At 46.2% G+C, this 144,179-nt stretch overlaps 2 protein-coding genes across 3 annotated transcripts; one reads left to right on the top strand and one right to left on the bottom strand.

The window, feature by feature from the left end:
* Nucleotides 1-18,614: 18,614 nt before the first annotated feature.
* On the bottom strand, nt 18,615-66,767 carry plek (pleckstrin). Of its 2 annotated transcripts, XR_013499691.1 has the most exons (10): nt 66,624-66,767; nt 42,173-42,328; nt 40,690-40,871; nt 36,170-36,261; nt 31,611-31,795; nt 27,405-27,509; nt 25,200-25,283; nt 23,375-23,450; nt 19,459-19,919; nt 18,615-19,074 (listed from the first exon to the last, which is right to left on the bottom strand). XR_013499691.1 is itself a non-coding variant. In XM_078230390.1 (9 exons), the coding sequence occupies exons 1-9, from the start codon at nt 66,669-66,671 to the stop codon at nt 19,780-19,782; spliced, it is 1,068 nt and encodes a 355-aa protein (XP_078086516.1). In that variant the 5' UTR covers nt 66,672-66,767; the 3' UTR covers nt 18,628-19,779. The 2 variants fall into 2 exon arrangements, 1 of the variants encoding a protein (XP_078086516.1); XM_078230390.1 differs by having other exon boundaries at nt 18,628-19,919.
* An 8,388-nt stretch (nt 66,768-75,155) lies between these two features.
* LOC144504858 (CB1 cannabinoid receptor-interacting protein 1-like) lies at nt 75,156-105,418 on the top strand. The gene is made up of 3 exons (XM_078230615.1): nt 75,156-75,575; nt 77,282-77,426; nt 104,341-105,418. The coding sequence occupies exons 1-3, from the start codon at nt 75,397-75,399 to the stop codon at nt 104,503-104,505; spliced, it is 489 nt and encodes a 162-aa protein (XP_078086741.1). The 5' UTR covers nt 75,156-75,396; the 3' UTR covers nt 104,506-105,418.
* Nucleotides 105,419-144,179: the final 38,761 nt, after the last annotated feature.

Genomic DNA, 144,179 nt, shown 5'->3' on the forward strand with positions numbered 1-144,179 from the left:
TCAAATAAAGAAGTAAGTGCGAGAATGAAGCATCACAGCAACGATTGATGTTACAGCTCATGAATATTAGTGGAATCATCGGAAGTGGTGCCTACACAGCACAGTTTCACAGCTCAGTATAACCACAGCAAGTCATAGTCAGATTTCCAAAATTCAGTTACTTGCAAGCTGATCAGAAGTGAAATATCAGTTACTGCCCACACAATCTCTTTTTTGTGGAACTAACAAACATTGACATGTGGAAAATACCACAGATTTGATATGTGGTGATTTTTTTGATAACATTGAGTGTTTGGTTTTCCAGTACTTTGTACAATGTGCCAAATGGCGCACAATGGATGTTGACTAAAAACAGATGCTGTGGAAATGAAACATAGTTGGTTAGTTAGCCCAGAGCAACTGTTATATTTTCCATTTATCTTCCACTTGTGAGTTCATTTTTTTAACTGTGTGAAGGTGAACTCCTTCCATTCTTGGTGAGACACATCAAGTTTAAATTCAACTTGGATTCAGAACCTTCTGGGAGGAATTTCAAGTCTGATAGACAACAATCCGCAATTTGTATGCACATTTTTGGAATTGTAGAGTTATACAGAACAGAAGGTGCCTATTGTGTATGTGCTGGTTCTTTGATGATTATCCAACTAGTCCCAGTACATTCCCTTTCCCCAGAGCCTTGCAATCATTTTCCCTTCTATATTTAGCCAATTCTCCTTTGAATGCTGAGGTTGAAACCACTTCTATCATGCTTTCAGGCAGAATGTTCCAGGATGACACATTTTTTGACAGACTGAGATAGAAATCATAGATCATAGAAATCATAGAAACCCTACAGTGCAGAAGGAGGCCATTCGGCCCATCGAGTCTGCACCGACCACAATCCCACCCAGGCCCTACCCCCACATATTTTTACCCACTAATCCCTCTAACCTACGCATCTCAGGACTCTAAGGGGCAATTTTTAACCTGGCCAATTAACCTAACCCGCACATCTTTGGACTGTGGGAGGAAACCGGAGCACCCGGAGGAAACCCACACAGACACGAGGAGAATGTGCAAACTCCACACAGACAGTGACCCGAGCCAGGAATCGAACCCAGGACCCTGGAGCTGTGAAGCAGCAATGCTCACCACTGTGCTACCGTGCCGCCCGATAGCAGCCAATAAACTGATAAAGCTGAGATTTACACTCATTTTGTGACCTCAGCATGTCGCAAGGTGATTTATATCCAATGAAATGCTTTTGAAGTGTAATCACTGGTTAATATAGAAAATGAGGCCATCAAAGTGTGCACAGCAAGTCCTCACAGACCCTAATGTGGTAATGACCAGACAATCTGTTATTGTAACAGATATTGGCTGAGGAATAACATTTAAATTGGTGGAAGGGAGTTAGGAAGACCTGCTTTGCTATTCTTGGAATAGTGTCATGGGATTTGAAGCCACAATCTTCTGACCTGATCAGCAAGCTGCCACAGATCCAAGACTAACACCGGATACTCATGCTTCTAGCTCATCACACAGCTCTGTTGTTAAGTGAGTTACCCAGTGGGGACAACAGCAATGAATTCAAAGGTTAGCCCTGTTCTTCCAAGAGCTGTCTGTCAATATTTCTTCATGCGACGTCTTTCACATAATCAGGGTATCACAGCTGCTTCCTGCATGATGTCCATGGACATTCTGAATGATGCTTTTATATCACCCTGAACACGTCTGACCACAGAACTGGCATTTTGTACATCATTGTTTCAAAGCGAGTACAGTAGCACAGTAGATATATTACTGGGCAATAATCCAGAGGCCTGGACAAATATTCCAGACACATAAGTTCAAATCCCACAGTTAATTAAATAATTCTGGAATTAAAAGATAATGGGTGAGATTCTCCAGCCTCCCAGCCACCTGTTTTCTGCCGGAGGAAGGTGGCACGTTGTTTGCTAGTGGTGGAATTCTCTGGTCCCACCTCTGTCGATGGGAATTCTCATTGACGTCACCCCACACTGGCAGGAAAACCTTGGAGCGGGTGTGTGCTACCGGAAGGACCAGAGAATCCTGCCGGCGTGGATGGCCGGAGAATTCCGGCCAATATTGTTGATGTTAATAATATAAAAGAGATCAAAACTGTGTACATCAAAGTTAAAGAAATTTTGTTGAACCAAAAGATGGCTGCCACAGGCTGCATGATGCACAGGATTGGCCATTTATCTTGGCAGTTTACAACAGGAGTTACAAGAACTAGAAGAGTTCCCCTCTCATCCTTGTGGAATCTCATACACCATTGTGTGGACCTTATAATCAAGAAAACAGAGGACTCCCAGAGATCAAACTCATTATTCCTATAGAATTGTTAACAGATCCACCTCCTACCTTGGTCCCTTTCAAAAGGTGATCATTCAGGTGAAAAAGGGAATTATTTCCTATTACCCCTATAGCTGAGTGATAGAATCTGCACAGACAATAGCTCCCCTCAACAAGCTCCTCAACATGGATGATCTCGTAGTTAAGGATTCCCCCTAGGAAGCAGTGATCACAATATGGAAGAGTTTAGCACTCAGCTTGAGTTTGAGAAAATTGGAACTGAAGGGGAATTACAAAGGTATGAGGATGGATTTGGCCAAAGTGGACTCGTTGTATAGATTGATAGGTAAGACATTAGATTACATCTGACAGTGCCTCTGCTTAAGTATGTTTCATGTACCCAAGGTGTTATTTAATTGTGGTTGTTGTTGTTGACTTCTCCAAACTCAGATGTGCAAGAACTTCATGACCGTGTGAATATCCTTCACACCCCTTTGCAAATTAAACATTTCCTGTGTGGTTATGGGTCTGGCCAGCTACATGAAGGTCTATGTTTGTAAGAGGAAATGAATAAGATGTGGCTATTAGAAAGATACCTGTAGGATTGAAAGAAAATTTACCCTGACGTAGGGCCACCTGACATTGTAGTTTAGAAAACTCTTCGATAATGAAGGAAAAATAAGAATTGTTCCAGACAATTTTCAGATCTGTCCAATTTATTATATAGCTACCGGTCTGAGATAGATAACAATAATAACCTCAATTTAAATACTGCTTTCAACAGGATGAAGCATCTCAAGACACCTCACAGGTGTGTTATTAAATAAAATTTGGCTTCGCACCATATAAGTAGATATTAAGACATGTAGTCAGAAACCTGGACAAAGAGACAGGGTGGGATTTTCCTGTTGTTTCAGCTTGTGGGATCATCCAGTCCCGTTGATGGCAAGCCCCCGCCATGGGTTCGCCAATCGCAGGGGATGCAGACACAACAGGAAATTCCGCTGACAGTGGCAGGATTCCGTCACCGGCCAATGGCAGACCACCTCTGATGCCGCATAGGCCGGAATTTTACCGCCTCGTGGAATGGAATTCTCCGTTGGCCTGGGGCGGGATTTTATGAACCTCGCCTAAGCGAGGTCGTAAAGTCTCGGCCATAGTTTTTAAGGAGAATCCTAAAGGGGCAGAAGAAGTGGAGAGGTTTAGGGAGGGAATTCCAGAGTTCAGGACCCAGGCAGCTGAATAATCCGGAATGCTCAAGAGGCCAGAATTTGGGGGAGTGGAGAGATTGTCCGCAGGATACACACAAACCTCCCCTTCTGGCGATCAAATGGGCGGGAATGGCCACACTTTCGTTTAAGGTGCAAATCCATTTCTATGATTCTATGATTCTATGAAATCCAAGGCTCAAGTTTGAAACTCAAGTTGTTTGACACAACGTTGGAGTGAACTTCAGGCAGTGTCAAAGACAATGTGAGGTTGTTCCTCAATCCGTGTATATCTAGCTTGCAGTCAAATCTACAGTCCTAGCCTATTCGCTGGGACACTGGTCTCACTGTGGTTTAGGTGCAGCCCATCCTAGTGGTACAGGTCTTTCCGACCCCAGTATTGGTGCCAGTGTCCTATGGAATAGAACCCCTCATTCCCACTCTCTCAGCTACACTGACACCTTTCTGATCTGTCTAACCCCACAGCCTGGGTAACACTGCCGAGACTAGTAGCACGTTGTCCTGCTTGCTCACTTTGCTCCTTAACAGGATCTACACCCTTCCATCATCGATCCTGACATGGACCATAGCAATGGAACCTTTTCCATCCCAGAACCATAGAAACGGCACGGTGGTTAGCATTGCTGCCTCACAGCGCCAGGGACCCGGGTTCAATTCCGGCCTTGGGTCACTGTCTGCGTGGAGTTTGCACATTCTCCCCGTGTCTGCGTGGGTTTCTTGCCACAGTCCAAAGATGTGTGGGTTAGGTGGATTGGCCATGCTAAATTGGCCGTGTGTCAGGGGGATTAGCAGGGTAAATACGGGGGATTACGGGAATAGGATCTGGGTGGGATTGTGGTCGGTGCAGACTCGATGGACTGAATGGCCTCCTTCTGCATTGTAGGGATTCTATGAAACAAAACAGTGCAGAAAAAGGCCATTTAGCTCACCGCGTCTGTACTGGCCAAAAGAAAGAGAAACTAGCTGCTCATTTAATCCCATTTTCCAGCACTTGGGCCATGCAGATTCCAGCACCTCAGACGCAGCTCCAGCTGCCTTTTAAATTAGTTAAGTGTTTCAGCCTCCACTACCAACTTAGACGGTGAATTCCAGACCCCCATCACCCTCTGGGTGAAAGAACGTTTCCTCAAGTCCCCACTAATCCTTCTACCAATCACCATCAATCTATGCCCCCTGGTAATGGACCCCTCAGCGAGGGGTCAATCAACCTAATCAAAACCCTATTCTGAAACCCCAAAGAAAACCTAAGTAAACACAAATGCATTAACATGGTTTAAAGTCAGTCATTAGTCTGCATTCTCAACATGGAGCTGCATGTTTCTCCAGACAAATTGGCACCGTGTAAAACAGAGCTAAATTTTAAAGATGCCTCTTACAAGAAACATGATATAAATATATTTCTCAAAGGCACTGAATCATCGCACCAAGAAGATTTTTTTAAAAATACCTCTTAATGGAGGAATAACTGAGTGGAGTTACCCTCCAGTTGGTGAATATCTGACAAGGTTGACTAAGCCTCCAGAAAGGTCTCAAAGGGACCACACACAGGAAATTTCCTTTCAACACACCTTCTGTGATCCCAGGGAAATTAACCTTCGCTGAGGTATCTGTGACAAAGCGGTACCCATAAAACATCTGAAATCACCACCAGAATTACCGCTCATCTACAAGCACAGACTGACAGAAATGGGAAATGTAACTACATCAACTGGAAGAGGATTTGGCCTTTCCAAATAAAACTGTCAATAAGGAATTGAAAGCAGGTTTTGTAATCGCAGTCACCTGAAAGCTCTGTAAGTCGGTGAAGCATTGCATAAAGTATATGGACTGAAACACCCCAGGATATTGAGTGTATTTAAGACAGAGATAAATAGGTTCTTGATTGGTAAGGGATCAAGGGTTATTGGGAAAAGGCGGGAGAATGGGGTTGAGAAATTTATCAGCCATGATTGAATGGTGGTGGAGCAGACTCGATGGGCCGAATGGCCTAATTCTGCTCCTATATCTTATGATCTTATGACATTGTCATCCTCAACGTACACTTATCCCACATCAATCTCTCGCTGTTTCCTTTCCTTCACCATCTGGTGCTTCTCTCCTCCATATGTGTTCCTCAGTTTTGTGAAAAGTACCACTTATAAAATAAATCCTGCTTTCTCACATTGAGCTTGTTCGAATTGTTAATGTGATAGCATTTACCCTACTTTTCATGTGGCAATAGCAATGAATAGGAATCCACCTTCTCAAGGACAGCACGGTGGCACAGTGGTAAGCACTGCTGCCTCACAGCGCCAGGGACCTGGGTTCGATTCCTGGCTTGGGTCACTGTCTGTGTGGAGTCTGCACCTTCTCCCTGTGTCTGCGTGGGTTTGCTCCGGGTGCTCCGGTTTCCTCCCACAGTCCGAAAAACGTGCTGGTTAGGTGCATTGACTGTGTTAAATTCTCCCTCAGTGTACCCGAACAGGTGTCGGAGTGTGGCGACTAGGGGATTTTCACAGTAACTTCATTACAGTAAGCCTACTTGTGACACTGATAAATAAACTTAAATTTATTTTGAGGGCCGGGATTAATCTCCATGGCTGGGCAGGAAATTGATGAAGGGTTTTGGCACAGCGCCTAATGTCCGGTTCCTGTTGCCAGTTAGGTGCCATCATTTGAAGTGGTCAGTCCAGCTTCTTCTAAACCCACAACCACTACCATCCAGAAAAATAAGGGCAGCAGCCACATGGGAACACCACCACCTGCAAGTTCCCCTCCAAGCCACTCATCGCCCTGATTTGGAAATACATCGACCATTCCTTCACTGTCGCTGGGTCAAAATGCTGGAATTCCCTCCCTAACAGCACTGTGGTTGTACCTACACCTCATGGACTGCAGCATGTTCAAGAAGGCAGCTCATCACCACCTTTTCAAGGGCAATTGGTGATGGGCAATGAATTCTGGCCTTGCCAGCAACACCCACATCCCATCTGGTTCTTCGATGTTCTTTAGGGAAGGAAATCTGCTGTCCTTCCCTGGTCTGGCCTACATGTGACTCCAGAGCCACAACAATGTGGTTGACTTTCAACTGCCCTCTGAACGAGGGCAACTGGGAATGGAAAATAAATGCTGGCCAGCCAGCGACGCCCATGTCCCACGAATGAATGAAAAATAAATTAATTTTAATAAAAGGAGGCAGATGTAAATCCAGGTTGATTTCAGGTTGTATAAGACTCTTTAACTGTTTTGGTTTGCTGGACAATTTCTGGAGCGGTCAGTGAAATGGGTGCTACAGAATGCAGACACCATCACTCCTAACTGGCAGGTGTACAGAAGAAAAAGTACTGTCTGTGAACTTGACAATGGAGAAGTGGACACGTTGGATGTAAACCATGGAGTGGATTCTTCCTCAGACAGTTAGGGATCTGACAGCAGGACCATTTCCTGGTCCCTGTTCGAGGGCGTTGTGTGACATCCGACTGAATCTTGCGACCAATTAGTGGGTGGCCTTCATGACCACTGTCCATTTAGGGGTGGCCAGGTGGGTTCAGGAGATGGGGAGCCCCATTTCTAGATTCAGCCTCAATTATAACCACCTCAACTGCAAAACTTCCTTAAAGTTTTTAAAGTTTATTTATTAGTGTTACAATTAGGCTTACGTTAATACCACAATGAAGTTACTGTGAAAATCCCCTGGTCGCCACAGTCCGGCACCTGTTCGGGCACAGTGAGGGAGAACTTAGCACGGCCAATGCGCCCTAACCAGCGTGTCTTTCGGACTGTGGGAGCACCCAGAGGAAACCCACGCAGACATGGGGAGAACGTGCATACTCCACACAGACAGTGACCCAAGCCGGGAATCGAGCCTGGGACCCTGGCATTGTGAGTCAACAGTGCCAACCACTGTGCCGCAGTGCTGCCCTAACCCTGCCAGCGTGGCTCCAGACTGACCCCTGACTGAATACAGTCCCAGCTCTCACAGTCAGGGGACTCTGCTTCCACTGTGGGAAATCTGTGACAACGAATGATCTCCTTGCTGCTGATGGTTCACTTTTATACAAAAAATTTCACTTCCACTTTAGTCAAAGGCTTCTTGCTGTGGGAGTTGCTTCCCTTTTAGAACAGGATGCCATCTGAATGTGGGGCCCATAGGCCTCTGACAATTACTGCACCTCAGTGACAGAAAGCCTCACAAGAGCCTGCTCAATTGTTTTCTCTGGAGCAGCGGAGGCTAAGGGGAGATCTGATAGAAGCCTATCAAATTATGAGAGGCATAGATGGGGTGACATGGTGGCACAGTGGGTTAGCACTGCTGCCTCACAGCGCCAGGGACCCGGGTTTGATTCCCGGCTTGGGTCACTGACTGTGTAGAGTCTGCACGTTCTCCCCGTGTCTGCGTGGGTTTCCTCCGGGTGCTCTGGTTTCCTCCCACACTCCAAAGATGTGCGGGTTAGGTTGATTGGCCATGCTAAATTGACCTTAGTGTCAGGGGGATTAGCAGGGTAAATACGTGGAGTTACAGGAATAGGGCCTGGGTGGGATTGTGATCATTGCAGACTTGATGGGCCAAATGGCCTCTTTCTGTGCTGTAGGGATTCGATGATTCTATAGTTGATAGTCAGAATCTTTTTCTCCAGAGTTGAAATGTCTAATACTAGGGGGCATGCACTTAAGGTGGGAGGGGGGCAAGTTCAAAGAAGATGTGAGGGGCAAGCTTTTTACACAGAGTGGTAGGTGTGTGGAACACGCTGCCAGGGGTGGCGGTGGAGGCAGATACGATAGGGGCGTTTAAGGGGCTTTTAGATAAGCACGTGAACATGCAGGGAATAGAGAGAGATAGAGCAAGGGCAGGCAGGAGGGATTGGTTTAATTTGGCATCATGTTCAGCACAGCATTGTGGGCCGAAGGGCCTGTTCCTGTGCTGCGCTGTTCTGTGTTCTATGCCTGCCCGCTGCTTCTGGCCCAGTGGCTGTTATCCCTGAGAGCTTGCGATCTGGAAAACTCACGGCAACACACATTGGGCAAACTGCACACCGTCTTCTTGCACCAACTTGCCGGCCAAGCCCGGCTCTGTGGCACAATTCAGCCCCGTGAAAGCACGAAACCCGAGTGCCAGGAAAGTGTTCACAGAAATATTTGAGGGAAAAAAAACTCTCTTTCAGCTGCTGACAGCATCACGGGTGGGAGGAAGCTTTTGTGAAGCAGAAACAGCATTGGGTCAGTTGGGCTGAATGGCCTGTCTCTGTGCCGTACGTTGAATGTAATTCTCCATATACTCCTCAGCAGATGTCCAATACAGCATCGCACATTCACAAAGTAAATCACAGCAACCTCCACCACCTCATGTGCATTAGTATTAGCTTCTTATGTTATATTGGCAGTTTGCACCAATACAGAATGGCTGCAGCTTTGAGGTAGAAATTGGCTGATGTGTGTCACATTTTTTTAAAAATAGCACCAATGTTGTTGAAGTGTTTCAAAATGTGCTATTGAGCAGTAGGTTAGTCAACATGCTATTTTTAAACGTGTCTCTGACTGGCATAAAGGGAAGTCAGATATTGTCGGAACGCTGGGATGTCATTGCTAACAAACCACATAAGAAATGTTTGCAGGAAGTTTTTCTGTATCACTCAATGCCAACCAATGTCCCGGGAGATCAGAGTTCCTGCACATAGAGTCAGGGTGGAACTTTCCCATCCCGTCCACCGCAAGAATCATAGCGGGCTGGACACAGGTCATGCAAAGGTCCGTTGACCTCGGACGGGATTTTCCGGTCTAGTAGCGAAGGCGACCGGAAAATCCCACCCAAAGAGTTATACAGCGCAGAAAAGGCCCTTCGGTCCATCGTGGCTAAACCGACAATAACTACCACTAAATGCGGGCTGGTCCCATTTTCTGCATTTGTCCCATTTCCTTGAATGTTATGATACTTCAAGTGCTCATCCAAATATTTTTTAAAGGTTGCAAGGTTTCCGGTCTCCTTTACCTTCCCAGGCAGTGTGTCCCAGATTCCCACCGCTCTCTGAGTGAAAACAAATTCTGAAATCCCCTCTGAATCTCCTGTCCTTCACTCTCAAACTCTGCCCCCTCGTGATTGACCCTTCAACCAAGGAGAATAGCTACTCACCCTGCTCATACCCCTCATAATCTTATACACCTCAATCCTGTCCCCCCTCAGTCTTCCCTGCTCTAGAGAAAACAATCCAAGCCTATCCAGTCTCTTCTTATAGCTAAAATGCTCCATCCCAGGCAGCATCCCGGTGAACCTCCTCTGTACCCCCTCGAGTGCAATCACATGGCGACCAGTCAGATTCTGCTGAAAGATTTTGCCAAGAGGTATATCATCGAGAAACATGAATTAAGCACAGTAAACCGGGCCCAGAGTTAAGAGCTGCATTTGCTCAGGTGGGTTTCGCTCACTCTCAAGAGGACATACTGCATTGCTCAAATACAGAGAGTGAAACTAGTCACAGTCAGAACATAAGAAATAAGAGCAGGAGTAGACCATTCAGCCCTTCCATCCTGCTGTCATTCAATGAAATCATGGCTGATTTTCAACTTCAAAACCATTTTTCCCACTATCCCCTGATGTTTTGAGGGAGATGGCTGCTAGGCTAAAAAATAAGGCCTCTAGGGTAGCAATCTCTGGACTGCTCCCGGTGCCTAGTGCTAGTGAGGCCAGGAACAGGGAGATTCTACAATTGAACACGTGGCTAAAGGACTGGTGCAAGAGGGAGGGTTTCAAATTCATAGATCATTGGGAAGTCTTCAAGAGAGGATGGCACCTGTACGGAAAGGACTTAACTGGAAGGGCACAAATATCCTGGCTGGGAGTTTTGCTAGAGTGTTTCGGCAGGGTTTAAACTAGTGTGGCAGGGGGGTGGGGATCAAAACAGTAGGTCAGTAAGTACTGAGGCTGGGGTTGAGCTGAGGGCCAGGGCAAGGCTAGATAAGAAGAAGAGCATTCTGGAGCAGGATGACCTAAGTGGGCCTGGAGTGCATCTGCTTCAATGCGAGGAGCGCAACGGGTAAGACAGACGAACTTAGGGCCTTAATGCTTACGCGGAATTTGGATGTGGTTGCGGTCACGGAGACATGGTCAAAAGAAGGACAGGACTGGCAGCTGAATATTCTGGGGTATGAGTGTTTTAGGCGAGACAGAGGAGGGGCTAAAAAAGGTGGGGGAGTAGCGGTATTAGTTAGGGAGCATATTACAGCGGTGCAGAGGGTGGACAGTTTAGAGGGGCCATGTAATGAGTCGCTGTGGGTGGAGCTCAGAAACAGGAAAGGCGCAATCACTATGCTGGGGGTATACTACAGGCCACCCAACAGCCCACAGGAACGGATATGTCAGGAGATTTTGGATATGTGCAGAAAAAATAGGGTTGTTGTAGTGGGAGACTTCAATTTCCCTGGTATAGACTGGAAAGTGCTTAGGGCTGGGGTCTGGACGGGGAGGAATTTGTAAAATGCGTACTGGAAGGTTCTTTGGAACAGTATGTAGATAGCCCGACTAGAGAGGGGGCTATACTGGATCTAGTTCTGGGAAATGAGCCCGGTCAGGTCGTCAAAGTTTCGGTAGGGGAACATGTGGCAAATAGTGACCACAACTCTGTTAACTTTAGGATAGTAATGGACAAGGACGAGTGTTGTCCTAAGGGTAGGGTGCTAAATTGGGGGAAGGCTAACTATAGCCGGATTAGGCAGGAATTGGTGGCCGTTGATTGGGAGAGGCTGTTCGGGGGTAAGTCCACATCTGGCATGTGGGAGTCTTTTAAGGAACAGTTGATAAGGCTGCAGGACAGGCATGTGCCTGTAAAAAGGAAGGATAGGAAAGGTAGGATTCGAGAGCCGTGGATAATCAGGGAAATTGAGGATCTGATCACAAAGAATAGAGAGGCGTACGTTAGGTCCAGGCAACTGAAAACAGATGGGGCTCTGGAGGAATACAGAGAGAGTAGGAAAGATCTCAAACGGGGAGTTAGAAGGGCAAAAAGAGGTCACGAAATGCTCTTGGCAGATAGGATTAAGGAGAATCCTAAGGCATTTTATTCATATGTTAGGAACAGCAAGTTTGCCGATGACACGAAGTTGGCTGGACTTGCGGATAGCGATGAACATTGTCAGACAATACAGCAGGATATAGATAGGCTGGAAAATTGGGCGGAGAAATGGCAGATGGAATTTAATCCAGATAAATGCGAAGTGATGCATTTTGGAAGAACTAATGTAGGGGGGAGTTATACAATAAATGGCAGAGCCATCAAGAGTTTAGAAACACAGAGGGACCTCGGTGTGCAAGTCCACAAATCCTTGAAGGTGGCAGCACAGGTGGAGAAGGTGGTGAAGAAGGCATATGGGATGCTTGCCTTTATAGGATGGGGTATAGAGTATAAAAGCTAGAGTCTGATGTTGCAGCTGTATAGAATGCTGATTAGGCCACATTTAGAGTACTGCGTCCAGTTTTGGTCGCCGCACTACCAGAAGGACGTGGAGGCTGTAGGGAGAGTGCAGAGAAGGTTTACCAGGATGTTGCCTGGTATGGAGGGATTTAGCTATGAGGAGAGATTGGGTAAACTGGGGTTGTTCTCCCTGGAAAGACAGAGAATGAGGGGAGACCTAATAGAGGTGTACAAAATTATGAAGGGTATAGATAGGGTGAACAGTGGGAAGCTTTTCCCCAGGTCGGAGGTGACGATCACGAGGGGTCACGGGCTCAAGGTGAGAGGGGCGAAGTATAACTTAGATATCAGAGGGACGATTTTTACACAGAGAGTGGTGGGGGCCTGGAATGCGCTGCCAAGTCGGGTGGTAGAGGCAGACACGCTGGCATCGTTTAAGACTTACCTGGATAGTCACATGAGCAGTCTGGGAATGGAGGGATACATCGAATGGTCTAGTTGGACCAATGAGCGGCACAGGCTTGGAGGGCCGAAGGGCCTGTTTCCTGTGCTGTACTGTTTTTTGTTCTTTGTTCTTTGTTTTTACCATGTATATCCATCTATCCATCTCGGTCATGAACAAACTCAATGGCCGGAATTTTACCGGCACGTCCACCCCGATTCCGGGGGCGGGTGAGGCTCGGAGAACAGCATTCTCCATTGGCTTCAGGCGGGATCGTATGAACTTCGGGTGGACGTGTCGGTAAAATTCCGCCCAATGACTGAGACTACACAGTCTCTGGGTAGAGAATTCCAAAGATTCACCACCCTTTGAGTGAAGAAATTCCTCCTCATCCCAGTCCCAAATGGTTGACCCCTTGTTCTGAGGCTGTGTCCCCTGTTTCTAGATCCCCTCCGCAACGATAATTCTCCAGATAAATACCTTGGGATGTTTCACGACATTAAAATATACATATTCATGAAAATTATTGTTATTGTCTATTGAATGAATGAAAGGAGAGAGTTTCCAATGGTTGAGTGGAAAGATGCACCCCAGTGTGAAAGTGTGAAAAGGTTACAGCTTGTTGTACTCTGTGTTGAGTTTGCTGGTCTTATAGCCAGGTCAACGGTTGAGGCTTTGTGATTGGCTTTAGTGACCGAAGGAAATTTGGCATGTCAGCTACGACTCTCACCAACTTTTAAAGATGCATCATAGAAAACATTCTTTCTGGTTGTATCACAGCTTGGTATGGCTCCTGCTCTGCCCAAGACCGCAAGGAACTACAAAAGGTCATGAATGCAGCCCAGTCCATCACGCAAACCAGCCTCCCATCCATTGATTCTGTCTACACTTCCCGCTGCCTCGGAAAAGCAGCCAGCATAATTAAGGACCCCACGCACCCCGGACATTCTCTCTTCCACCTTCTTCCGTCAGGAAAAAGATACAAAATTCTGAGAGCATGTACCAATCGACTCAAGAACAGCTCCTTCCCTGCTGCTGTCAGACGTTTGAATGGACTTACCTTGCATTAAGTTGATCTTTCTCTGCACCCTAGCTATGACTGTAACACTACATTCTGCACTCTCGCTTCCTTCTCTATGAACAGTATGCTTTGTCTGCATAACGCGCAAGAAACAATACTTTTCACTGTATGTTAATACATGTGACAATAATAAATCAAATCAAATCACATGTGGGAAGGGAAAAGTGGCAGCTTGGACACAATCTGTCTCTATGACTCGGGTGGACATAGGAAGAGAAGAGAATTGGTTACAAATAAGATGGTTAACACCTTATTAGCCTGATGTGGGGATGCTGGCGTTAGACTGGGGTGGGCGCAGTAAGAAGTCTCACAACACCAGGTTAAAGTCCAACAGGTATTATTTGGAGTCACGAGCTTTTGGAGCGCTGTTCCTTCATCAGGTGACTCACTCACCTGGTAATGAAGCAGCTTTGGAAAGCTTGTGATTCCAAATAAACTTGTCAGACTTTAACCTGGTGTTGTGAGACTTCTTAATTAATCTGCTCACACATGAACCAAAAGTTAAAATTATATATTTAAAAGGGTTGCAGGTTGCTTTAAAAGCTGATCACATGGTTTGATGATGATGTCATTAGGGTGTGTGCCAAGCTGCTGTTTTACTTTCAATTTTGTATTCTGTGCAGCTCTTAAATAAAATCTGTTGTCAGTTTGAATCTCCATGTGCAGACCAAGTCTTTCATTTCTGCATAAAACCCACAACTCCTAACATAGTTCGCACATTATAAAAATCAGGTTGAGCAAGATAACAGAGAGCAAACAGCAGTATAACCGTAACCAGCACAACGCAACTCCTATTGGGAGGAAAGGGAATTTCTAAACTGGCTGTGTAATACAGTGAAATAATAAGAGACAATAAAATCAAAAATGTTCAGCAGTTATTTGTGGAGATAAAGTCAGTGCTAATGTTTCAGATCGATGACCTTTCATTAGAATGGGAGGGCAAGGTGGGCTTCCAAAGGATCATAGAGTGGTTACAACACAGGAGGAAGCCATTCTACCTGTCGAACTAATGCCAACTCTCTGCTAAAACAATTCAGCCAATCCCACAGCCCCGCCCCTTCCACAATGCCTTGCAGATGTTTACCCAATTCCTTTTTGCAAACCATGATTGAATCTGCCTCCACCACATTCTCAGGCAGTGCTTTCCAGATCCTAGCCAATCACTGCGTAACAAGATGTCTCCTCAAGTTGCAATTGGTTGTTTAGCCTTAAATGATGTCCTCTGGTTCTCGAACCTTCAGCCAACCGTGAGAAATTCTCTCCTTCTACACTGTTGAAAATTTATTTATGTCACAAGTAGGCTTACATTAACTCTGCAATGAAGTTACTATGAAAATCCCCTAGTCGCCACATTCCTGCGCCTATTCGGGTACGCTGAGGGAGAATTTAGCATTTGATTAGATTTGATTTGATTTGATCTGATTTGATTTATTATTGTCACATGTATTGGGATATTGTGAAATGTATTATTTTTTGCGCACTATACCGACAAAGCATGCCGTTCATAGAGAAGGAAACGAGAGAGTGCAGAATGTAGTGTTGCAGTCATAGCTAGGGTGTAGAGAAAGATCAATTAATGCAAGGTAAATCCATTCCAAAGTCTGACAGCAGCAGGGAAGAAGCTGTACTTGAGATGGTTGGTACGTGACCTCAGACTTTTGTATCTTTTTCCCGACAGAAGAAGGTGGAAGAGAGAATGTCCGGGGTGCACTGGGTCCTTAATTATGCTGGCTGCTTTGCCGAGGCAGCGGGAAGTGTAGATAGAGTCAATGGATGGGAGGCTGGTTTGCGTGGTTAGGCGGATTGGGCATGGCCAATCCGCCTAACCAGCACGTTTTTAAGACTGTGGGAGGAAACCAGAGCACCCGGAGGAAACCCATGGGGAGAACATGCAGAAGGGGCAATTTAGCATTGGCCAATCCACCTAACCTGCTCATCTTTGGACTGTGGGAGGAAACTGGAGCACCTGGAGGAAACCCACGCAGACATGGGGAGAATGCGCAGACTCTGCACATTTGGGCAAAATAACTACCACATGTACAACATGAAAACCATGTCCATCCACAATATTAATTCAATTTCCTGACATTGCAAATGGTTCTATGTTTAACTCAGCAGTTTAATTGTCATATCCGTTGCCCAATTTATTTACCCCAGTGTTGCTTGGTGCCAGATATACAGGCCTCTCTATTTCACCCATTCAGCTGCGGTCTGTCAGCTGCTCAGTTTTAATACCACACCCAGTGCTTGCTTCTGCAAGTCCACCCACGTTCAAATGTGTTTCTGCTCTCTGGATTATTTTGGTTGCTTAACTCGTGTCAAACTATACGTGACATCCGAGAGCACTGTTGGATTAGATCGAAGTATAAATTTATCACAGTCCACCAAACGCTCACCGCAGAGCAGAACAAAAATCGAGCGAAACAAAAGCCCATTCAACCTCCCCACTTTACTTTAAATCAGGAGAAAATTAGATCGGATCACGACAAGATTATTTACATTTGTATCACCAGGCACTCGACAGGGTGGCACTGCGACACAGTGGTTAACACTGCTGCCTCATAGCGCCAGGGACCTGGGTTCGATTCCCGGCTTGGGTCACTGTCTGTGCGGAGTCTGCATGTTCTCCCCGTGTCTGCGTGGGTTTACTCCAGGTGCTCCGGTTTCAAAGAATAAATAAAATTACAGCACAGGAACAGGCCCTTCGGCCCTCCAAGCTTGCACCGACCATGCTGCCTGACTGAACCAAAGCCTCCTACCCTTCTGGGAACTATATCCCTCTATTTCCATCCAATTCATGTATTTGTCAAGACGCCCCTTTAAAGTCACTATCGTATCTGCTTCCACTACCTCCCCTGGCAGCGAGTTCCAGGCACCCACCACCCTCTGTGTAAAAAACTTGCCTGGTACGTCTCCTTTAAACCTTGCCCCTCGCACCTTAAATCTGTGCCCCCTAGTAATTGACTCTTCCACCCTGGGAAAAAGCTTCTGACTATCCACTCTGTCCATGCCCCTCAGAATCTTGTAGACTTCTATCAGGTCGCCCCTCAACCTCCATCATTCCAGTGAGAACAAACCAAGTTTCTCCAATCTCTCCTCATAGCTAATGCCCTCCAAACCAGGCAACATCCTGGTAAATCTTTTCTGTACCCTCTCCAAAGCCTCCACATCCTTCTGGTAGTGTAGCAAGCAGAATTGAACACTATATTCCAAGTGCGGCCTAACTAAGATTCTATAAAGTTGCAACATGACTTCCAATTTTTAAACTCAATGCCCCGGCCGATGAAGGCAAGCATGCCGTATGCCTTCTTGGCTACCTTCTCCACCTGCATTGCCACTTTCAGTGACCTGTGTACCTGTACACCCAGATCCCTCTGCCTGTCAATACTCTTAAGGGTTCTGCCATTTATTGTATATTTCCTATCTGTATTAGACCTTCCAAAATGCATTACCTCACATTTCTTTAAAAAGAATTATACCTCTAAGTGAAGGTAGCCGTGACCCAACTCATCATACTTTCCTGGTATTAATAATGTAATGACTTCAACCTGCTGGAATATGAGCTCTCTGATTGAGGACTGTTAAAGCTGCCTAGTCAGGGAGCTTCACAGACACATATAATGTGGAATGTCCGGGTCACTGGCGCTCGGGGCGAATACTCGGTACCAGGGTTGGGACAGTGGCACAGTGGTTAGCACTGCTGCCTCACAGTGCCAGGGACCCGGGTTCGATTCCCGGCAGTGTCACTGTCTGTGTGGTGTCTGCACGTTCTCCCCGTGTCTGCGTGGGTTTCCTCCGGGTGCTCCGGCTTCCTCCCACAGTCCAAAAGATGCACTGGTTAGGGTGCATTGGCCATGCAAAATTCTTCCTTAGTGCACCCGAACAGAGTGTGGCGACTAGGGGATTTTCACAGTAACTTCATTGCAGTGTTAATGTAAACCTAATTGTGACACTAAGAAAACTTTTTTTTAAAAAAGGACCTGTCTGTGTGTTGTAAAACCATTGGAAATAAATCCGTTTTAGTGAAGGGACACCGGCCTCACAGAATCTATTTTAAAGAGAAATCAGTTATGTGGGAAATTGGATAAGCTCGGGAGAGGGGGGGAGAAAGGAATAGAAGGATGGGCTGATAGAGCCAGATGGACAGGGGTGGGAGGAGACTTGTGTGCAGCCTAAACGCAACATCGACTAGATGGGCTGAATGGCCTGCTTCACAGCTGCAAGATCATGGTGGCACAGTGGTTAGCACTGCTGCCTCACAGCGTCAGGGATGCGGGTTCGATTCCTGGCTTGGGTCACTGTCTGTGTGGAGTTTGCACATTCTCCCCGTGTCTGCGTGTGTTTCCTCCGGGTGCTCCGATTTCCTCCCACAGTCCAAAGATGTGGGGGTTAGGTGGATTGGCCATAGAAAATTACCCCTGATTTGATTTATTATTGTCACATGTATTAACATACAGTGAAAAGTATTGTTTCTTGCCCGCTATACAGACAAAGCATACCGTTCATAGAGAAGTAAATAAGAGAGTGCAGAATGTAGTGTTACAGTCATAGCTAGGGTGTAGAGAAAGATCAACTTAATGCGAGGTAGGTCCATTCAAAAGTCTGACAGCAGCAGAGAAGAAGCTGTTCTTAAGTCAGTTGGTACATGACCTCAGACTTTTGTATCTTTTTCCCAACGGAAGAAGGTGGAAGAGAGAATGTCCGGGGTGCGTGGGGTCCTTGATTATGCTGGTTGCTGTTCCGAGGCAGCGGGAAGTGTAGACAGAGTCAATGGATGGGAGGCTGCTAACCCCTTAGTGTCAGGGGGATTAGCAGAGTAAATGCATGGGGTTATGGGGATAGGGCCTGGGTGGGATTGTGGTTGATACTGACTCGATGGGCCGAATGGCCTCCTTCTGCACTGTCGGATTGGATTCTATGAACTCTCTGTAACAGTGATTGGTGAGGGGTTGGATCTGAATCAAAATAAAAGGAAGTGTTGATGTTTAGATGGAAGAAACATTTGATTGAACCAATGGTGAGACGAGCAAAACATTTTGTTCCGATAGACTCTTGTGAAGCGTTTTGGGACATTTCACTACATAAAAGGAGCTATATAAATACAAGTCACTGTCACGGCTAACTGGAACAGGAGATGGCTTTACAAATGTAAATGAGAGAGAAAACATTGAAATACTTCCACTGCGGTTACCAAAATGAAATGTTTATTAATAAACTGAAGGAAAAGTTTTTTTAGTACAATCATTTATTAAAGAATTTCTCAATTCTCGCAATTTGACTTTCATCAAATTCTAGTCGAGCAATCTCTATTAGATTTTTCAGTTAGAAAACACTCTTGTGGACATCACAAGCAAAGAGTGGCGACTTAAAACAGAAAAAGCTGGAAAATCCCATAAGGCCTGACAGTATCTGTGGAGGCCTTGAGGTGGAGATGCCAGCATTGGACTGGGGTGGGCACAGTTAGAAGTCTCACAACACCAGGTTAAAATCCAACAGGTTTATTTGGAATCATGAGCTTAGTTCCATCCATTCATAACCTGGCTCTCCCCTTATTATTTGGCGACTGGACTACATTTGAGGTCTGATATAGGGACTAATAAAAGACCACGAGGTAAGCGGAAGTAAACTAAATGGAATCAGGAGCTTTTGGAGCGCTGCTCCTTCATCAGGTGAGTGAAGCAGTGCTCCGAAAGCTCCTGATTCCATATAAACCTGTTGGACTTTAACCTGGTGTTGTGGGACTTCTTACAGCATCTGTGAAGAGAGAATAGAGCCAACGTTTTGGGTCTGGATGACCCTTCGTCAGAGCTAAGAGCAAAGAAAATCAGAAAAAGATTTTTAAAGTGGTGGGGGGCTGCTCTTAGCTCTGACGAAGGATCATCTAGACTCGAAACGTTGGCTCTATTCTCTCCCCACAGATGCTGTCAGACCCTGCTGGGATTTTCCAACATTTTTTGTTTTTGTTTCAGATTCCAGAAACCACAGCATTCGACTGTCATTCACATTACTTTTCCACATGCCAGGAGCAGAAGTGTACATTCAATACATCAACATCAGACAGTATTAACCATAAATATGCTATTAATATTCGGTACAAGTAACAGTTAAGAAGGTTTTAGAATAAAGTCTGCGATGAGGGAAAAGGAAGTGAAACGCGGCTGATAATTCCAGTAGCAAATATATTCACAAGTTACTGAAACACTATTTTAGTCATCACACAGCATATACTTATTACTTACGTTGCTGACCCCAGCAGTAAAGGGGTCATTGATTTTGAGTGCTAGTTAATGTTATATGCTTTAAATAGCTCTGGAACACCAGCAAGGAGGCATTTGTTGAACCCTGCCCTTACTTTCCAGTACTTGCTACACTTTTAATCACTTTAATCCACTCAGTGAGTTCTTCTCGTGTGGCGGCCTGTATCAGGTAAGGCACTTCATCCGCTGTGATGATCTCAAAGAGGTTTCCCTTCACCTCAGATTTCTTTCCTGTGAAGTAAATTCTTCGCGTGAGATACTGAGCGGCAAATATTCGACTTTTAAAAAAATCAGTAAGCGCTTATTTACGATAAACTCCCCTCCAACTTTTCTAAAACAGTTTTTGTAAAGAAGTTGGGCGGGATTTTCCAGCCACGCTTGTCCCAAAGCTGGAAAATTCCGCCCAAGGTGAACAGATCTTTCCATAGTCCGTCCCCCGCCCGCTACGATTTCCGTGGCGGGTGGACGGGATGGGAAAATTCCCCCGTTACATCTAAAGTGTTTTGATGTGGAGGTGCCGGCGTTGGACTGGGGTGGGCACAGTAAGAGGTCTCACAACACCAGGTTAAAGTCCAACAGGTTTATTTGGTAGCACGAGCTTTCGGAGCTCTGCTCCTTCATCAGATGATTCAAGGAGGAAGGAACTCACCTGATGAAGGAGCAGTGCTCCGAAAGCTCGTGATTCCAAATGAATGTGTTGAACAAAAGTGTTTTAGTAGAGGGTGGGGATTTATTGGTCTGTATTTTGTCTGGGCAGACCCCTGAGGTTATCAATGATATAAAACTTCTTTCCATCCATTCATAACCTGGCTCTCCCCTTTTTATTTAACGACTGGACTATGTTGGAGGTCTGATATAGGGACTAATAAAAGACCACGAAGAAACTGTAAGTAAACTAACTGGAACAGTTTATTTAGAAACATAGAAGAAACATAGAAAAACTACAGCACAAAAACAGGCCCTTCGGCCCCACAAGTTGTGCTGAACATATCCCTACCTTTTCGGCCTACTTATAACCCTCCATCCTATTAAGTCCCATGTACTCATCCAGGAGTCTCTTAAAAGACCCTATTGAGTTTGCCTCCACCACCACTGACGGCAGCCGATTCCACTCACCCACCACCCTCTGTGTGAAAAACTTCCCCCTAACATCTCCCCTGTACCTACCCCCCAGCACCTTAAACCCGTGTCCTCTCATAGCAGCCATTTCCACCCTATCAAAATTTACACATCTATTCTCCGAGCACAGTCAGTTCTAGACTGGCTAGACAAATTCCACCCAGGGTGGAGCTTGAGTCCCGGGTCACCTGACCCATTCTCTTAAAGGGCCATGCCCCAACATACATAACAGACTGTTTCTGTTTCTACCGGCATGGTAGCACAGTGGTTAGCGCTGCTGCCTCACAGCACTAGCGACCCGGTTCGATTCCCGGCTTGGGTCACTGTCTGCGTGGAGTTTGAACGTTCTCCCCGTGTCTGCGTGGGCTTCCTCCGGGTGCTCCGGTTTCCTCACACAGTCTGAAAGATGTGCTGGTTAGGTGCACTGACTCGAACAGCATCGGACTGTGGCAACTAGGGGAATTTCACAGTAACTTCATTGCAGTGTTAATGTAAGCCTTATGTGTGACTAATAAATAAAACTTTAACTTAACTTTCTATTTTTGTTTAATCCTTCCCTTAATTTCACTCGACCTGTGTTATGACTTCAATCAGGTCATTGAGGTTAGTCTATTGGAATAAGAACTCCTTGATTAAAGAGTTCCTGGGCCTGGCAAGGCGTTCCATCTACAAGTCCAGGCAGCGGGTGATCGAGGGGGTCATCCAACCCGACTGTCTGCTCCTCTACCGTGGTTATATTCGTGGCCGGGTGTCCCTGGAGAGGGAGCATGTGGTGTCCGAGGGCACAGTTGATGCCTTCCATGCCCACTGGGCACCGCAGGGGCTGGGGTGTATTATTGACCCCCTTAATCATATTTTAATTTGATGTTTTAAACTTCCTTTCCACTTGTCTTTTTGGTTCTCCTCCTTTTAGGGAGTGCCCTTTTTGAGTTGTCCCCAAGTTAAGTTGATTTTGTTTATTTGGTTAAACAGAAAAAATATCCTTGATTAAGGAGTCAATTGATGGGCCAATCAGGGAGTCTTTTCCTTGTATTTATCCAGGAGTGTCAGTTCCTCTGGCACTCACAGAGGTAGACTGCTGACTGCGAGCACACTGTGTACTGCTGTTGGAATTGTAAATAAAGGGATTTGGGTGAAGGGACTTCTGCCTCCGAAGACTCATTATAATCTGTCCAGTCCCCCACGCATCTCGCAAAATGTGCCTCCTATAACTTGCTGATTGGCCATCAACTATCCATGGTTTAAACCTATATCTGACTACATTTGAACTATCTCTTTGGCTTTTTAGTTAGCTTTGAACATTTTCATCGCTTGCTTTTCTGCAAACATTACTGTGATGGGCAAAAGAAAGGTAGGGATCCTTCAGCATGAAAGCTGTTCCAATTTTGACTCCCCACCATCCAGATTCCGTTCTATTTAAGGCAGTAGAGCATTAGATATCTATCAACAACAACTTGCATTTAAATAGCACTGTTAAAGTGGTAAAATATCCCAAGACACTTCATAGGAGCAGTAGGCAGACAATGTTTAACACCAAGCCACGTAAGGAGATATTTGGACAGGTGACTACACACTCTGTCAAAGAAGTAGGTTTTAACTTAAGGAAGAGAGAGGCACAGAGACTCAAGGAGGGCATTCCAGAGCTTGGGAACTAGGCAGCTGAAGCCACCGCTGCCAGTGGTGGAAGGATTAAAATTGGGGATGCTCGGAGGAGAGCAGAGATCTCCCAGGACTGCAGGATTGGAGGAGATTGCAAAGGCAGGGATGAGACACGCAAGGATCAAAGATGTGTGGGTTAAAGTTTATTTAAAGTTTTAAAGCTTTTAAAAACTTATTTATTAGTGTCACAAGTAGGCTTACATTAACACTGCAATGAAGTTACTGTGAAAATCCCCCAGTCACCACACTCCGGCGCCTGTTCGGGCACACTGAGGGAGAATTTAGCATGGCCAATGCACCTAACCAGCACGTCTTTTGGATGTTCAGAGGTTAGTTAGTGTGGTGAACCATAGATGGTTATCACTATGGGTACTTGTACATATGTTACTCTTGTTACTGTTGGGGTTAGGGTTGGGGTGTTCCACCTGTTAGCATTGTTCTGTGGTACACTCCGTTTGGCTCCGCCTTCCTATAGGAGTATAAAGGTCACTGCACTTCCTAGTGACCCTTTAGTCTGGGATTGTATTGTTAAGCAGTATGCTCTATTCTTGTTGTGAATAAAAGCCTTTATTCCCGGGTACGATCTAGCCTCCCGAGTGGATTAATCGTGCATCAGTTAGGTTGGCCATCCTAATTGCCCCTTAGTGTCCCAGGTTAAGGGGTTAGTGGGATAAATGCATGGGGTTGCAGGGTTAGGGTCTGGGTGGGATGTTCTGTTGAAGAGTCGGTGCAGCTCGGTGGGACAAATGGCCTGCCTCCGTACTGTAGGGATTCTATGATTGGAAAACAAAGATGGGAATTTTAAAGTTGAGATGTTGATGTCTCAGATGAAATTATTTTGAAGGCATTTCCCTTGATGAGTAACCTGGGATAATGGTCTCCTGGGTCAGAACAGGAGGGGCACCTACCATCCGGGAGACCATCTGTCGCGGTCACCACACAGCTCCGCAAATGAATGGAACCAAGAGGCTGATCGTTATCATCCTGCACAGGAAGGAAATGGGAAAAGAGTCAATAAATTCCACCACAAAACAGGGGCCGCACTCCCCAGCCACACAAAAGAACAAGCAAAGAAAAGTACAGCACAGGAACAGGCCCTTGGGCCCTCCGAGCCTGTGCCGATCATAATGCTCTACTAAAATTTTAAAAAGCCCTTGTGCCCTTACTCAGTCCGTATCCCTCTATTCCCTCCCTATTCATGGACCCATCCAGAAGCCTCTTAAATGTTGCTAATGTTCCTGCTTCCACCACCTCCTCTGGCAGCGCGTTCCAGGCACCCACCACTCTCTGTGTGAAAAACCTCCCCGCACATCTCCCTTAAACTTTCCCCCTCTCACCTTGAACATGTGCCCCCCTGTAATTGACACTTCCACCCTGGGAAAAAGCCTCCGACTATCCACACTGTCTATGCCTCTCATAATTTCGTGAAGGGTTTTGATCGAGTAGATGAGAAGAAAGTGTTTCGAGTGCGAGGAGGCTTGGTAACCGCAAGACACAGGCGGCCTGGTGGCACAGTGGTTAGCACTGCTGCCTCACACTGCCAGGGACCCAGGTTCGATCCCCAGCTAGGGTCAGTGTCTGTGTGGAGTTCGCACATTCACCCTGTGTCTGCATGGGTTTCCTCCGGGTGCTCCGATTTCCTCCCACAATCCAAAGATGTGCGGGTTAGGTGGATTGGCCGTGCTGAATTGCCTCTTAGTGTCCGGGGATTAGCTAGGGTAAATGCATGGGGTTACGGTGATAGGGCCTGGATGGGATTGTGGTCGGTGCAGACTCGATGGGCCGAATAGCCTCCTTCTGCACTGTAGGGATTCTATGATTCTATGACAGAGAAATTGGCAAAAGAACCAAAGGTTAGATGAAGAAAATAATTTGCAGTGATCTGGAATAATAACTTTTAAAAGAGAATTGGATAAATACTTCAAGGACAATGATTTCCAGAGCTGGGGAAAGAGCTCGGGGGGAATGGGCCTGATTATACAGCTCGACCAAAGAGTAGGAACTGGCATGATGGACTGATTGGCCTTCTTCTGGGTCATTCTGTGACTCACTGAAGTCAATTATTAAGTAAGATGAGTTACATCTCCTTTCTTCACATTTGTGGGCGACACGGTGGCACAGTGGTTAGCACTGTTGCCTCACAGGTCAGGGACCTGGGTTCAATTCCCAGCTTTGGTGACTGTCTGTGCGGAGTCTGCATGTTCTGCCCATAGATTTCCTCCAGGTGCTCCAGTTTCCTCCCACTGTACAAAAGACATGTTGATAAGGTGCATTGGCCATGCTGAAGTCGCCCTAAGGGTGCCCGAATAGGCGCCGGAGTGTGGCAACTAGCGGATTTTCACAGTAACTTCATTGCAGTGTTAATGTAAGCCTACTTGTGACTAATAAATAAATAAACTTTTCTTTCACGCTCTCCTTCCTTGTGCTGTTATCTGGAGCTGTGATACTGAATGGGCTGCTCTGCTATTGTCAAAGCCATCCTGCCAATGTATGGAGATGGGGGAGGGAGGGGTGGGAGATAACCTGGGGAAAGCAATGGTCCAGGGCTTCTTTGTGAAGTCTGGAAGCGTATTCCACCAGGACATGGCAGGAAAGGGACTATGTGTTTCACCTCGGCCCAGTTTCTTCCAGATGGGAGGTGTTAAAATTGCGCCCTGGATTTTGGAGATTAGGATGGTGCGTGAGCAACGAGGTACAGAGAGGTTTCAGAAGAACAGTGCACTCAATCCTTACCGCTGCAGGGTCATAGTAATGCAAATAGGCCGGATCATCTCGCAAGACAAACTTCCGAACTTTCCAGTTTTTCCTCCTGTGGCCCTGTTAGGGAGAGAAAAAAATGACAGAGTCAATACCCTCAGTGAAACCTTTAACAGCACATCCATGCCCAGTGAAAGCTTCTAAATTGGATCAACTCCCAATGAAACATGTCAAAGATCAGCGTTTTGGCATTTCTGAATCCAATTAGTGTGCTAAAGCTTGCCGACAAAGATCAGTGGTGACCAAGCCTGTACTCCAAGCCCTGCCAGATCTCACCACTAATGCTCTGGTGTTACATTTGACTATTTGCGCCTTTGGTAGTGCCAAAGTGAGTGTCGTTGGGCCTCTGAATGCTGTAGGCATGGACACACAAGGGAACATCAGCAATCAGTGTTTGCAACACCGTGCAACACCAGGCTGATTCCGGGGATGGCGGGACTGATGTATGAGGAGAGATTGACTCGGTTAGGAACGTTTTTGCTGAGTTCAGATGAATGAGGGGGGGGGGGAAATCGCATAGAGACTTATAAAATTCTAACAGGAATAAACAGGGTAGATGCAGCGAGGATGTTCCTGATGGTGGGGGAGTCCAGAACCAGGGGTCACAGTCTGAGGATTCGGGGTAGTCCATTTAGGACGGAGATGAGGAGACATTTCTTCACCCAAAGAGTGGTGAGCCTGTGGAATTCATTACCACAGGAACTAGTTGATGCCAAAACATTGAATGCATTCAAGAGGCAGCTGGATATAGCGCTTGGGGCAAATGGGGTCAAAGGTTATGGGGAGAAAGCAGGATTAGGCTATTGAGTTGGACGATCAGCCATGATCGTGATGAATGGCGGAGCAGGCTCGAAGGGCCGAATGGCCTTCTCCTGCTCCTATCTTCTATGTTTCTATGAAGAGGTAAGGGCCCTGGTTAAGTGCAGATAGCCTCAGGGAGGAGTTATGGTGAGAGGGAAAGCAATGAAGAAGAGGGGAGAAGGTGTTTGAAAAGAGAAAGAGCGCCAGTCTGGACTGAGGGAATGGGGGCAAGATGGCCAATTGAAAGAAAAGGCTTGAATTTAAATAGCGCCCATCGCAATAATTGGACATCGCAAAATGCTTCACAGCCAATCAAATCCTTTTGAAATGTAGTTACCATCGTAATGTAGGAAAGAGTTAATTTGCGCACAGCCAGCCCCCACAACAGCAGTGGAATAATGACCAAATAATCTGCATTTGTGGTGTTGATTGAGGGATAAATATTGGCCAGGACTCTGGGGAGATTTCCTCTGTTCCTGTTCAAAATACTGCCTGGGATCCTTTACATCCATCTGAGCAGGTAAATAGGGCCTCAGCCTAATGTCTCATGCAAAAGACAGCTCTTCCAACAGTGCCGCACTCCCTCAGTACTGGAGTGTCAACTTGGATTATTTTTGTGCTTAAGCACTGGAATGGGATTTGAACCCTGTGCCTAGTTACTCAGAGATAAAAGTGCTATTCACAGAGCCCCAGCTGCCTCACCATAGAATCCCTGCAGTGCAGAAGAGGCCTTTTGGCCCATTGAGTTTGCACTGACTCTGACAGAGTATCTTACCCAGGACCACTCCCCCGCCTGATCCTTGTAACTCCACACATTTACCATGGCTAATCCATGTAATCTTGGGACACTAAGGGGCAATTCAGCATGGCCAATCCACCTAACCTGCACATCTAAGTTTATAGTTTATTTATTTGTGTCACAAGTAGGCTGACATTGACACTGCAATGTGAAAATCCCCTAGTCGCCACACTCCGGTGCCTGTTCGGGTAACACTGAGGGAGAATTTAGCATGGCCAATGCACCTAACCAGCGCATCTTTGAGACAGTGGGAGGAAACCAGAGGAAACCCACACAGACACGGGGAGAACGTGCAAACTCTGCACACAGTGACCCAAGCCAGGAATCAAACCTGGGTCCCTGGGGCTGTGAGGTAGCAGTACTAATCACTGGGCCACTGTACCGTCCCTGGCATCCATTGCAATATATCATGTAGTGGATTAAGCAGACAGTGTTACAGTAAAGTAATATAGGTTAGGCACAACACTGTTATCCATTTACTGGCTCTACCCTGGTTCCACCTGTTGTACAGGTGCAAAGCTGCTGTCCATCTATCCCTGGGCTCTGGTATTGTAATGCAGGTGCAGTCCTTTATCACCAACCTGTTTAAGCAAACATCCCTGTTTGACAATAACTCCTCGAAACTCCTCTTTTAAAAGTTCATCTTCGTCACTTGAACTTCCCTCACTGAAAAATCCACTATCCGCCTGTAAGATGGGAAAATGCAAGACAGTTAGACACACGATTAAACATCTTGCCAAAGCAAAGCAGTCCACACAATCTCACCAAAGCCATCAAGACCTGGGTGGGATTTTCCAGCTCTTCCCGCCGGCAGGATCGTCCAGTCCCACCAACGGTGAGCCCTGGGATCCGCGGTGGTGGAGGATATGAACAATGGAAGACCCCATTGACAGCAGCGGGACTGGAAGATCCCACTGCCGGCCAACGGTGGGCCACCTCCTTTGCCATAAACCACGTCGCGGGGAGTGGGGAAAATCATGCCCCTGATCTTTTATAATTATCTGTGCAACAAAAGGGAAAATTTGCAGGAAACACAAACACAAAACGAAGGAGATGGTCATCGATGGGGATGAAGTGGAAATGGTCGAAAGCTTCAAGTTTCTAGGTGTCCAGATCACCAACAACTTGTCCTGGTCCCCCCATGCCAATGCTATAGTTAAGAAAGCCCACCAACGCCTCTACTTTCTCAGGAGGCTAAGGAAATTCAGCATGTCAGCTACAACTCTCACCAATGTTTACAGATGCACCATAGAAAGCATTTTTTCTGGTTGTATCACAGCTTGGTATGGCTCCTGCTCTGCCCAAGACCGCAAAAAACTACAAAGAGTTGAGAATGAAACCCAGTCCATCACGCAAACCAGCCTCCCACCCATTGACTCTGTCTACACTTCCTGCTGCCTCGGAAAAGCAGCCACCATAATCAAGGACCCCACGCACCCCTGACATAGTCACTTCCATCTTCTTCCAACCCGGAAAAGATACAAAGGTCTGAGGTCACATACCAACTGATTCAAGAACAGCTTCTTCCCTGCTGCCATCGGACTTTTGAATGGACCTACTATATATTAAGTTGATCTTTCCCTCCATCCTAGCTATGACTGTAACACTATATTCTGCACCCTCTCCTTTCCTTCTCCTCTATGTTCTCTATGAACGGTATGCTTTGTCTGTATAGCGCGCAAGAAACAATACTGTTCACTGTATCCCAATACATGTGACAATAATAAATCAAATCAAATCATTCTCAAAACACAGTTCTTGAGAATTGTGTAATGGACTTGTCTGATTTGTTGTGCGGCAGCGTGAGGGGGTTTCTATGTTAAAAGTGGCTGCTATTGAGGGACTGCTGCATGGATGACGCAGTTAACGGAGGGACAACCTGTCCTTTCAGCTACACAAAGCCCTGGTTAGACTACACCTGCAAGCATTCTGGACACCACTCAGCAAGAAGGATATATTGGCCTTGGAAAGAATGCAGCCTGCATTCCCCAAAATGATGCTTGGACTCCAAGGGTTAATCTACGAGGCGAGGTTAAACAAGTCAGGGTTGTATTCCCTGGAGTTTAGACAGTTAAGGGGCAGTTCTATTGATAATTACAAGATACTAGATACTAGAATCATAGAATTCCAACAGTGCCGAAGAGGCCATTCAGCCCATCAAAACTGCACTGGCTCTCTGACAGAGTATTTTACCCAGGCTCTCTCCCCCGCTTCATCCCTGTCACCCCACACAATTACCATGGTTAATCCATCAAACCTAAACATCTTGAGACACTAAGGGGCAACTTAACATGGCCAATGCACATCTTTGGACTTTGGGAGGAAGTCGGAGCACCCGGAGGAAGCCCACGCAGACATGGGGAGAATGTGCAAACTCCACACAGACAGTGACCCAAGGCCAGAATTGAACCTGGGTCCCTGGCACTCTGAGGCAGCAGTGCCAACTATTGTGCCACTGTGCCTCCCTAATCTATAGAAAGAAATATTTCCAACTGGTCGAAGTCTAGGAGAGGGGATTTAGCCTGTAAATTAGTAAATCTAATACTGCTTATTTGTTTTATTATCGAAAGATATTAAGGGATATTAAAGGATATGAGGTAAAGGTGAGTGTATCTCAGATCAGCCAAGATCTCATTGAATGGTGGAACAGGCTGGAGGGGCTGAAGGGTCTCCTCCCAATTCTCTGCTCTCATATTCCTATGTTTTTATGAATGTCAGTTATTTTATGACAATTTGAAGGGATATTCTCCTAATGTCTCAGGTGACAATTATCCCCCAACTAAGATCGCTCATATTAAAGCACATCTAATCATTTAATCTCATTACTCCCTCTGGAACCTTGCTGTGAGCGATTTGGATTGTGTGTTTAAATGGTCTGCACAGCTCAGAAATGGCGAGAACGCAGTTATTAAGCCTGTGGGAATCAGCTGAAGAATTTAGTGACACGAGCAATGTTTTTTTAATTGGACAACAATTAATAAAGGTCTAGCGTGGAGAAAATTGAAGCTATTTACTCCACCAGAGTGAAATGAAGGGACACGTGACACGTGAACAGGAGAAGACCATTTGTGTACTTGAACCATTCAGTTAGGCTGTGCCTGATCCGCACTTTAACCCCATTGACCCATCTGAGTTCCCAAACACCCTTCATCATCGAATTAAGGAATGTTACAGCAAAGGGGAACAGGACTTGACCCACTGGCTGGAATTTCACCACCGATTTTGGGGTGGACGAGGCTCACAAGACGGAATTCTCCGTTGGCCTCAAGCGGGATTTTACGAGCCTCGCCCAAGCGAGGTCATAATATCCCATCCATTGTGTCTGAGCTGAATCTTTAGTCAAGTTACCCAAATAAACCCACTTTCCGCTTGGAATCAAACAATCATAGAGCCTCTACAGTGCAGCAGGAAGCCATTTGGCCCATCGAGTCCGCACTGACAACAATCCCATCCCCATAACACTACAATCCCATGTACCTACTCCACTATCCCCCTGACACTAATGGCCAATTTAGCATGGTCAATCCTCCTAACCTGCATACCTTTGGGCTGTGGGAGGAAACCGGAGCACCCGGAGGAAACCCACACAGACACGGGGAGAACGTGCAAACTCCACACAGACAGTCACCCACACTGGGAATCGAACCCGGGTCCCTGACACCGTGAGGCAGCAGTGCTAACCACTGTGCCACCGTGCCCGCCCTCATTGTTGTGTAATTTAATTATTCAATTTTCTTTTGAATGTTACTATTGAATCTGGTATCTGGTTCCTCTAACTTGTCTGGCAGCGCATTCCAGATTACAACAACTCGCTGTGTAAAAAAACAATGTTTCCTCATGTTGCCTCTGGTTCTTTTATCAATCATCGTAAGAGGCGGCATGGTGACACAGTGGTTAGCACCGCTGCCTCACAGCATCAGGGATCCGGGTTCAATTCTGGCCTTGGGTGACTGTGCGGAGTCTGCATGTTCTCCCTGTGTCTGCATGGGTTTCCTCCGGGTTGCTCCGATTTCTTCCCACACTCCAAAGATGTGCAGGTTGGGCAGATTGGCCATGCTAAATTGTCCCTTAGTGTCAGGGTAAATTCGTGGGGTTACAGAGATAGGGTGAGATTGTTGTTGGTCCAGGCTTGATGGGCCAAATGGCCTCCTTCTGTAATGTAGAGATTCTATGATTCGATGTTCCCTGGTTACTGACCCGTCCGCTACTGGAGAAATTCTCTTCCTATTCACTCTCCCAAAACCATTCAGAATTTTAACTGCCTCTACTAAATCTCCTCTTAAACTTCTCTGCTCACTAAGGAGAACAATCCCAGATTCTCCAGTGTCTCTGCATAACTGAAGTCCCTCATTAGTGGATTCATAGAATCCTACAGTGCAGAAGGAGGCCATTTGGCCCATTGAGCCTGCACGGGCCACAGTCCTACCCAGCCCCTCTCCTCATAACCCCATGTATTTACCCTGGCTAGTCCCCCTGACACTAAGTGACAATTTAGCTTGGCCAATCCACCTAACCCACACATCTTTCGGACCGTGGGAGGAAACTGGAGCACCCGGAGGAAACCCACACAGACACGGGGAGAATGTGCAAACTCCACACAGACAGTGACCCGAGCCGGCAATCGAACCCGGGTCCCTGGCGCTCTGAGGCAGCAGTGTTGACCACTGTGCCACCATGGACCACTCTGGACCCTTGTCTAACAAAAGAATGGCTGTTGTCAGACGCTTCATAAAATGTCCTGAAGTGCCTGACGGCAAAAGAATCAAACAAATCTCCTGACCACTTACGAAATAATAATATGCATCAGAGTCGTCGATGAAGCAGTTTTCTGCGATTTGTTCTGCTGCAGCCTTGGCTTTCCCCTCAGCAGGCTGGATGTATCCATCACAGATCAGTGCCGCTGCCAACACCATCCCCTCTCGGCGATTCCTCACAAAGTTTGAGGATAGCAACCAATCAATCACAGAGGCGCCTGCAACCAGATTGAAAATGAATGAAAAGAAAAGCCCTTGATTCTTTTCCCAGGCATCATTTATTCTCGGCATACGGGCAAAGATGGGAGCTACATCATTTAATGTCCTCCCCTATTTCCTGCCGAGATTGTTGTGGGAGGGCATTTTGAGTCAATCACTTATTGTGGGGTTGAAGTCACTGTGCAGGTCCAGAGCAGGAAAGGGCAGATTTCCTTCTCTGAACAACATTTAGGTTTTTCCGACAATTCGTCACCTCTCGCGACCATGCATTTTCCTGGTGCAGGTCCATTAAATACCAGATTTGTCAAATTCAATTTCCCAACATATGATGGTGGGATTTGAGTTCATGTCCTCTAAGTGACTGCTTTAATCGCCATAACCTTAATGGTTTCATAGAATCATAGAATCCCTACAGTGCAAAAGGGGGCCATTTGGCCCATTGAGTCTGTACCGACAACAATCCCACACAGGCCCAATCCCCATAACCCCACATATTTACCCTCCTAATGCCCCTGACACTGAGAGGCAATTTATCATGGCCACTCCACCTAACCTGCACATCTTTGGAGTGTGGGAGGAAACCGGAGCACTCGGAGGAAACCCATGCAGACATGGAGAGAACATGCAAATTCCACACAGACAGTGTCCCTGGCGCTGGGTGGCAGCAGTGCTAACCATTGTGCCACCATGCCGCCCTAAGCCCTGCTGATGTGTAAGAATGTCGTACCCACAGATTTTCCATTAAAAACAAGGTCCAATGTTTCATTGAAGAAATCAACTAAGTTTAATAGGCAAAGAAGCCCTCACATAAATCTAAATTTGGGGTGGCATGGTGGCACAGTGGTTAGCACTGCTGCCTCACAGCACCAGGGACCCAGGTTCAATTCCTGGCTTGGGTCACTGTCTGTGCAGAGTCCGCATGTTCTCCTCGTGTCTGCGTGGGTTTCCTCCGGGTGCTCCGGTTTCCTCCCACTGTCTGAAGATGTGCAGGTTAGGTGGATTGACCATGATAAATTACCCCTTAGTGTCAGGGGGATTACCAGGGTTAATGCATGGGGTTATGGGAATAGGGCCTCGATGGGATTGTGGTCGGTGCAGACTCAATGGGCTGAATGGCCTCCTTCTGCCCTGTAGGGATTCTATGATTCTAAACTGATTCCACAACATTGAAACATAGAATCCATCTAACCTACACATTTTTGGACACTGAGGGGCAATTTACCCAAGGCCAATCCACTTAATCCCCACCTGTTTGGACACTGAGGGGCAATTTAACAGGCCAATCTTTGTAACCTGCATTGACAGGTTGACAACAAATTGACATTACACAAAGATACGATTAGTTTTCCAGGCCAGAGATGTTGTTCATCAGTAGTTAGGACTCATATATAACTAACGCAACCACATCTCATCAACATATAGCATTCAACAGTTATTTAGGTGTTTCTTTGGCCCAGCTAGTGGCATTCGCCACTGGCCTTGAAGAAAACTGCCCACAAAAAGCTAGTGACCCCGGTGACATGGATTTCCCCTTTCCCGATGTCAGTTTGAATCAGATGTTACATCAAGGCGGGATCTCCAGACATCCAGCAATGGTGATATCATCAAGTAGGGCAAGCAATCATATTGAAGTATTCTCAAAGACAGCAAAGCAAGGAACACTGATTATCCTTCACTTTTGATAAATTCTATAGAGGGCAAAATAAAACTTTACAAGCTGAAATATCATTTAAAAAGCTTCAAAGAATAATAATTGTTATTATGTTACAATTTGTATCATAGTGGAAAAAAAATACACAAACATACAATTTTCCAGGGCCATTCGTGGGACATGGGTGTCACTGGCTGCCCAGCATTTATTGCCCATCCCTAGTTGCCCCAGGGCAGTTGAGAGCCAACCACATTGCTGTGGCTCTGGAGTCAAATGTCGGCCAAGCCAGGTAAGGACGGCAGATTTCCTTCCTTAAAGGGGCATCCAAAGATGTGTGGGTCAGGTTGCTTGGCCATGCTAAATTGACCCTAGTGTCAGGGGGATTAGCAGGGTAAATATGTGGGGTTACGGGAATAGGGCCTGGGTGGGATTGTGGTCGGTGCAGACTCGATGGGCCAAATGGCCTCCTTCTGCACTGTCAGGATCCTATGATTCTATGACATTAGTGAACCAGATGGGTTTTTCCGGCAATTGAATTTAAATTCCACCACCATGGCGGGATTTGAACTCGGGTCTCCAGAACATTAGCTGAGTTTCTGGATTAATAGTCTAGCAATAATACCACTAGACCGACACCTCCCCATGTTGTTTATCAGTAGTTAGAACCTCATACATAATTAACCCAACTACACCTCATTGACAAGGCAGTTTTAAGAGCGAAATTACAGTGTGACCGGGGAAGTTCTCGTCAATTCTGTGATTTCTAAAGATTTCTATCTGTTGGGACTTCAAAAATGTATCCTGCGGGGGAGCAAGATTCACTGACTGCACCTTCAGGATTTCCGCATTGAGCTGCTTATATGCGGATGCCAGAAGTTGCTCTCAGTTTCACAAAAGATGACATCAAAAGCTGACAGTTTCGTTACAACTGTAAACTTCAGTCCATTATTGCCTCTTTCAGAATGCTTTCCAACAGGATGTCAGGCTCACTGGCGTAGCTCACATATGTTTGGGCATCTGCTCATCCAAGTAGCAGAATACATTAAACCCATCATCATGCACAAGTTCATCTGCTCACTCAAGAATAACTTTATTCGCAGAGTGCCTTTGAAGAATCAAAGTATCCCAAGGCACTTCCCTGCCGAATTAAGGACCCCACGCACCCCGGACATTCTCTCTTCCACCTTCTTCCATCCGGAAAAAGATACAAAAGTCTGAGATCACGTACCAACCGACTCGAGAACAGCTTCTTCCCTGCTGCTGTCAGACTTTTCATCAAATCATAGAATCCCGCCAGTGCAGAAGGAGGCCATTTGGCCCATTGAGTCTGCACTGACCACAATCCCACCCAAGCCCTATCCCCGTAACCCCATGTATTTACCCTGCTAGTTTCCCTGACACTAAGGGGCAATTGAGCATGGCCAATCTACCTAACCTGAACATCTTTGGACTGTGGAGAAAACTGGAGCACCCAGAGGAAATCGACGCAGACATGGGGAAAATGTGCAAACTTCACACAGTCACCCAAGGCCGGAATTGAACCCTGGTCCCTGATGCTGTGAGGCCGTAGTGCTAACTACAGTGCCACCGTGTCGCCCCATGGACCCACCATATATTAAGCTGATCTTTCTCTACACCCTAGCTATGACTGTAACACAACATTCTGTACCCTCTCCTTTCCTTCTCTATGAATGGTATGCTTTGTCTCTGTAGCACGCAAGAAACAATACACTGTATCCCATGTGACAATAATAAATCAGATCAAAATTTGACACTGAGACATATAAGGAGATGTTAAGATAAGTGACCAAAAGCAAAGATTTTCAAAGCCATCTAGAACAGGAAGAGCTCCGTAGAGAGGCGGAGATTTTAGGGAAAGAATTTAAGAACTTAGGCACGGCCATCAGTGGTAGAGCAATCAAAATTGGGGATGTGCTAGAGCCAGAATTAGTGGAGTGCAGAGATCACGTAGGGTTGTGGGACTGGAAGAAATTACAAAGGTTGGGTGATTTGCAAAGAGGGATGAAAATTTTAAAATGGAGAAGAGTTGTCAGACCAGATCAGTGAGCTTAGGTCTGATGGGTGAACGGAACTTGTTATGAGTTAGGATATAAGCAACAGAGTTTTTTCACAAATCATCAAGTAATTCTTTCAAAAAATAGAAGCAAGACTAGCAACAGCACCATAAAACCTAGCACACGGGAGGCGACGGCCGAGTGGTATTATTGCTAATCCAGAAATTCAGCTAATGTTCTGGGGACCCGGGTTCGAATCCCACCACGGCAGATGGTGGAATTTGAACTCAATAAGAAAGGAAGTATCTGGAATTAAGAATCTACCGATGAGCATTGAAACCATTGTCGGAAAAACCCATTAGCTTCACTAATGTCCTTGAGGGAAGGAAATCTGCTGTCCAAAGATATGAGGTTACGGGGATAGGGCCTGGGTAAAATGCTCTATCAGAGAGTCGGTGCAGAGTCGATGGGGCAAATGACCACCTTCTGCATTGTAGGGATTCAATGAAGTAGTTCTTGCATGTTGTTCGCATGAATCTACTTGGTCACTCGACCGAGGGGTTTGATGAACATGAGCCCTGAGTAATGAAAGTCTGTGTGCCAAAGTGACAGAGAGTTGTGAGTTTACAATCTCAGGATGCGTATGTAAGACATTGGCTCAATGACACTGTCACAGAGAGAAAGACATTCACTTGTTTTGAATTTACCTGCAAAGCAATGATTGAAGACTTTCTTGCTTTTTTGCAGTTTCAGCTCTTTGACTCCCGTCTCCTGATCCTTCATAGAAAGATATAACGCTCTAAACATAGGGGAGATAGAAGGTTTCTAAAGTTAGGACCCGGAAACCAGTCTCTTAATCACAGCAAACAGCACTGAACACGAGTTTCAAATTCATTTTTAATAGGACAATCGCTTGGTCTGTATTTCATAGAATCATAGAAAGCCCAAAAGTGCAGAAGGAGGCCATTCAGCCCATCGAGCCTGCACTGACAACATTCCCACCCAGGCCCTATCCGCATATCCCACATATTTACCCTGCTAATCCCCGACACTAAATGTCAACTTAGCATGGCCAATCAATCTAACCCGCACACCTTTGGAGTGTGGGAGGAAATCGGAGCACCCGGAGGAAACCCACGCAGACACGGGGAGAACGTGCAGACTCCACACAGACAGTGACCCGAGACCGGGAATCGAACTTGGGTCCCAAGCGCTGTGAGGCAGCAGTGCTAACCACTGTACCACCGTGCCACCCATGAGTATTTGGTGAGAAATGCAGAGTAGATCATCCCAGCAAAGACCTTTTTTTTTCATTCATTTGTGGCGTCGCTGGCTGGCCAGCATTTATTACCAACCCTACCAATAAATAAACCCAAGAAAACTGAATGGGGGAAGTAGCTGCGGCACAGTGGCACAGTGGTTAGCACTGCTGCCTCACAGTGACAGGGACCCAGGTTCGATTCCCGACTTGGGTCATTGTCTGTGCGGAGTCCGCACGTTCTCCCCGTGTCTGCGTGGGCTTCCCCCGGGTGCTCCGGTTTCCTCCCACAGTCCAAAGATATGCGGGTTAGGTTGATTGGCCATGCTAAATTGCCCCTTAGTGTCGGGGGACTAGCTAGGTAAAATGCATGGGGTTGTGGGGATAGGGCCTGGGTGGGATTGTGGTCGGTGCAGACTCGATGGACTGAATGGCCTCCTTCTGCACTGTAGCGATTCTATGGTAAGTTGAGCTAATAACACATCGCAGCTAACTGAAGAGCTTTGATTTCCACTTGAGAGAGATTCATTTCTTCTTCGGATAGTTTAGTGGTTTCGTACAAACTGGCAGTCATGTGCACATGCTGGCACACACATGCACACACACACACCTACACATGCTACGGCTACTTAACTGAAGAGAACATTGTAGCCAATTCTTATCATGGATGCTTATTTTACATCAAGAATCAGAGAGAGGGTAGGAAGGTAGACAGTTACTCTGATTGGTAGGATGTGATTAGTGGGGTGGGATTTTCCAACCACCCTCACCCCAGGCCGGAAAATCCCACCCAAGGTCAACGGATCTTTGTATGGTCCAAGTCCCACCCGAAGGGAAAATTCCACCCATGGTGTCCGACCGGGTTCTGTATTGGGGCTTCAACAATGTAGCATATTTATGACTTTGACAGAAGGATAGAAAGCCACACATCCAATTTTGCCAATCACACAAAACTAGGCGACATTGTAATCAGTGTAAAGTTACCAAGTGGTTTGCTAGATTAAATGAATATTGTGGTGAATAGATTTCAACATAGAAAGATATGAAGTTATCCACTTTGGACCCAACAAGGATAGAATGGGGGACTTCTTAAATATGGAGAAGCTAGAAACAGCGGAGGCTTGAAGCAACTTGGGTTCTAAGTATAGAGATCATTAAAATATCAAAAACAGGTAGAGAAAATAATCCAAAAGGCCAATGCAAAGCTGACTTTTATATCTAAAGAACCAGAATACAAGGGGGTAAAAGTCATGTTTCAGTTGCAGGAAGCCCTAGTCTGACTGTACCTGGAGTACTGTGAGCTGTTCTGGACACCAGTCCTTGGGAAGGATATGCTGGTCTTGGATGGGGTGCAGTGTAGATTTACCAAAATGGCTAGTGCCTGAGCTCCAAGGATTAAAATACAAGGGAATAACGGGTTGCACAGTGGTTAGCACTGATGTCTCACAGTGCCAGGCACCTGGATTCCCGGCTTGGGTCACTGTCTGTGTGGAGTTTGCACGTTCTCCCGGTGTTTGCCCGGGTTTCCTCCGGGTGCTCCAGTTTCCTTTCACACTCCAAAGATGTGCGGGTTAGGTGGGTTGGCCATGCTAAATTGCCCTTTAGTGTCAAGGGGACTAGCTAGGGTAAATACATGGGGATAGGGCCTGTGTGGGAGTGTATTCAGTGCAGACCCGATGGGCTGAATGGCCTCTTTCTGCACTGCAGGATTCTATGATTCTAGTACTATTTAGGTGGTTTTGGTGATAGACTGGAAAGGGGGTTTTGAGGCTCAGATTAGGTTAAGTAGGACACAGAAGGTGAGATGTTGATCAGAATGGTCTTAGTTTGCACAGACCATAGATTGAACCTCAGCCCTTCCTGGTTTGTGAAGTTCTCACAACACTTCTCACAATGCAGGGACACACTTTGAACAATATTATTTTACTGCCCCAAAAGGTTTTTTTACTGATTTTTACTGAAAGGATGACCGGGTAAATTGGACAGTCAATGGGGTGGAATTATTGCAACCAGTATGTGATGATATTGTGCTATTTTGAAATATTTTATGTTTAAGGTGAGGCTTCTTTAAGAGACAGTGTTTTGTTACAAGAGTCGATTTGTCTGGGAAAACATGCAGCAGATGCTGAGAACGCAGGCTAATTACTGATTTTAGTAAGGAATGTGTTAATTGGTAGAGTTAATGAACCTTTTGTTTATGTAAGTTCTCCTGGGAGTTTAGACTAGGTATGCAGAGTTTTGATTAGCTTGATCGACAGGGAAAAAGTCGTGTGGTTAAAAGGAGGAGCTAAGCTGGCAGGAAATAAAACTGTTTCAGTTTCATTTTAAAACAAAGAGGAATTGCTGCTGGAACTATTAGAAGAAAGCAATGTCTTTATGTCTCTCCAAAGGCTTTCCGAAAGCTCCAAGTCTGGTAACCTAAGTACAAACAAGTAAGCCTGTGTGTTGCTAACTAATTTTAAAGAGGGGTTTAAGTCTATAAGGGAAGTATTGCTTGTTTGGAACTAATAGTGATAGGTTAGCAGCTAAGAATAGTATCTTATGTGATGTCAGCTCGCAGCCTTAGCTGATGTCACTAGCACTGAGTTGTCTGTGAAGAGTCCATTTGTTGCTCCCTAAGTGGCTTAAATGGGGGCCTCAGGTACTCTCTGGAATTAGTTTTATGATCCTGCATTGGAGAAAAAGAGGTTGGCAGGTCAAGTGACAGGAGTTCTTTCATTCTCAGTTCTGAGCTGCAGGTTTGAGTTTTTAGAAGGGACAGCAAGCTGGAAAGAAATGTTTCTCTCTCTCTCTCCCTGGTTTTGGAAATTCTGCAGGTAAGCTGAAAGCCTTCCCGGAGTGGAAAATCTGCTGTTGGTGGCTTGACCAGAGTCAGCCTGGGGTTCTGGGAAGTTGTTCTGACTTCAAACTGTTCTGCGTGTATCAAGGGGGTGTGCTGCTGGAGCTTACAAGCTTAAGAGCTTTCAATTCTCTAGCCAAAGGACACAATTCCAGTATCACATGAGCTTTAGTCTTTGCTGTGTTGAGCCTGTTTAAAGGGTTTAGTCTATGGCAAGGATTTTGTTTGATTAGAACATTTTAGAGATATTTTTTAAGGGTGATACATTATTGTGGTTGTTTTCTTTTTGTTTGTAATTGATAAAAGTTATTGCTAATTTTCTTACTATACATGTTAACTATATTCTTAAATAAACTTTGTTTGATAAAATCTTCCTGGTGGGTCATTTGACTAGAGTCTCTGGTGTTTTGGGAAGCTGTCTTGTCTTCAAACTGTTTGGAGTGAATCCAAAGAACTGTAGACTTCAACCAAAGGACTCAATTTCCAATATCACAGGAGCATTAGTCTGTGCTGTGTTAAACCTGTTTAAAGAGTCTTTTGTTTACAGAATAGATTTGATTGGAACATTGTAGATATTTTTGTTTAGGGTTATACATTATCTTGATTATTTACTTCTTGTTTGTAATTGGTATAAGTTATTGCTAATTTCCTTACTATATATGTTGACTATATTCTTAAATAAACTTTGTTTAATAAAAGCTCCCTAGTGGGTCATTTGAATCATACCTGAGGTGAAACATCTCATGCTTATCCTAGCCAAATTCAAAGTGCAAAACGTATGATCCAGGCGCGCTCCATAAAACACTTTGAAGTTTCTGATCTGAACCATAACACTTGTCATGTATTGTTTAATTGTTCAGTCACAGTCAAGGTAGGGTTCTTCTGTTAATCTTATCATATTTAGTCTTTACACCCTCATGGTCCCTGCACTGAGAAACTCTGTTGCCACGTTCTTCGACACACACACCGTCATCTTACCAGATCTGATAAAACCAATGTCATTTCTGACTTATTTTAACAATAAAATTTAGCTATCATGCCAGATTGGGCCAACTACACAGATTACTCAATTCACTTCTGTATCTGCAGATTGTGTAGACTGGGAAACACGGATCCATTGAAGTTTTTACCCCAAATTGATATTTCCAGGCAACTTGACAGACTTCCTTGTTGACTTGCGTGCAAACTTCTGACCACCTTCGATACACTGAATGGCCCTCTTAATGTCCTTCACCCAGGTGTCACGTTCTTCAACATGGGTAGCCTGTAGATAATGGTCCTGATTCTTTGCTGTGTGAAGCTTGAAAACAAACTGGGAGAAAGAAGACATCACGATAAGGAACTATAAGGTGGCCAAATCGATCAAAGACTAAAGACACACAGAAGCTGTCTTGTCTGAATGACAAGTTTCAGATTTCTACTCAGCGAGTTGTTGTGATCTGGGGCGGCACGGTGGCACTGCTGCCTCACAGCGCCAGAGACTGGGTTCAATTCCAGCCTCGGGTCACTGTCTGTGTGGAGTTTGCACGTTCTCCCCGTGTCTGTGTGGGTTCCCTCCGGGTGCTCCGGTTTCCTCCCATACACCAAAGGCGTGTGGGTTAGGTTGATTGGCCATGCTAAATTGACCCTAGTGTCAGGGGATTAGCAGGGTAAATATGTGGGGTTACAGGAATAGGGCCTGGGTGGGATTGTGGTTGGTGTAGACTCGATGGGCTGAATGGCCTTCCTTTGCACTGTATGGATTCTATAGAATGTACTGCTTGAAAGGATGGTAGATGCAGATTCAATACAGGAAGGAAATTGGCGAAATACTTGAGAGGGAACAATGCCGTGGTATGGAGGGGGAGCAGGGAGTGTGGCTACAATTGATTCCTCCATCAAAGATAGGCAAAGACTGTTACTGAATTTCAACAAAGATCCAGAAGCTGAGAGGGGAGTGTACTTTTCTGCTGCACTGTTCATTAGCACCTATTAACATACCTTACAAAAAATTATATTATTAACATGACTTACTCAACATTTATACAGACCATGATGGAAACTACGGTTTCAAAGTTTGTATTGTTTGGGTCAGATCCGAACGAAAAGGGAAACTGAACTGTCAGGTTTCGAGGGAAACTGCAACTGAAACTGAAGCTTAGGGTGTGATTTTCCAGCCCTTCCACTGGCAGAATCTTCCGGTCCCTCCAAAGGCCACCCCCAGCGGCGGGTTCCCCAGCAGGGGGACAGATGAGCCACGCAAAATGACATACACATCAACAGGACTGCAAGACCCTGTGGCGACCAATGACTCTGTGGTGGGAAGACACACCGCGGCGGGGCAGGAAAATCCCATGTCCCACAATTGAATTTTTAAAAGTTGAATTTGATGATCAGCCATGTTCAAAATAAATGGCTGGGCAGGCTCGAAGGGCCGAATGGCCTACTCCTGCTTCTAGTTTCTATATTTATGTGAAATCTTATCCATTGTTTTTCTCATTGCGGTTGTTCGGTAAATTTGGTTATTGGCCACCATGCGGATCATAACAATATTGTTATCATAGATTTCTTACTAATTAATATTTATAAGCAGTCCCCAAAAAGAGATGCAATCAACAATTTGGATTTACGCACCATTCTCTTGCCGTAGTCCAGACACGGGGATGTAATTGAACTTCCCTTCAATGGAATGACTCCTTTGGGACTCCCGTCACCTTTCTTACTGTAAAATTCAAATCCATCTTCTAAAAGAACCACCCAAACTGCCTTCCAGGAATTAAACATAGTTCCCTAGAGTAGAAAGAAAAGAAAATATCACATCAAGAGAAATTAATACCTGGAGTGTCTTCCTAGTGACTGACACAAGCGGCACAGTGGCACAATGATTAGCGCTGCTGTCTCACAGGGTCAGGGGCCCAGGTTCAATTCTTGGCTGGGCCATTGTCTGTGTGGGGTGTGCACGTTCTCCCCGTGTCTGTGTGGGTTTCCCCCGGGTGCTCCGATTTCCTCCCACAGTCGGAAAGACGTGTTGGTTAAGTGCATCGGCAGTGCTAAGTTCTCCCTCGGTGTACCCGAACAGGCACCGGAGTGTGGCGACTGGAGGATTTTCACAGTAACTTCATTGCCGTGTTAATGTAAGTCTACTTGTGACACTAATAAATAACCCACAAAATAAACGTTGATATTGGGGAAGCTTTTATTTTGGGCTGCCAAACTTGCAAACCTCAATCTTTCAAACCAGGCTCACTCACAGCCAACTGCTTCATATAGCTCTCCATGCAAGGGATTGTAGTTATATGCCCCATTTGCCTCCAAGGTCCAGATTGATGTATCAGATTGGAGCTCTGTTGGGTCCATTCATTCGTTCGAAGAGACAAGGGGACAGCACTTCTACGAGTTTTAAAATGGCTTTCTTGTATTGAAAAGAACTTTAAAAATTAATGTGACTGGCTTTTAAGCCAGTTCCTCTAATCTAAGATTTGAACTGAACTGAACTGAATTTACTCACTCTAAAATCAAACTATATTTAAACCCTTATCTTGTTATTGGAAGTATTTTTCACATGTTGTCTTCATCTAGAAAAACAATCCTTGCAGCTGCTGTTATGGGAAACTGTTGTTTGCCTGCATTGTGTATCCTTGAGGAATGCAGTCAATTTTTAGCTTACCCATCACGCCTTCTGATTCTACATGTCGTTAAGTTAGCTCCAGTTGTCCAGCTTAGCAGAGTTAGTTAGCCCGTACAGTCTAGCATTTAAATGTAATTGTGCATAGGCCAAAATATCTTAAAATGAAGTCTTTGCATAGACTGAAGCAAACAGGGCTATGCATACACAGGGTCTCTCAAGCTCCATCACCCTTTTCAACAAATCCACATTGGTCCTGGAGATCACAGTGTGGACAAAAGAAGGCCGTCTATTACAAGTTAGAAGTTTCAAACCATGGTGGAGAATGGTTTGGACACCGCAATCTTAACCACAGAAAGTAGTTGAGGCCAAAATGTTGTGTAAATTCAAGAAGAAATTAGATAAAGCTCTTGGGGCTAAAGGAATAAAGAGATATCAGGGGGAAGGCAGGATCAGGATGTTGAATTTGATGATCAGCAATAATCAAAATGAATGGTGGAGCAGGCTCAAAGGGCCGAATGGCCTCCTCCTGCTTCTGTTTTCTATGTTTCTGTGTTTCTAACCTGGGCTGGGAATTTGCTGCAACTGGGAAATGGTTAAAGTTAAAGTTTATTTATTAGTCACAAGTAAGGCTTACATTAACACTGCAATGAAGGTGCTGTGAAATGGTCGGGAATACTCTTCATTTGGTGAAATACTGAAGGATTCAGCAAGCTAGATTTGGCATTTAGCAGAACAGATGTTAATCAGCAAATGAGGCAGAAACTCCCATAATGTCTAATTATCTGGGCTGATAAAGTAAAAGCAGCTGTTTGAGTGTCAAATCCAAAAAATACCCTCATTCACCCCACTTCCTCCTGATGGCCATTGGCTCTAAGCTCTGGGATCCCTCCCTAAAACTCTTCCTTTCTCTGCCTTTTTCATTCCTTTAACACACTCCTTAAAATCTACCTCTTTACCCATACTTTTTAATGTCCTAATATCGCCTTCTTTGTTTGATATCTTGTTTGATAATCAGTTCCTGGGAATTCCCCTGGGTGGTCATTGCAACTTCTTGCTGTTGTTTGCAATTGTTCATTAATCTGCTTCACAAAAGTCCCCGTGTTTGGTTTAGTGACGTGCTTTTATACATTCTGAAGTGAGAAGGCGTGACTTAAAATTATTTTCATTTTTACAATCTCGATCACCCTTGGCCGATACACCTAACCACACTTTGGAGTGTGGGAGGAAACTGGAGCACCCGGAGGAAACCCACGCAGACACGGGGAGAATGTGCAAACTCCACACAGGCAGTCACCCGAGGCTGTAATTGGACCCGGGTCCCTGATGCTGTGAGGCAGCAGTGCTAACCACTGTGTCACCGTGCCGCCTGAGAGATCCCATGTATGCTTAGCTGTGTTTGCTTCAGTTAATGCAAAGACTTCATTTTAAGTTAGTTCTGCTTATGCAATTACATTCTCGACTGTAGGGGTTAACTAACACTGCTAACTTTTAAAGCTAAATTTACTACATTTTCAAACTCAGAAGGCATGCTGGGTTAGCTGAAAATTGATCGCATTCCTGAAAAGTACACAGCAAGCAAAACAAGCTTTGATAACAACAGCTGGAAAACTTGTTTTCCCTGGACACACAATAACAAGATAAGAGTTAACAAATAGTTTGGAACTGTGTGTTCAGTGGGCAGTTTGTTTTTCGAGATCCTGTCCAATACAGTACAGTCACAGCCAGTCTCGAGTTTTCTCTTTCTTTTTGTTTCTGTAATGATTTAATTTTCTTTTCAAGTTCTGTTCAATGAAATAAATTAATTTTAACTCCGTACCAGTTGCTATTCTTGTCTATTGAAAGGAAAGAATGGACTCTACACCACCCAAATGCCAAAGAGCTCAATCACTTTTGCGTGAACTGCCTTTGGAAGCTTCTGAAGGTCAGCTGGCTGGATAAAAGGAGTGTGTTCTCAAGGAGGTCAAAGGGATTGCTACGAGGACACACTGAATGTTTCACATAAGAGTTTTGATATTGACATCCAATCCTGGAAGAAACTTATCCAGGATCACTGCGACTGATAGAACCAAATCAACAATGGTACAGCCTCCTTCGCAAGCAACATCATATCAGAGCCAGAGAGAAAATGGATAGAGAGGGAATCCTGAGACAGCAATGTGTCCAAAACTCAATCGTGGGGTTATGCTGCAACTGTACAGGACCTTGGTGAGACCACATTTGGAATATTGTGTGCAGTTCTGGTCACCTCACTATAGGAAGGATGTGGAAGCGCTGGAAGGAGTGCAGAGGAGATTTACCAGGATGCTGCCTGGTTTGGAGGGTAGGTCATATGAGGAAAGGTTGAGGGAGCTAGGGCTGTTCTCTCTGGAGCGGAGGAGGCTGAGGGGAGACTTAATAGAGGTGTATAAAATGATGAAGGGGATAGATAGAGTGAACGTTCAAAGACTATTTCCTCGGGTGGATGGAGCTATTACAAGGGGGCATAACTATAGGGTTCGTGGTGGGAGATACAGGACGGATGTCCGAGATAGGTTCTTTACTCAGAGAGTGGTTGGGGTGTGGAATGGACTGCCTGCAGTGATAGTGGAGTCAGACACTTTAGGAACATTTAAGCGGTTATTGGATAGGCACATGGAGCACACCAGGATGATAGGGAGTGGGATAGCTTGATCTTGGTTTCAGATAAAGCTCGGCACAACATCGTGGGCCGAAGGGCCTGTTCTGTGCTGTACTGTTCTATGTTCTATGTCTGCTGAATCCTGTCCTATCTGCAGCAGAACCTTCCAGATGCAGACAAGCTTAGTAGTCAGCTACATATCCACCCGAACTCTACCAAACACTCTGGATGATAAACACGGTCATCTTCACCTTGATTTAATTTGATTCATTATTAAAGTAAAATTTATTTATTAGTCACAAGTAGGCTTACATTAACACTGCAATGAAGTTACTGTGAAATTCCCCTAATCGCCACAGTCCAGTGCCTGTTTGGGTCAATGCACCTAACCAGCACGTCTTTCAGAATGGGGGAGGAAACCGGAGCATCCGGAGGAAACCCACACAGACACAGGGAGAATGTGCAAACTCCACACAGGCAGTGACCCAAGCCGGGAATCAAACCTAACCACAGTGCTAACCACTGTGCCATGTACTAGTATTCAGTGAAAAGTATTGTTTCTTGCATGCTATACAGACGAAGCATACCGTTCATAGAGAAGGAAAGGAGAGGGTGCAGAATGTAGTGTTACAGTCATAGCTAGGGTGCGGAGAAAGATCAACCTAGTGCGAGGCAGAAGCCTGATGGCAGCAGGGAAGAAGCAGTTCTTGAGTTGGTTGGTACGTGACCTCAGACTTTTGTATCTTTTTCCCGACAGAAGAACGTGGAAGAGAGAATGTCCGGGGTGCGTGGGGTCCTTGATTATGCTGGCTGCTTTGTCGAGGCAGCGGGAAGTGTAGACGGAGTCAATGGATGGGAGGCTGGTTTGTATGATGGATTGATGGACAAACAAGAAGATACAGCCCTGCTACAGAAGCGTTGAAATGAAGATAGCCCAGTATCAAACTGGCCGTGGGAATACTGGGCTTTATTCCCTTGATTTCTTTCCAATTAGCCAGAATCATTTAGAATTTTTAAAGCACTATTAGGCCACAAACACATAAACAGTCACCATACATAAATTTGAGGAGCCTACCAGCTGCCCCCAGCTTGTGACTGAGTGTCTAAATCACACCCTGGTTGAGTTTACTGTACTCATTAAGCACCCTCTGGCTGATTTAAGCAAAATACTGTGGATGCCGGAATCTGAAACAAGAACAGAAAATGCTGGAAAAACTCAGCAGGTCTGACAGCGTCCATGGAGAGAGAATAGAGCTCTGACGAAGGGTCATCCAGACTCGAAACGTTGGCTCTATTCTCTCTCCACAGATGCTGTCAGACCTGCAGAGATTTTTCTGTTTTTGTTTCTGGCTGATGCACATCACTGTAACATTGCCCCTCGGGGGCAGTGTGGAAAGTGCTGTGTGTGTTGACAATTTGATTGAGTAATTCTCAAACAACAGGACAAGATGCAAATGCTTGATTTAAGAGTCGGGGTTCAGAACTTTCTGCTGGCCAGCTTGCACAGTTAAGCCAAAAGAACAGTCACTGTGAATTGGTTGCCACAAAGGGAAGGACAGGAGATTGCAATCTTGCAAGTGTTGCTTTCAGAAGATGGAAACACAGCAGCTTCCGGCAGGAACTTCACTGTTTTATACTCAGTCTATCAGATGTGAGTGTTACATTATTATTCACTCCATGCAGTGCTGCTAATGGCAACTTCTTGTTGATTGTATACAAGGTTTGCATCAAACCACTGCCAATCATTCACATCATTCTGGACCCAATGAAACTTTATTGCTAAAGGAAGATGTCAGTGCGAGGAAAACGTCAGCTGTTGCTGGAGGATCATCAACTCGGTGAAAGATGTTCTTTAGTCTGCCCCAAACTTGTTGGCTCCCTGCGCAGAGTTGTCCCCGACCAAGTGTTGCAGACTGGAACATTGCAAAGCCCAGGACAATGTGCTGAGGGACGCACTAAAGCTTGGGGCAGCAAAGGGGGAAGGAAGGTTGCTGTCTAAGACCTTTGAGTTGGACTTTTGTTGGACCTTTGTTGGATTTTAACCTGGTGTTGTGAGACTTCTCACTGTGCTTACCCCAGTCCAACACCGGCATCTCCACATCATTAAGACCTTTCAGCCACAGTGAATGGAGGGGAGGGGAATTGTATAGACCTCCCTCGGACTGTGATTTACATTGAATGTATACGGTGAAAATGACATGTATCACAATTGTAATGAAACACTCAGAGTGCAACTTCATCTATGTAGACAACTTAAATACCTTTACTCCATTTGTAGTGACTGCTTTCAAATGTCTGTGATTTTCTTTTTACTTTATTAAAGTACCTCCTGGTACAACATGATCTATGTGGAAAACCTGAATATTATTGCACTTTGAAATGTTCTTTCAGATACTTTATGAATAAACTTTATATTTTTGCAACAGGAAAGATGTCAGTTGTGGTTCAATGAGTGGCATTCATGTCATTAAGTCAGACGATTGTAGGTTTAAGTTTCACTCTTGGATTTGAGTGTAAAGAAAATCTCTCATTGTCAGAGATGAGATATCAAACTCTGCCCTCTGCACACGGCAGTTTGTGCTGTTTTGAAGATGAGTCAAGGAGTGACCTGGCCAACATTTATCCCTCAATCAACATCACCATAGTAGATTATCTGGTTGTTATCACATTATTGGCTCACAGCAGGGCCAGACTGGGGCAATAAAAGCAAAATACTGCAGATGCTGGAAAACTGAAATAAAAACTAAGTGCTGGAAAAACACAGCAGGTTTGGCAGCCTCTGTGGAGAGAGAAACAGAGTTAATGTTTCCAGTCCAATATGCCTCTTCTTCATCAATGGGTTGCATTGCGGTTCTTTGATTTGCAGATGGTTTAATTGCCTCAATTAGTTATCGCTGGGAGTGTTTAAAATTCTGCAATAAGTGAGCAATTCAACAATCCCTTACACAAGGAACTCTCACACAAAGTAGCATAAGAGGAGGCACGTATTATTATAAGGGGGGGCACTGTCTGAGCGGAGTCTGCACATTCTCCCCGTGTCTGCATGGGTTTCCTCCGGGTGCTCTGGTTTCCTCCCACAATCTGAAAGATGTGCTGAATTCTCCCTCAGTGTACCCGAAAAGGCGCCGGATTGTGGTGACTAGGGGATTTTCACAGTAACTTCATTACAGTGTTAATGTAAGCCAACTTGTGACTTTAAACTTTACTTTTATTTCCCCGGCTAATCCCCCTGACACTAAGGGGCAATTTAGCATGGCCAATCTCCCTAACCTACACATCTTGGGACACTAAGGGGTGGCACGGTGGCAGAATGGCTAGGGCGGCATGGTGGCACAGTGGTTAGCACTGCTGCCTCACAGCACCAGGGACCCAGGTTCAATTCTGGCCTTGGATGACTGTGCGGAGTTTGCACGTTCTCCCCGTGTCTGCGTGGGTTTCCTTCGGGTGCTCTGGTTTCCTCCCACAGTGGGTTAAGTTGATTGGCCATGCTAAATTGCCCCTAGTGTCAGGGGGATTAGCTGGGCAAATAATAAGTGGGGTTACGAGAATAGGGCCTGGGTGGGATTGTGGTCGGTGCAGACTCGATGGACCGATTGGCCTCCTTCTGCACTGTAGGGATTCTATGATTCAATTCAGCACGGCCAATCCTCCTAACCCACACATCTTTGGATTGGGTGGTGCATTCCAGAATGGGGTGGTACATTCCACGGACTTGAAAACCTTTGGGAGAAGTAACTTCTCCTCATCTCTGCTTTAAATTTGCCAGCACTTTGCCTAAAACTACAACCTGGTGTTCTAGATTCTGATCATTGTCCCAGCTAATCCATTCTTGAAAATCTCAAAATGTTCTACAGCTTTTGGCAGTATCTTGTGTCGTCCAGAAACTGAAGCTTAATGATTCACCGTGCGGGGTGGAGTTGGGTGCACCCCAGTTTCAACATCGCAGCAACTGCCCCGAGTGAATTGACTCGGGTATGTTGTTTCACAAGTCCAGCAATTCGCAGATTGCAATTGGCAGCAGGGGTTAGGGTTAGGGTTAGGGTTAACCAGAGCAGATAAAATGGGAGAGAATGGTCTTTTAAGACAAGGGAACAAGGGAATTGTGTCACTGACTGTAATGTGTCCAAACGTGCAGCAAGATTGATGAAAATGGTCCCTGGTATGAGCAACGGCAGTTAGGGAGATGGATTGGAGAACTTGGGACTGCTTCCTATAGAGAAGATAAGGTTGAGAGGAGATTTGATCGAGGTGTTCAAATTCATGAGGGTCTGGGCATAATTAAGGAAGAAAAGATTGCCACTAGTGAAAGGATTATTTTTTTATTCATTCTTGGTACATGGGCGTCGCTGGCTGGCCAGCATTTGTTGCGCATCCCTAGTTGCCCTTGTTCAGAGGGCAGTTGAGAGTCAACCAATTTGCTGTGGCTCTGGAGTCACATGTGGGCCAGACCGGGTAAGGACAGCAGATTTCCTTCCCTGAAGGACATTTGTGAACCAGATGGGTTTTTCCCACAATCGACAACGGTTTATTGCCCATCCCTAGTTGCCCTTGAAACTGAATGGCTCGCTAGGCCATTTCAGACAACAGTTGAGAGTCAACCACATTGCTGTGACTCTGGAGTCACATGTAGGCCAGACCAGATAAGGACGGCAGATTTCCTTCCCTAAAGGGCATTAATGAACCAGATGGGTTTTTCCGACAATCGGCAATGGTTTCATGGCCATCAGTAGATACTTAATTCCAGATATTTTTTATTGAAATCAAATTCCACACCTGCAGTGGTGGGGATTCGAACCCGGGTCCCCAGAACATTGGCTGAGTTTCTGGATTAATAGTCTAGCGATAATACCACTAGCCCATCACCTCCCCAGAGAGAGTATAGATTTAAAGTAATTAATAAAAGAAGCAATGGTGATATGAGGAGAAACCTTCTCATACAGTGACTGGTTAAAGTCCAGAATACATTGCCTGAGAGTGTGTTGGAGGCAGGTTCAATCGAGGCTTTCAGAAGGGAACTAGACTGTTATCTGAAAAGGAAGAATGGGCAGAGTTATGGGGAGAAGGCGGGAGAATGGAGCTCGGTGAGTTGCTCATTGAGGGAGCCAGTGCAGACATGATGGGCCAAATGGCCACCTTCTGTGTTGTGACAGTTATTTCTGTGCAAACTTTAGATGAGCTTCCCTGAGCTGAAACCTCTGAGGGATTTTTTTTTTGAAAGTTAGCTGAGCATGGTGAGCTGAATACAAGATTATAAATAAAATGCAGAAGTCATGTAGAGGAAAAGGACTGCAAGGCAGTTCGTTTTCTCTCGATCTGACATCTCCAGTTTCTTTCAAAAATTGAGAAAAAAGGAGGAAGTTGTAAAATAACTGTCAGTTTCCAAGATGGAACATTCAGATACAGAGATAGCCACTCATTAAACTCAGTGCTACTGCTTTCGCATCTGATATTCCTGTCCTATCACAAGGGACAAAGAATCGGACCACAAACACCAAAGAGACAGCATCAATTCTGATTCTGCTAATGAGGCACTTGTGAATGCCAATTAAACATTGTGGAGGTGGTTCTGGTCTCCTTCTTGCCCCACTTGGTTTGGAGACAAGACAGTAATGGGCACAGGTGAAATTTAGACTGCTTTAATAGAAATGGCTGAAGGCATTGGATACGGCAAAGGCAACATTCCTGACAATATTCCAGCAATAGTACTGAAGATTTGTGTTCCAGGGGCGACACGGTGGCACAATGGTTAGCACTGCTGTCTCACAGTGCCAGGTACCCGGGTTCGATTCCCAGCTCACTATCTGTGTGGAGTCTGCACGTTCTCCCCGTGTCTGCGTGGGTTTCCTCCGGCGTTCCGGTTTCCTCCCACAGTCTGAAAGACATGCTGGTTAGATGCATTGACCCGAACAGGCGCCGGAATGTGGCAACGAGGGGAAGTTCACAGTAACTTCATTGCAGTTTTAATATAAGCCTTACTTGTGACTAATAAATAAATAAACTCTAGAACTTGCCGTGTCCTCAGCCAAGCTGTTCCAGTACAGCTGCAACACTGGCATCTACCCGACAATGTGAAAAATCCCCCTATGTATGCCTTGTATACAAAAAGCAGGACAACTCCAACCAGACCAATTACTGTCCTATCAGTCCATTGGTAATCGTCAGCAAAATGATGGAAAGCATCACCAACAGCGCAATCAAACAGCACTTAGAACATAGAAAACAGAACATTACAGCGCAGTACAGGCCCTTCGGCCCTCAGTGTTTCGCCGACCAGTGAAACCAAACTAAAGCCCATCTAACCTATACTATTCCAATATCATCCATATGTTTATCCAATGACCATTTAAATGCCCTTAACGTTGGCTCAGCAATAACCTGCTCACTGTCGCTCAGTTTGGGTTCCATCAGGGTCACTCAGTTCCTGACCTTATTACAGCCTTGGTTCAGCATGGACAAAAGACTGAATTCCAGAGGTGAGGTGAGAGTGACAGCCCTTGACATCAAGGCCTCATTTGATCAAATGAGGCATCAAGGAGCCCCAGCAAAACTGGAATCAATAGGAATCGGGGGAAAACTTCAACTTCTACAGATGCACCATGTAGAGCATTCTTTCTGGTTGTGTCACAGCTTGGTATGGCTCCTGCTCTGCCCAAGACCGCAAGGAACTACAAAGGGCCGTGAACGAGGCCCAGTCCATCACGCAAACCAGCCTCCCATCCATTGACTCTGTCTACACTTCCCGCTGTCTTGGGAAAAGCATAATCAAGGACCCCACACACCTGGACATAGTCTCTTTCACCTTCTTCCGTTGGGAAAAAGATACAAAAGTTTGAGGTCACGTATCAACTGACTCAAGAACAGCTTCGTCCCTGCTGTCGTCAGGCTTTTGAATGGACCTGCCTTGCACTAAGTTGATCTTTCTCTACACCCTAGCTATGACTGTAACACTACATTCTGCACTCTTTCATTTCCTTCTCGATGTGACAATAATAAATCAAATCAAATCAAATCACTGGTTAAATTAATGCCTAGCACAAAGGAAGATGGTTGTGATGGTTGGAGATCAATCAACTCAGCTCCAGGACATCACTGCAGGAGTTCCTCAGGGTAGTGTCCTAGGCCCAGCCATCTTCAGCTACTACATCAATGACCTTCCCTCCGTCATAAGGTCAGAAGTGGGGATGTTCACTGATGATTGCACAATGTTCAGCACCATTCACAATAAGGGGTCAGCGGCCTTAAGGAAATGATGCTTGTGTAAACCACGAATGAACCAAGCAATGATCAACTGATTAATCAGGAATATTGAGACATAACTCTTAATCACACCGTGATGAATCATTGAGGATGAGTGTGAGTGACGAGAGACCTATAAATCGGTTAGGATTATGTTCACTGGAGTTCAGAATAGTGAAGCGGAATCTCATAGAAACCTACAAAATTCTAACAGGACTAGACAAGGTAGATGCAAGAAGGATGTTCCCGATAGTGGGGGGTGTCCAGAACCAGGGGACACAGTCTGAGGACACAGGATAAATGGTTTAGGACAGAGATTAGGAGAAATTTCTTCACCCAGATAGTTAGCCTGTGGAATTCACTACCACAGAAGGCAGTTGAGGCCAAAACGTTGTATATTTTCAAAAAGGAATTAGATAGAGCACTTGAGGCGGAGGGGATAAAGGGATATGGGGGTGGGTTGGGAGGGGTGGGGAAGCAAGATCAGGCTATTGAATTGGATACTCAGCCATGATCATAATGAATGGCGGAGCAAGCTCCCAGGGCCGAATGGCCTCCTCCTGTTCCTATTTTCTATGATTCTAAAACTTTGTTCTAAAAACAGGAGGCAGAACTGTCAGCATTGAGAGATGTCGGGTGTGACATTCATGACCAATAAAAGGTGAGGCTGAATTGTAAAGCTTGTCATACACATGGAGCTGTACTCATTTTTACTGGGGTTAGATGCTTAAACATCGATTTCAACTGAGATGTGTGTGTCAGATTTGTTCAAGACCTTTTAGTCCGTAAAGAATTAGAACTTGATTTTTCAAAGCAACTGAGGATTCAAAGTAGGAATTTTGGCCTTGTATGGGAAAGGATTAAAGATTTTTTAAAAATATGTTTCTGCATGCCATCACAATAAACTATACGCTAATTCCCAGTGTTTACAGGAAGTATACAATCTATAAGTAGGAATGTATGTAAATGTTATTATTTTGATTTGATTTATTATTGTCACTGGATACAGTAAAAAGTATTGTTTCTTGCGCACTATACAGACAAAGCTCTCTGTTCATAGAGTACAGAGGGGAGAAGGAAAGGAGAGTGTACAGAATATAGTGTTACAGTCTTGGCTAGGATGTAGAGAAAGATCAACTTAATATAACACAGGTCCATTCAAAAGTCTGATGGCAACAGGGAAAAAGCTGTTCTTAAGTCAGTTGATATGTGACCTCAGACTTTTGTATCTTTTTCCCGATGGAAGAAGGTGGGACAGAGTATGTCTGGGGTGCATGGGGTCCTTGATTATGCCGGCTGCTTTCCTGAGGCAGCGGGAAGTGTAGACGGAGTCAATGGATAGGAGGCTGGTTTGCGTGATGGCCTGGGCTATGTTTACAACCCTTTGTAGTTTCTTGCAGTCTTGGACAGAGCAGGAGCTGTGATACAACCAGAAAGAATGCTTTCTATGGTGCATCTGTAAAAATTGGTGAGAATCGTAGTGGACATGCCAAATTTCCTCAGCCTCCTATGAAAGTAGAGGTGTTGGTGGGTTTTCTTAACTATAGCGTCAGCATGGAGGGGCCAGGACAGGCTGTTGGTGATCTGGACACCTAGGAACCTGAAGCTCTCGACCATTTCCACTTCATCCCTGCTGAAATAGACAGGGGCACATCCTCCACTGCGCTTCCTGAAGTCGATGACCATCTCCTTCGTTTTACTGACATTGAGGGAGAGATTATTGTGAGAGATTATTGTGCTGGTCTTTTCTTGACACATCACAGACTGAAGAAACTCAATCTCCTTCATTCCCATGGCAACCACTGACTGCAGCATCATGTTTTATTGAACAAGTTATCCAAAAATATCCAAAGGCAGATCTCCATTGATTTTCCCTCTTAGCAAAACAAAGAACCATTTCTGAAACGTTCTTTTCATTTTCTCTGTGCTCGGAATCAGGAGTGTAGGACGGGCTGAATGGCCTTTGCCCTGTCCCTAAAAGTGACAATCGGCCTGATCACAATGGGGTACGGTGCAGTATTTTCCTCTCCCTAAACAGCGAACAGAAAGATTGTGCATTCTGAACAGATTTAATCATTCTGAAAACTTTGCCTGCCTTCCTATTTTCCTTTCCCTTTCAGAGGACACAGTGACTCACTCAGGGGTGAAAGCTAGTTTGTCTCCTGCATCTTGTCTGAGAGACCATTCTTTGGGGTTCAAATTCCTAAACAGCAGAAGTATTAATACTTCAGCTTAAATGAGTTAACATCTGCTTTTGAATCTTAAAACGTTTATTTATTAGTCACAAGTAAGGCTTACATTAACACTGCAATGAAGTTGCTGTGAAATTCCCCGAGTGGCCACACTCCGGCGACTGCTCGGGTCAATGCACCCTAACCAGCATGTCTTTCAGACTGTGGGAGGAAACCAGAGCACCCGGAGGAAACCCATGCAGACACGGGGATAACGTGCAGACTCCGCACAGACAGTGACCCAGGCCGGGAATCATACCCGGGTCCCTGGTGCTGTGAGACAGCAGTGCTAACCACTGTGCCACCCGTGCCACCCCTAATTCTGGTCCAAGGACTATCATTTGAATGTGAGGGATAAACTCACCCTGCCCACAGCAGTCAGCAATCCATAACCACAAAATTCAACATTTCCAACCAATGCTTTATTTACAGTCCGCAACTCCCAGCATCCCCAGTGAAATTCTTCTCATTCTCTCATTTTACAGAAAACTGGCAGAAACCTCGGACAAATGTTCAGCCACGTAAGGCGGCACGGTGGCACAGTGGTTAGCACTGCTGCCTCACAGTGCTCAGGGACCCAGGTTCGATTCCCGGCTTGGGTCACTGTCTGTGTGGAGTTTGCACATTCTCCCCATGTCTGCATGGGTTTCCTCCGGGTGCTTGGGTTTCCTCCCACAGTACAAAGACGTGCTGGTTAGGTTGATTGGCCATGCTAAATTCTCCCTCAGTGTTACCCAAACAGGCACCAGAGTGCGGCGATTGGGGGATTTTCATAGTAACTTCATTGCAGTGTTAACATAAGCCTCACTTGTGACACTAATAAATAAACTTTGAACTTTTAGCCATTTGCATTGTTTGTCCGGCAGTTGTGAAGTTACAGAATCTCCCCCTTCCCCAGGCCCCCAACTACTGCACTGCCCCCTCCCCCACAATCACTGCCCCATCCCCCAACTACTGCCCCTTCCCCAACCACTGACCCCCCCCCAACCACTGCCCCTTCCCCAACCACTGACCCCCCAACCACTGCCCCTCCCCCAACCACTGCCCCTCCCCCAACCACTGCCCCTCCCCCAACCACTGCCCCTCCCCAACCACTGCCCTATCCCCCAACCACTGCCCCGCCCCCAACCACTGTCCCTCCCCCAACCACTGCCCCTCCCCCAACCACTGACCCACCCCCAACCACTGACCCGCCCCCAACCACTGACCCGCCCCAACCACTGACCCGTCCCCAACCACTGCCCCGCCCCCAACCACTGCCCCGCCCCAACCACTGCCCCTCCCCCCAACCACAGCCCCTACCCCCAACCACTGCCCCTCCCCCCAACCACTGCCCCTCCCCCCAACCACTGCCCCACTCACCAACTGCTGCTCCATCCCCAACCACTGCCTCTCCCCATCTCCCCAACACAAGGACGTTCCAGCTGAATGATCCACAGCCCTTCAGTCCTTCTGAGGTCTGTTGAATCGCACCCAGTCTCCTGGCACCTTCTTTGGCAATGAAGTTCCACAGAATTGGGCACTATAATAAATACATGTGCTAGGCACCAGCGTGAGTCTAGTTCCTGTTCCAGTAAGGGTCACAGGGAGGAAGTAACAAGCTAAGTAATGGTCAAAGAATCATATCAATCGGTCTATTGGGTCATAAGTGCTCAAAGATTTTGTTCATGATGTGTTCCCTGGTGCCACTTTCCAAACATCACCTATTAATACACTCTCTATCTTCTAATATAATCTTTCTCTACACCCTCGCTATGACTGTAACACTACATTCTGCACCCCCTCCTTTCCTTCTCCCCTACATACTCTATGAATGGTATGCTTTGTCTGTAGGAACAATACTTTTTACTATATCCTAATACATGTGACAATAATAAATCAAACCAAAAGGTCTCTCTTTGCTACCAAAACATCATCTAAAAAGCGGATGAGGTTGGCAGCTGGAGGGAGCAGTGAGAATAAAAAATGCAAGAGATAGACATGTAGAGAGAAGTCAGGATCCATGAAAGGACAGAATAAAAGATGGTTGCTTAGCAACAAGAAAGAAGGCTAATGTCAAAGCAACAGTGAGAAATACCAACACGACTGAGATATGAACAGTGGTGTTGGGTGTGAATTAATAAAATGGGCAGCAGCAGGCAATATGTTTGCCCTTCAATGCCCAAATTCAAAATCTGAATGGTTTTGCAGAATGGTACAATGCAGAAGGAGGCCATTCAGCCCATTGTGTCTAAGTTGGCTCTTTCAAAGAGCCAAGATCCAGTTAGTCCCATTCCTCTCTGGCTTTCCCCATATCCCCATACTTTATTCTTCGGTGAGCTTTTATCAAATCCCCCTTTGAATATGTATCCACCACCCACTGTGGAACAGTGGTTAGCAATGCTGCCTCACAGCGCCAGGAACACAGGTTCAATTCCCGGCTTGGGTCACTGTCTGTGTGGACGTTCTCCCCGTGTCTGCGTGGGTTTCCTCCGGGTGCTCCGGTTTCCTCCCACAGTCTGAATGACGTGCTGGTTAGGTGCATTGACCTGAACAGGCGCCGAAGTGTGGTGACTCGAGGAATTTCACAGTAACTTCATTGCAGTGTCAATGTAAGCCTTACTTGTGATAATAAATAAACTACTTTTAACAGACAGTGCACTCCAAATCCTAAAAAGACCAAAATGCTTCAGGAGTCCAAACACCTTCAACGAATCTCCTCTGAGCTCTCTCCCTGCTCTGTGGAAAACAACGCCTTGAATCCAGTATACAGAACACACTGTTGGCAATCCTGAATGAATATTTACTAAAATCAGGAACAGTCACGATATTAATCTTCCCATTAATATTTCATTGGCGGAGGGGGGCTGGTATTTTCAGCCTGCGTTCTCCATCAGAGAGATACCGATGATGATGGGAGGGTCAGTGGGAGAGAGAGATGCTGACAATTAGCTGGTGGGGGGTAGAGGGAGATGCTGCGAATGATCAGGGGTGGCGGCAGGATGAGGGGGAGATTCTGGTGATGATTGGGGGTGGGGGAGAGGGAGTAACCAGCGATAACTGTTTGGAGGGAGGGGGGGGGAGCCCCTGGTACCTCCATGGAGGGGTAGGAGAAAGGTTGCTTTTTGGCTCTGATCAAGGCACCCTTTTTGCCAGCATCTTCACCACACAGTCCCTCATAACGACAGCGTGCTTTTGTTTTCGACAAAGTCCCATGAGATCAGGAGAGAAAATCTGCTTCTATCTAAGAATCAGTAGATTCTTAATTCCAGATACTTTTTATTGAATTCAAGCTCCACCATCGGGATTCGAACCCGGGTCCCCACAGCATTAGCTGAGTTTCTGGATTAATAGTCTAGCGACAATACCACTAGGCCATCGCCTCCCCTATTGAACATGTAATCTCTTCAATACCCCATATAACCCTAAAGGAGACAGGTCATCTGAGTCAGGAAGTTTCCTAACTCAACCATGCCACCCTCTCCACAAAAATCTGTCCCTCGGTATTTAGGCATTGAAACGTGGGCATGTGCTTTACAGCAGAAGTTAAAAGTGGGCTTGTGTCATATCCCATTCAGTACATTCCTGACTTGAAGTCACTTGCAAATGACTCAAGGGTTGAACCTATGACCTGTCTGGCCTGCATGGTTTAGTGTCATACCATGTCGGACATTACCCTCTGACCCACTTTTTTCCATCAACCCCCAGGAAGGAGAAAGATATTTAATTTCCATTGCGCAATAGTCCTTCATTGCTAATGTGTCATAGGTCTTGTATGAGGACTTAATCATCACAGTACACAGCACAGAAGGAAGCCCATTGTGCACATTCCAACTACTGTGTTAATCCCAATCAGGATGTGGAGATGCTGGCGTTGGACTGGGGTGGGCACAGTAAGAAGTCTCACAGATTTTGGAGCGCTGCTCCTTCATCAGGTGAGTTGATGAAGGGGCAGCGCTCCGAAAGCTCGTGATTCCAAATAAACCTGTTGGACTTTAGCCTGGTGTCATGAGACTTCTTACAATCCCAATCAAAGCATGGATAGGATTGGTACAAATTAACCTTGGAAATGAAATCAGCTATGGTTTCTCCTCCTGACCCCAGAAAATAATTTACAATTTTTTGTTACCTTTTCCAGGGCCACTGTTTAGGTCACTCGACACTTCACAGAGTGCACTGTACATTGACTCACTCTGTCTCCATACCATAAATACACAGGAAAGACCAATTCTACTTCAATACTGTGAGAAACCAATGCTTTGTGGTCACTTCCTATCAAAGAATTATGGGTGTTGCAACTTTTGTCTAATCTGCATATGGTCATTGTAGCGTGTGGATGCTAGTGTGGTGACAATGCCACATAACTAGTAATCTCGAAAGGCCCAGGCTAATTTCCTGAGACACGGGTTCAAATCCGACCACGGTAGCGGGCGGAAGTTAAATTCTATTAATAAATCTGGAATTGAAGGTGAGTCACAGTCATGGTAACTGGGAAGCTTTCACCAACTGTCGTAAAAGCCCATCTGACTCACCCTTTAGGGAAGGAAATAGAAACATAGAAACTAGAAGCAGGAGGAGGCCATTCGGCCCTTCGAGCCTGCTCCACCATTCATTTTATTCATGGCTGATCATCAAGTTCAATATTGGAGGGAGACGGTGGCCTAGTGGTATTATCGCTGGACTATTAATCTAGAAACTTCGCTAATGTTCTGGGGACCCAGGTTCGAATCCCACCACGGCAGATGGTGGAATTTGAATTCAATAAAAAATATCTGGAACTAAGAACCTACTGATGACCATGAAGCCATTGTCGACTGTTGGAAAAACCCATCTGGTTCACTGATGTCCTTTAGGGAAGGAAATCTGCCGTCCCTACCTGGTCTGGCCTACATGTGACTCCAGAGCCCCAGCAACGTGATTGGCTCTCAACTGCCCTCCAAGGGTGACTAAGATGGGCAATAAATGCTGGCCAGCCAGCGACGCCCATGTCCCACGAATGAATAAAAAAATCCTGATCCTGCCTTCCCCCCCATGTCCTTTGATCCCTTTAGCCCCAAGAGCCATGTTTAATTTCTTCCTGAAATCTGCCGCCTTACCTAGAATCATAGACTCATAGAGGTTTATAGCATGGAAGCAGGGTCTTCAGCCCAACTTGTACATGCCGCCTCTTTTTTTTAACCACTAAGCTAGTCCAAATTGCCCGTGTTTGGCCCGTATCCCTCTATAACCATCTTACCCATTTAACCTGTCTAAACGCTTTTTAAAGGACAAAATTGTACCCGCCTCTACTACTATCTCTGGCAGCTTGTTCCAGACACTCACCACCCTCTGTGTGAAAGAATTGCCTCCCTGAACCCTTTTGTATCTCTCCCCTCTCATCTAGTCTGGCCTACATGTGAATCCAGACCTGCAGAAATGTGGCTACACTTAACTGCCCTCTGAAATGGTCTAGCGAGCCATTCAGTTCTAGGGGCAACTAGAGATGGGCAACAAATGCTGGCCCAGCCAGCGATGCCCACCTCCCACGAAAGAATAAATTAACCACAACTATTGGAAAACCTGCACCCTTACATGCAAAATATTCAATGTGTTCCCCCATAGGAACACAGATAGAACCTGTGTTCGCCGTGACCATCTCAATCAAGTGGTGCATTTAAAAGGAAGCTTGCAGCTAAAGTTAATGGCTTTCTACTTGGGTGGATCTGAACAAAGGAACTAAGAACATTCGACGTATCTGAACCCCAACAAAGGTACATTGACAATACACATTTCTACATTTATAAATTGATATTTATAATTAGTTTATTCACCACTGCAGTCTTTAACTGTGGCCCCTCGTTCAGCCACACAAAAGCCACATCAGTAAGAGCAGGAAGTAACCATGAGAACTCTGAATCAGACTGTTGACATGAAATGCTGACAGGAAACTGAAGGTTAAAAGTTACTCTGGGTGCTTTAATTGTGTAGAGCCTTCGGAAATATTCGTTGCTTCGTGTTTCGCCAATATCACCACGCACAGCAAGCAGGCGTTTCAGTTGGATTGATGTGTCTAGACCATGGAAGTTGGGGAGTGTATACTGAACCGCGTCTCGAGATGGTTGTAGGCATAAGAAAAGATTTTTTGACAGCAGCAACAACAACAACTTGCATTCAAAGAGCGCCTTCAACATCATCAGACCAAAGCAAAGAAGGAATGAGAAAGGGAGGCCAAGAACACCTGGGACTTTAAGAAACACTTAAAGGAGTTTAAGTTTAAGTTTTCATTTATTTTTAAGTATCACAAGTAGGCTTACACTGCAATTAAATTGCTATGAGAATCCCCTAGTTGCCACATTCCGGCGCCTGTTCAGGTACACTGAGAGAGAATTTAGCATGGCCAATGCAGCTGACCAGCATGTCTTTCGGACTGTGGGAGGAAACCAGAGCACCCGGAGGAGACCCACGCAGACACGGGGAAAACGGGCAGACTCCGCACAGGCAGTGACCAAAGCTGGGAATCGAACCTGGGTCCCTGGCGCTGTGAGGCAGCAGTGCTAACCACTGAGAAAGTGTGGTTGAGAGATGGAGGGAGTCAGATAAGGAATTTCAGAGTATTATGACCAGACAGGCAAAGCCGCAACTGCCCAGTGGCGGACAAAGAAGGGGTGAGATGCGAATGCAACAAGAGTCAGAGGAGCAGGGCGGCACGGTGGTTAGCACTGCTGCCTCACAGCGCCAGGGACGTGGGTTCGATTCCCAGCTTGGGTCACTGTCTGTGTGGAGTTTGTACATTCTCCCTGTGTCTGCGTGAGTTTCCTCCGCGTGCTCTGAATTCCTCCCGCTTTCCAAAGATGTGCAGGTTAGGTGGATTGGCCATGCTAAATTGACCCGAGTGTCAGGGGAATTAGCAGGGTAAATATGTGGGGTTATGGAAATAGGGCCTGGGTGGGATTGTGGTCGGTGCAGACTCGATGGGTCGAATGGCCTCCTTCTGCACTGTAGGGATTCTATGAGTAAATAGTTCAGGGGTGGTGGGGAGGACTTCTGAGCCTGGGGGAGATTACGAGGATGGAGTGGGCTGAGGGCATGAAGGGATTTAAACACAAGAATTTTAGATTAGAGGCTTTGAAGGGGCTGTGAGCCAATCTGGGTCAAAACGTCAAAGATATTTGAGCAGAGGCTTGGACACTGGCATCTGAAAGAGCTGAAGTATATACAGAGAGGGGACATCAGTGAGGAGAGATTGGCATAGGCGAGTCTGGAGGTGGCAAAGGAAAACAGGAAGAAGGCAGAATTAACATTTCTGGTAAAGGGTCGAAAGAACTGAAGTGACCTTCCACTATGCATAGATGCTGCCTGATATAAAACTCGAGTAACCACATTCTCTGGGCAATGTGGGCTCCACACTGTGGGAAGGTTGTTGAGGCAATAAATTTGCAGCAGCAATGAACTAGGATGTAGAACGACAAATAAGAGAGACTTATAAAAATGAAGCAGTTCTCATTTAGACGGAGAGATGAAGGGACGGTTTGATAACGAGGTTTAAAATGATGAAGGGTTGAGGCAGAGCAAATAGAAAGAGACTGCTTGCAGTAACTGAGATATCTACATTGAGGCTGAGACATCTTAGGCTGGGCTGCCAGTCGATTCTGCGTGAACCAGTCTGGGCATTAGCTCTGCCCTAAAATGGAAACCTATGTGTTGAAAAGGGTCTGTCCCCTGACAGAGGTGGGTTTTCCATCCTGTTAGTAGACGCAGGGGAAGAGTGTGGTGGCCACAGAGATGGAAGGGCCATGGCGATAAGTCACTTCCCACCATTCATGGGAATCTGCCATTCATTTCTGCCAAGCAAGAAAGTCTCCTTGTCAATGTCATAACTTTCACAAAACCAGCTGTGTGGGAATAAAATTCTCTCTGTTGGGTTTAGGAACCAGCGTCTGGTAGACTGAAAACGTACTCAAGGCAAGCTTTTCTCATGCGGTAGAATTTGGTTCTCCAAACCAGCCTTTTTCCCATCTCGCTCTTTTGTTTGGCTGGTGTAACCATCGAATTTTACATTCAGGTGGTTAAGTCAGATAATTGTGAAAGAAGTGGCGAGTGTATCGCTGTGGTGCTTCCATTGTGAATCCGGAATTGAATTGCTATTTGTTCTGGGTGACCACAGTCACTCACTAAAGAGGTTTTAACTTTCTACTTGTCCATTAAGTACCTTTGCGGCGGCACGGTGGCACAGCGGTTAGCACTGCTGCCTCACAGTGCCAGGGACCCGGGTTCAATTCCAGCCTTGGGTCACTGTCTGTGACACGGGGAGAAGTTTGCACGTTCTCTCCATGTCTGTGTGGGTTTCCTCCGGGTGCTCCGGTTTCCTCCCACGGTCCAAAGATGTGCAGGTTAGGTGGATTGGCCATGCTAAATTGCCCCTTAGTGTTAGGGGGACTAGCATGGTAGATATGTTTGGTTACGGGGATAGGATCTGGGTGGGATTCTTGTTGGTGGAGGACTGTATGGGCTGAATGGCCTCTTTCTGCACAGTAGGGATTCTATGATAAATCAGCTGTGGTTTGTGTGGATATGATTTATAGGTTCACCTATGAGCCGGGTGGTCATCAAAGCCAGGGATCTACTACAAGGTGACTTCTCGAGAACTCCAGTCAGCTTCTCCAAGCCTCATCAGGATTGAAGTCAGATTGTTGAAGGTCAACTGCATGGGTCCAAAAAGGTTTGCATGACTTCAAGTGTTATAGGGAGAGGTTGGCCAGGCTAGGACTTTATTGCTTGGAATGTAGGAGAATAAGGGGCAACCTTATTGAGGTGTATAAAATCATGAGGGGCATAGATAGGATGAACGCACATAGTCTTTTCCCAGGGAAGGGGAATTGAAAATTAGGGGGCATAGGTTTCAGGTGAGAGAGGAGAGATTTAAAAGGGACCTGAGGGGAACTTCTTCATGTTGAGGGTGGTGCGTGTATGGAATGAGCTGCCAGAGAAAGTGGCTGAGGTAGGTTCAATAGCGACATTTAAAAAGCATTTGGATAAGTACATGGATTAGAGGGATATGGGCCAATCATGGGCAATTGGGACTAGCTGGGAGGGCACCATGGTCAGCATGGACTGATTGGGCCGAAAGGCCTGTTTCCGTGCTGTATTGCTCTATGACTCTAAGTGTACCTGGGAAAGTTGGTGAGGTCCTGAGGAAACGCTTGAGTTCCCATTATTTCCAAAACAGATTGGAACAAGATGAGGGATAAGCGATCAGATTAATTCAAAACTGAATCCAGCTAAAGCTTGAATTAATCTGCGTCCCTTGCAAAAGCAGTTGTCAGAGAAACGAGAATTGATCAAACTCGGGCAACAATGAGGAAGAATGAATTTCTATTTAAAATAAAGAGTCTTTCAGTTCTTGATTTCCTGTGGGTTTTTCGAGAAATTTTGCAGGATCCTCATATTTCTTTGCTGGCTGGTTCTGTACGTTCAGTACCTCTATCTGGGTGGCTCTGATTAAAGCAGTTTCTCTTATTTAAGACCAGCGGATTGGTTTTGAATGGGTTGTAATCAGGCCCATTAAGTTACAGACTCACACACACATATGATTCACGTTATATCCCACAGCACTCAAACCCAATCTGTGTGGGAATCTTAGTGCAATTTATTTTGAGTTCTCTGTCCAAAGGCAGCTCCAATTCACAGCACCATGGGTAAGGCAATGAGGTAAGAGTCGAATCCCCGTGCTGTTGACACCAGTCTGATCCACACCAGCCTCCCCCAGGAGTCCGAGCTGCTATGCCCACATTCACATTGTGCTCTGCAGCTTGTGGGCAGTGATTTTAGGGGCTCCAATGTCTTCCCATCACGTGAATCTCTCCCACTCTTACCACCTGCCATGGGCATGCATTTGGAAGGGTTTATACTCAACTGGTGTGGCCATGTTATGAACTCCCTTGACCATCAAGTCTTGGAGTGGGACTTGAACCTGGATCTTACACACCCTCAGAGGCAGGGATGCTATCCACTGTGCCACAAGGCCTCCTACACGCAATTAGGGGAAAAATATTACAGTGATTGGGGAAAGAGCGTGGTAATAACTGACTAGCTCTATGAAAGAGCCAGCACGGACAGACATGATGGGCCGAATGGCCAAGTTCATACTTCTAATTAATTAAACAAAGCAATGGTGGCACGGCACCAGATGAACCTGCAGAGGGCCAGCACAGACCCTCCATGATGGGCAGATTGGCCTCCTCCTGTGCTGAAACCATTCTAATGATTGTGTGACCCTTCACAACCTCACCAATGTAATACAGCTCAGCTGCTTACAGTTTCTATATCTCAAAGTGATTGCGATGGGTCTTAAACAAACGAAACCCTGAAAAGACAAGTTTGTCACTGAATTCTGAAGCACCGTTCATCACGGGGAAATTCCCTCAGGGAACCTTTCTCCTGTACCTTCTGCATAAACAGTGTGTCCACACACCTTGTCGCAGAAACCACCCGAACACTTCTTAAAAGTTTGCAAACAGCTAACAGTGAGTGGGTTAAAAAGCCTGGCTCACATCAATAACTTACACTCCCAATGTAAAAGAGTTTTGTTTCATGTCTGACGATGAATTTAATTGTAGAATCCCTAAAGTGCAGAAAGAGGCCATCCAGCCCATCGAGTCTACACTGACTCTCTGACAGAGCATCTCATCCAGGCCCTCTCCCCCACCCTATCCCCGTAACCTCACACATTTCCCAAGGCTAATCCATCCACCCTACACATCTTGGAACACTAAGGGGCAATTTAGCATGGCCAATCCACTTAACCTGCACATCTTTGGAGTGTGGGAGGAAACAGGAGCACCCAGAGGAAACCCACACAGACACAGGGAGAACGCGCAAACTCTATACAGTGACCCAAGGTCGGAATTGAACTCGGGTCCCTGGCGCTGTGAAACAGCAATGATAACCACCGTGCCAACGTGCCACCAATGGCATATCTATAATATAGATATACCAGGTGCTGGTACATCAATATTATAGAACTGGGTAAGATGTACAGTACAAATGCATAGGGAGCAGTTTATCAAACTAATTTTTGACCACTTACTTCCTCAAGTATCAAAAGTAAGAGTAGAATAGCAAACTGTAAAAACTAGAATTCACACATACATTGGAAAATAATCAGGGATATCTAGAGGTTGCATGTGTTGACAAGTTGTACAGACTTTTCACAATAGATGTCTTTCAATCGCCCAGACATAGAATAGAGACGGATTCCGCGTGATTTTTTAAAAAAGAATTGATTAACTGTGGATTAATTTTAATTAATCTCTTACAAAATATAAATTGCTAGGGGCTCTGCTAGCACCCGCCAAGAGCAAGCAAGTTACAGATCTGGAAGTTACAGCCCCGAGAGACAAGACTTGATCAATCTACCTTTTTGACAAGATAGCCCTCCCGGATAACTTTCGCCTCCACTTCCATGTTGTTGCTAGTCGCCTTCACAGGCTGCAGACGGACGTGAGAATGTCAGTCAGTCGGTGCGTCTGTTATACTCACCACATCTCCCAGCCTCCCGCCCCCCCCAACTTTCTTTTGAAACTATAAGGCGCTAGTTCCTCACTGACACATTGCATCACCAGTAAAAAAGCAAGTTTCCGCTCTGTTAAAACCTCAAGAAATGATGGCTGATATGAATATCGCCTGTTCATTGAATTTGGCTGTTAGAAATGTGGTCCCCATCTCCCTCCAGACAATGTGGCATGATGGACCCTAAGCCATTCTGATGCTGCAGTCCATTTGTAGCATTTGAAATAGTTACTAAAAAATGCACTGTTTCGGCAGTCCCGCTTTGCTGGAGCCGCCGTTTAATGATTGATCTGAAAGAGGGCACCTCCGGCAGTGCAGCACACCCTCAGTACTGCACTGGATGGAGTGCCAGCCCAGATTCTGTGCTCAGGTCCTTGAAGGTAAGGCTTGCAAGCACCACCTTCCCACCCCCAGGTCAGAATGCTGCCACGGAGCCACTGATAGAGGAGGTAATTAAAACTCTCCAGCTTATGTTGTGAATGCACCAGTTCAAACACAATTTAAATATAATCGACCCCCCAGAAGACAGAGATGAGAAGAACATCAAGACACAAGAACAGCTTCTTCCCTGCTGCTGTCAGACTTTTGAATGGACCTACCTCGCATTAAGTTAATCTTTCTCTACACCCTAGCTATGACTGTAACACTACAATATGCACTCTTGTTTCCTTCTCTATGAATGGTATGCTTTGTCTGTATAGCGCCCAAGAAACAATACTTTTCACTGTATGCTAATACATGTGACAATAATAAATCAAATCCAATGTTTTCTTTCAGAGGGTTTCTTTAAATTCATTCGTGGGACATGGGCATCGCTGTCTGGCTAACATCTATTGCCCATCCCTAGTTGCCCTTGAATTGAGTGTCTTGCTCAGCCATTTCAGAGGGCAGTTGAGAATCAACCACATTGCTGTGGCTCTGGAGTCACAAGTAGGCCAGACCGGGCAAGGACGGCAGATTTCCTTCCCTAAAGGACATTAGTGAACCAGATGGGTTTTTCCAACAATGGTTTCATGGTCATCAGTAGATTTTTAATTCCAGATATTTTTCATTGAATTCAAATTCCACCATCTGCGGTGGCGGGATTCGAACCCGGGTCTCCAGAACATTAGCTGAGTTTCTGGATTAATAGTCTAGCAATAATACCACGAGGCCATCCCTCCCCTTCAGACCATGTCTTCCTCGGTATCTCCATTTAATTTGATTTGATTTATTGTTGTCACATGTATTGGTATACAGTGAAAAGTATCATTTCTTGCACGCTATACAGACAAAGCATACCGTTCATAGAGTACATAGGGGAGAAGGAAAGGGGAGGGTGCAGAATGTAGTGTTACAGTCATAGCTAGGGTGTGGAGAAAGATCAACTTAATATGAGGTAGGTCCATTCAAAAGTCTGATGGCAGCAGGGAAGAAGCTGTTCTTCAGTCGGTTGGTACGTGATCTCAGACTTTTGTATCTTTTTCCCAATGGTCCAAGGTACGTGGGGTCCTTAATTATGCTGGCTGCTTTTCCGAGGCAGCAGGAAGTGTAGATTGAGTCAATGGATGGGAGGCTGGTTTGTGTGATGGACTGGGCTACGTTCACATCCCATTGTAGTTTCTTGTGGTCTTGGTCAGAGCAGGAACCATACCAAGCTGTGATAGTTCCGGAAAGGATGCTTTCTATGGTGCATCTGTAAGGAGCAGAGACAGACTGCAGCTCACGTTTTCCCATCACATTCTGACCAAATTCAAAGCAATCTGTGGATCCCACATCAATCTCATCAGTTACAATGAATCAAAAATCCAGCAGGGGCTATCTGGATTATCATGGGATAATGAATGCAGCATGCAAAAAATGCAATTTTAATGCTAAAATAGAGTATCTTATTTATACAATGATAAAGGGTGGTATCTGATATTATGTTATACATAAAATTGCACAGTGTATACTGTTAGGAAAGTAAAACCTATAGTTAGATTCATGCTGGACAAAGGTATTTGTATGTGTGGGGGTTGGTTAAGTGCCAAATGGGTTTCTACCATGTATTGAGAGGGCTATGGCATGAAGAATAAATATAACTACAGGGGTGTTGCTTCCTAGAGAGGAATCCTTTCCTTTGTTCTTAGTTTAACTGGAAGCTAGAACAGTTGGAGACAGATCACTGAGAAGTGAACAGCTCTCAACTCTGCCAGGAGAAGATGGACAGGACGTGAGAGTTGCAAAGATGCAGGCTTCTTAAGAAACAAGATACAGTCCAGACAACCAGGGAACTGGGAAAGAAGGAAGGTTTTAGATGACTGAAGTTAAGTGAACAGAAACTAAGGTGTTGTTCAGAACAATTCAAGGATAAGTGAATAAAGTGCTCTGAGTTAAAGAGAACACTGCATTAGCTAGATTTAAAGTAGGGAGCAGATCTTAGAGGTGGCTAAAACGTTTGATGTAATTTTAATAAGAGTCTAAGAATCGAGAGTTAAATTGAGTGACCGTTTGGACAGTAGTCAAGACAAAAAAAATCATAGAATCCCATCGAGTCTGCACCGACCACAATCCCTGTAACCCCACACATTTACCCTGCTAATCCCCTGACACTGGCCATGGACTGGAGCACCCAGAGGAATCCCACGCAGACACGGGGAGAACGTGCAAACTCCACACAAACAGTGACCCAAGCTGGGAATTGAACTCGGGTCCCAGGTGCTATGAGGCAGCCGTGCTAACCACTGTGCCACCCCAAATGGTAAAGGAGTTGGTGTAAAATCCTAGACTTGATTCACTGGAGAAGTGAAGTGGAAGCTCTATTCAAGAGTAAATTGGAAAACCTGGACTGGGGTTTGATTCATACTGTTGCAATAGTCCTCTTTGGTGTAGCGAAGCTTGCTAATGCCAGTTGTGACTCAGTGCATTGTACTCTTACTCCTGAATTAAAACATTGTGGGCTGAAGCCCCATACCAGAGATGCACAATGACTGACACTCACGGGCTCTACTGGCTGAGTGCTGCACTGTTGAACTTTTACAGATGCGCCATAGAAAGCATCCTTTCTGGTTGTATCACAGCTTGGTATGGCTCCTGCTCTGTCCAAGACCACAAGAAACTACAAAAGGTCGTGATGGTAGCCCAATCCATCACACAAACCAGCCTCCCATCCATTGACTCTGTCTACACTTCCCGCTGCCTCGGCAAAGCAGCCAGCATAATTAAGGACCCCACAGACCCCGGATATTCTCTCTTCCACCTTCTTCCATCAGGAAAAAGATACAAAGGTCTGAGATCACGTACCAACTGACTCAAGAATAGCTTCTTCCCTGCTGCCATCAGACTTTTGAATGGGCCTACCTTGCATTAAGTTGATCTTTCTCTACACTCTAGCTATAACTGTAACACTACATTCTGCACCCTCCCCTTTCCTTCTCTATGAACGGTATGCTTTGTCTCAAGCACTCAAGAAACAGTACTTTTCACTGTATATTAATACAAATCAAATCAAATCTCTTGAATGAGATATTAAACTGCCCTCTCGGTTGGGTCCCAAAGATCCCATGACACCAGCTTGAAGGGGAGCAGAAGATTTCTCCCCAGTGTCTTGGTCAATATTTATCCCTCAGTCAACAGCACAAGAAACAGATGACCACATTGCTATTTGTGGGAGCTTGCTGTGCATCAATTGGCTCCACGGTTCCTCCATTAGATCAATGCCTCTGCTCATAAATGTACTACATTGGTTGCAAAATACCTTGGGACACTCTGAGGTTTAAAGTTTATTTATTAGTGTCACAAGTAGGCTTACATTAACACTGCAATGAAGTTACTGTGAAAATCCCCTAGCACCACTCCGGCGCCTGTTCGGGTTACACTGAGGGAGAATTTAGCACGGCCAATGCACCCTAACCAGCACGTCGTTTGGACTGTGGGAGGAAACCGGAGCACCCGGAGGAAACCCACGCAGACACGGGGAGAACATGCAGACTCTGTCCAGACAGTGACCCAAGCCGGGAAGCTAACCTGGGTCCCTGGCACTGAGAGGCAGCAGTGCTAACCACTGTGCCACCGTGCCGCCCCATGGTGTGCTATAGAAAGGTGCTATAGAAATGCAAGTTTCCATGCAAAAGTTGTGAAAGGTGCTACAGAAATGCAAGTCTTCCCTTGCGATTTGCTTTGTAGGTATATACTACAATGTTCATTCTCAGTTTTGAGATTTACTGTCGCTTTCTGGGCCACAAGCGTTTGCTGCAGTCTCCTCTCAGTTGTCCTAATTTACTGTAATGCTGTTGTTTATTGTCAGGGTATTTTACAATGTTATACCTTATTGTGCAGACTGACCATCATATCATTCCTCTGCCTCAGTGGTTATCTCCCACTGGTTTATGTTAAATGTCTCCACTGCTCCTGCTTCTCACATCCGTTCACTTTCACACAGGGATTATTCATTCCCTACCATTGTCACACACGGTTTATGCAAAACAGATATCTCACCTGTGAAGCACTTTGGGACCTGTTGCTACATTTAAGATGCTATCTCAATGTAAATTGTTGTTTAGTTACAGTCCTGAATGAAAGCAACAGGGAGGGGGTGGCACAGTGGTATTTTCACTGGACTAGTAATGTTCTGGGGTTACCCAGGTCTGAATGAGGACAGATCATAGAATCATAGAATCCTATAATGCAGAAGGAAGCCATTCAGCCCATCGAGTCTGCACTGACCACAATCCCACCCGGGCCCTATCCTCACAACCGCATGCATTTACCCTAGCTAATCCCCCTGACACTAAGGGGCAATTTAGCATGGCCAATCCACCTAACCCGCACATCTGTGGGAGGAAACCAGAGCACCCGGAGGAAACCCACGCAGACACAGGGAGAATGTGACCCAAGCCGGGAATCGAACCTGGGATCCTGGCGCTGTGGGGCAGCAGTGCTAACTACTGTGCCACCATGCCACCCCAAGGTGAAATTCAATTTAAAAATCTGTGTAATGATGACCAGGAAGTCGTAAAAACCCAACTGGTTCTGTTGTCCTTACCTGGTCTGGCCTCCATGTGACTCTAGATCTACAGCAATGCTCTTAAGTCATAGAATCATAGAATCCCTACAGTGAAGAAGGAGGCCATTTAGCCCATCGAGCCTGCACCGACAACAAACCCACCCAGGTCCTATCCACATAACCCCTTGTATTTACTCTGCTAATCCCCTTGGCGCTAAGTGGCAATTTAGCATGGCCAACCACCTAACATGCACATCTTTGGAGATGCCCTCTGAAATGACCTATCAGGCCTTTGAAGGGATGGGCAATAAATCCGAACCCAGCTGGTGATGCCCACATCCATGATTTAAAAAAAATAAACAGTATGGTTTTCTCTTCACTTTGCCTCTATGCTCTGTTGTAATACATTTCGTTGTTAGTATGAATTTAGATAAATTAAGAGCAAATGCCCACATCCTGTCCAGAAAACTCATTACTTGCACATTTATTTCATGATGTTATCCTGCTTATACGCAAATGCAGATCCTTGCTGTAATACTAGGACTGCAATTGAAATAGATGTGGAAGAACATGGTAAAATGTTTGACCCAAGCTTTTGATTTGTAGAAGAGGAATCGTACCTGGAATTGGCAGACTTTAGATTAAGTAACATTTGGCGATACACGTGCATTTTTCATAACCCAACCTTCCGTCGGTAGTGAATCTAATTCCCTACTCATGTACAAACCACTGCTATTTGAGAGATGTGACCTGGGATTATATATAAATGACTAGAGCGAATTTAGACAAAGACAGGGTTATAAAAGCAGCTTTTACGTAATAGCTTTTGCTGGTATATATGTGTAACATCCTCTCTTGTAAGTGTGATTGGAGGGCCAGCTATAAATCAAAGCTTTTTAAAAATACATTTGGTTAACCTTTGGGCAAGTTCTTCGTGTGTGGATGTTTAATAATTTATCGTGAGGCCACAACTGGAGTATTATAAGTTCATAAGATATAGGAGTGGAATTAGGCCATTCGGCCCATCGAGTCCACTCCACCATTCGATCATGGCTGATATGCTCCTCATCCCTATTTTCCTGCCTTCTCCCCATAACCCTTCAACCCCATTCCCAATTAAAAATCTGTCTAACTCCTCCTTAAATTTACTCACTGTCCCAGCATCCATTGCACTTTGGGGTAGCGAATTCCACAGATTCACAACCCTTTGGGAGCAGTAGTTTCTCCTCACTTTGTTTTGATCATCAAATTATAGGAAGGACACAATTACTCTGGAGAGAGCGCAGAGGAGGTTTACAAGAATGTGGCCAGGGCTGGAAAAGTGTATCTATGAGGAGTGATTGGATAGGTTGGGGTTATTTTCCTTGGAACAAAGAAAGCTGAGGGTGACTTGGTTGAGGTGTACACAAGTATGAGAGGAAAAGATAGAGTGGACAGGATAAAATTGTTTCTCTTGGTGGAGAATTCTAGAACCAGGGGACATAGATTCAGGATAAGTGGCAGAAGGTGTAGAAGGGGGCATGAGGAAGAATTTGTTTTATGCAGAGGGTGGTGGGTGTCTAGAATTCACTGCCCACGTTGGTGGTGGAGGCAGAGACCCTAAACTCTTTTAAAAAATTTATTTATTTATTAGTATCACCAGTAGGCTTACATTAACACTGCAATGAAGTTACTGTAAAAATCCTCGAGTCACCGCACTCCAACACCTGTTCGGGTACACTGAGGGAGAATTTAGCATGGCCAATGCACTCAACCAGCACGTCTTTCGGACTGTGGGAGGAAACCGGAGCAAACCCACGCAGACACCGGGGAGAACATGCAAACTCTGCACAGACCCAAATCGGGAATCCAACCCGTGTCTCTGGCACTACAGAGCCTTCAACATTCCCCGGAGCGGAGAAGCTATGACATCTTCTCCGGAACCTTCAACATGTCATTGTTGAAGACGAACATCTTGCCAAGGCCGTCCCCACACCCCCACTTCTTGCCTTCAAACAACCGCACAACCTCAAATAGACCATTGTCTGCAGCAAACTACCCAGCCTTCAGGAGAATAGTGATCACGACACCACACAACCCTGCCACAGCAACCTCTGCAAGACGTGCCGGATCATCGACACGGATGCCATCGTCTCATGTGAGAACACCATCTACCAGGTACATGGTACATACATTTGCAACTCGGCCAACGTTGTCTACCTGATACGCTGCAGGAAAGGATGTCCCGAGGCATGGTACATTGGGGAGACCATGCAGACGCTACAATGGATGAATGAATATCACTCAACAATCACCAGGCAGGAGTGTTCTCTTCCTGTTAGGGAACACGTCAGCGGTCACGGGCATTCGGCCTCTGATCTTCGGGTAAGCGTTCTCCAAGGTGGCCTTCACGACACACAACAACGCAGAGTCACTGAGCAGAGACTGATAGCCACGTTCCGCACACATGAGGACGGCCTCAACCGGGATCTTGGGTTCATGTCACACTATCTGTAACCCCCATGACTTGCCTGGGCTTGCAAAATCTCACTAACTGTCCTGGCTGGCAACAATATCTTTTTTACCATCTTTTTAACCTGTGCTTAACCCTCTCTCCACTCACACTGTCTGTATCTTTAAGACTTGATTACCTGTAAAGACTTGCATTCCAACCATTATTTTGTAAATTGAGTTTATGTCTTTATATACCCTGTTTGTGAATAGAACTCCCACTCACCTGATGAAGGGACAGTGCTCCGAAAGCTAGTGGCTTGTGCTACCAAATAAACCGTTTGGACTTTAACCTGGTGTTGTGAGACTACTTACTATGAGGCAGCAGTGCTAACCTCTGTGCCACCCCGGATTTACACCTTCGATGCTGCAAAGCTACAGGGCTTTGAGCCGGGTGTAGGAAGGTGGGATTGGAAACGTCACCTGGGTGTCCTCCGACTGGCATGGGCAAGATGGACCGAATGGCCTCCTTCCTGCCTCAACCTTTCTACATCGTGGCAAGGACTCATTCTGCAGTCGTGGTGTATTGTATGTAACAAATATTCAATAACGTGGATGTTGGAAAAATCTGGAATAAAATAAATTTGCTGTGTTAATGTAAGCTTACTTGTGACACTAATAAATAAACGTTAAAAAAAATGCAGGGGGCCCTGAGGGGGTGAGCAGCCGGCGGGGGGGCAGGGGGGGGGGGGGGTGCAGGATCTGTGGAGAGAGAAATACACATTTTCCATAACATATATGCTATTGTTGTGTGAATATTAATTCAGGAGCCTCTTACCCCCAGACTGAGATTGTATTGTAAGTTTTTGCATTTGTGCACAATGTATAAAGATGAGGATATTAAATGCATGCTTACTGCTCTCAAGCATTGCTTTTCATGAGGCACTATCCTCCTGGCAGTGTAGTGCTGACGTTTGTGTATTGCAGCAAAGGGATTATGTCTGCTATCAGTGTGGATTTAGCCCTGCCGGCTTGATGTTTGCAGCCCCTTGCTAGTGCAGTCGGCAGCCACTGAAGGATTTCTACTGGCCCTGCTTCATTGCCCATGGGGTAAAGGAGACAGAAGCTCCATCTATTTCCATTTGCTCCCCTCTCTCCTCTCTCACCTCCAGCACTGAAGATCCCAGTCCTTTCCCCACCTGCCACTCTCCCCAAGCGCCAGACATGGGGGAAATTCCCAGCATAGTGAAAATCGCCGTCTCCCTGAAAATCCAACCCGGAGACGGCCCGGTGTATTTCAAAGTGGACGGTCAGCGCTTCGGACAGAACCGGACCATCAAGCTGCTAACGGGAGCCAAGTACAAGGTCACCATCCTACTCAAACCGGGTGTGGTGTCCGCCAAGTGAGTATGAGAAAGGGGGGAGTTTACCCTGGAGAGTGTGGGGCGGTGTATTAGGACAAGTCTGTGCTATTGTCAAATGTGGCTTTTGCTATTTATCCTGTAAATTGTTAAGAATCTCCTGCAGTCCCTGGACAACCTTGCTTGAGGATTCCTGGGGCAATCTATTATTTTGAGCTTGAGCTACTGAGCTTCCTGCAGGAAGGAGATGATAATCTTTTCTCTCCTTTTCCTATCGCATTATCAGCACTCCCCACCATCCAGAAGTCTGATTACATCTTGATTCTTGTTTGATAACTGCAAGATTGCAACAGTAACAATTTAAAGAAAAAACCACACTACCTCTAACAGATTTTTAAAAAATGCTTAATCTGCTGTATATTTGCATCAATGGCTCTTGTGCTACAACCAGTGGCTGGCTCGTAACAAGCAGCAGAAGGTATAGGGCAGATTGTAAAGCAGGCTAGAGGTGCCAAAAGGCATTGAGTAAAGTGGACCCCTTAATGGGCCACCCACCGTTAGCTGCAACCAGATAGATCCCCTTCTCTCTCTCTCTCTCTCAAGCGGAGAGCCTGCTTTTAATGCATTAAATATTTACTATTTTTGCCTGATAGATGTGTAATGTATAGCCTCGCCTGCAATGCTATTCATTATTAACACTCTGCATAGGTCAAGATCGGCCCGATCTTCGATTGATCAGAATCATAGAATCGCTACAGTGCAGAAGGAGGCCATTCGGCCCATTGTAGTCTGCACTGACCACAATCCCACCCAGGCCCTATCCCCATGACCCCATGCATTCACCTTGACTCTGAGGGGCAATTTAGCATGGCCAATCCACCTAACCTGCACATCTTTGGGACTGTGGGAGGAAACCAGAGCACCCGGAGGAAACCTACGCAGACGCAGGGAGAATGTGCAAACACCACACAGACAGTAAAAATGACAGACTACAAAAATGTGCGAGTTAGGTTGATTGAATAGAATAGAAGAATAGAAACCCTACAGTGCAGAAGGAGGCCATTCGGCCCATCGAGTCTGCACCAACCACAATCCCACCCAGGCACTACCCCCACATATTTTACCCACTAATCCCTCTAACCTACGCATCCCAGGACTCTAAGGGGCAATTTTTTTCAACCTGGTCAATCAACCTAACCCGCACATCTTTGGACTGTGGGAGGAAACCGGAGCACCCGGAGGAAACCCACGCAGACACGAGGAGAATGTGCAAACTCCACACAGACAGTGACCCGAGCCGGGAATCAAACCTGGGACCCTGGAGCTGTGAAGCAGCAGTGCTAACCACTGTGCTACCTTGGCCATGCTAAATTGCCCCTTAGTGTCAGGGAAACTGGCTAGGGTAAATACACGGGGTTATGGGGATAGGGCCTGGGTGGGATTGTGGTCGATACAAACTTGATGGGCCGAATGGCCTCCTTCTGCACTGTATGATTCTATGTAACCCAAGCCAGGATTCAAACCTGTGTCCCTGGCACTGTGAGGCAGCAGTGTTAGGCGCTGTGAGGCAGCAGTGTTAACCACTGTGCCACCGTGCCTTTCCTCCAAAATGCACAAGCATCTCAAATCTTGCTTCTTTCATTTGCCCACCCCCTCCCCCATGCCCTGTTGTGTTGTGGTTAAACTGCAAAAGGTGCTGAACAGGGCAATGGATCATCAGCTGAAGGGAGAGCCTTGTTTGATTTCAGGTCCATGATGATCGGGGCAGTGCCTGTTGCCCTGGAAGAGAAATCCAGGGACCCGCAGGTGGTGGATTACACTGGCACCTATGACACGGAAGGAGTGGCTCACACCAAAAGCGGGGAGCGCCAACCCCTGCAGGTTCATATCCAGGTAAGAAACAGCAAGGTTTACAAGGCACTGTTCAGATTGTCTCTGATTTTAATCTTCGACATTTGTTAAATCCCGTTTGGGGATAGCGAGAGGAAAGAGATAATATTAAAGTGTTAAAATGAAGAACAGGCGAGTGAACACATACACCGACATTTTCATTCTGTGTTACACTGGGAATTGTGGATTGCTTAGCGACCCAGCTAGCTCCCTCAGGGATTTTCTATTCCAAAGGATGTTGCATTTTCCATTAATTATTTTGCGAGATTCTGCATTATTGAAACGACAGTTCCCAATATTCTCCGAGACCATTGAATTCAGAGTTTAAAGAAAACAAAAAGCTTTCTATAAATCAAAAGTTGGGTGGCAGAATATTAATTGCAGGCAGGATTGTGGTTTGGATCACTAGCCTTTTACTGTTGCTGTTTCCATAGTGTGATCTTGAAGGGCAGCACAGTGGTGCAATGGTTAGCACTGCTGCCTCACAGCACCAGGGACCCGGGTTTGATTCCAGCCTTGGGTCACTGTCTATGTGGAATTAGTACATTCTCCCAGTGTCTGCGTGGGTTTCCTCCGGATGCTCCGGTTTCCTCCCACAGTCCAAAGATGTGCGGGTTAGGTTGATTGGCCATGCTAAATTGCCCCTTAATTGCCCCTCAGGGGGATTTCGAGGATAAATATGTGTGATTTTTGAAGGGTGGCATGGTGGCTTGCACTGCTGCCTCACAGCAACAGAGACCTGGGTTCGATTACAGCCACGGGCGACTGTTTGTGTGGAATTTGCATGTTCTCCCCATGTCTGTGTGGGTTTCCTCTGGGTGCTCCGGTTTCCTCCCACAGTCCAAAGCTGTGCAAGCTAGGTGGGTTGGCCATGCTACATTGTCCCTTAGTGTCCCAAGATGTGTAGATTAGGGGAATTGGTGGGGTTAGTATGTGGGGTTTACTGGGATAGGGCCTGGGTGGGATGCCATGTCAGCAAATCAGTGCAGACTCAATGGGTTGTAGGGATTCTATGATCAATGTTCCTATCCATGGTCTATCCTTTGTGCGGTGTGTTTTTAAAATTCTACCAGGTTGCCCCCTTTATAGAACCAGAGCTGGGTCCTTCAGCACCTCCTCCATCAGAGGATCTAAAAGGACATTGACGACCATGGACTTCCAGGGGATTTGTCCATAATTATGCTTGACTAAAGGCTACAGTGGCCTTCAGCAGACCAGGCAACTCTCCATAAGACCATAAAATGTAGGCCCATATTCTGCCACCCAACTTTTGATGGGTCATTTGGCCCATTGAGTCTGCTTTACCATTCAATTAGATCATGACTGATCCGGTATGATAAGCATCAGCTCCATTTTCCCGTCTTTTCTCCATAACGGCATAGTGGCGCAATGGTTAGCATTGCTGCCTCACAATGCAAGGGACCTGGGTTCAATTCCAGCCTCGGGTGATTGTGTGGAGTTTGCATGTTCTCCCCATGTCTGTGTTGGTTTCCTCCGGGTGCTTTGGTTTCCCCCCACAATCCGAAAATGTGCAGGTTAGGTGGATTGACCATGCTAAATTGCCCCTTAGTGTCCCAAGATGTGTAGGTTAGGGTGGTTACTAGGGTAAGTGCATGGAGTTATGGGGATAGGAATGGACCTGGGAATGATGCAGACTCGATGGGCTGAGAGGCCTCCTTTCTGCACTGTAAGATTCTATTACCCTTTGATTCCCTTACTGCTTAAAAATCTGTCTATCTCAGCCTTGAACATACTTAACAACCCAGCCTCTACAGCCCTCTGCGGTAAAGAATTCCACACATTCACTACCCTCTGAGAGAAGAAATTCCTCCTCATCTTTGCTTTATATGGGTGACCCCCCTTACTCTGAGATTGTCAGGCAAGGAGGAATTGGTAGGGCTAGGGAACCGTGGTGCACCAAAAAAGTTTCTTTGTTGGTTAAAAAGAAAAAGGAGGCTTATGTTCGGATGAGACGTGAGCACTCGGGTAGTGCACTAGAAAGCTTTAGATTGGCTAAGAGGGAGTTGAAGAGCGAGCTTAGAAGGGCTAAAAGGGGACATGAGAAGACTTTGGCGGATAGGGTTAAAGAGAATCCTAAGGCGTTCTATAGGTATGTCAAGAACAGAAGGTTGGTTAGGGCAAGTTTAGGGCCAGTTATAGATGGCAGAGGGAAGTTATGTGTGGAACCGGAGGAGATTGGTGAAGCATTGAACCAATATTTCTCTTCGGTGTTCACGCAAGGGGACATGAATATAGCTGAGGAGGACACTGGGTTGCAAGGGAGTAGAATAGACAGTATTACAGTTGATAAGGAGGATGTGCAGGATATTCTGGAGGGTCTGAAAATAGATAAATCCCCTGGTCCGGATGGGATTTATCCAAGGATTCTCTGGGAGGCAAGAGAAGTGATTGCAGAGCCTCTGGCTCTGATCTTCAGGTCGTCGTTGGCCTCTGGTATAGTACCAGAAGATTGGAGGTTAGCGAATGTTGTCCCATTGTTTAAGAAGGGGAACAGAGACTTCCCCGGGAATTATAGACCGGTGAGTCTCACTTCTGTTGTCGGCAAGATGTTGGAAAAAATTATAAGGGATAGGATTTATAGTTATTTGGAGAGTAATGAATTGATAGGTGATAGTCAGCATGGTTTTGTGGCAGGTAGGTCGTGCCTTACTAACCTTATTGAGTTTTTTGAGAAAGTGACCAAGGAGGTGGATGGGGGCAAGGCAGTGGACGTGGTATATATGGATTTTAGTAAGGCGTTTGATAAGGTTCACCATGGTAGGCTTCTGCAGAAAATGCAGATGTATGGGATTGGGGGTGATCTAGGAAATTGGATCAGGAATTGGCTAGCGGATAGGAAACAGAGGGTGGTGGTTGATAGTAAATATTCATCATGGAGTGCGGTTACAAGTGGTGTACCTCAGGGATCTGTTTTGGGGCCACTGCTGTTTGTAATATTTATTAATGATCTGGATGAGGGTATAGTTGGGTGGATTAGCAAATTTGCTGATGACACCAAAGTCGGTGGTGTGGTAGACAGTGAGGAAGGGTGTCGTAGTTTGCAGGAAGACTTAGACAGGTTGCAAAGTTGGGCCGAGAGGTGGCGGATGGAGTTTAATGCGGAGAAGTGTGAGGTAATTCACTTTGGTAGGAATAACAGATGTGTTGAGTATAGGGCTAACGGGAGGACTTTGAATAGTGTGGAGGAGCAGAGGGATCTAGGTGTATGTGTGCATAGATCCCTGAAAGTTGGGAATCAAGTAGATAAGGTTGTTAAGAAGGCATATGGTGTCTTGGCGTTTATTGGTAGGGGGATTGAATTTAGGAGTCGTAGCGTTATGTTGCAACTGTACACAACTCTGGTGCGGCCGCACTTGGAGTACTGTGTGCAGTTCTGGTCCCCACATTACAGGAAGGATGTGGAGGCTTTGGAGAGGGTGCAGAGGAGGTTTACCAGGATGTTGCCTGGTATGGAGGGGAGATCCTATGAGGAGAGGCTGAGGGATTTGGGATTGTTTTCGCTGGAAAGGCGGCGGCTAAGAGGGGATCTTATTGAAACATATAAGATGATTAGAGGTTTAGATAGGGTGGATAGTGATAGCCTTTTTCCTCTGATGGAGAAATCCAGCACGAGGGGGCATGGCTTTAAATTGAGGGGGGGTAGTTATAGAACCGATGTCAGGGGTAGGTTCTTTACCCAGAGGGTGGTGAGGGATTGGAATGCCCTGCCAGCATCAGTAGTAAATGCGCCTAGTTTGGGGGCGTTTAAGAGATCCGTAGATAGGTTCATGGACGAAAAGAAAGTGGTTTAGGTTGGAGGGTCACAGTTTTTTTTTAACTGGTCGGTGCAACATCGTGGGCCGAAGGGCCTGTTCTGCACTGTAATGTTCTATGTTCTATGTTCTATTATGCCGACTGGTCCGAGACTCTTCCACAAGGGGAAACAACATCTCAGCATCTACCCTGTCAAGCCCTCCTAGAATCCTATATATCTCAATAAGGTCATCTCTCATTCTTCTAAACTCCAATGAGTACAGGCCCAACCTGCTCAACCTCTCTTCAGAAGAAAATCCTTCCATACCCCGGATCAACCTAGTGAACCTTCCCTGGACTGCCTCCATTGTCAGTATATTTTTCCTTAGGTAAGGGGACCAAAACTGTTCTCAGTATTCTAGGTGTGGTCTAACTAGTGCCTTGTATAGTTTTACCAAGACTTTCCTATATCTATACTCCATTCCCTTTGAAATAAAGGCTAACATTCCATTTGCCTTCCCTATGACCTGCTGAACTTGCAAGCTAGCTTTTTGTGATTGTGCACAAGGACCCCCAATCCCTCTGTGCTGCAACATTCTGCAGTCTTTCTCCATTTAAATAATATTCAGCTCCTGTATTTGTCCTCCCAAAGTGCATAACTTCACATTTTGCTACATTAGATTCCTGTCTAAATCCCTCTGTCGACTCTTTGTGTCAGTCTCACCACTTCCTTCCCACCTATTTTTGTGTCATCCGCAAACTTGGCAACAGTATATTCACTGCCCTCATCCAAGTCTTTCATATGTATTGTAAATAATTGTGATGCTGGCACTGATCTCTGTGCACCCCACTAGTTACAGGTTGCCATCCTGAAAATGCCCCTCTTATCCTAACTCTGTCTACTATCAGTTAGCCAATCCTCTAACCATGCTAATATACTACCCCCAACACCATGGGTTCTTATCTTATTAAGTAACCTTGTGTGCAGCACTTCCTCAAATTTCTTTTTGCAAATCAAAGTGCATTACATCTACTGTTTCTCCTTTATCTATCCTGCTTGTTACCACTTCAAATAATTCAAATAAGTTTGTCAGGCATGATTTCCCCTGAATCTCCTTGATTATGTTACGTACTCTAACATTTTCCCAATGCTAACTGGCCTACAGTTACTTGTTTTTTCATCTCCCTCCCTTTTTGAATAAGGGCCTTATATTGGCAGTTTTCCAATCCTCTGGGATTTTTCCAGAATTTAAGAATCTTTGGAAGAATATTACCAATGCATCGACTATCTCTGTAGCTACTGCCTTTAAAACCCATGGATGCAACCCATTAGGCCAGGGGACTTATCATGTTTCAGCCACATTAATTTCCCTAGTACGTCTTCTCTAGTCACAGTTATTGTATTTATTTCCTCCCAATCCCCCTTTTTGCCCCTTGATTATTTAGTATTTTTGGAATGTTATAAGTGTCTTCCACCATGAAAATCAACACAACATATTTATTTAACCTCTCTGCCATTTCCTGGTTCCCCATTATTATCTCTCCTGTCTCATTCTCTAAGGGGCCTGTGTTCACTTTGGCCTCGCTCTTCCTTTTTATATATTTAAAGAAGCTCTTACAGTCCATTTTCACATTTCTTGCTAGTTGACACTTATAGTTTATCTTTTTTGGTTCATCTGTTGTTCGTTTTTAAAACTTGCCCAATCCTCTGACTTAGGCAGGGAGGAAATGGCCGAGTGAGGGAACCATGGTTCACAAAAGAGGTTGAATGTCTTGTCAAGAGGAAAAAGGAAGCGTATGTAAGAATGAGAAAATAAGGTTCAGTTGGGTCGCTTGAGGGGTACAAGGTAGCAAGGAATGAGCTAAAAAAAGGGCTTAGGAGAGCTAGGAGGGGGCATGAGAAGTCCTTGGCGGGTCGGATCAAGGAAAACCCCAAGGCTTTTTACTCTTATGTGAGGAATAAAAGAATGAACAGGGTGAGGTTAGGGCCGGTCAAGGACAGTAGTGGGAACTTGTGCATGGAGTCAGAAGAGATAGGAGAGGCGATGAATGAATACTTTTCTTCAGTGTTCACCAAGGAGAGGGGCCATGTTTTTGAGGATGAGATACAGGCTGATAGGCTGGAGGAGGGAGATGTTCTGAGGGAAGATGTATTAGCAATTTTGAAAAACCTGAGGGTCGATAAGTCCTCTGAGCCAGATGGGATATATCCTAGGATTCTTCGGGAGGCAAGGGATGAGATTGCAGAGCCTTTGGCTTTGATCTTTGGGTCCTCACTGTCCACGGGGATAGTGCCAGAGGACTGGAGAGTGGCGAATGTTGTTCCTCTGTTCAAGAAAGGAAATAGGAATGACCCTGGCAATTATAGGCCAGTTAGTCTTACTTCGGTGGTCGGTAACTTAATGGAAAAGGTCCTGAGGGATAGGATTTATGACCATTTGGAAAGATGCAGCTTAATCCGGGATAGTCAACACGGATTCGTGAAGGGGAAGTCTTGCCTCTCGAATTTGATTGAATTCTTTGAGGAGGTAACTAAGTGTGTAGATGAAGGTAGAGCAGTTGATGTCGTATACATGGATTTTAGTAAGGCGTTTGATAAGGTTCCCCATGGTCGGCTCATGAAGAAAGTAAGGAAATGTGGGATAGCGAGAAATTTGGCCAATTGGATGAGTAACTGGCTATCTCATAGAAGTCATGATGTGGAGATGCCGGCGTTGGACTGGGGTAAACACAGTAAGAAGTTTAACAACACCAGGTTAAAGTCCAACAGGTTTATTTGGTAGCAAAAGTCACACAAGCTTTCGGAGCTGCAAGCACCTTCTTCAGGTGAGTGGGAATTCTGTTCACAAACAGAGCATATAAAGACACAAACTCAATTTACATGAATAATGGTTGGAATGCGAATACTTACAACTAATCAATTCTTTAAGAAACAAAACAACGTAAGTGGAGAGAGCATCAAGACAGGCTAAAAAGATGTGTATTGTCTCCAGACAAGACAGCCAGTGAAGCTCGGCAGGTCCAGGCAACTGTGGGTGTTACAGATAGTGTGACATGAACCCAATATCCCAGTTGAGGCCGTCCTCGTGTGTGCGGAACTTGGCTATCAGTTTCTGCTCAGCGACTCTGCGCCGTCGTGTGTCACGAAGGCCGCCTTGGAGAACGCTTACCCAAATATCAGAGGCCAAATGCCCGTGACCGCTGAAGTGCTCCCCAACAGGAAGAGAACAGTCTTGCCTGGTGATTGTCGAGCGGTGTTCATTCATCCCTTGTCGCAGCGTCTGCATAGTTTCCCCAATGTACCCTGCCTCGGGACATCCTTTCCTGCAGCGTATCAGGTAGACAACGTTGGCTGAGTTGCAAGAGTAGGTACCGTGTACCTGGTGAATGGTGTTCTCACGTGAGATGATGGCATCTGTGTCGATGATCCGGCACGTCTTGCAGAGGTTGCTGTGGCAGGGTTGTGTGGTGTCGTGGTCACTGTTCTCCTGAAGGCTGGGTAGTTTGCTGCGGACAATGGTCTGTTTGAGGTTGTGCCGTTGTTTGAAGGCAAGAAGTGGGGGTGTGGGGATGGCCACACCCCCACTTCTTGCCTTCAAACTACGGCACAACCTCAAACAGACCATTGTCCGCAGCAAACTACCCAGCCTTCAGGAGAACAGTGACCACGACACCACACAACCCTGCCACAGCAACCTCTGCAAGACGTGCCGGATCATCGACACAGATGCCATCATCTCACGTGAGAACACCATCCACCAGGTACACGGTACCTACTCTTGCAACTTGACCAACGTTGTCTACCTGATACCCTGCAGGAAAGGATGTCCCGAGGCATGGTACATTGGGGAAACTATGCAGACGCTGCGACAACGGATGAATGAACACCGCTCGACAATCACCAGGCAAGACTGTTCTCTTCCTGTTGGGGAGCACTTCAGCGGTCACGGGCATTCGGCCTCTGATATTCGGGTAAGCGTTCTCCAAGGCGGCCTTCGTGACACACGACGGCGCAGAGTCGCTGAGCAGAAACTGATAGCCAAGTTCCGCACACACGAGGACGGCCTCAACCAGGATATTGGGTTCATGTCACACTATCTGTAACCCCCACAGTTGCCTGGACCTGCCGAGTTTCACTGGCTGTTTTGTCTGGAGACAATACACATCTTTTTAGCCTGTCTTGATGCTCTCTCCACTCACATTGTTTTGTTTCTTAAAGACTTGATTAGTTGTAAGTATTCGCATTCCAACCATTATTCATGTAAATTGAGTCTCTGTCTTTATATGCCCTGTTTGTGAACAGAATTCCCACTCACCTGAAGAAGGTGCTTGGAGCTCCGAAAGTTTGTGTGGCTTTTGCTACCAAATAAACCTGTTGGACTTTAACCTGGTGTTGTTAAACTTCTTACTATCTCATAGAAGACAGAGGGTGATGGTGGATGGAAAATTTTCAGACTGGAGACCAGTTACCAGCGGTGTACCACAGGGATCGGTGCTGGGTCCTCTGCTATTTGTGATTTTTATCAATGACTTGGAGGAGGGGGCTGAAGGGTGGGTCAGTAAATTTGCTGATGACACCAAGATTGGTGGAGTAGTGGACAAGGTGGAGGGCTGTTGTAGGCTGAAAAGAGACATTGATAGGATGCAGAGTTGGGCCGAAAAATGGCAGATGGAGTTTAACCCTGATAAGTGCGAGGTGATTCATTTTGGGAGGACAAATTTGAATGCGGATTACAGGGTCAACGGCAGGGTTCTGAGGAATGTGGAGGAACAGGGATATCTTGGGGTTCATATCCACAGATCTCTGAAGGTTGCCACTCATGTGGATAGAGCCGTGAATCATCATAGAAATCATCATAGAAACCCTACAGTACAGAAAGAGGCCATTCGGCCCATCGAGTCTGCACTGACCACAAACCCATCCAGGCCCTACCCCCATATCCCGACATATTTACCCACTAATCCCTCTAACCTACGCATCTCGGGACACTAAGGGCAATTTTTAGCATAGCCAATCAACCTAACCCGCACATCTTTGGACTGTGGGAGGAAACCCACGCAGACACGAGGAGAATGTGCAAACTCCACACAGACAGTGACCCAAGCCGGGAATTGAACCCAGGTCCCTGGAGCTGTGAAGCAGCAGTGCTAACCACTGTGCTACCGTGCCACCGTGAAGAAGGCCTATAGTGTGTTAGCGTTTATTAACAGGGGGTTTGAGTTTAAGAGCCGTGGGGTTATGCTGCAACTGTACAGGACCTTGGTGAGACCACATTTGGAATATTGTGTGCAGTTCTGGTCACCTCACTATAAGAAGGACGTGGAAGCATTGGAAAGAGTGTAAAGGAGGTTTACCAGGATGTTGCCTGGTTTGGAGGGTAGGTCTTATGAGGAAAGGTTGAGGGAGCGAGGGCTTTTCTCTTTAGAACGGAGGAGGATGAGAGGCGACTTAATAGAGGTTTATAAGATGATGAGGGGGATAGATAGAGTGGACGTTCAGAGACTATTTCCTCGGGTGGATGTAGCCGTTACTAGGGGGTATAACAACGATAAGGTTCATGGTGGGAGATATAGGAGGCATGTCCGAGGTAGGTTCTTTACTCAGAGCGTGGTTGGGGTGTGGAATGGACTGCCTGCTGTGATAGTGGAGTCGGACACTTTAGAAACTTTCAAGCGGTTATTGGATAGGCACATGGAGCACACCAGAATGATAGGGAGTGGGATAGCTTGATCTTGGTTTCGGATAAAGCTCGGCACAACATCGAGGGCCGAAGGGCCTGTACTGTGCTGTACTGTTCTATGTTAGCTGTAGAACAAAGAGATCTGGGGGTACCTGTTCATAGCTCCTTGAAAGTGGGGTCACAGGTGGACAGAGTGGTGAAGAAGGCATTTGGCATGCTTAGTTACATTGGTCAGAACATTGAATACAGGAGTTGGGACGTCTTGTTGAAGTTGTACAAGACATTGGTATGGCCACACTTGGAATACTGTGTACAGTACAGGTCACCCTATTATATAAAGGATATTATTAAACTAGAAAGCGTGCGGAAAAGATTTACTAGGATGCTACTGGGACTTGATAGTTTGAATTATAAGGAGAGGCTGGATAAACTGGGACTTTTTTCCCTGGAGCGTAGGAGATCTTATAGAGGTCTAGAAAATAATGAGGGGCATAGGTCAGCTAGATAGTCAACATCTTTTCTCAAAGGTAGGGGAGTCTAAAACTAGAGGGCATAGGTTTAAGGGGAGAGATACAAAAGGATCCAGAGGAGCAATTTTTTCACACAGTGAGTGATGAGTGTCTGAAACAAGCTGGTAGTCGTAGAGACGGGTGCAATTTTGTCTTTTAAAAAGCATTTAGACAGTTACATAGGTAAGATGGGTATAAAGGGATAGGGGCCAAACATGGGCAATTGGCTTAGTGATTAAAAACAAAGGGCGGCATGGACAGGCTGGGCCGAAGGGCCTGTTTCTAAGCTGTAAACCTCTCTGACTATATCATGAATTTTGTCACATTGTCACATTGTATGATTTTCTTTCATTTTAGTACCATCCTCAACTTCCTTGGTTAACCATGGTTGATTTATCCCCTTCTTGGAATCCTTCTTCCTCACTGGGACATATCTTTGTTGTGCATCATGAACTATTTTTATAAACATCTGCCATTGCTGATCAACCCTCTTCTGCTAAATTCCTTTCCCAGCCCACTCCAGCTAATTCTGCCCTTATTCCTCTGTAATTACCCCTTTAAAGTGTTTCTGGCCCAAGATTCCCACTCTCGAACTGAATGCTAAATTCTACCATGTTATGGTCACTATTTCCTAGGGGATCTTTTACTCTGAGATTGTTTACTAATCCTGCCTCATTACATATTAGCAGATCCAAAATAGCCTGATCCCTGGTTGGATCCACAACATTTGTTCTAGGCAGCTGTCCTGAATACACTCTCTGAATTATTTGTTTGGCTATCTCTGTCACTTTGATTTTCCCAATCCACTTGAAGATTAAAGTCACCCATGATTAATGTACTGCCTTTTTTACCTGTCCCCATTATCTCCTGATTTATTCTCCACCCTAAAGAACAGCTATGGTTAGGGTACCTATATACTTCTCCCATCAGTGTCTTCTTCCCCTTGTTATTTCTTACCTCCACACAAATAGATTCTCCCAGTCTTACTACCTGCCATCAGGTATATTGGAGGAATTTACAGGCTGATAATCAACAGGTTTGGCCAGGTTACGATAACACCTTCCAAGTCCTGAAGCGGGACTTGAACCCGGAGCTCCTGGCCCACTGTACCACAAAGACCTCCTCATGCCATTCACAGCACTATGATGCAAATTCATAAAAGAGCACCTGAAACAACCCAGCATCAATGTTGTTGGTTAAAGAAGATTAGATTGAAGTTTTAAAGTTTATTTATTAGCGTCACAAGTAGGCTTACATTAACACTGCAATGAAGTTACTGTGAAAATCCCCTTGTCGCCACACTCATGCGCCTGTTCAGGTACCGGTAACATCGCTCAAACAGATTATCTGGTCGTGATCATATTGCTGTGTGTGGAGTTAGCTGTGCGCATACTGTCTGTTGTGTTTCTGAAATTTAAACAGTGCCTCCACTTGCAAAGTAGTTCATTGACTGCAAAGTGGGTGGTTGTGAAAATTGCTATACAAGTATAAGTCTTCCTTTCTTTATCACTTAAGGGCGGCACAGTGGTTTTGTTAAACACGGGCATTAAAGGGTTATGGAATCAAGTAGATTGAGGTCTGATACAGGTTAGCCATGATCTAATTGAATGGCAGAAGAGGTCCAAGGGGCCGAATGGCCTCCTCCTAATCCTTTGTTCCTTTACCATGTGTAACCTTCACTGTAATAAACTTGACTCAATTAATTCAGTCCTTGGGGGAAATAAATAGCAAAAGATAAAACCGTCAGAATATATAGCTCTGCAATATTGGGGTGGCACAGTGGCACAATGGTTAGCACTGCTGCCTCACAGCGCCAGGGACCTGGGTTCAATTCCTGGCTTGGGTCACTGTCTGTTCGGAGTTTGCACATTCTCCCCGTGTCTGCGGGTGCTCTGGTTTCCTCCCACAGTCCAAAGATGTGCGGGTTGATTGGCCATGCTAAATTGCCCCTTAGTGTCAGGGACTAGCTAGTGTAAATGCATGGGGGTTATGGGAATAGGGCCTGAGTGGGATTGTGGTCGGTGCAGACTCAATGGGCTGAATAGACTCCTTCTGCACTGTATGAATTCTATAATTATTTCCTGAACTCTGAAGACAATTGAATAAAAACTCCAAGATACCAATTGGGGAGGCCATTCAACCCCTCCAGTCGATTCTATGAGTCCATGGCTGAACTGAGGCCTGACTCCAAATGCCCACTTTTTCCCCAAACCCCTTTGGCAAATAAAAATCTGTCAATCTCAGTTTCAAAATGAACAATTGACCGAGCAGAAGAGAGCTCGTGAATGTATATTTTGCCTGAATACAGAAAGTGACTGCTGGTTTTGTAAAACTGACCAATGGAGGAATGTGCGAGGATTCTTGGCATTGCCTGTTTTTTTTCACTGCTGAGGCTGAGAGCACGGCAAACTGGCTGCTTTCTGAGTCGTCGTGGAAGGAAGCAGGACGACGTATTTATGTTATTATAGTATGCTGAGGTAGAGCTTTAAACATAGCTGAAGGAGCTGCTAATCTGGAATAACTCCTCGGAAGCGGAAGTCCCTTCACCAAAATTCCTTTATTTACAAGATCCAACAACACGATACAGAGTGCCCTCGGTGAGCCGTCTACATCTGGAGCGCCAGAGGAACTGCCACTCCTGTTTAAGTACAGAGCATGGGGCTCCCTGATTGGACCATCAATTTGGCCTTTAATCAGGGAGCTCATATTCAAGCAGACCAACCAATATTGCCTGATTGAAATCGTTACATAGTCATAGATCATAGAATCCCTACAGTGCAAAAGGAGGCCATTCAGCCCATCAAGCCTGCGCCGGCAACAGTCCCATCCAGGCCCTATCCCCATAACCCCACATATTCACCCTGCTAATTGCCCTGTCACTAAAGAGGCAATTGAGCACCTAACTTGCGCATCTTTAGAGTGTGGGAGGAAACCAGAGGACACCCACGCAGACATGGGGAGAACGTGCAAGTTCCACACAGAGCATAGAATCATAGAATCCCACCGTACAGAAGAAGGCTTTTTGCTCATGAGTCTGCAATCATGCAGGGCATTGGGGGAGATAGTTATTTGACGCTATTTCTTTCCTGAGCCTTTGAGATAATTTTATTATGTCACTGCAGATGGAATTATGTGGCAGTGGTTAGCACAATGGGGGATTCTGATTGCTGTAAGTCACTAAAGCCGTAGGCACAATGAGACGCGCTGCCAGGGTAGAGTCTGCACAAGGGAATGTTTGCATTTGTGTTCGGTTGACATTACACTGCAGGATTTAGATTGAAAAATATGTAAATATCGCTATTATTGTCTGCTGCAGTGGGAATATTCCAACAGCTTTGAGACATTTTCTTTCAGCAGTTATTTTTGACAGTATTTTTTTGGGGGAGGAGATTCTATCCTTCCATTTTGCACAGCAGACTGTCTGATATTACAAACCAGTGCAGCAAATACAATGATGGTCTTGGCACTGCCTACTGCTGAACATTGCCAATCTTAGACTTTAATATAATTTGCATAATTTATATTTCTTTATGCTGCAGTGCAAACTGGAATAAGAAAACTCATCGTGTTAAATCAAAATTTAAATAGGTTTGAGGAGGAGCAGGTTTCCATCAAATTAATTTTAAATCGAGCAGCTTACTGCAGTGGAAGAAGTTTCTTTTCCTTTCATAGAATCGTAGATTCCTACAGTGCAGAAGGAGGCCATTCGGCCCATCGAGTCTGCACCAACCACAATCCCACCCAGGCCCTATCCCCTCAACCCCATGCATTTACCCTAACTAGTCCCCCTGACACTAGAAATCATAGAAATCATAGAAACACTACAGTGCAGAAGGAGGCCATTCGACCCATTGAGTCTGCACCGACAACAATCCCACCCTATCCCCAGCACCCCACATATTGCTAATCCCTCTAACCTACGCATCCCGGGACACCAAGGGGCAATTTAGCATGGCCAATCAACCTAACGTGCACATCTTTGCACTGTGGGAGGAAACCCACGCAGACACGGGAAGAATGTGCAAACTTCACACAGACAGTGACCCAAGCCGGGAATTGAACCCAGGTCTCTGGAGCTGTGAAGTAGCAGTGCTAACCACTGTGCCACCGTGCCGCCCACTAAGGGGCAATTTAGCATGGCCAATCCACCTAACCCTCCCACAGTCCAAAGATGTGCAGATTAGGTGCATTGGCTGTGCTAAATTCTCCCTCAGTGCATCCGAACAGGTGCCAGAGTGTGGCGACTGGGGGATTTTCACAGTAACTTCATTGCAGTGTTAATGTAAGCCTACTTGCAACTAACAAATAAATAAGCTTTACCTTTCGGACTGTGGGAGAAAACCGGAGCACCCGGAGGAAACCCATGCAGACACGGGGAGAATGTGCAGACTCCGCACAGACAGTGATCCAAGCTGGGAATCGAATCTGGGTCCCTGACGCTGTGAGGCAGCAGTACTAACCACTGAGCCACCGAGTAGATAGTGTCAGCATCAGGCAATATCAGATTAAGCAATGTGAGATTGAATGGAAAGTAGCAATGTGTCTCAAGAAAATATCCCCCAATGAATCAGCAATTTCCACATCAGCCTGTGTCCAGTTTCATTGAGTAATATTGCCAATCCATTGCAAAATCTGGGGCTGTTTATTGGACTGAAGAAACTGTGTTTGCAGTGATGGTGCAACACCACTTCACACAGGACTTTAGAACCTTCAAACAAAAGATAACTTTATCTCATTGGCCTGGGTTGAACTGAGCTCGCAGAGATCCTAGAGTTATGAAGACCATGTCTGATATTGGTCTCCTTGTGTATAGCACTGGACTCCTTATTTTAGGAAAGATGTAAATCCATTAGAAACAGTTCAGAGAAGCTTCACTCGAGTAATATCAGGAATTAGTAGGTTGTCTTCTGAGGAAAGGTGGGAGAGGTTAGGTTTGTATCCATTAGAGTTTAGAAGAGTAAGAGGCAACTTGATCAAACCTTCAAGATCCTGAGGGGTATTGACAGGGTGGATATGGAAAGGATGTTTCCTCTTGTGGGAGAATCCAGAACTAGGAGTCACCGTTTAAATATAAAGGGATTGTCCATTTAAGATAGAGATGAGGAGAATTTGTTTCTCTAAGAGAGTAGTGACTCTCTTAAGGGCGGCACGGTGGCACGGTGGTTAGCACTGCTCCTCACAGCACCAGGGACCCGGGTTTCATTCCAGACTTGGGTCACTGTCTGTGTGGAGTTTGCACATTCTTCCCGTGTCTGCGTGGGTTTCCTCCGGGTGCTCCGGTTTCCTCCCACAGTCCAAAAGACGTGCTGGTTAGGTGCATTGGCCGTGCTAAATTCTCCCTCAGTGTACCCGAACAGGCGCCGGAGTGTGGTGACTAGGGGATTTTCACAGTAACTTCATTGCAGTATTAATGTAAGCCTACTTGTGACTAATAAATAAACTGTAAAAGGAAACTCTCTGGAACTCTCCCTCAAAAGGAATAGAGCAGGATCTTTGAATATTTTTAAGGCAGGGATAGATAGATTCTTGATTATCGCGGGGGTGAAAGGTTAACAGGGGTCGGCAGGAATGTGGGGTTGAAGTTACAATCAGATCAGCCATGACCTTATTGAATGGTGGAACTGAACCCATTTGATTTGGAGAAGACCATAAGCAGATAATGCTGAAAAATGTGAATCATTTACTTGAAAACAGTTGTATTTTCCTTTACTCTTATTTTAGTGAAATGTAAGTGTGGCAGGAAGGCACCATGATGGCTCAGTGAACTATAAAACTACATCACATAAAACCCAGTATTCCATCCAATGGCCTCACTTATTTGAGAAGCTGCCTTTAATGTCTTAGAAACTTGAATTTCCCCAATCCCCTTTGACCTTATCACCAAACATGGCCTAGTGGTATTATCACCAGACTATTAATCCAGAACATCAGCTAATGCTCTGGGGACCCGGTTCAAATCCCACCACTTCAGATAGCGGAATTTGGCGTTCGATAAGGTCCCCCATGCAAGGCTTCTAGAAAAAGTGAGAGGGCATGGGATCCAAGGGGCTGCTGCCCTGTGGATCCAGAACTGGCTTGCCCAAAGGAGGCAGAGAGTGTGTATAGATGGGTCTTTTTCTAATTGGAGGTCGGTCACCAGTGGTGTGCCCCAGGGATCTGTTCTGGGACCCTTGCTGTTTGTCATTTTCATAAATGACCTGGATGAGGAAGTGGAGGGATGGGTTGGTAAGTTTGCCGATGACACGAAGGTTGGTGGGGTTGTGGATAGTCTGGAGGGATGTCAGAAGTTACAGAGGGACATAGATAGGATGCAAGACTGGGCGGAGAAGTGGCAGATGGACTTCAACCCAGATAAATGCGTAGTGATCCATTTTGGCAGGTCAAATGGGATGAAGGAGTACAATATAAAGGGAAAGACTCTTAGTACCGTGGAGGATCAGAAGGACCTTGGGGTCCGGGTCCATAGGACTCTAAAATGGGCCCTGCAGGTGGAGGAGGTGGTTAAGAAGGCGTATGGTGTGCTGGCCTTTATCAATCGAGGGATTGAGTTTAGGAGTCCGGGGATAATGATGCAGCTATATAAGACCCTCGTCAGACCCCACTTGGAGTACTGTGCTGAGTTCTGGTCGCCTCATTACAGGAAGGATGTGGAAAAGATTGAAAGGGTGCAGAGGCGATTTACAAGGATGTTGCCTGGATTGAGTGGCATGCCTTATGAGGATAGGTTGAGGGAGCTCGGTCTTTTCTCCTTGGAGAGACGTAGGATGAGAGGAGACTTAATAGAGGTATATAAGATGTTGAGAGGCATAGATCGGGTGGACTCTCAGAGACTTTTTCCCAGGGTGGAAATGGCAGCTACGAGAGGACACAGGTTTAAGGTGCTGGGGGGGGTAGGTACAGGGGAAATGTTAGGGGGAAGTTTTTCACACAGAGAGTGGTGGGCGAGTGGAATCGGCTGCCATCAGTGGTGGTGGAGGCAAACTCAATAGGGTCTTTTAAGAGACTCCTGGATGAGTACATGGGACTTAATAGGATGGAGGGTTATAGGTAGGCCTAAAAGGTAGGGATATGTTCGGCACAACTTGTGGGGCCGAAGGGCCTGTTTTGTGCTGTAGTTTTCTATGTTTCTATGTTTCTCATTTGAATTCAATTTTTAAAAATCCAGAATTAAGAATCTACTGATGACCATGAAACCATTATCAATTTAGGGAAGGAAATCTGTTGTCCTTACCTGCTCTGGTCTACATGTGACTCCAGAGCCACAGCAATGTGGTTGACTCTCAACTGCCCTCCAAGGGCAACTTGGGATGGGCAATAGATGCGGACCAGCCAGTGACGCCCGTGTCCGTAAGACCATAAGACATAGAAGCAGAATTAGACCACTCGGCCCATCGAGACTACTCCGCCATTCAATCATGGCTGATATTTTTCTCATCCCCATTCTCCTGCCTTTTCCCCATAACCCCTTATTAATCATAATCCCTTATTAATCAAGAACTTATCTATCTCTGTCTTCAAGACACTCAATGACCCAGCCTCCACAGTCTTTTGTGGCAAAGAGTTCCACAGATTCACCACTCTCTGGCTGAAGGAATTCCTCCTCATCTCTGTTCTAAAGGATCGTCCCTTTAGCCTGAGGTTGTGCCCTTTGGTTCTAGTTTTGCCTACTAGTGGAAACATTCTCTCCACGTCCACTCTATCCAGTGTCTCATGAATGAATAAAACAAAACTGTCTTAAACCAAAAGTTGCACTGTCAAATTTACTGACATTGAATTCCGTCTGTCATGTTTTGTCTCTTTCACATTATCGTCAATATTCTTTTGCAGTTTTCTTTGGTCCACAGAACTATTTACTACTGTCTTCAAATTAAAGCCCACTCCTTCTAACCTCATAATCCAAATAGTGATGTACGCCGATTGATGTAAAGAGGATTGGTCTCAGAACAGGATCCTGTGGGACACTGCTATTCAATTATAACCACTCTCACAAACTGTCTATTTCCGCCTTTCCAAATGGTTTGGAATCGTGTTTGTAAACTCTTTTCCCAGATCATTCAGTCCTCTCCAGTATCTTCCAGTATGGTCAGCCGGGACTACTTTTCCTCTATAATAAATAGCTGTATAAAGTGAGTAAGCAGCATTTTATTCTTGCAAGGGGTTAATGATGGGGGGACTTCAGGATTGTGGTCTCTACATTTCTGAGTTAAATAACAACAACTTGTCTTTATGTAGCGCCCTCGAAGTAGCAAATTATCCAATGATGTTTCACAGGAGTGTGATGTTATGATCCCAGTTGATGTTATAATTAGACGGAATGATCCCAGAATGGAACCCTGGCTCAAAAAACCATAACTTTTACTTTGTTTTTAGAAAAATTATTTCTATGTTCTATGTTCTATGTCAGGGGATTAGCAGGGTAAATAAGTGGGGTTACGAGAATCAGGCCTGGGTGGGATTGTGGTCGATGGGCCGAATGGCCTCCTTCTGAACTGTAGGGATTCTATGATCAGGAACATTCTTTCCTAAGTTACAATGGTCTCAGTAACATAGAAACTAGAAGCAGGAGTAGACCATTCAGCCCTTTGAGCCTGCTCCGCCATTCATCTTGGTCATGGCTGATCATCAGATTCAATATCCTGATCCCACCCAACTTATCCCTTGATCCCTTTAGCCCCAAAAGCATTTATTAATTTCTTCTTGAAATCAAACAACATTTTGGCCTCAACTACTTTCTGTGGTAGTGACTTCCATACAATCACCACCCCACCCTCTGGGTGAAGAAATTTCTCCTCACCTCAGTTCTAACAGGTTCACTCTTATCCTCAAACTATGATGCCTTGCTCCGGACTCCCCCTCCATCGGGAACATTCTTTCTTAAGTTACAATGGTCTCAGTAACACAAAGTCTCTTTAAACACACAGGTTGGCTGTGGTCAGACACATTCCACTCTGAACCCAAGTGAATGTCTGTGACTTTCTCCTCAAAATTCCCCTCCAAGTTGATCTTTATACTGTGAGCCACGTTACCACACTGAATTCCAGCTTCCACACGAGTCACTTCAAATTCGGTGTTCAAAAATGCACACTTTCAAATCTTTTTAAACAACAACGCTTTCCATCAGCGGTTTGCATCATGTTCAGGTTTTCCAAGCTTTTAAACAGAACTTCTGCTTCACTTTTAATAAAAAATCCAGGTTTTACAATTTCCCCATTCAAGGTTTCTTTCTCTTGACTGTTGTTGGAGATGGTCATTGCCTGGGAGTTATGTGGTGCAATATTACTTGTCACTTATCAGCCCAAACTGAGAGGCAGTCCTGGTGTGGAGATGCCGGTTTCGCATTTGTAGGTGTCTGTTACGTTCCTCCTCATCTGAGCAGATCCTGTGTATTCGGAGGGCTTGTCCGTAGGGGAGGGCTTCTTTAACGTGTTTAGGGTGGAAGCTGGAGAAGTCGAGCATCGTGAGGTTACCCGTGGGCTTGCGGTACAGTGAACTGTTGAGGTGACCGTCCTTGATGGAGATGCGTGTGTCCAAGAATGCAACCGATTTCGGAGAGTAGTGCATGGTGAGTCTGAAGGTGGGATGGAACTTGTTGATGTCATCATATAGTTGTTTCAGTGATTGTTCACCATGAGTCCAAAGGAAGAAAATGTCATCGATGTATCTAGTGTATAGCATCGGTTGAAGGCCCTGTGCGGTGAAGAGGTCTTGTTTGGACTTGTGCATGAAGATGTTGGCGTATTGAAGTGCGAATTTGGTCCCCATGGCTGTTCTGTTCAGCAGTAGCTATGAGTTAATATGCGGTTAAAAATCCAGTTGTCCCCCATTAACAAGACATGATTTTTTAGGGATTTTGACAGTGACATTGTGGGGTAAACAAGGAAGCTCTCCCCAGCTCCGTGATTTCTAAAGATTGCTGTCAGTGCAAACTTCAACAATTCTGGATTTCTGTGTTTAACTGCACATATGCAGACTCCAAAAATTGCTGTGAGTCTCACAGTTGTAATACCAATAAATCCTGGTACTCATTATTACCATCATAAAATCCAGGTCCATTATTAACACTGGCATGTGGACAGAAAGAAGGAGCCTTGGATGTTTGCCCACTCCAAGTGTAACAAGAGAAAAAGGAGATGAGGTTTGAAGGAACTCTGCACAAGGTCTCCTCCAGCATTGCAAGTGGCCACAACCATTATCTTTCCCGGCCTGTGTTATGGTGCATTTTCTTGAAGAAGGCTAAGGGGAGATTTGGTAGAAGTGTTCCAAATCTTGAGGGGTCTGGACTGAGTAGCTGGGGAAGCAACTGTTCACACTCTCAAAATGATCAAGAAGGAGAGGGCGCAGATTTAAAGTAATTGGTAAAAGGAGCATGAGGAAAACCTTTTTTTACGCGGCGAGCGGTTAAAGTTTAGAATTGATTGCCTGGGAGTGTGGGCGAGGGAGTTAGGCTATTAGCGGAAAAGGAAGGATGTGCAAGGTCCCCAGGAGAAGGCAGGGGGAAAGACACTAAGTGAATTGCTCAATCCGAGAGCCGGTGCAGACACGATGGCCAGAACTCTACCACGTTGCCCGCCACGGAATCAGCACGGGCGAGGGTCCGGCAGCGGAAATCTCTGTTGACCTCGGGCGGGATTTCCAGTCTCATCTGAGCGAGCCTGTAAAATCCCACCCTATTGGCCAAATAGCTTCCTTCTGCGCCGTAACAGTCCTGTGGTTCTCTGATGCCAAGCACCTTTCCTTCCAGAAGGGGAGTGGATGTGCAGGCACAATCAGCCAACAGAGGGTGGCACAGCGGTTAGCACTGCTGCCTCACAGCGCCAGGGACCCACGTTCAATTCCCGGCTTGGGTCACTGTCTGTGTGGAATTTTCACGTTCTCCCCTGTGTCTGCGTGGGTTTCCTCCAGGTGCTCCAGTTTCCTCCCACAGTCCAGAGATGTGTGGATTAGGTGAATTGGCCATGCTAAATTGCCCCTTAGTGTCAGGGGGACCAGCTAAGGTAAATGCAGGGGGTTATAGGGATAGGGCCTGGGTGGGATTGTGGTCGGTGCAGACTCGATGGGCCGAATGGCCTCCTTCTGCACTGTATAATTCTATTTTATGAACTCCCTTCTCAAGCTTCTGTTGCAAGTTTTAACCACATATTCCCCGGGGAAATGGGTGTGTTCGTGATATCCGGGTGACTTGTTTTGAGAATATGCCTGTCATGGTTGAACAGTTTGCATATTGTGTGAAAGTTGTGAGATGAGTGTTAGTGGGTTTTCAACAAGGTGGCAATCAGATGTAGGAAACAAATGTCACAGTACAAAAGTTAAACATTTACTCAAAACCAGTGATCAATGGGAGAAGTCATCTCAAGGTCACAGATACAGAATACCCGGACTTCTCGGACAAGTTCTGAAGTTATCAGTAAAAATAGAACGGTTATAAATTTTCTTAATCAGATTCCCCGCCCTTCATTAGTTTAGAATTAATTTCATTTAGTGTCCACATGTCAATACAAATCTTTGTCAAATATCTCAGCCAACTGCGTTGTACTTTCCAGCACGATGGTTTCTCATTCGTCCATTAAAACCCGAACATAACTCCCTTCCTGACTAAAGCTACTTTCCTGTTGCCTGGTTACAGTAGATGCTACCGTAAAGGTCAAAGTGGAGGTTCCCACCGGCTCACTGCCAAGCTGAATAGACATGTGTTCCTGTGTCCAGGGGCATATCTATTCTGTGTCCGGGCAGTGACTGAATCTATTCATTATGTTGCAAATTGTATCTTCCAGATATGTGTTCTGCTGGCTAATGGGTTCCCAGGCCTTTGGCTCTCAACTATTTGCCTTTCCCACCATGCCTTTTGATAACTTGCATTGAACAATTACAGTAAAATACTTAAAATACATTTAGAAAAACGGCTTATATGTCTTAAAATCATAGTTACTTGTTTAATTCTCTTACCGCTTGAACATGTGGGTGACTTATCATTTAACTTTACTGTTAACTCTGTAAGTGCCTATATACTGTTTAAAAACTAAGAAAATTATCGCTTTCAATCGCTTTTGGGCGGCACGGTAGCACAGTGGTTAGCACTGCTGCTTCACAGCTCCAGGGTCCCGGGTTCGATTCCCGGCTCGGGTCACTGTCTGTGTGGAGTTTGCACATTCTCCTCGTGTCTGCGTGGGTTTCCTCCGGGTGCTCCGGTTTCCTCCCACAGTCCAAAGATGTGCGGCTAAGGTTGATCGGCCAGGTTAAAAAAATTGCCCCTTAGAATCCTGGGATGCGTAGGTTAGAGGGATTAGCGGGTAAAATATGTGGGGGTAGGGCCTGGGTGGGATTGTGGTCGGTGCAGACTCGATGGGCCGAATGGCCTCCTTCTGCACTGTAGGGTTTCTATGATTTCTATGATTCAATGTGGAAGTGAGAATATTGCATTACGGTCCCCATGTTGACACCTCTGGTGAGGCCAATAAACATCTTTTGGCAATCATTTGCAGGAAGCTACGTTTTTTGTCAGTGACCTCTCCTGCCTGCTGTTGCCACAATGGGGGATTTTATTATACTGCCTCTCTACTGCCATCTCTGTTGGGAGGTGTAAATAACCTTAGTTCAATAATGGTTACAGGTGAGCAAGTGTTACGTCCCCTCAGTGCAGTACACAACTCCTGGAGGACCTTCTGCCTCCTAGTGATGGAACAGGAACTCGTACCTCATGTGCCTGCACCAGGGCAACCAATATGGTTGGCAAGGGAATGTGGGTGCCTACTCTGCACCCCTTAAAGGCTAGATTTCCCTCCTCACACCCCCCCCCCCACTCTCCCACCACAGTCTTCCACCTGCACCACTCTCCCTGTTCCTTCCCCACACCATTCTCTCTGTCCCCCAGACCACTCTCTCTGTCCCCCAGACCACTCTCTCCGTCCCCCAGACCACTCTCTCCGTCCCCCAGACCACTCTCTCCGTCCCCCAGACCACTCTCTCCGTCCCCCAGACCACTCTCTCCGTCCCCCAGACCACTCTCTCCGTCCCCCAGACCACTCTCTCCGTCCCCCAGACCACTCTCTCCGTCCCCCAGACCACTCTCTCCGTCCCCCAGACCACTCTCTCCGTCCCCCAGACCACTCTCTCCGTCCCCCAGACCACTCTCTCCGTCCCCCAGACCACTCTCTCCGTCCCCCAGACCACTCTCTCCGTCCCCCAGACCACTCTCTCCGTCCCCCAGACCACTCTCTCCGTCCCCCAGACCACTCTCTCCGTCCCCCAGACCACTCTCTCCGTCCCCCAGACCACTCTCTCCGTCCCCCAGACCACTCTCTCCGTCCCCCAGACCACTCTCTCCGTCCCCCAGACCACTCTCTCCGTCCCCCAGACCACTCTCTCCGTCCCCCAGACCACTCTCTCCGTCCCCCAGACCACTCTCTCCGTCCCCCAGACCACTCTCTCCGTCCCCCAGACCACTCTCTCCGTCCCCCAGACCACTCTCTCCGTCCCCCAGACCACTCTCTCCGTCCCCCAGACCACTCTCTCCGTCCCCCAGACCACTCTCTCCGTCCCCCAGACCACTCTCTCCGTCCCCCAGACCACTCTCTCCGTCCCCCAGACCACTCTCTCCGTCCCCCAGACCACTCTCTCCGTCCCCCAGACCACTCTCTCCGTCCCCCAGACCACTCTCTCCGTCCCCCAGACCACTCTCTCCGTCCCCCAGACCACTCTCTCCGTCCCCCAGACCACTCTCTCCGTCCCCCAGACCACTCTCTCCGTCCCCCAGACCACTCTCTCCGTCCCCCAGACCACTCTCTCCGTCCCCCAGACCACTCTCTCCGTCCCCCAGACCACTCTCTCCGTCCCCCAGACCACTCTCTCCGTCCCCCAGACCACTCTCTCCGTCCCCCAGACCACTCTCTCCGTCCCCCAGACCACTCTCTCCGTCCCCCAGACCACTCTCTCCGTCCCCCAGACCACTCTCTCCGTCCCCCAGACCACTCTCTCCGTCCCCCAGACCACTCTCTCCGTCCCCCAGACCACTCTCTCCGTCCCCCAGACCACTCTCTCCGTCCCCCAGACCACTCTCTCCGTCCCCCAGACCACTCTCTCCGTCCCCCAGACCACTCTCTCCGTCCCCCAGACCACTCTCTCCGTCCCCCAGACCACTCTCTCCGTCCCCCAGACCACTCTCTCCGTCCCCCAGACCACTCTCTCCGTCCCCCAGACCACTCTCTCCGTCCCCCAGACCACTCTCTCCGTCCCCCAGACCACTCTCTCCGTCCCCCAGACCACTCTCTCCGTCCCCCAGACCACTCTCTCCGTCCCCCAGACCACTCTCTCCGTCCCCCAGACCACTCTCTCCGTCCCCCAGACCACTCTCTCCGTCCCCCAGACCACTCTCTCCGTCCCCCAGACCACTCTCTCCGTCCCCCAGACCACTCTCTCCGTCCCCCAGACCACTCTCTCCGTCCCCCAGACCACTCTCTCCGTCCCCCAGACCACTCTCTCCGTCCCCCAGACCACTCTCTCCGTCCCCCAGACCACTCTCTCCGTCCCCCAGACCACTCTCTCCGTCCCCCAGACCACTCTCTCCGTCCCCCAGACCACTCTCTCCGTCCCCCAGACCACTCTCTCCGTCCCCCAGACCACTCTCTCCGTCCCCCAGACCACTCTCTCCGTCCCCCAGACCACTCTCTCCGTCCCCCAGACCACTCTCTCCGTCCCCCAGACCACTCTCTCCGTCCCCCAGACCACTCTCTCCGTCCCCCAGACCACTCTCTCCGTCCCCCAGACCACTCTCTCCGTCCCCCAGACCACTCTCTCCGTCCCCCAGACCACTCTCTCCGTCCCCCAGACCACTCTCTCCGTCCCCCAGACCACTCTCTCCGTCCCCCAGACCACTCTCTCCGTCCCCCAGACCACTCTCTCCGTCCCCCAGACCACTCTCTCCGTCCCCCAGACCACTCTCTCCGTCCCCCAGACCACTCTCTCCGTCCCCCAGACCACTCTCTCCGTCCCCCAGACCACTCTCTCCGTCCCCCAGACCACTCTCTCCGTCCCCCAGACCACTCTCTCCGTCCCCCAGACCACTCTCTCCGTCCCCCAGACCACTCTCTCCGTCCCCCAGACCACTCTCTCCGTCCCCCAGACCACTCTCTCCGTCCCCCAGACCACTCTCTCCGTCCCCCAGACCACTCTCTCCGTCCCCCAGACCACTCTCTCCGTCCCCCAGACCACTCTCTCCGTCCCCCAGACCACTCTCTCCGTCCCCCAGACCACTCTCTCCGTCCCCCCCACTCCCTCCGTCCCCCCCACTCCCTCCGTCCCCCCCACTCCCTCCGTCCCCCCCACTCTCTCCCTCCGTCCCCCCCACTCTCTCCCTCCGTCCCCCCCACTCTCTCCCTCCGTCCCCCCCACTCTCTCCCTCCGTCCCCCCCACTCTCTCCCTCCGTCCCCCCCACTCTCTCCCTCCGTCCCCCCCACTCTCTCCCTCCGTCCCCCCCACTCTCTCCCTCCGTCCCCCCCACTCTCTCCCTCCGTCCCCCCCACTCTCTCCCTCCGTCCCCCCCACTCTCCCCCTCCGTCCCCCCCACTCTCTCCCTCCGTCCCCCCCACTCTCTCCCTCCGTCCCCCCCACTCTCTCCCTCCGTCCCCCCCACTCTCTCCCTCCGTCCCCCCCACTCTCTCCCTCCGTCCCCCCCACTCTCTCCCTCCGTCCCCCCCACTCTCTCACTGCGGCCCCCCGACTCTCACTGCGGCCCCCCCCCCCACTCTCTCTGCGCCCCCCCCGTCCCCACTCTCTCTGCGCCCGCCCCCCCACTCTCTCTGCTGCCCCCCCCCGCCCCCACTCTCTCTGCGCCCCCCCACTCTCTCTGCGCCCCCCCCCACTCTCACTGCCGCCCCCCGACTCTCACTGCGCCCCCCCCCCCCACTCTCTCTGCGCCCCCCCCGCCCCCACTCTCTCCCCGCCCCCACTCTCTCTGCGGTCTCCCCCCACTCTCTCTGCGGCCCCCCCACTCTCTCTGCGGTCCCCCCACTCTCTCTGTGCCCCCCCCACTCTCTCTGCGGTCCCCCCACTCTCTCTGTGCCCCCCCCCCACTCTCTCTGCGCCCCCCCCGCCCCCACTCTCTCTGCGGCCCCCCCCCCACTCTCTGTGCTCCCCCCCACTCTCTCTGTCCTCCCCCCCACTCTCTCTGTGCCCCCCCCCCACTCTCTCTGTGCCCCCCCCACTCTCTCTGTGCCCCCCCACTCTCTCTCTCTGTGCCCCCCCACTCTCTCTCTCTGTGCCCCCCCACTCTCTCTCTCTGTGCCCCCCCACTCTCTCTCTCTGTGCCCCCCCACTCTCTCTGTGCCCCTCCCACTCTCTCTGTGCCCCCCCCACTCTCTCTCTGCCCCCCCCCCACTCTCTCTGTGCCCCGCCCCCACTCTCTCTGCCCCCCTGACACCACTCTCTCTGTCATACCATTCTCCCTTCCTCCCCCACAGACTAGTTTTCGATGGTGTTAGAGTTCCAGTCTGGGATTTCTCAAAAGGATCTCACTGATTTAATCCTTGCATTCCTCTTAACCCAAACTGCCAAAACCAACACCGGATTATTGGATGGATGGAGATTCACTGAATAAAGCTGGCACTCTCTCCTCTCTACCTGCCCAGAGGGAATGATCAGCTCATTGCCCCAAAGCAATATCAAGTGTGAAACACAGAGAAGCCTCGGACTGACTCAGGTTTGTTCCACTCACACTACAGATTCAGACAAAAACCGCTGTCAACACAAAATGAAACATGTAAACGGTCCGGCTTTTCTGATTCTGAGTCAGATACATTCAGCGAGGCAGGTGATATTAATTATTCAGGGAAAGATTGAGTCATTCAAATCGGATGGCTCATTCTGGTAAGGGTTGAGGATCTCGACATCTGATTTGGCTTTGAGATTAATGTTCCGGTGAACCCCAATTCAAACTGTGACTCTCTTTTCTCTCCCCCTTTTTCCCCCCTTTCCCTCTCCAGTTCGACAACATTGGCACCTTCGAGACAGTATGGCAAGTGAAGTTCTACAACTATCACAAACGCGACCACTGCCAGTGGGGAAACAGCTTTGGAAGCATTGAATACGAGTGCAAACCCAATGAGACTCGCAGCCTGATGTGGATCAACAAGGAGATATTTACCTAGGCTGCAGTGTTACAGGATCTCCTTGCGAAACATCATCAATGGACAGAATATAACTGTCTACACACAAGGATAAAAAAACAAGCCTTAAAAGTAGACACAATTGGAATTGAAATTGCACAGTGCAATATTAGTAATGAAAGCATTAAAAGCTGGTATGAATGTGTTTGGCCTAACATTTTAGTGTGGAAATTATTCCAGTTATTTTGAAACAACCAGGAGAATTTGATACAAATGCACTCGAGATACATTTGTTATTATCACTCAACGCTGTTGTAACTCCGGTATCTGCACTCTCTGGATAAAATGTATACTTGGAGTTGGGTGTATCTCATTGTGAAGTTTTGGCAAACTGTCTGGACAAAACAAACAACATTTGATACAGCTGCAGCGCTGATACGGCCACAGCCCTGTTGTGTGTGCGTATATAGAGAAAAGTATAAATAATTCCATGTGGGCAGCTGTTTGAGTTACCATCGCGATTCTAGTTCCTGAATTTCCTGTTGTTTTGTTATGTGATAAATCGATTTAGCCTACCTCTGAGTGGGTACCAGTGATGGTGAGTTGTGGAAGTGCCATGTCAATGCAGGGTAAATTTGCACAGATTAGTTTGAATTGTGTACATTGTTCATTCATGTTTTTTACCTGGGTTTGAAGTTCTGTGTACTCAAGTGATGAATATTTTATGAATTATAATGTGTTGCTGTGCTCAGTGGCAGTTTTCTTTGTACAATAGTGCAATGTGCTATGCTCTTTTGTATTGTGTTCTGGTTGTGTTTGTGGGGGAGGGGAAGTAACATGAATTCCCACAAAACAAGCTAGCTGTGGACAAACAATCTGCAAGAAAAACAATTCTTTCTGTATCAGCAATCCCATGAAAATTAAATTCTTAATTGAGAGCCAGAACTGGCCACTCAAAAAATCTCAATGTGTCGCTTTATTTATTTTGAAAAGGATGGAATGGAAAACAGTTTTTGGCTGAAGGTTTTTACCTTGACCTTGCATTTTAAAGTAAAGTTTATTTATTAGTGTCACAAATAAGGCTTACATTAACACTGCAATTAAGTTTCAGTGAAATTCCCCTAGTCGCCACACTCCGGTGCCTGTTTGGGTAAATGCATCTATCCAGCATGTCTTTAAGACTGTGGGAGGAAACCGGAGCACCCGGAGGAAACCCATGCAGATACAGGGAGAACGTGCAGATTCTGTACAGACAGTGACCCAAGCTGGGAATCGAACCCAGGTCCCTGGCACTGTGAGGCAGCAGTGCTAGCCACTGTGTCACCGCGCTGCCCAGAAGTTTATTTATTATTCATAAGTGGGCTTGCATTAACACTGCAATGAAGTTACTGTGAAAATCCCCTAGCCGCCACACTCCGGCACCTGTTTGGGTGCACTGAGGGAGAATTTAGCATGGCCAATGCACCCTAACCAGTACGTCTTTCGGACTGTGGGAGGAAACCGGAGCACCCGGAGGAAACCCACGCAGACACGGGGAGAATGTGCAGACTCCACACAGACAGTGACCCAAAACGGGAATCGAACGCGGGTCCCTGGCGCTGTGAGACAGCAGTGCTAACCATTGCGCCACTTCAGCCCAAGTGTAAGTTAATTATACACCACAGAAGGAGACCATTCAGCCCATTGTGCGTATGTTAGCTCTCTGGTAGAGCTAGCCAATTAGTCACACTCCTTGCTGTTGAATTATTTTTCCTTTGTATTTATCCAGTTATTATTGAATCTTCTTCCTGCACCCCATTGGAAGTCTGTTCCAGATCACAAAAATTCACTGTGTAAAAATCACTCCCTCGTGTCATCGCTAATTCTTTTGCCAATCACTTCAAACGGTGCCCCCCCCAGTTACTTTTTTCTTCTTGGGACAAGTGTTGCTGACAATGTCAGCATTTGTTACCCATCCTGAACTGTAGGTGTCAGTGTGCTACACCTCCAGCTGAATGGAGAGAAGTTCAGACATTGCTGCACAGCTGGAATCATAAACAGACCAGACCAGGTCAGGATGGCAGATTTCTTCCTGAATGTGTCTTTACAATAATTCCATGACCATTATTACTGAGATTAGCATCTCACACCAGATTTAATAATTAATTGAATTAAAAATCCCTCTCAGTGCCGTGGTGGGACTTGAACTCATAGCACAGAGCATTAGTCCAGGCCTCTGCATTACTAGCCTACTAACAATATCACTGTGCCATTCTTCATCCACTGGAAATGGTTTCTCCTTATTTACACACTCAAAACCATTTGTGATTATGAATACTTATATTATGGGCGGCACAGTGGTTAGCACCGCTGCCTCACAGCGCCAGGGACCTGGGTTCGATTCCCGGCTTGGGTCACTGTCTGTGCGGATACTGCACGTTCTCCCCGTGTCTGCGTGGGTTTCCTCCAGATGCTCTGGTTTCCTCCCACAGTCCGAAAGACGTGCTGGTTCGGTGCATTGGCCGTGCTAAATTCTCCCTCAGTGTACCCGAACAGGCGCCGGAGTGTGGCGACTAGGGGATTTTCACAGTAACTTCATTGCAGTGTTAATATAAGCCTACTTATGACTAATAAATAAGCTTTTTTAACTTTAAATTTCATTTCACCCTACTCTGCTCTAAGGAGAGCAATCCCAGCTCTTCCAGTCTCTCCACATTAACGGAAGTTCCTCATCCCTAGAGCCATTCTGCTAAGTCTCCCCTGTACCCCTTCCAAAGCCTTAGCACCTGGGATTCAGAATGGAACAGTTTTCCAGCAGAGACCTTACCGTTGTTTTATTTAAAAAGGTATCAAAAGGTTTGGGCGCAATCTTACCACCTTGTCCCACCGAACTTTAACGGGATGAGGCGGTAAGAGCAGGCGGGAGGCAAAAAATCAGGTTCACACCCAACTGCTTGCTCCTTCGATCATGCCGGCACTGTTTTGCCGGCGAAATTGGCTATGCACCCAGAAAGGACATAGAGCCGATTTCAATATTAATGTAATCATGTGAACATCATTAACCAGTCCTGGATGCTATGGTCCGGACTCCCTTACCTTCACCACCTCACCAGCCAAGGTTTACCCAACGAAAATCACATTTCTCCCCACCAATGGGGACCAGACATGATGGCCTCGCCAGGGGGATCAGAGGCCATTGAAGACCCCGGGTGGTTGAGATTGTGGCCAGACTTTGTCCATGGGGCAGTGCCAGCCTGTGAGTGCCCACTTGACAACCTGGCACTGCCCACCAGGCACCTTGGCACTGCCCACCAGGCACCATAACTATGCCGGGGCCGTGCCGAGAGAGTGGAGCCTGAGTGGCGTGGAGCCATGATGGCTGGGGGGGGGGGGGGGGGAGACAAGCAGGAAGGTCTGCAGGGGTGGGAGGTAGGGAGGGAACTCCCCCTCCCCCTCCCCCTCTCTATCCTGCTGGCGAGAATCGCATCCTGGCAGCTTTTTTGCACTATACATAAGATTGCATTTTCAAATTTGCTCAAAAAACGAGTCTGAAACTTCAATTTTCTCGCTCATTTGGCACTTAGAATTTCTTTCATAAAATTCTGCCCTCAGTATAACAACTTTGATCTTTTTGTGGACTATTTCTCTATTTATAAAGCAGTGGTTAACAGCCGTCTCCACTTAATCTGCTGCCTTCCGAGTTTTGTGCACATGTATCCCCGGGTCTCTGTTTCTGCACTCCCTTTGAAATTGTCCCATTTTATTCTCACTGCCTTTCTTCATTCTTGCGACTGAAATATAGTCATTTTACACATCTCAGTATCGAGCTTCAACCTCCAAACATCTGCCGACTTCCCCAGTCTGTCTATGAGGTCCCGAACTTTAATACTGTCCTCCTCATTGTTTGTCCATTTTTGCCTATAGTATCATTTGCTAATTTTGAAATTATGCCTCTATACCCAAGTCCAAGCCTTTGACATGCAATAAAAAGATCTTGGGGTGGCACGGTGATGTGCGTTATCACACACGAGGCTTGATGCTCAGGAAATAAAGGCTTTTATTTGCTGTAACAAGGCAGCTACTAATTATATACACGATCCCAGACTGAGGGGTCCCAGACAGAGCAGAGACCTTTATACCTCTCCCAGGAGGCGGAGCCCGACTGGGATGTACCACAATAACTATAATACAAGGTGTAACAGCCCAACCCTAACCCCAACAGCAACAAGTAGAACAACCCATCCCTAACCCCAACAGCAACATATATACATACTTGTAGTACTGGCCAGACCCTGGCTCAGTACTATCTAGTGGGAACCAACGATGGTTCACCACACACGGTGGCACAGCGGTTAGCACTGCTGCCTCACAGCGCCAAGGACCTGGGTTTAATTCCAGCCTCGGGTCAATGTCTGTGCGGGGTTTGCACGTTCTCCCCGTGTCTGTGTGGATTTCCTTTGGATGCTCCAGTTTCCTCCCACAGTCCAAAGATGTGCAGGTTAGGTTGATGGGCCATGCTAAATTGACCCTAGTGTCAGGGGGTCAGCAGGGTAAATGATGGTTACAGGATTAGGGCCTGGGTGAGATTGTGTTCGGTGCAGACTCGATGGGCCGAATGGCCTCCTTCTGTACTGTAGGGATTCTGTGATTCTTGGTGCTAATAATGATTCCCAGGAACAGCTCTCCAGTTTAAAATGCGACTACCTCTACCATTTGATTTTTGTCCCTTCAGCAGTTTATATTCCTGGTCCTATTTTGTAGGTTCCAATGCTGCCTCTGCCTATTTAAAACAGAGGCAGCTTTAATTTTGCTAACAAGCCTATTATGTCGGACCTTGTCAACACCTTTTGAAAGTCTATATTACACAGTATCAACTACACGCCCTTCAAAGCAGCTTCATTACTCCATCAAAGAACTCAATGAACGTGAACATGATAGGTCTTTAAAGGTCCAAGCTAACTTTTATGGACTTTCCAAGTGTTATTATCCCTGAATGTTTTCCCAGCACCGACATTAGGGTAGCTGGCCCATAGTTGGCAGGTTTATCCCTCTTCCCTTTATTGAACAGAGTTATAACATTCACAATCCTCCAGCCCTCTGGCACTACACAGTATTTAGAGTCATAGAGGTTTACAGCATGGAAACAGGCCCTTCGGCCCAACTTGTCCATGCCACCCTTTTTTTTAAAAACCCCTAAGCTAATCCCAATTGCCCATATTTGGCCCATATCCCTCTATACCTATTGTACCCATGTAGCTAAATGCTTTTTAAAAGGCAAAATTGTACCCGCCTCTACTACTAACTCTGGCAGCTCATTCCAGACACTCACCACCCTCTGAGTGAAATAATTGCCCCTCTGGACCCTTTTGTATCTCTCACCTTAAACCTATGTCCTCTAGTTTTAGACTCCCCTACATTTGGGAAAAGATATTGACTATCTAGCTGATCTATGTCCCTCATTATTTTATAGACCTCTATAAGATCACCCCTCAGCCTCCTACGCTCCAGAGAAAAAAAGTCCCAGTCTATCCAGCCTCTCCTTATAACTCAATCCATTTAAATTGTGGTCAACCCTTACTTCCCTCAGTTCTTGTGGAGCAGTGGGGTTAGTGTCCCTGCCTCTGAGCCCGAAGTTCCGGGTTCGAATCCCACCCTAGGGCTTGATGGTCAAGGAAGGTGCGTTCATAACGCGGCCAAAACAAGTTGAGTGTCAACTTGCAAAATCCTTCCAAACACGCCAATGGCTGGCGGTAAGAGGGGGAGAGGCTCCTGGTTAGCCACGCTTGATGGAGAGTGGCTCCCTGAAAGCTAGAACCCCCTGGTAACAGACTAGTGACCTGTTCCAGCTATGGAAAGAGATGGAAGGAAGTCTGCCTTAGTGCACCACTAGATTTGGAAAGAGAATTGGACTTCCCCCTATAACCTCAGGGCAGCACAGTGGTTAACACTGCTGCCTCACAGCACCAGAGACTCAGGTTCAATTTCAGCCTCACAGCGCCAGGGACCCGGGTTCAATTCCAGCCTCACAGCACCAGGGACCTGGGTTCAATTCCAGCCTTGGGTGACTGTGTGGAGTTTGCACATTCTCCCCATGTCTGCGTGGGTTTCCTCCAGGTGCTCCCATTTCCTCCCACAGTCCAAAGATGTGCGGGTTAGGTGGATTGGCTGTTCTAAATTGCCTCTTAGTTCCCAAGATGTGTAGGTTAGGGGGATTAGCAGGGTAATTTTTTTTATACATTCGTGGTGCATGGGTGTTGCTGGCTGGCCAGCATTTATTGCCCATCCCTAGTTGTCCTTGAACTGAGTGGCTTGCTAGGCCATTTCAGAGGGCAGTTAAGAATCAACCACATTGCTGTGGCTCTGGAGTCACATGTAGGCCAGACCAGATAAGGACGACAGATTTCCTCCTCTGAAGGACATTAGTGAACCAGATAAGTTTTCCCGACAATCGACAATGGTTTCATGGTCATCAGTAGATTCTTAATTCCAGCCATTTTTTATTGAATTCAAATTCCACCATCTGCCATGGCAGGATTCAAACCCGGGTCCCCAGAACGTTAGCTGAGTTTCTGGATTAATAGTCCAGCGATAATACCACTAGGTCACCACTCCCCAGATGGATGTGTGAAGTTATGGGGATAAGGCCTGGGTAAGATGCTCTGTTGGAGAGTCAGTGCAGACTTGATGGGCCGAATGGTCTCATCTGGCATTTTAGGGATTCTGTGAAGCAGTGGCATAGTTGTATTGTCACTGAACTATTAATCCAGAGAGCCAGGGTCATGTTGTAAAAACCCATCTGGTTCACTAATGACCTTTAGGGAAGGAAATCTGCTGCCCCAACCTGATCTGGCCTACATGTGACTCCAGTTCAGTTTAAAAGCCCTTGGGTTTGGGCAATAAATGCTGGCTTAGCCAGTGACACCACATCCCATAATCAAATAAAAAAAACCTCAAATGCCTCTGCGGGCCTGGGAGCTTTCTATTTTAGGGACTGCCAACCTTTTAAGTACATTTTATCTTATCCAATATCATGACTGCCTCCTGTTGTACAGCCACACTGGCAACATTTTCTTCTTTATTGGGGATGATGGTGCAAGGTGCTCATTTAGTATTTCACCCTAACCCTCCACCTCTCCAAAAAAATTCTCTGTTTACTCCCTAATCCATCTGCCCTCCCTTTGCCTACCTTTTTACTCATTGAGTTTATAAAAATTAAAAATCATTATGTCCTGCATTGTAACATAATCTGACAAATATCTGGGAGTGAGTCAGAGAAGGTAATTGATATTAACGGTAGCACTATGGTTAGCACTGCTGCCTCGCAGCGCCAGGGGCCTGGGTTTGATTCCCGGCTTAGGTAGCTGTCTGTGTGGAGTTTGCATGTTCTCCCCATGTCTTCGTGGGTTTCCTCCGGGTGCTCCAGTTTCCTCCACAGTCCAAAGATGTGTGGGTTAGGTTGATTGGCCATGCTAAATTGACCCTAGTTTCAGGGGGATTAGTAGGGTAATTGTGTGGAGTTACGGGGATAAAGTAAAGTTAAAGCTTATTTATTAGTCACAAGTGGGCTTACATTAACACTGCAATGAAGTTACTGTGAAAATCTCCTAGTCGCTACACTCTGGCACCTGTTCGGGTACACTGAGAGAGAATTTAGCATGGCCAATCAGCTTAACCTGCACATCTTTGGACTGTGGGAGGAAACCAGAGCACTCGGAGGAAACCCACGCAGACACGGGGAGAATGTGCAAACTCTGCACGGACAATGACCCAAGCCGGGAATTGAACTCAGGTCCCTGGCATAGTGAGGCAGCAGTACTAACCATTTTGCCACCATGCCACCCCAGGATAGGGCCTGGATGGGATTGTGGTTGGTACTGACTTGATGGGCCAAATGGCCTCTTTCTGTACTGTAGGGATTCTATGAATAAACTATGTTTTCCTTCAAAAATGAAGTGTAACATAATCATGTAATTATTTTTTTTTGCCAGAAATAGCAAATGGAATAATAGATTCCAATGCACAGTTAACTTTTCCCAAGCCAGGAATCGAACCCAGGTCCCTAGTGCTGTGAGGCAGCAGTGCTAACCACTGTGCCACCGTGCTGCCCTCTTTGCTGCATTGCCATTATGTGATGCAGCCTATAATGAACTACATCCTTCGCCTTATTTACTGATGTGGAGATGCCAGCGTTGGACTGCGGTGGGGCACAGTAAGAAGTCTCACAACACCAGGTTAAAGTCCAACAGGTCTATTTGGAATCACAAGCTTTCGGAGCGCCGCTCCTTCATCAGGGGAGTTACTGAATCAGGCTTTTCCCTGACGGGCCAATCACCGTCCCATCAAAATCCGGCTCCACTCCCTTGAAAATCCCAAATTTCACCACACCACAGCTTGAAAATGGTTGACTAACCACTAAAGTGGTTGTGGGGAGGGGGTAGTGTGCGAGGGTCCTTCGTGCAGCTGAATGCATGTTCAGCTGACTAAGAGAGACCCGTTAACTGGACCTGCACCATCCGTAACGGCAGGTTGGACGTCTAGTCAGCTTTAGGGCCAGTTTGCTTGATGATAGCCCCATTCTGTGCGCTTCCTTCCCCCACACTGCACACCTACACCAGTGTCCTACCAGCCACAAAGTGCCTCATGGGCCACACCAGCTGTGGGCGGAGATGTCCCATACAGCTTTCTTTACAGTTCTGGACTGTATGAAATAGCTCCCATTTTGCAGCCTTAATCTCTATCGTGTATAATGTAAAGCACTCTTCAACACTTTAGCAATCTTGTTTCTGTGCACAGTGGCTGAGATACAAATACCATCTGGTTTTTGCCGAGGATATTACAATTCAGAGCAGGAGTGAAGAGTAAGCTACACTCTCATCCCCATATTCAATATAGAGTACATGCATTGAATGCATGTACTTGTTATATTCCATGAAATTAAACCATGGACCAACAGTTCAGGTTCCCTGCTTTAATATTGAGAACCTATTCACTTCTTAACTTCTCTAACCTGGGGGCAGGGGGGGGGGGCGGAATGGATGGCACGGTGGTTAGCGCTGCTGCCTCACAGCGCCAGGGACTCAGGTTCAATTCCCAGCTTTGGGGCACTGTCTGTGTGGAGTTCGTACATTCTCCCCGTGTCTGCGTGGGTTTTCTCCTTTTTCTGGGTTTTCTCTTTTTTCTGGGTTTTCTTGGTGGCGTTTGCTACCAGATAAACCTGCTGGACTTTAACCTGGTGTTATTAGACTCCTTACTGGGTTTTCTCCCACAGTCCAAAGATGTGCAGGTTAGGTGGATTGGCCATGCTAAATTGCCGCTTAGCTTCAGGGTAAATGCATGGGGTCATGGGGATAGGGCCTGGGTGGGATTGTGGTCGGTGCAGACGCGATGGACTGAATGGCCTCCTTCTGCACTGTAGGGATTCTACGTAGGTTTCCAGTTTCTTCCCACACTCCAAATATGCGCGGGTTAGGTGGATTGGCCATGCTAAATTGCCCCTTCGTGTCCCGGGATGTGTAGGTTAGAGGGATTAGAATCCTTTCAGTGCGGAAGGAGGCCATTTGGCCCATCGAGTCTGCGCCCATCACAATCTCACCCAGGCCCTATCCCCGCAACCCCACACATTTACTCCGCCAATTCCTCCAACCCATGCATCCTGGGACACTAAGGGGCAATTCAGCATGGCCAATGCACCTAACCCGCACATTAGTGGGGTTGTAGGGATAAGGCGTGGGTGGGATTGTTGTCGGTGCTGACTCGATGGGCCGAATGGCCTCCTTCCGCACTGTAGGGTTTGTACGGTTTCTGATATCTTTATTCAACCACAAAGCATATTCGGCAGTGAGGAGATTAATTGTGCATATTGGCAAGAGTAGTGCAAATATAGAGAGTGTTTAGCAGCCGTAACACAACACAGAATTCAACTATCATTGATAAATCCCAATGTTGGTTTTCCATGGCTAAGGAATCTTGGAACACACTCTGTCATGTGGAAAATCTTAAACCTCATCCATTAGGCTGAGTGCATTTTCCTGTTGCTCTTTCCTTTATTGGTTTTTAGACAATTGGGGTCAATTTGGGTGCAATTGGCTCGCTCATTGTAGAACTCATCGTAGAACTCGCTGGGTTAGCATTTATACTGAATTCAGCACAGTGGAAATCTGCTCTGTCAGATGGTGCCCTGTTTGGTGAAGGATGGAAATCTCTTCTTCTCTCTGTCGCTCTGGCTCACGTAACGCTGCAAAATCCAATTTTCCTGTCTCTTCCCTCCTGGTTCCTGCAATACCACACACGGTTCTCCAGGGGAGATTGCTGCACTTGTAGCTTTAAGCTACGTAATACTGGCACAAAATAACTTCAATCCGCTGCTACCTCTCCGTCTGCAATGTAAGGATTCTATGATTCTATTATGTTTCAGAATAAATAACAGAACATCCTACATTGCAGAAGGAGGCCATTCGGCCCATTGAGTCTGCACCGACCACAATCCCACGCAAGCCCTATTCCTGTCACCCCATGCATCTACCCTAGCACCCCCTGGCACTAAGGGCCAATTTAGCATGGCCAATCCCCCTGACCCGCACACCTTTGGACTGTGGGAGAAAACCGGAGCACTCGGAGGGAACCCAAGCAGACACGGGGAGAATGTGCAAACCCCACACAGGCAGTGACCCGAGCCGGAAATAATCCGGAATTTTACCGTCCCGCCCGCCACGGGAATCGGAGTGGGCGAGGGGTGGACCATGGGAAGGTGAGATGACCTCGGGCAGGATTTTACGGTTTTGGAACGAGGAAGACGGTGAAATCCCGCTCATCGGCCAGAATTCTACCGGCCCGCCCGCCCTGATTCCGAGGGCTGGACGGGGCTCGGAGAATGGCTTTCTCCGCTGGCCTCGGGCGCGATCGTACAAGCCTTGGGCGGACGTGCCAGTAAAATTCCACCCATTGTATCAACCAGAGCGCGAGACAACGGATTGTTTAAGGAAAGTAATCGTGCCTTAACATGGCTTGATTAGCTGCCTGGTCCAAACCAGGGCACCTGCCTGTTGGAGCACTGTAAGAAGTTTAACAACACCAGGTTAAGGTCCAACAGGTTTATTTGGTAGCAAATGCCACTAGCTTTCGGAGCACTGCCAGAGGAGGTGGTAGAGGTGGGTACAATTACAACATTTAAAAGACATTTGGACAAGCACATGGATGGGAAAGGTTTAGAGGGATATGGACCAAGCGCAGGCAAACGGGACTAGTTCAGTTTAGGAAACCTGGTCGGATGGACGGGTTGGGCCGAAGGACCTTCTTCATTTGAATCTAACCTGAACTCTTAATGTTACTGGAAATGGAAATTCCTGATTTATAATTCCATGGGAGATGGGATGGTGCAGTGAACAGCCACTGCTGTGTCGAACTGAGATGTATTTCAGATCTCTGAAATTAAATGTGAATGAAGCAAGAAACTAAGACTGAAGACGGTGTTCCTCTGGGGAGCCACCGGGGACCATTAACAATGGCAACTTGGAGCAGCAACATTCAGCTTTTGGTGAACATCCCCCTCTAGTGGCGGCTCCTGGATTTACTTGGCTGCCGTGCTTCCCTAACCTTTTTCTCAAGTGACCCCCATTTTAATGCTTCACACTTTTTGTGGCCTCAGAGTGAAAACTGGGGTGGGGGAAGTTGTTGAGTGAGGTGTGGCGGGGGTGGGGGGTTCAAACAGCAGGGATACAGTGTCAAAAAATAAGTAAGACAACTGCCATATGTAGCCTTGGTTGGTGTCAGTGGTCGGGACTCATTGGATTAGGTCACATGATCACAGACAAGAAAAATTGTGGACATTTAAAGGTACTCATAGAATCCCAGAAGGAGGCCAGTCAGCCCATCGAGCCTGCTCCGACAACAATCCCACCCAAGCCCTATACCCGTAAACCCACATATTTATCCTGGCTAGTCCCCTGATGCTGAGGGGCAACTTAGCATGGTCAATCAACCTAACCCACACATCTTTGGAATGTGGGAGGAAACTGGATCGCCCAGAGGAAACCCACGCAGACACGGGGAGAATGTGCAAACTCCACACAGACAGTGATCCAAGCCGAGAATTGAACCCGGGTCCCTGGCGCTGTGGGGCAGCAGTGCTAACCACTGTGCCACCTCACTCCCAGGGCTCACAAATCTAAGGCTGGGCGGCACGGTGGCACAGTGGTTAGCACTGCTACCTCACAGCGGCAGGGACATGGGTTTGATTCCCGGCTTGGGTGGCTGTCTGTGTGGAGTTTGAATGTTCTCCCCATGTCTGCGTGGGTTTCCTCCAGATGCTCCGGTTTCTTCCCACAGTCCGAAAGATGTGCGAGTTACGTGGATTGGCCATGATAAATTGCCCCTTAGTGTCAGGAGGACTAGCTAGGATAAATGTATGGGGTTATGGAGATAGGGCCTGGGAGGGATTGTGGTCGGTGCAGACTCGATGGGCCAAATGACCTTCTGCACTGTAGGGATTCCATGATTCTAAGTCTCTACTCAAGAGTTGCGCTTGCTACCTCGGAGCTCGTAACCCCAATTGCTTGTCCCACAACCCCATTGTGGGTCGTGACCCCAAGTTTGGAAACTCCTGAGATGCATCTCAGAACATATGAACATAAATAAGAGCAGGAATAGACCATTCGCTCCCTCGAGTCTGAAGAGGGCCCAAAACGTCCGAGAGACAGATGGCTGTGGAGAGTGACCTGGATTAGGATTAACTGCCAACGCAGTAGAAGCCAGAAATGATTCATTGCTTCACAGTTTTGTGTTGGCATAAACAATATACCCGTTTTCTAGCTCCAAGTCTAAAAAAAGAATTAAGATAAAATAGTCCACTACCCATGGCTCCAAGTTAGTGTTATCAAACTTTGTCTGAATCCCTCTGGAAATTATTTATATTATCAAGTTGCACTGAACCCTGTGACAATCTATTCACAAGCTCTGAAATACAGCAAAACTTTTCCTTTTTTGTGCTTCATTCAATGTTTCTCTCACTGTCATTCACAGGATTTAATTTGCTGGACAGCACGGTGGCCCAGTGGTTAGCACTGCTGCCTCACAACTCCAGGGACCTGGGTTCAATTCCAGCCTTCAGATCAGAATTTGCACTTCTTCCCCGTGTCTGCCTGAGTTTCCTCCGGGTGCTCCAGTTTCCTCCCACACTCCAAAGATGTGCAGGTTAGGTTGGCAGGCCATGCTAAAATTAACCCGAGAGTCAGGGGGATTAGCGGGGTAAATTTATGGGGATAGGCCCTGGGTGGAATTGTGGTTGGGATAGACTCAATGGGCTGAATGGCCCCGTTCTGTACTGTAATGATTCTATGCTGATTAGGGGTACTGTGTTGGGCATTCTTACAGTCTTCATTTCATTGTACATTTAACGGATATTTTGATTTGATTTATTATTATCGCATGTATTGGGATGCAGTGAAAAGTATTGTTTCTTGCGCGCTATACAGACAAAGCATACCGTTCATAGAGAAGGAAAGGAGAGAGTGCAGAATGTAGTGTTACAGTCATAGCTAGGGTGCGAAGAAAGATCAACTTAATATAAGGTTGGTCCATTCAAAAGTTGGATGGCAGCAGGGAAGAAGCTGTTCTTGAGTCAGTTGGTACGTGACCTCAGACTTTTGTATCATTTTCCAAGAGGAAGAAGGTGGAAGAGAGAATGTCCAGGGTGCGTGGGGTCCTTAATTATGCTGGCTGCTTTTCCAAGGCAGTGAGAAGTGTCGACAGAGTCAATGGATGGGAGGATGGTTTGCCTGATGGATTAGGCTTCGTCCATGACCCTTTGTAGTTCCTTGCAGTCTTGGTCAGAGCAGGGGCCATACCAAGTTATGGATTTTGAGGTAAATAAGCTGCCATTTTGCAAATGACCATTTACAACAGTCACATGAGCTATCAGATCACTAGTCCTCCGATTCCAATTCTCTTCCTGCACCTGGTGTTGCACTAAGGCACCTGTTTCAATCGCTGGTAATTCCTGGAACAGGTCTATCACCAGGCAACGGCCTCCTGCCATCAACCTTCATTCAAATTTCACCAAAACTGCAATGCCTAAATAAATACAAATAAAAATTAACACTCAGCACTCATAAAATGTTATAGCAACTTAAAACATTGAAGTTAACTTCCCCCGCCCCCAACAAGTAAGTTAATTAAGAATTCTCTTTTGCCAGCACTCTCCTGCTCCGTCCGCCACTACTCTCTCACAACAAAAACAGAAAATGCTGGAAAATCTCAGCATGTCTGACACCAACTGTGGAGAGAGAATAGAACCAACGTTTCGAATCTGGATGATCCTTCGGCAGAGCTCTATTCTCTCTCCACAGATGCTGGCAGACTGTAATGACTTCAGTCAGGCCACTGAGGTTGGCCTGTTGGAGTATGAACTCCCTGATAAAGGATCGAATTGATGGGCCAATCAGGAAGACTTTTCCATTTAACCTGGCGTGTCAGTTCCTGTGACGCCCCTGGAGGTAGACTGCTGACTGCGAGCACTCTGTGTGCTGCTGTTAGTTTGTAAATAAAGGGATTTTGGTGAAGGGACTTCTGCCTCTGAAGACTTATTACACAGACCTGCTGAGATTTTCCAGCATTTTCTCATTTTTGTTTCAGATTCCAGCACTGCTGTCTCACAGCGCCAGGGACCCGGGTTCGATTCCCGGCTTGGGTCACTGTCTGTGTGGAGTTTGCACGTTCTCCCTGTGTCTGCGTGGGTTTCCTCCGGGTGCTCCGGTTTCCTCCCACAGTCTGAAAGACGTGCTGGTTAGGTGCATTGGCCATGCTAAATTCTCCCTCAGTGTACCCGAACAGGTGCCAGAGTGTGGCGACTAGGGGATTTTCACAGTAACTTCATTGCAGTGTTAATGTAAGCCTACTTGTGACTAATAAATAAACTTTAACTTTTAACTTTAAGCATCCACAGTATTTTGCTTTTATCTTTTATACTATTTCTCTTGTCCTTCCTCTTCTTTTGGTCCTTTCTTATTCCTTTGACTCTTCTTAATCTTTCTGTTTCATTCTTCATCCATTCTTCCCCTTGGCTGCTGCTGTAGGTCATTTGCTATTGCTCCCACAGTATAAATACCTGCATAGGAGGCGATGCAATAGAAGTGCACTCGTTTGGTTCCTCAATGAGAAGGTTGTCCGATAACAAGAGGCTGAGTGAATTGGTCTTGTACTCTCTGGTTAGAAGAATGAGGAGTGAGCTCACAGAATTCTGAAGGGGCTTGATAGGGCAGACAGAGAGAGGCTACTTCCCCTGGCTGAGTCTAGAACTTGAAGGCACAGTCTCAGGATAAGGGGCCAACCGTATAGGACTGAGATGCCAAGTAGGGTGGTGGAGGCAGATACACTGACATCATTTTAAGACTTACCTGGATAGTCACATGAGCAGCCTGGGAATGGAGGGATACAAACGATTGGTCCAGTTGAACCAAGGAGCGGCACAGGCTTGGAGGGCCGAAGGGCCTGTTTCCTGTGCTGTACTGTTCTTTGTTCTTTGAGGAGAAACCTCTTCACTCAAGGGTTCTGAATCTTTAGGATGCTCTGCCCCATAGTTTTATTTAGTTCACTCATATGACATGGGTTGGGCCAGCATTTATTGCCCATCCCTAGTCATCCTTGAATGGAATGGCTTGCTAGGACATTTCAGAGGGCAGTTGAGAGTCAACCACATTGCTGTGGCTCTGGAGTCACATGTAGGCCAGACCGGGTAAGGGCGGCAGATTTCCTTCCCTGAAGGACATTACCAGATGGGTTTTTCCGACAATCGACAATGATTCAATGGTCATCAGTAGATTCTTAATTCCAGTGATTGGTCAGTAAGGTTCAGTCTTTTCCATTTACACCCTTTTGAGTCAGGAAGATCACTTCCGCCCCAGCCAGTCTTCATTATGCAATTGCTCGCACCAAAAGGTATTGGGAAATTATGTTAAATATTTAATCGATAGAGGAAAATAACAGGCAAAAAAATCAAATGGAAATAACAAGCTGCTTTTTATGGGGGTGTTAATGTCATGAAAGCATATAGGAACAGTGGGAAGCCTGACCATCCCTCATGCATGTTCCTCCATTCAATTACACCTTGTTTGATTTGTACCTCAACTGTTGGGTCAAATGGCCTTTTTCTGGGCTATAAATTCTCTGCAATTCGAAGAGGAGCTTAAAGCTAACGTGCACAGCTCAGAAAAATAATGTAATATTTATAAATATTTCCATTGGTGGTAAGCCAATGCCGCTGCTGCACAGCAGAGGACTATTGTCCTGGTCCCCCCGTGCCGACACTATAGTTAAGATCCCACCAAAAACCCATCTGGTTCTTCAGGGAAGGAAATCTGCCGTCCTTACCCGGTCTGGCCTACATCTGACTCCAGAGCCACAGCAATGTGGTTGACTCTCAACTGCCCTCGGGTAACCAGGGATGGGCAATAAATGCTGGCCACCTAGCGATGCCTATGTCCCACGAATTAATTTTAAAAAAGTAACTCCTCTGGCCATTGCAGCATCCTGTCTGAAGAGCTGTCAACCAATTTGATTGGCTGACAGACAGCTTTCCAAGGTGGGACTTCCATCCAAGGCCATACGAAGTCTCTCCTGCTGCCAATCAAAGTTCAGTTGAACATAAAATGGCAGCGGGCCTATTGAATTGGCAGGGATGCGTTCCCTGCCGACTCTCAGAAGACACAGGATCTGCTCGGATGAGGAGGATCGCAACAGACACCTCCAGACGCTGAAAGATGCCCTCATAAGAACAGGATACGGTGCTCGACTCATCGATCGACAGTTCCGACGCGCCACAGCGAAAAACCGCACCGACCTCCTCAGAAGACAAACACGGGACACGGTGGACAGAGTACCCTTCGTCGTCCAGTACTTCCCCGGAGCGGAGAAGCTACGGCATCTCCTCCGGAGCCTTCAACATGTCATTGATGAAGACGAACATCTCGCCAAGGCCATCCCCACACCCCCACTTCTTGCCTTCAAACAACCGCACAACCTCAAACAGACCATTGTCCGCAGCAAACTACCCAGCCTTCAGGAGAACAGTGACCACGACACCGCACAACCCTGCCACAGCAACCTCTGCAAGAAGTGCCGGACCATCGACACAGATGCCATCATCTCACGTGAGAACACCATCCACCAGGTACACGGTACCTACTCTTGCAACTCGGCTAACATTGTCTGCCTGATACGCTGCAGGAAAGGATGTCCCGAGACATGGTACACTGGGGAAAGCATGCAGACGCTACGACAACGGATGAATGAACACCGCTCAACAATCACCGGGCAAGACTGTTCTCTTCCTGTGGGGGAGCACTTCAGCAGTCACGGGCATTCAGCCTCTGATCTTCGGGTAAGCGTTCTCCAAGGCGGCCTTTGTGACACACGACAGCGCAGAGTCGCTGAGCAGAAACTGATAGCCAAGTTCCGCACACATGAGGACGGCCTAAACCAGGATGTTGGATTTATGTCACATTATCAGTAACCCCCACAGCTTGCCCCCTGGACTTGCAGAATCTCACTAGCTGTTCTGTCTGGAGACAATACACATCTCTTTAACCTGTGTTTAATGCTCCCTCCACCCACATTGTCTGTACCTTTAAGACCTGGCTGGCTTTAGGGATTCGTATTCTAATTAGTATTCTGTAACTTGATGTTGTGGCTCTGTGCACTGTTTGAGAGCACATTTCCACTCCATCTGACAAAGGAGCAGCGCTCCGAAAGCTTATGGTATTTGCTACCAAATAAACCTGTTGGACTTTAACCTGGTGTTGTGAGACTTCTTACTGGACTCTCAGAAGGGCAGGCGTGGAGCAATTGCCACCCTGAAAATTCAGGCCATGGTCTTCATACACTTGCAAACTTTTATTAACAGGGAGACACATTGCATATTGTGCACAACCTCCTCTCCAAGGCAGCTCCTGAACCGCCATTAATGTCAACCATGTGAATAAGGTTAGACACCGAACTGAGCTACAGTTAACAGCTTGCTGGGTCTCTACTGGCCTGAACCAATTAGCAACCCCCAGTACATCCACTTGGCTGATTACCCCCTCGATTCCTGTGGGGAATAGCCTGGCCTTTTCTCAATGCCTTCCTCTTGCGAGGTAGCTGAGATTTCAGAGCTATGTTGGGGGGATGAGTCTGAACCTGCATTTCACCATTCCCACAGTGCCTCAATATGCTATTGCATGTTCTGTCCTCTTGAAGCATGTTATGATGCATGAACAGTGCTCTGTCCCAAACCTGAAACATATATTCTGCGGCACAGGAAGGAGCTGTGATTTATAAAACTACAGCGTTCGTTTACACAGGCACGCATGCAGTCAGGGGGCATTTTGTAATCATGTAATATTGGCTATAATAAGAATCGTGCCATTGCACCTACGTTTATTGCCCTCTTGTGAATCATCCCACTCAGCCAGATCGTGCAACACATTCGGAAGCCACAAATTGTACTCAAGCAGTCCGCTAAAATCAACCCACTGAAACCTAGACTCCACCATATTTACTGTATTGTAACCTGCATTGAGCACTGTAACACACAAGCATGGTGGCACAGTGGTTAGCACTGCTGCCTCACAGCGCCAGGGACCCGGGTTCAATTCCGGTCTTGGGTGACTGTCTGTGTGGAGTCTGCACGTTCTCCCCGTGTCTGCGTGGGTTTCCTCCGGGTGCTCCGGTTTCCTCCCACAGTCCAAAGATGTGTGGCTTAGGTTGAGTGACCATGCGAAATTGCCCTTTAGTATCAGTGGGACTAGCAGGGTAAATATGTGGGATCAAGGGGATAGGGCCTGGGTAGGATTGTTGTCGGTGCAAACCCGATGGACTGAATGACTTCCTTCTGCACTGTGGAGATTCTATGATTCAAGCTGGACTAGAAATTAGAAAAATATATTCCAACCGACTAATGAAAGCTTTGTGCCGAGGCCCTGAAAATAAAGGTTTGCTAAAGAATGAAATTGATAGCTTAGAAGCAAGATCCTAGTGGCAGGATGATCCTTCAGTTGCTGAAACTATGGCTGCATTATCTGTGGAATGTTTCTCACTGTAGAATATGGAGTTATTGACCACAATGGCCTCTAGTCCATCAGTGCCTGGATTTCAGTACTTTCATCATTGTCTTGTTACGATCCCAGTTGGTGATATAACTGGATGAGAAGATCCCAGAAAGGAACCCTGGCTCAGAAGACCCTAACTTAAACTTCTTTCAATAAAGTTGGAGGAACAGAGTCACAGGGCTGCGAATTAGTATTAACAACACAAAAAAAAACATTTATTGGACATGGAAAAACTGGATTGTAATACAATACTCCTTTACTCCCCCCTTAGCTTAACAAATACATACAGATTTTAAGATTTACAGGATTACAAAGTACCCCTTAAGCTACAATATGGCCATCAGTGAGTGTGGTTTTTACTGTGTCAAACTTCCAGCACTTGTTCTCACAGAACACACACAAACAGCTAACCTGGGGCAGCTTTCAGCTAGCTTTTAACCCATTCTTTGCATATTCCAAGTGGGAACGCAAATCTGCAAGGTCTGTCTGGACATTACAGAGGGAATCTCTTGATAACATGGCCATTGACTCCACCAAGGATGGCATTTAGCTTCTGGCTGCTTTTTACCTTGCCTGATAACAGGGTGGGGTTCCATTGTTTCTTGGAGAACCACCCATCCATCGCCAATGGCTTGTGCGTCCATTAAAAACCTCCGGTTTCCTCCCACAGCCCAAAGATGTGCGGAGTTAAGTGGATTGCCAATGCTAAATTAGCCCTAGTGCCAGGGGGATTAGCAGGGTAAATATGTGGGGTTATGGGGATAGAGCCTGGGTGGAATTGCGGTCGCTGCAGACTTGATGGGCCGAATGGCCTCCTTCTGCACTGTCGGGATTCTGTGGATTCTATGATTAAAATCCAGTTGATGTTATAACTGGACAGGCAGATCCCAGGATTGAACACTGGCTCAAAAGATTATAACTTATACATTTTTTAGAAAACATGCAAAAAGTGACTCACAACACTGCCAATTTAGTAACAAAACAATGTACTAAACATGAAAAGTATGACTCTCACACCAGATTCTTTTACTCCCACTTATCTTCGCAAATGTACACAGTTTTCATGGTTAATACAGACGACACAATATATCTTACACTATAATGTTTTCAATAAACACACAGTCCCTGTAACCCAACAGACTAACTGTGGTCAGACACACCCCATTCTGAAGCCAAGAGGCAAATGCCACTCAATCGATCTTCTGCAGATTTGTCCTTAAATTTCCCCCAGATAATTGTCACATAAGTGTTTCTGAATTGCATTCTCAAAAAGACATGCTTTAAAATGTCCCTTCAATGCTTTCCATCAGCTGTTTTAATTAAGGATCCACCTCCAGGTTTCCAACTCTCCTTTCAATATCCCTTTGTCTTGAATGTTTTAATTTTTCACACAAACTAACAGAGATCCAGCCACCAATTGCTTCACAATTGCTTCAACTATTGTTTCACTGACTGTAGTAAAGTATCACAAAATCTTAAAATCACTTTAGATATCTTTGGCTTCTCAATAGCCAACTTCTTCTGAACTCTGTCTGTGACTACAATGACCAATACCCTGTTCCAATTCCAGTTTCCTCTGTTTCTTTAACTTCAGACTTCATGGAAACTTCTCTCTGTTTCCCTAGTTTCTCTAACAGCTGTTCCTTAGATTTCTGGCACTTGCTTTCTTGCCCATTGTACAGCTTTTCTTCTAGCAAAGCTCGGAGAGATGTTCCCTCTCTCACTGCTAATCTCCTTTAACTCTGGCTTCCAGTTAAAATAAAATTCGAAAAGGTCTTCTCCCAAAAACTGGCCCCTGGTTGCTAAGCAACATCTCATTCTTTCCCCAAGCTTATGTTTACTTTTACACATCAATACCTCTCTTTCTGTACAATAGAAACACAGTTCGAACTAAAACCAATTCCTCCATACATGCAAACAATTTTGTTAACATGAATCTAACTAGAGTTTCACCTTTCCTTACCCAGAAATATTAAATTAAACTAATTTCAATCTCTTGTATTTTTAACATCCAGCAATACAAATAATGATTAATTAAAACTACCTCTGCTTCCTGACACTTATTTAAAGTTCAACATTTCCAGACATAATTTGATATATTTTCCTTCATTATTATGACAATTCACTCCTCCTCAGAATGAAATGAGATTCATTCGTATTTTATTACAAAAAGAGAAAAAAAACTTACAAAACAACAAATTACTTTGACACACACATTAATTCTCATTGCAAATGGTCAGTTTTATCTTTTTCAATGCTAATTGGGCTTTGTTAAGTTTTTTTTTGATTTTGGTTTGATTTATTATTGTCACATGTATTAGTATACGGTGAAAAGTATTGTTTCTTGCGCGCTATACAGACAAAGCATATCGTTCAAAGAGAAGGAAAGGAGAGAGTGCAGAATGTAGTGTTACAGTCATAGCTAGGGTGTAGAGAAAGATCAACTTAGTGCGAAGTAGGCCCATTCAAAAGTCTGACGGCAACAGGGACGAAGCTGTTCTTGAGTCAGTTGGTACGTGACCTCAGACTTTTGTATCTTTTTCCCAACGGAAGAAGGTGGAAGAGAGAATGTCCAGGGTGCGTGGGGTCCTTAATTATGCTGGCTGCTTTTCCGGGAAGTGTAGAGAGTGTCAATGGATGGGAGGCTGGTTTGTGTGATAGATTGGGCTACATTCACGACCTTTTGTAGTTTCTTGCGGTCTTGGGCAGAGCAGGAGCCATACCAAGCTGTGATACAACCAGAAAGATTGCTTTCTATGGTGCATCATCCACAATCACATTTGATTTTTCAGGAAACTGCTTGGTTTTTAAGCGGTACTGTTGGAGGAACAAACTTCAATGCAATAACCTGGCATTCTAGGCCTTACACATTTCCTCTAAAGTTAACGGACTGTGGTAGGTATAGACAGAAGTCCCATTTCGGACATATCTCACAATTTCTGAGAGGCAGTAATACGGTGAGGGATTTCTTCTTTATTGTGGAATACTGTTTCCAATGCTTGTTGAGATTTTTAGAGGAGATCCCATTTGGTCTCTCCATTTCGGATTTGTCTTTCTGTAGAACAGCAACCCCCCCCCATTGTCACTTGCATCAAAGGCAACTTGCCATGATTAAGGTCTGTCGCCGGCCCTGTAGCCTTTGTCAGGTTTTTTAAAGGATTTTTCTTCTGTGGCACGGTGGCACAGTGGTTAGCACTGCTGCCTCACAGCGCCAGGGATATGGGTTCAATTCCCAGCTTGGGTCACTGTCTGTGCGGAGTCTGCACGTTCTCTCCGTGTCTGTGTGGGTTTCCTCCGGTTGCCACCCACAGTCCAAATATGTGCGGGTTAGTTGATTGGCCATGCTAAATTCTTCCATAGTGTCAGAGGAATTAGCAGGGTAAATGTGTGGGGATAGGACAGGAACTAGTTGGGATTGTTATCAGCGCAGGCCAAATGGCCTCCTTCTGCACTGCAGATTCTATTGCCGGTATTTTATGATCTCGCCCGCCCGAGGCTTGTAAGATCCCCCCCCCCCCCCCCCCCCCGAGGCCAACAGAGAATGCCATTCTTCGAGCCTTGCCCGCCCCGATTCTGGGATGGGTGTGCTGGTAAAATTCTGGCCCATGGTTCTGCTTTTTCTCTCTGGGGTTTCTTTGTGTGCTGTGATTTCTCAGACAAAGAGGCCAACCAGAAACCTGATGCATATTCTATTCCTTGCCACCAGGAAGCGCATGAGAGCAATCCAGGCAGTGGCTGAACGTCCCTCTTCCCCTGACTGCCTAATCAATCAGCTATCTCGTGCCTGCTATGCTTTCTTTGAAAGGCCACTCATGTATTGAGAATAAAATTACCACGAGACACCCGGATCTGATTTAATGCTCTTTCTTAAGATGGTTCCTCTGACTCCAGCCTGGATCAGGGGGCTGAGCTAGTCAGCTGAAATATTATGCTTGTTGCTTCTGCATACTAAATGTACAGACAACCATGGTTACTACAGAGCTGTTATTACCATGGCAACATATCTATTGTAAAGCCCACAGTGTTTCTTTTTGACAAAGGTTTAACTGTTTACTGTCCTCTGTTACAGCTACCAAAAAACAGCGTAAAATTGAACTGGAAATGCTGACACAGAATAAACCTAGGTTATTAATCCTTTGAGCCTATTTAGCAGGGAATAGTAACAGAGAACAAAGGAAAATAAAGCACAGAAATAGGCCCTTCAGCCCACCAAGCCTGTGCTGATCATGATGCCCTAAACAATCTAAAAGAAACCTTCTGCCCTTACTCAGTCTGTATCCCTCTATTCCCTCCCTATTCATGGACCCATCCAGATGCCTCTTAAATGTTGCTAATGTGCCGGCTTCCACCACCTCCTCTGGCAACACGTTCCAGGCACCCACAACTCTCTGCGTGAAAAACTTCCCCCACATATCTCCCTTGAACTTTCCCCCCTCTCACCTTGAACCTGTGCCCCCTTGTAACTGACACTTCCACCCTGGGGAAAAGCCTCTGACTATCCACCCTGTCTATGCCTCTCATACTTTTGAATCTCACATTTGGAGTAGATACCTCCTCACGGTGACTATCCTTTTAAGGATTTATGAATTTCTCTGCATTGGCTTGCATTTAATCGCCTTCAGCCGAAGGAATTGAGAGGCTAGTTTACAGGTGGATGAGATAGAAGACATTCAATTTTTTTTCCGAAAGAAAAATTCTGCAGATGCTGGAAATCTGAAACCAAAAACAGGAAATGCTGGAAATACTTAATGGGTCAGGCAGCATGAGTGGAGAGAGAAACAGGATGAAATGGGATTGGGGGGGGGGTTATTTTAATCTCAGGAAATTGGCAGGTTTGAGTTGGGTGGGAGGCTAATGTGTTAAATGTGCTAATGTGGGTGGCATGGTGGCACTGCCTCACAGCGCCAGGGGCCCGGGTTCGATTCCTGGCTCGGGTCACTGTCTGTGTGGAGTCTGCACGTTCTCCCCGTGACTGCGTGGGTTTCCTCCGGGTGCTCTGGTTTCCTCCCACAGTCTGAAAGACATGTTGGTCAGGTGCATTGGTCATGCTAAATTCTCCCTCAGTGTACCCGAACAGGCGCCGGAGTGTGGCAACTCGGGGATTTTCACAGTAACTTCATTGCAACGTTAATGTAAGCCGACTTGTGACACTAATAAATAAATAATCTGAATCCCGAACCAAACCCACCTCCACCCATCTCACCTTTGGTTTTAATGAAGGTTGGACATTAGGTGAGTTGGGTCTTCAAATATTATCGTGAGGGTGTGGGCTGGACAGAAGAGCAAACCTCTTCTTTCTGCAGACACACAAATCTGTTCTGTTCTGAGCAATGCCCAGTGACACATGTTTCACTATTGTTGGCAGAATGATTGAGGTAGTTAAAGAGTGCAGAAAAGATTTGTTAGGATGCTGCCGGGACTTGATGGATTGAGTTATAAGGAGAGGCTGGATAGGCTGGATCTTTTTTCTCTGGAGCGCAGGAGGCTTAGAGGTGATCTTATAGAGATCTATAAAATAATGAGGGGCATAGATCAGCTAGATAGTCAACATCTTTTCCCAAAGGTAGGGGAGTCTAAAACTAGAGAGCATAGGTTTAAGGTGAGAGGGGAGAGATACAAAAGTGTCCAGAGGGGCAATTTTTTCACACAGAGGGTGATGAGTATTTGGAACGAGCTGCCAGAGGTAGTAGTAGAGGTGGGTACAATTTTGTCTTTTAAAAAGCATTTAGACAGTTACATGGGTAAGATGGGTATAGAGGGATATGGGCCAAATGCAGGCAATTGGGGCTAGCTTAGAGGTTTAAAAAAAGGGCGGCATGGACAAGTTGGGCCGAAGGGCCTGTTTCCATGCTGTAAACCTCTATGACTCTATGACAATGACTATTGTGAAATGTTCAAAATGTCCTATTTCTCTCCATCCTGACCCACCCACTCCCAATTGCCCACCTCCGCTAACAATGTGTACATACAGTATTGTGTAAAGCAGAGATCAAGAATTAATGCACCCACTGGAGTTTTTACAACATGGTCACTGAGTTGCTTCAACACAGTTTTATGCATCGCTACATTTCATCGTTCCTTAATGTTGCGTGTAACTAAAATATTGATTTTGGTAAAGGCAGATTACTCACATATAAAATGGGCCGGGATTTTTAACAGCTATATTACTATGGAAATTTTTTTTTTGGTTTCAACAACTGTGGGAGGAAGGGATTATTTTTACAGCATCGTTTGAGGCAATGAAACGGAGATGATCTGTCAAACCTTTTGGCTCACTGGTGACCAGGAGGACGGGATAATGAGGATTCTTATTTACTGAATAGTGCAAAATGGCACTTTATGTTTTTGAATTTATCAACTGCGCTAAAAACAATTAATGCCATGCTCATCAGCTTCATCATAAAGTCACATTCTGCCCACAATATATTAAACAAGACTGGATTTTTTTTTCCATTAATTCATGGGACATGGGCGTCGCTGGTTGGCCAGCATTTATTGTCCATCTCTCATTGTCTGAGGGCAGCTGAGAGTCAATCACATTGCTGTGGCTCTGAAGTCACATGTAGGCCAGACCAGGTAAGGACGGCAGATTTCCTTCCCTAAAGGACACTAGTGAACCAGATGGGTTTTTCTGACAATCATAGAATCCCTACAGCGCAGAAGGAGGCCATTCGACCCATCGAGTCTGCCCCGACCACAACCCCACCCAGGCCCTATCCCCGCAACCTCATGTATTTACTCTGCTATTCTCCCCGACATTAAGGGGCAATTTAGCGTGGCCAATCCACCTAACCCGCACATCTTTGGACCGTGGGAGGGAACCGGAGCACCCGGAGGAAACCCACGCAGACACGGGGAGAATGTGCAAACTCCACACACCTGAGGCCGGAATTGAACCCGGGTCACTTGCGCTGTGAGACAGCAGTGCTAACCACTGTGCCACACAAAAATTAATTCATGGTCATCAGTAGATTCTTAATTCCAGACATTTTCTATTGAATTCAAATTCCACCACCTGCCGTGGCGGGATTCGAACCCAGGTCCCCAGAACATTAGCTGAGTTTCTGGATTAATAATCCAGCGATAACACCACTAGGCCATCGCCTCCCTCTACGAGCTATTCCCAAATTGGTAATGGGAAGTAATTTAATCCAATGGTTCAATGAAAGCGATGCTGAAATATATGACTTCCTGACAGAAGAATCCAAGGTCACAGGTCAAGAAGGCAGCATTCCCTACAGCTCAAGATTGATGCCCAAAGACAGATCCAGAAGATAATGGACATATGGTGGGAAAAGAAAGGCCAAAAAATCCAGCAGTATGTTGATCGTCATGACATGCGAAGCTTTTTTTGAAGCCACCAGGGTTGTCTAAAGATCAACGGCCAAATTGTCAAAATCGCCTTTCTTCACAGGATGGTGTTTCTCTTCCTGGGAATTACAACCAATCTGTCAACGTTGGAGAGAAGGTTTCCAAGAACTCCTCAATCGTGAATCCACAGTGGCAGCTGATACTCTGCAAACTACCTCCCAACAAAAATAAAGTTTATTTATGTTAGCGCGAGTGGGCGAACACGACCACTTCGGACTCAGTCAGGTTCAGCAGCGGTACAGCTTTATTAATGTCGACGGAGGTGCAATCAGGACACACAAACAGCACTGTCCCGAAAGCACTCTGAAAGCCCTGCCGCAATGGGCTACAGTTATACTCGAACTTTGACACATTGTATGATTCAAATGTTAATGTTTTGTTCACAGTATTTGACTCTGACCATTCTGTTTTGATGTTTTGAGTACAGTATCGATGTTTAAGTATGGTAATCGTTTCTGTCCGATGGGTTTATCAATGGTCTAGAATCTCCAGGGTTTCTTGAACAATGGGTGTTTGGCTGATTCCCACTCACCTGAAGAAGGGGCTCAGAGCCTCGAAAGCTTGTGTGGCTTTTGCTACCAAATAAACCTGTTGGACTTTAACCTGGTGTTGTTAAACTTCTTACTGTGTTTGGCTGATCTCAGGAAGTCTTTTGAGGCCAAGAAGGCTTCCTTAGTTATGTTAATCCTCTCCTTAGGTGTTTCTATGGAGGCTTCCTGATATCACTTGATTAGGTCAGTGGTGCTGATTTGATTACCATAGAACCATAGAAAATTACAGCTCAGAAACAGGCCTTTTGGCCCTTCTTGTCTGTGCCGAACCATTTTATGCCTAGTCCCACTGACCTGCACTTGGACCATATCCCTCCATACCCCTCTCATCCATGAACCCGTCCAAGTTTTTCTTAAATGTTAAAAGTGACCCCGCATTTACCACTTTATCCGGCAGCTCATTCCACACTCCCACCACTCTCTGCGTGAAGAAGCCCCCCCTAATATTCCCTTTAAACTTTTCTCCTTTCACCCTTAACCCATGCCCTCAGGTTTTTTTCTCCCCTAGCCTAGATGAGGGTGTACTTTTAATTTAGTTTCCTTTGATGCCACCCTGTCTGGCTCCCTTTTGTGTGTTAGACCTTGTTTGCATTTTAAAAGCATGCCTTTTGCCTGCTTGTCTGGATCTGTCCCTTTTAATCTTTAATGGAGGGGTTCTGAGTGCAGTTTGGCCTGTTTCATATTATATACGTAACTTCATAAATATGTTATCCGCTGACATTTATTAGTCACAAGTAGGCTTACATTAACACTGCAATGAAGTTACTGTGAAATTCCCCTAGTCGCCACACTCCGGCGCCTGTTTGGGTACACTGGGGGAGAATTTAGCATGGCCAATCCATCTAACCAGCACGTCTTTCCGACTGTGGGAGGAAACCGGAGCACCTGGAGGAAACCCATGCAGACACAGGGAGAACGTGCAAACTCCACACAGACAGTGACCCAAGCCGGGAATCGAACCCGGGTCCCTGACGTTGTGAGGCAGCAGTACTAACCACTGTGCCACCGTGCCGCCCTACTAGTGGTAGAATCTTGAGTGATCCACCATCGATGTTGGAATTGGAACAAGCATTCAGACAGATGAAAAACGCCAGTCTGTGGCCCTGATGCATATAAGTTGAGGTCTTCAAAGCTGATGGCTGAAATTCTCCGGCTGTTCGCGCCCTGACGCCACTGCCAGAGAGGACAAAGAATTCGGCACTCAACCAAAACTCCGTTCACTGTAGCGGAACTAGAGAAGCCCTTTGGTGTAAACGGCTGCCCGATGTGCTTTTGCTTACAGCAAGACTCCATGGACTTAGCCTATGGATTTGGGAGGAAAAGAATTCTCCCCACCTCCCTTCCCTTCTTCAAGAATGCGATAGTTGGAATTATCTTCAAGGAGGATAAATCATTGTGAAAACTATCGAGTTATTTCCCCCTTGTCCATAACAGGGAAAATCCTGACAAGTATTCTCTTGAATTGCTTACTTCCCGTGGTTGCAGGAGTCTTCCCAGAGGCAGTTTGGCTTTAGACTTTCCAGGTGAACCTCCGACTTTGTGGTCAGACAAATTCCAGAGAAATTTGAGAACGACATCAGGAATTCATTCACCTGGCCAAAGCTTTGATTCCGTAAATCACAAGGCTTTGTGGATTGTGCTCCAAAGGTTTGTATGTTCAAGAAACTTCATCACCATCCTGCAATTTGCTTTATGATGATATGACTGCAACTGTCTTGAGTAGGTGATCTGAAACAGTGCCTTCAGAATTTGAACTGGTATCAAGCAAGGCTGTGTGATAGCCCCCATACTATTTACAATTTAACTGAGAGTGCTAATTCACCCTCATCAAAGATCAACTTCCCCCTGGTGTCCATATTAAATATCATTTGGATGGAAAACCCTTTAACCTCAGTTGTCTCCATGCTAAAACTAACTGACCACTATAGATGCACAAGGGTCTACAGTTTGTGGATGACTGCAGTGTCATTGCCCACTCTGCACCAGATTTATCAGCCACTCTCAATCCCTTCCATTCTGCACACAAGAAACTCGGCCCTTCAATGTTGGAATAAACAAAATTCACATTTCAAACTGAATATGCTCAGCCAAATATTCCACCTTCCGTATATGTTGAAAGAGAGATTCTGGAATGTGTGGAGTGCTTCCTTCCTTTGGTAGCAACCTCTGTCAAAATGCCACCACTGATGAGGAAACCCAACTCCAGACCAGCTGCAGCAGCTCAACCTTCTACTAATTACGGCAGCGAGTATTTGACAACAAAGACCGCCACAGGCCAACAGAAGTCCTCGTGTACAGAGCATTGTCCTCACCTCATTGCTGTACTGCAGTGGGACCGGGACCGTGTATCAACAGGACACAAGAGCAGTACAGAAGTTCCATCAGCAACCCCTCCGCTGCACCCACCAGCTTCAATGGAAAGACATTCAAACAAATGCTCGTGTCCTTCCTGGAGCCAGCTCTACAAGCATTCAAGAAACCTCCTGCAAGATCAACTTCAATGGACTGGACACAGTATCTGGATGGCTGAGAACCACCTTCATTGCCAGATCCTGTTTTCCAAACTCTCCAATGGCCAAGGTTCCAGAGGAGGATTATGAAAACACTTCAAAGACAATCTGAAACTCTCCTTGAAATGTGGCAGCATTGACACTCATGACTGGGAGGAGCATGCTACCAATCATGGAGCACGGCCCCACGGTGGCACAATGGTTAGCACTGCTGCCTCATAGCACCAAGGTCCCAGGTTCAATTCCGGCCTCGGGTGACTGTCTGTGTGGAGTTTGCACATTCTTCCAGTGTCTGCGTGGGTTTCCTCCGGGTGCTCCGGTTTCCTCCCCCAGTCCAAAGATGTGCGGGTTAGGTTGATTGGCCATGATAAATTGACCCTCGTGTCAGGGATTAGCAGGGTAAATGTTTGGGTTATGGGAGTGGGGCCTGGGTGGGATTGTAGTCAGTGGAGACTCGATGGGCCGAATGGCCTCCTTCTGTACTGTAGGGATTCTATGAAAATGACGACAACTTGGCCATTAAGCTGCATTGTGCTTTGCGTCCCAATATCTTAATGATGAGGCAGAGAAGAAAAGGAAGAAGATTCTGGGTTCCCACTACCTTGTGGGACATCCTGTCCCATGTGCCCAAAGATCTGTGAGTTGAGAATCAGTCTGTTCAGTCACATGAAGATACGTGGCAGAAATTTAAGATCTTGAATGGTTAGCACTGCTGCCTCACAGCGCCCGGGACCCGGGTTCAATTCTGGCCTTGGGTCACTGCCTGTGCGGAGTTTGCACGTTCTCCCTGTGTCTGCATGCGTTTCCTCCGGGTGCTCCAATTTCCTTCCACTGTCCAAAGATGTGTGGGTTAGGTTGATTGGCCATGCTAAATTGACTCTAATGTCAGGGGGATTAGGAGGGTAAATACGAGGCGTTACGGGAATAGGGTGGAATTGTGGTCGGTGCAGACTCGATGGGCCGAGTGGCTTCCTTCTGCACTGTCGGGATTCTATGATTCTTTGACATGATCCTTGAATCAAGGTAATTGAAGAATTAATATCAGTTACAAAAGGTATTCATTTCAATTATATTAACAGTGTTTACTCATTGCTTTCTTTCTTTCTTGCTCTTGTGATAATGGGTGCTGCCCTTAGGCTGTTTTGTATTTTTGTGTGTGTATCAGGTGAGGCAACAACAAGTTGCAATCAGAGGCAATTAGAACTGGATGGTGTCTCACAATTTACCCTGATACTTGCTGGCAGCGGACAAATTTGGAGATTGTGTTATGGTTACCAGTTGGCAAATCACTACTGATCCAACTACTCTTATATATCAAGAACTGCGACGTACCTTGTCAACCCTGCTTAAAACAAGCCCCGTCTTATATTTTTTTGTTGACATCAGTGTGTGATTCATGGCATTATTCATCATAACATTAATTACTTCGATGTTTTGTCGAGATTATGCAGCACCTGCCTCCCTGTGAGAAACATACTATGGCATGTTGCCCAGTAGGCATAATCCTGACTGGCTCTTCTCATTAAGTTCATTGGGAATTATAAAGCTGTTACGACCGGCCCCAGATGAAGTTCTCCGAAAGTTGTTGATCTGAGTGAAACCCCTTGACTTGTTACCGTCCAGCTGGGATACCCTCCAAATTGTTACAAACCTGGGCGAAGAGGGATGACTGGGTCCGTGTCTTGATTCCCTCTGCTGGTAGCAACAAGGTTTAATCTAATAAGGTTCCCTTTCCTTTGGATACCTTTTCCAAACCCAATAGTTATGTTCAAAAAGGAGACAATTTAACCAGACTTTCTTGAGTTAAGATAAAGTAAGTTTATTGACTACTGAAAAGGTATGGAGAGATGGTAAAACAGATGCATCTACCTTCATGCAAATTAGAAGTAAGAATTGAATCCAATAGTAAATAAATATAAAATTATACGGAACAGTCCTTGACATGCAAGGAGTTGATGATGATATGTGCAACTCTTATGGATGTTTCCACTCGTAGGAAAAACTAGAACCAGAGGGCACAACCTCAGGCTAAAGGGACAATCCTTTAAAACGGAGATGAGGAGGAATTTCTTCAGCCAGAGAGTGGTGAATCTGTGAAACTCTTTGCTGCAGAAGGCTGTGGAGGTCAGGTCATTGAGTGTCTATAAGACAGAGATAGATAGGTTCTTGATTAATAAGGGGATATGGGGAAAAGGCAGGAGAATGGGGATGAGAAAAATAGTAAGAAGTCTCACAACACCAGGTTAAAGTTCAACAGGTTTATTTGGTAGCAAATACCATAAGAATACCAAATAAACCTGTTGGACTTTAACCAGGTGTTGTGAGACTTCTTACTGTGTTTACCCCAGTCCAACGCCGGCATCTCCACATGATGAGAAAAATGTCAGCCATGATTGAATGGTGGAACAGACTCAATGGGCCGAGTGGCCGAATTCTGCTCCTATGTCTTATGGTCTCATGGAATTGATTCCAGTACAGTTGCCTTCTGCAGGCAAATAGTTGGTTCTTCCATTCAAGTGTTCTGTGGCTCGCTGGAGATATTTCCTTTTGAAAGTTATTACTGAATCTGGTTCCACTACCCTTTCAGGCAGCGCATTCCAGATGATGATAACGGGCAATGCATTGCCATGTAAGCAGCAGTTCTTTCCAAATGAAATTGTTGCAAGAGTCTCATGAGAAATGCTGACAGTTTTATGTCAAAGGATGTAGGTTGTTTCTAATTCTTCTAATTAGACTGGATTTTATCTTTTCAATTCAATTTCACTTTATTGTACATGAGAAAATTCATTTCGATACATTGCTCATTCGTTTAAAAATGAATGTCCATCCAATGGACCAAGGTCAGAACAGTATTTTCCGCTAACATATGAGGTTGATAGACAAATCTGATGTGGAGATGCCGGTGTTAGACTGGAGTGGGCACAGTAAGAAGTCTCACAACATCAGGTTAAAGTCCAACAGATTTATTTGAAATCACGAGCTTTCGGAGCGCTGCTCCTTCATCAGGTGACTCACTCACTTAATGGAGGAACAGCGCTCCGAAAGTTTGTGATTCCAAATAAACCTGTTGGACTTTAACCTGGTGTTGTGAGACTTCCTACGATAGACAAACTGCAACTGATCGATATGTGGAACAAAAGAATCTAAAAAGCGCTTTGACACAATCTGTTTGCAACATCTCATGACTAATGATGTAAGAGCAACTGGTCAGTAACCGTTCAGTACAGCAGGACCCAACTTCTTAGCAACGGGAACAATGATGGCTGACTCCAACTGCAAGGAACAGTGTGCATGTCAAACGACTTCTGAAAGACCAGAGAAAAAGGAACTGCCAACGGACGCACACATTCCAGTGTGAAAAAGAAATCACACCAGCAACCAGATCAATTGGCCATTAGCTTTGCAGCTTATGCTTCTCCAGGCTTGTTGCAATGTATTCTAATTGTAAATGTAAGAAAATATGGAGAAAGTTATCAACGGTAAGATGAGGTGGCAAAATTAATGCAGAAAATGTTGATTTTGGGGAAGTCTGGTCAATATAGTACTATACTGTGTTTCCTTTCATTCTAATCATTCTTGGCAGTTTTACCATATGAAAATAGAAGAATGTTGGACTCACCAAAGGAAAAGGCCAATTGAAATGTTAGTCATTTAGTGAATGGTGCCATTTTGAAATCAGGAGCATTTTCACAGAATGGTTGGCTGGAAAAATGATCAGTCTGTGCTAAGTAGGTCTCTTTTTAAATGAATTAGCCTTTACATAAGGGCTTATTTGTATCTACTACTATGAGGTTTAATTCTTCTGAAATGTGTTGTGTGATTAGCGCACTTTTTGAGATTTTTTCAATGTTTATTCAGTTCCGGTAGAACAAATCAACCTGTATTTATTATTTATGTCAATATTGTAATACCCACTTGGAGATTTTAAGAAAGCTAACAATAATTTGATAACGCCAGCTCTGCTAGAATGTAACTGGGGAAATAAAATCAATAATAGCCTTTTTATACCAGGAATGAAGACATTACTTTTGAAACAACGCCCATTAATCATAGAATAGTTTCAGTACATAAGGGGGCCATTCGGCCTAATGAGCCTATGCCAACTTGGCGTAAGAGCAATTCAATTAGTCCCACTCCCACCTCCCTATTCACATAGTTCTACAGATTTTTTTCCCTTTCTGTTCTTATCTATTTCCATTTTGACTGAATCTGTCTCCACCACACTGTCAGGCAGTGATCCTAACCACTCACTATGCAAAAAAGCTTTTCCTATTCCATCTTTGTTTCTTTTACCAATCAGCTTAAATCAGCATCCTCTGACTCGCGGGGTTACCTTATGAGGGAAGGGTGGACATGTTGGGCCTGTATCCTTTTGAGTTTAGAAGAATGAGAGGTGACCTCTCATAAAATCCGGTGGACACGGTGGAATGCTGAAAGGGTGTTTCCCCTTGTGGGAGAGACTAGAACGAGGGGACAGTTTAAAAATAAGCAGTCTCCCATTTAAGATGGAGATGAGGATATTTTTGTCTCTCAGAGAATCTTTGAGACTCTCTTCTCCAGAGAGCAGTGCAGGCAGGGTCATTGAATATTTTTAACAACACCAGGTTAAAGTCCAACAGTTTATTTGGAATCACGAGCTTTTGGAGCGTTGCTCCTTGATCAGGTAAGTGGAAAGGTAGGTTCACAGACATGGCATATATAGACAAAGACACAATAGCAAGATAATTACAGATTGGAATGTAAAGAATGTTTGAAATGCAAGTCTTTACAGGTACAGACAGTGCAAGTGGAGAGAGGGATAATCACAGGTTAAAGAGATGTGAATTGTCTCAAGCCAGGACAGTTAGTAGGATTTTGCAAACCCAGGCAGTATGGTGGTGGTTACATGTAGTGCGACATGAACCCAAGCTCGCGGTTGAGGCCATCCGCAGAACTATCTAGCCAAGTTCCACATGCATGAGGATGACCTCAACCGGGATCTTGGGTTCATGTCACACTCTGTGTAACACCCACCATTTGGCCTGGGTTTGCAAAATCCTACTAACTGTCCTGGCCTGAGACAATTCACACCTCTTTAACCTGTGATTATCCCTCTCTCCACTCACACTGTCTGTATCTGTAAAGACTTGATTACCTGTAAAGACTTGCATTTCAACCATTCTTCACATTCCTATCTGTAATTATCTTGCAGTTGTGTCTTTGCCTATATATGCCGTGTTTGTGAACCTACCTCTCCACTCACCTGATGAAGGAGCATCCGAAAGCTTTTCATTCCAAATAAACCTGTTGGACTTTTACCTGGTGTTGTGAGACTTCTTACTGTGCCCACCAAAGTGCAATGCCGGCATCTCCACATCATGAATATTTTTAAGGCTGCGGTAGATGGAATGGGAATGTAGGGTTGAGGCCATCTGATCAACTATGATCTTATTGAATTGCGGAACAGGCATGAGGGGCTGAATGGTCTACTCCTGCTCCTAAGTCATACGTCCATATTTATATATGTTTCACCCTGCCACCAATGAGAACAGTTTCTCTCTATCTATTCTTCTCAAACCCTCCTGATCTTGAATGCTGTTATTAATCCCTCTTGACCATCTCTTAGATAGCATCACATTGGATCAATTTCACTTAATTATGTCAATTATTTCTCATTGTTTTCAAAAATATATATAATGTACTGTCACCAGACCACTAGTGTATATTTATTGCATATAATTAAACCAACACACATTGGTCTGCCAAAATAGACTTTAACGAGTACAAAGTATCAACTAAAATTAGGTAATATCCTGGCAATTGCATTGGTACTGCTAAGGAAACAATGAACTGGATTCTTGTCCCAGTGGCAGATACAAACAGGGCTGGACTTTTGCCCAACCATGTGGCACCATCACTGAACCATTGAACTTCCCTCTCTAGTGCTAATTATAGGGGCCAGGGCAGGGTTATCAACAGCATTACTGCTCTTTCTTGGGTCAGTCATAGACTAAATAGCCAGATCAGATAAAAGATTTTGCTTCACTTCAAAATGTGGCGTGTCAGGTCGAATGAACTGATATTTTCCCATTTTGGGTATCAACTGTCAACATCAAACAGACTGAGCTCAGGTATAGTAAACCAGATTTCTAGTAAAACTCCTTGTACTTCACTGCAACCACAATACACTAAACTGAGAATACCTAGATGAAAATTGATAGTGAATGACATTTATTCTTCTTGGGGATTCCACCATTTTACTTCAAAGGATAACAGCTGCTTTGATGAAATGCTAAGCAGCAGAGGCTTTGTTCGTAAGGAGCCCTTTTGAAAAGGTTTAGTCTGAGCAGGTGAGAGTTTTTTTTAGCAATACATCTCTGAGATGAACAAAGGGGGTTGATATTTTCTTTAGTAAAGCACTCATAGCAAGGTAAATATATTGACAACATATTTTCTTTGTTTGATCAATTGGGTCTGGTACACGCAGTAACCAAAAGCATGTTTAATTTCTTCCAGTCAAATTACTGAGATCCAATGTATGGGATATCGAACGTGTTACAATTCTGAAAACTGGGCTGGAGTTGTGGCTCTTCTCAGCTTTCAGGTGGGGGCAGGGGGAAGTTGAATATGTAAGAAGTTTCTTTACATTTGTTAACTGTGCAGAAGGGTTGGAGTGCCTAATCACTAAGGATTAATGGAAAAATGGGTGGCATGTGGCACAGTGGTTAGCATTGCTGCCTCACCAGGGGCCTGGGTTCAATTCTGGCCTTGGGTGACTGTCTGTGTGGAGTTTGCACCTTCTCCACCTGTCTGCATGGGTTTCCTCCGGGTGCTCTGGTTTCCTCCCACAGTCCAAAGATGTACGAGTTGGGTGGATTGGCCATGCTAAATTGCCCTTTAGTGTCAGGGGAACTAGCAGGGTAAATATGTGAGGTTATGAGGATAGGGCCGAGGTGGTATTGTTGTCGGTGCAGGCTCAATGGGCTGAATGGCCTCCTTCTGCACTGCAGGGATTCTATGAAGAGCAAGAGGCCGATAGCCACAGGAAGCAGCTCACATTAAGGACTGGTTTAACCAAAATTCCAGGAATGAGATAATCTCCTGTTGCCAAGATCGGAACATTGCATTGTCGCCTTTGCCACTCGGCATGGTACTTAGACAATGTCTAATCATAGATGTCTGCGTGGGTTTCTTCAGAGTGCTCCAGTTTCCTCCCACAATCCAAAGATGTGCGGGTTCGGTAGATTGGCCATGCTAAATTGACCCTAGTGCCAGGGGGACTAGCAGGGTAAATGTGTGGGGTTACGGGAATAGGGTCTGGGTGGAATTGTGGTCGGTAGAGACTTGATGGACCAAATGGCCTCCTTCTGTACTGTAGGGATTCTATGACGTCACTGAATAGCACAGTCACAAGCTGGACCTAGCAGCCACAAGATACCTGATTGAGTTGATAGCCTGTTCTGAATTTTACTTGTTTGGACTGAAAGGAGAAATTCGCTTCTGACACTGCTGGCAGAGGGAATGCTCACAGGGCAGTCATTATAGGGAATCACACAGCCACAAGCAAAGGTTTTACATTAACTTTAATGGATACATAATCACAAGGCACGCTGGCACAGTGCTTAGCACTGCTGCCTCACGTTGGCCAACGTTGTCTACCTGATACGCTGCAGGAAAGGATGTCCCAAGGCATGGTACATTGGGGAGACCATGCAGATGCTACGACAACGGATGAATGAACACCACTCGACAATCACCAAGCAGGAGTGTTCTCTTTCTGTTGGGGAACACTTCAGCAGTCACGGACATTCAGCCTCTGATCTTCGGGTAAGCGTTCTCCAAGGCGGCCTTCACAACACACAACGCAGAATCGCTGAGCAGAAACTGATAGCCAAGTTCCGCACACATGAGGACAGCCTCAACCGGGATCTTGGGTTCATGTCACACTATCTGTAACCCCCATGACTTGCGTGGGCTTGCAAAATCTCATTAACTGTCCTGGCTGGAGACAATACACGTCTCTTTAACCTGTGCTTAACCCTCTCTCCACTCACATTGTCTGTACCTTTAAGACTTGATTACCTGTAATGACTCACATTCCAACCATTATTTTGTAAATTGAGTTTGTGTCTTTATATGCCCTGTTTGTGAACAGAACTCCCACTCACCTGATTAAGGAGCAGCGCTCCAAAAGCTTGTGCTACCAAATAAACCATTCTTACTGTCCTTACCCCAGTTCAACGCCGGCATCTCCACATCATGCCTCACAGCGCCAGGGACCCGGGTTCGATTCCCGGCTTGGGTCACTGTCTGTGTGGAGCCTGCACGCTCTCCCCATATCTGCGTGGGTTTCCTCCGGGTTCTCCGGTTTCCTCCCACACTCCAAAGATGTGCGGGTTAGGTGGATTGGCCATGGTAAATTGCCCCTTAGTGTCAGGGAGACTAACAGGGTGAATGCGTGGGGTTACGGGGATAAATTGGGTGGGATTGTGATTGGTGCAAACTCGATGGGCCAAATGGCACTCCTTCTGCACTGTAGGGATTCTATTCTATGACAAACGCTGTGCCTGTGATATCCAGGAATGTGCTCCCTGCAGGTGGTAGGAATCTGCTAGGGCAGCTGGCTAAAAAAAAATCAGCTTTTATATTTTGTATAATTTATTCTATAAATTCTTTGTAAATACAAATGGAATTGTAAAAGAGGAGCCAGCAATCCAAATCCAGAAATTAGAAAATAGGCTTTTTCTGCTGGAATTTCTGGGTGATCAGTGTCAGCAATAACACAAATTTGAATAAGAGAGTTGTGGTAAATTCATGAATGAAAATTGGGATTAAAACTGTGGTTAACTGAGAATATTTATTGGTTTATTTACTTTTATTAATATGTATGGATGTGGATGTTGCAGGCTAGGCCAGCATTTATTGCCCATCCCTAACAGCCCTTGAGAAGGTGCCGGTGAGCTGCCTTGTTGCAATGTACGATAACCAGCCTCCCACCCATTGACTCTGTCTACACTTCCCGCTGCCTTGGCAAAGCAGCCAGCATAATTAAGGACCCCACGCACCATGGACATTCTCTCTTCCACCTTCTTCCTTCGGGAAAAAAATACAAAAGTCTGAGGTCACCAACCGACTCAAGAACAGCTTCTTCCCTGCTGCTGTCAAACTTTTGAATGGACCTACCTCGCATTAAGTTGATTTTTCTCTATACCCTAGCTGTGACTGTAACACTACATTCTGCACTCTCGTTTCCTTCCCTATGAACGGTATGTTTTGTCTGTATAGCGCCGCAAGAAACAATATTTGTAATTGTATGTTAGTACATGTGACAATAATAAATCAAATCAAATCAAATAATTAGATCTTGGTCTTCCAAAGATGAGTCATACTGGGCTTGAAATGTTGGTTGGGATTTTCCAGACCCATCTGCTGCTGGGATCTTCCAGTCCCGCTGAAAGTCAGTGGATTTTTGCTTGACACTCTGCTTCCCCCGCAGCGGGTCCTGCCACAGCAGGGCCGGAAAATCTGGCCGTCAGCTCTGTTTCTCTCTCCACTGATGCTGCCGGAGCAGCTGAGGTTTTCCAGCGCTTCCTGTTTTCACATCAATAAATATTGTGCCATGAAATCTGAAAGTAAAAATTAAGAACGAAAATTGGTGGCCTTTACATAGCCACAGGCAAAGTAAAAGTGAATCACAGCCAAAAATAGTTAGATCTTCATTAAGAAAAATCAACAAAATAATGGACAGGACCATACAACTATTGGTTATGAGCCCAATCCAATTTTATGGATTTATTTCTGTGGTTCGCTGTCTACTGTTGTACATCATACACAGACAACAACTGGACAAATAAAATATTTGCCATGAAAGACCATTGTTGACTGTACGCCCACAGTTCTGCTCCAGTGGGATGAGAAATCACAGTAATTTGTTCTGACAAGTGCTAACATGCTAACAAAAAAGTGCTAAACGAAAGTCTTTCATTCTAGTTTGCCATCAACTGTCTCTGATGCACCACATTACATCTGCTGCCAAAGGTTTGGTTGGCAATAATCCTCTTTTGTCTCCCTCTCTCTAGTTTTGATATTTACAGAAATCTAAGTGGAGATTTGAAGGTCTTACTACAGCATCCAGTGCAACTAACGAGAGGTATGAAATTCAGTCAAGCCCTATTGTTTACAGACAGACTCACCTGTCGACATGCCAGTACAGGATCAGCAAGTTAAACACCAAGGTGTGTATTTAA

Source organism: Mustelus asterias, chromosome 15 (genome assembly GCF_964213995.1).
Source record: "Mustelus asterias chromosome 15, sMusAst1.hap1.1, whole genome shotgun sequence".
NCBI classification, from domain to species: Eukaryota; Metazoa; Chordata; class Chondrichthyes; order Carcharhiniformes; family Triakidae; genus Mustelus; species Mustelus asterias.

Coding starts and splice junctions, on each gene's coding strand:
- plek (XM_078230390.1), bottom strand. CDS start 66,671: ATGGAAGTGGAGGCGAAAGTTATCCGGGAGGGCTATCTTGTCAAAAAG. Junction 40,872..42,172: donor TGGACTACGGCAAGAGAATG/GTGCGTAAATCC, acceptor TCTTTCTCCCAG/TTTGTTTTCAAGCTTCACAC. Junction 27,510..31,610: donor CTGATGCATATTATTATTTC/GTAAGTGGTCAG, acceptor CCCATCTTACAG/GCGGATAGTGGATTTTTCAG.
- LOC144504858 (XM_078230615.1), top strand. CDS start 75,397: ATGGGGGAAATTCCCAGCATAGTGAAAATCGCCGTCTCCCTGAAAATC. Junction 75,576..77,281: donor CCGGGTGTGGTGTCCGCCAA/GTGAGTATGAGA, acceptor GTTTGATTTCAG/GTCCATGATGATCGGGGCAG. Junction 77,427..104,340: donor CCCTGCAGGTTCATATCCAG/GTAAGAAACAGC, acceptor TTCCCTCTCCAG/TTCGACAACATTGGCACCTT.